The sequence below is a fragment of the Stegostoma tigrinum genome, chromosome 13, assembly GCF_030684315.1.
Source record: "Stegostoma tigrinum isolate sSteTig4 chromosome 13, sSteTig4.hap1, whole genome shotgun sequence".
In the NCBI taxonomy this organism is placed as follows: domain Eukaryota; kingdom Metazoa; phylum Chordata; class Chondrichthyes; order Orectolobiformes; family Stegostomatidae; genus Stegostoma; species Stegostoma tigrinum.
Genome location: NC_081366.1, coordinates 40046234 through 40190412, shown reverse-complemented (window position 1 = coordinate 40190412; position 144179 = coordinate 40046234). Strand labels below are relative to the sequence as shown.

Here is a 144179-nt window from a genome sequence, read left to right as displayed (position 1 = left end):
AAATCTCCTGTCAGGATCTTCCAGAGTTGGCCATGCCTCCCCCACCCCCACTCCCTCAATCCCGCTCTGACCTTTAGAGCTTGCAGACAGTAAAGGTCCACTTGGCCTTGACATGGTGTCCTCAGCATACCTGGGTCATCCAGATACAAATACCCCAGGATTACATGACCCAGGACACCCAGGACCAATGGGCTCCACTGTTGAGCACTTTCCCTCCTCATCAGCTGCAAAACCATGGGCTATACTTAGATGTAATAAGAGGAAGTGAAAGGAGAAAAACCTATTCAGGGTAGTTTAGTGGTACAGATGATATTGCTTTGCTTTGGATATAAATTCTCATGTTTCAGTAAAAGTAATTTCTTTGGTACTACATCTGTTTGCTTGAGTCACTGAGTCAAAACCCTGGAATTCCCTCCTTAATGGCATTGTGGGTCAACTCACTGCGGATGGACTGCAGTGGTTCAAGAAGGCAGCTCATCCCACAAATGAATTTTAAAAATCCTCAGTGTCTGCCCCAAATGTAACTGTTCCAGCATGATGCCTAATGTAGCATCCATACATGATGTATCATGGATTGTGTTGAGAGCTGGCTACTGGCCGTGGAAGCAAGACTTATGCAGGGCAGTGGGTCCTGCTGACACCACCACTCCTTATCCTATAGGATCCCTATTCTTTCCCTGGCCTCGTGTCCAGTAGTGTCTTTGTGAATGAGATGTTCAGAGGTGTCTGAGGCGATGCTCAAAGTTGCAGGAAGCCCTCGTTTCCACCTAACACTTCATGTTTGTTTGGTGCTACCATTCTGCTGTAGTCATTGTAATAGTTACAACCATTGTCCTCTTTAGGCTTGATGTAGCCAATTTGCTTCCTGGTGTGGATTAAACCATTTAGATCTCCATCCTAAAAGTCTCTAGTACCCATTCTTGATTTTGTCTGAGAATTGTTATCTGTCATTTCTATAGAAATGGTCTCGACAATCTCCTCAGGTTTTTTGTTCTGTTTCTTACATAAACATTAGTATGCAAATTGTTTTCATTACCTCACAGTTAAAGCATTTTTTTTACCCCTATGTTGGATTTGCTTTCTTTTGTTTATTTGATCACACTTGAATACTTACCACTTGCTCTTCAGCCCTAATCTTTCTTTTGGCTTTGCTGTGGATTTTTGTTGTCCTTTTCTTACTTGGAAAGTTTTTAGGCTACTTTTTAAAAGGGGACATCTCCAAATTGCATATCAAGATGGTGTATGCGTTTGAACTGCTTCTCCAGGTTGTTGTCAGCTTTGCCTCTCCCATGTATGTGTGATAGCATCCCAAAACCAGCCCAGCTCGTCCCCTCCTCCCTAACCTGTTCTTCCTCTCACCTATCCCCTCCTCCCACCTCAAACCGCACTTCCATTTCCCACCTACTAACCTCATCCGGCCTCCTTGACCTGTCCGTCCTCCCCGGACTGACCTATCCCCTCCCCACCTCACCGCCTATACTCTCCTCTCCACCTATCTTCTCGTCTATCCATCTTTGGTCCTCCTCCCCCTCCCTATTTATTTCAGAACCCTCTCCCTATCTCTGATGAAGGGTCGCGGCCCGAAATGTCGGCTTTTGTGCTCCTGAGATGCTACTTGGCCTGCTGTGTTCGTTCAGCTTCATACTTTGTTATCTATGTGTGATAGCTATTCATTTACAAGCTCAGAGCTTCTGCTTTTGAGAGTCTACTTCTCTTTTATTGGGAGTAGCACTGTCATAGTAAAATCTCTTATGGCTAAAATAATTCTATTTTTGATTAAATAATCTTTTCATTTGTCTGGATTCATGAGTTTCTTCAAGCTGAGTTAATGCAATCATATATCTATCAACAGGCTGTTTTTATCACCTTGAGGTTTAATATTGGAACTTATGCATTCACTTGGAGTTCAAAATGTCGTTCAAAGCTTTCAGAATTTCTGTAATCTGTACTTTTCCATACTTTCAGTGTGATTTAGGATGGAATATACATTGAAGCAAACTCTCCCCAACAGTGATATGAGTGTAGCTGTGCTTAGCTGCTCAGGCTTGTTAAGTAAATCTGTCACAATCTGGCTGTAATGCACAGGTGGGAAAAAAAAAGCCAGTCCTGCTTCAGGTCACCTTTTCATTTTGGCCAGACCTGTGAGACGAAGTGTTGCAGCCATTATTGATTTATCCAGTGTTTCCGCTGTGACTTATTTCTTTGTTTCTTCCCATTGGGTTTCAGTGTCTTTTGTAGCTTGCAGCTCTGAACATTCTTGTGTTCCACTTTGAGAAGCTGTGTTTTTATACAGCTCTTCAACATTTAATCTCCATTCCCACTCCTGTTACCATACTCTGTGTTTGCAGGAAAAGTCAATTGTGTCTTAATTGAAGTGCTTATAAGATGGCTGCCTGCAGTGTGGATGGTAATGGTCATATGATGATAGCAGACCGGATAGGACATTTATACATTTCCAGTTAGGAATGGGAACAAGGTTCATGGGATAAGCCACTGTAAGGAGTAGATGTACCACACCAGAGACTGTAATGGAGAAGCAGCGCTTAACAGAGTTGAAGCTTGGAGACTATGACAGAGGTCTACATTGTCCGTGCAACCTGCAAGAACAGCCGACTATCTACAGTGAATAATCTAGTGAAGGTCACCGCTGCTGTAATTTTTATGCCGGAGGGAACTATCTGACGTCCAAAGTGATATTAGAGAAGTCAATAATTAAGCTGTCCATTCCTGTGTTAAATGCACAATAAAATCATTTTTTTAACCACAAACTACCAGGGCATAATTAGCAAATATTTCTGGTAAATACAAAGCATTAATGCCTTGTATGATTCTTGCATTGATCAACAATCCTGTGGTGTTCCTAAATCAGGATGTAATATTTATCCATCAACAGGCAAATAGTGTTCAATCATTGACCGAAAATAATTTGCATCAATACATGCTTCATTGGAGTGTGCATGGTGATTTCATTCTTATTACAGTTATGAGCTTTATAAGATTGTAATATTTGGATATTTCCTTTAATTTAAGGTAACTGTGTTACTGGTGTCAAGTTGTAAGTTGTTCATGTTTTTTGCAAGATGGAGATAATAGTTTCTGAGTTCACAATGGGCTGACTTTAGTCCAGATTTTCTTGGAGTTATGGAAACATTTTACGTGTAAAATGGCAGACAGACCATATCCCACAGAAACTATTTTGGCCTAATAGAAGCAAGGACAGGATGTGACTCCCAGATGTGGGGAAATCAAATTCAGTAGGGGCATCTGAATTCCGTGCTGAGTTCAAACAGTTCCCATTTTTACTGGAGCAAGTGTCTTTTCTTTCTTTGTGTGAATATGCATTTTTAGAGTAGACTCTCGAAGGGTGGATAAGGTATGCAGAACTGTCAAGCTATCGAGTTATTTAAATGCCCCAACACTTTGGAAAAAGAAGCATCTCTCTATCAGTTGATAAAATCCTATCTAGTAGTTTCGATTGACATTTTTTAACATAACCCCAAATGCTATGATTATAGCACTATTAATGCTGGACTGCTTTGTATAACCTGATAACCTCATTATCCTGGGGGTCGGTACTGTATAGTCAAAAGTTTGACTGACAGCTCAAAGTAATCATTGCACGCTTAATTATTTTTGATGTGGGTATGAATGCAAATCTTTTAAGAGAGAATTAGAGGTATTTAATTAAATTAACTTTCACAAATGTGTACCTGAACATATAATAAACTCTGCAATAGATATTTAGAACTTTATTTATCTCAGATTGGCTTTGGAGGTCTGTCTACAGGTGAGTTAGCATGGAGGGTGTAAGGATAAAGGGTGGTGAGTGAAGGGCAAGATTTGGGAATAAGTTGACACTGGGGCTCTTAGGTGGGGTTTAGGAGCTGATTGTGAGCTGTCATAGGTCTATATGGGGATGGCAAGGAGTTTCATGGATGGCATTGATATATCAGAATTCATGTCCATTAACAACTTTTAATACTAACTTCATAACTCATGTCCATTAATAACTATTTGGGATTCTATTTTGCCTTACATTGTGCAACTGTGAATGTACAATAAAGAGGCTATTTTTGCTGATTACTGATCCTGGTCACCTGGCTCTTTGAATGCAATCTCACAACTTGGCATAGGCGGCACGGTGCTGGGGTCACTGTCAAACCTGACTGGTCATGGACACCAGCAGGAGGTAAGCAGCACACTTCTCAGTCGTGATATAGTTCCTGAAAGCGTCCTGACCCTCTTGTGAGTGAGCTATCATTTCGGATCCCCCGCGCCTAGAGCTAGAAGTCTCAAACTTGGAAGAAACAGGTCTAGGACAAGGTGTCCACTGCAAGAAACTGTCTACAGCATGTGATTTTGGGTAGTCATGTGACCCCAGTAAAATGTCTACAACCTCCAAAGGTGGGCTTGCCCCGCTCCCCCTGACATAACAAAGGACAAAATCCTGCGGCAGCTACTACAGTACTTTGAAGTACAATCTTCATTAGAGTCTCTAACTAGAATAGAGCCAAAATATAATGTTCCAAAAGGACAGTGGTCCCTGGAAGATGTGAGATGGGAAAAAACATCCAGCAGAAGATCAAGGGCAGGGTTAAATGGTCCCTCACATTGATGGCACAATTCCACCAAAGAAATTAACGCATGACCGAGAAATAAATAATCTCACAGAACAGGTAAAAGCCAAGCACGAGCAACTTCAGAGGATAGATCCAAACGAGAGGAGCCTGAAGTTCAAAATCAGGAGCTTGTACAGGAGAACGGGAAACTGAAAGCTGAGTTGACAGTTTTGTCAGTTTTTCCCCTGGCCACTAAGACAATGCCGAGTCTATACCCAACCACCCGTACAATCCAGGAAGTGATTACCTGAAACAAAGCTTTAGCCCTTAACTGGAGAATCCTCGGGCAGCAACAGTGATGAAGATGATACAGCCCTAACACCCTTTTTACAGCCCCTTAAAACCAAAATTGCAAAATTAGTGAGGCAAACATTAGAGGATGGCAGGGAGGGAGATGTTCCAATGAGGCTGACTGAAAACCACATTGTCAACGTGCCTGCGACCTCAAAGAAATGCCTCTCCCAAAGAAAGGGCTGGTGAAAACCTGGGAAAGCCTAGACCAATTAAGGGGAACATGCCTGCTCCATCCGTGGGAGGGAGTACAAATCCTCACTGTCATAGTCACCAAAAGAGAGGGACGCCATCTCTATGAGGCAGTTAAAGGTGCCCTCAGGGAATACGAGAGGAGCTGCAAGCTGGCTGGACAGCAAAAAAACAGTGCCTACAGGGATTTAATCCACCTAGAATCGATTGGACAAAGTTCACTGCCTGCTGTCCAAAGGCCTCTGAGAAAGTCCACAAATAGGAGGAAAGGTTTAGGACAACCTGGAAGGAATATGCAGGGGCAGATAAAGATTTTGAAAACTGCTACTATGGCCCACTGTAATCTGCCTTTTGTGGCAGGCCTCAAACCACATCTTGCTAAAATGCTGAAACTCACTAAACCGGATGGGGACTAAATGTTGACTGAGCCCACCAGCTTGACTGGGATATGGGAACTCAGGCGCGAGCCCTGCAGACAGGACAAGTGAGACAGACCCCCAGGAAAAACCCAGGACAGACACCCAGGGAAATGTCACATCAGTGGAAAGGAGGGTCACTGGCCCAAGAATTGCTGGCACAGGGGGGAAAGGGCACAGCCCCCCTCAAACAGCCTTAAGGAAAAAGAAACCCTGGTTGTAGAAAATAATCCCAACCTCCTGGAACAGTTCAAAAGGCTGTCCATGGGCTCATTTTGACAAAAAACTGAAGGAGCCCACCCCATGCCCCATAAAGCCAGTGGGAGTGGAGAGGGACTGTACATGACCATGACCATGACATGTCCAGTGTGACCTAGACATTGAGTGTCTCCTGGACACAGGAGCAGAATTAACATGCCTCCCCTGAAAAAAATGAAGCCAAGCTCCTGCTAGGTGGGACAGTAAGGACAGCCTACAGAGCAGGAGACGAGAGGTTTGCAATTAAAAAGAAACAAGCATATAAATATTGCATTTGGCCCCCACGAACTGATAACCTGTGTATGGGTAGGACCTGTAGCTCAGCCGCTGCTAGGGATGGATATCTTTACTCAATTAAATTCATCCCTACACTTTGATGATGGACGGATGAGGTTGTATATCAGAACCCCAGAGAGGGGAGAATTAAAGGGCCACCCCCATCTGGGCTAAAGACAAAGATGATTGTGGGTTACTAGAAATGGAACCGGTAACCTTTTACAGGGATACCCCAAACTTTCACCAAACAGTATCCCATCAGCCTGATATCAATTACAGGAATCATCCCAATAATTCAAAGACTAAAGGAAAGGGGAATCCTGGTAAAAACACACAGCACCTCCAAACAGCCTGGTGTGGCCTGTGCGGAAGGCAAGCGGGGAATGGAGACTGACTGACTGTGGACTGTGGAAAGCTAACCGGTGCATTGATCAAAGGGCCCCATGGGAAGCCGACCCCTCTACTATATTTAGTGTCTTAACGCCAGATCACAAGTAGTTTTCAGTCATAGATATGGCTAACGGCTTCTAGTCAGTACCCCTAACACCTGAAGTACAGTTGTGGTTTGCTGTTACTGCATAGCATCAACAGTGTGCATGAACCCAACTCCCACAGTCCACAACAGCCCAACTGTGTATAACATGTCTTTACAGAATCAACTCTGCCAAATGCCACCAACCGAGTTAGTCATCATCCAGTATGTGGATGATATACTGGTAGCCTCCGAAATAGAAAGGCAACATGAAATAGACCTTAAAGCTTTCTTAAATTACCAGCAGCGGAAAACCCTTCACATTGTTTGTGCACGAGAAGGAAGTATACATGACAACAGCACTAGTCCGGGAGCACGGGGACACACTAAGATCGTATGGATACTAGTCTGGGAAATTGGACAGTGTAGACCTTGGGTAGGGGAGCTGGTTGAGAGCAATACAAGCTACATGCATGGTAGTAGACCAGAAATTAACTGTTAAATGTCCACATGCTGTGCACACTTTGCTGTCTCTGAACAGAGTATCACAGGTGAATGTTGCTCAGTGGATCTGGTGGACAACTGTACTGGAAGTCACTAACCTACATATAATTCATGCAAGCCCAGTCAATCCAGCCACACTACTGCCTTTACCCATAGAACAAGAGGAAAATGACCATGACTGCACTGGCATCATGCAGAAATTAGGGGAAAATAGCCAAAAAGATGGATGAAGCTTTACACAACCCAGAACTCATTCTTTACTGATGAATTTATATTTGTGGGGAAGGCTGCAAGAAAAGCTGGATGGGCTTCACAATACTACACACTATCATAACATTGGGTAGCCTATCCCCCCACCCCCCAGCACATCAGCACAGCAAGCAGAGTTACAGGCCTTACTGAAGCCTACAAAGTAGCAGAGAATCAATCTGCTAACATCTACATGGACTCCCATGATGCTTTTGTGTTGCCCACGACTCTGGCCAACTCTGGAAGCAGCGAGGATTACTAACTGCTGAAGGCACCCCCATCAGGAATGGGACTAAAGTCAAGGGCCTGTTAGAGGCTCTCCAGCTGCCCAAAGAGGCGGCCGTATTAAAATGTAAAGTACTGTGGAAGCCCAGGGTAATGCCCTGCTGATCAGGCAGCCAAAAGTGACGCCTCCAATCACTCCTGCCATGAGCCTCAGACGCATGTCTGCCGGCTCAATACTGGGACAACAAATCAAGGTCTGCAAACAATGCAAAGTGAATGTTTCCTAAAGGGAAAAATGGGACTGAATTGAAAATGAACACAAGTTATTTGAGATGGAATTTGGAGGCACCAGAGAGTTTAATCGACCAGTTGCCGCCACTGCCCTGATGAATTCAGTCCTGGGGGGCGTTTGGGACTGGAACAAATGACAGCCCAGTTCTAGCGCAGCTGGTGGGGACGAGGCTTTAAAAGATATGCTCAGACCATAGTAGACCACTGCCTCAATTGCCTCAAGAACAACCCGGGAACCAAAGTGCAAGTCCCCAAACTGAGAGTACCAGCACCCTCAGAACCATTCCAACACTTACACTGTGATTATTTCTCGCTGCCACGCTGTCAAGGATATTGGGACATCCTGGTCATTGCGGATAGGTTCTCTTGATAGGTAGAAGCTGCATCTGCGAGAGAGGCCACAGCTAACTGCCCAACCAAGGTGCTGTGTAGGGACTACATTACTCCCGTGGGCGCTACCCATCAGCATCGACTCAGACCAGGGGACCCATTTCACGGCAGTGGTGTGTCAGGACGTCTGCCGATTTAATAAAAATTGACTGGAATTTTCACTGTCCATATCACCCTCAATCATCAGGGCAGGTGCAAAGGATGAATCAGACCCTGAAACAATGGCTGGCTAAATACCACCAACAGGAAGTGCCCTGACCACAGGCAATACCAATATCACTGTGTAGTGTCAGGGCTACTCCCAACAAAACAACAGGCCTGAGCCTGTTTGAGATTGGCCTACCTGTCACTGTGTCCTGACCCAGAACAATCGAACTGCAAAAGGCCAACTGCCATCTCATGAGCAATGCCCTAATGTCCTACTGTCAGGCGCTAACTGATGCTGTACGTTCTTCTTCCTCACAGGTATCAGCATCCTGGGTGGACCCGCCAGAGGGAGGGCACGACAGCATACCAGGTGAATGAGGTCCACAAGGAATATTTGGACGCAAAGTGGGATGGACCATCCCAAGTACTAATTACCCAGTCAGCTGTCAAGGCCCCGGGCAGAAAGCCTGGATTCACTCCTCTCATATCAAACAGACATCTTGCAAAATAGAAGAAGCAGCGACTGAATAACCACCATGGTATCTGTGATCCTCTTCTCAGTGCTAGTTATTATAGATTTTATGCCATCAGGCTATCCAGAATTGCATGTTAACACCTTCCTCCATATGTCCCACACCTATGCCCAGACTTTCAATCTGTCCAAATGCTGGATATGCTCACATGTTCCCACTCATTCCAAAGTGGGGATACCACTCTACCCTATTCCCTTTACTGACTCTGAGATGGCAGAGTAGTATGACCATCAAGACTTTAGTACTAAAGTCTGCAGGTCTACTGACGGTCCCCAGACCATGTTCTCTGGATGGTGTCAGCTCGGTTATGATTTTACCCATAATCCTCCATTCCTGATCCTCACTAATACCCCAGGTCAGAGGCTACCAAAGGAGTCTGTATGTTTTGTCAACTCCTCCAAACAGGGGCCAGAGATGGGACAGAACAATTGCTCCCAGAATCTTGATATCACAACCTCACCTAGTCTGTTAAACAATGCAAGCAGAGGCACACCCTCACTGCAATGGCACCCGGCATTATTGCCAACTTTGCCCCTTACAATGGCACTTACTTCATTTATGGTCTTAAAGCATACCCATGGCTTCCTACCCATTGGCAAGGTTTATGCTACTTCTGGTATGTGGTCCCACATATATACCACTCTGCTAAATTGCCCAGCTCAAGACGCAACAGAACTGTATCTGAGACTCAGCACTTCTTTGCCATAGCAACCCATTTTCATGGCACACCAAAGCTGGCCAGGGAGACAATAACCATGGCTTTGATGCTAGAAAAGCAATGACACATCATCCACCCTCAGCAAGGTAAACGATGAGCTGGTTGCTATTTGCACAGTCGCACTCCAGAACAGGATGGCTTTCAATTTCACTCTCGCCAAGAAAGGGGGCACCCTGATCTGCTCCGAATGCTGCACTTATGTGCTAGACAACTCTGAGAGTATTACCAACCTGGCTGACCATATTAGGAAGGAGGTTGAAAAAAATCCGAAAACCTCCCCTTTCCTCCCTGTAGAGTTGGTTAATAGTATGGTTGAGATCCTTGGGAACGACCGTTGTGCAGGGACTTGCTATGACTGTCATTATTGTTCTAGCCATTCATATTGTTTTCTCCTTTATAAAATGCGGCCGCCAGCAAGCTGTTAATATGAACTTTCCCAAACTGCAAGCAATATCCCAGCGGTCTCCTGCAACATCTAAGAGACCCCAGTGATATCTTTAAAGTTATTGCTTGATTCTCTTTGAGGGATCTCAATAAAATCAAAGGTGGGACTGATATAGAACATAGAGCATTACAGTGCAGTACAGGCCTTTCAGCCCTTGATGTTGCGCCGGCCTGTGAGACCAATCTGAAGCCCATCTAACCTATGCTCTTCCATTATTTTCCATATATCAGAATTCATGTCCATTAACAACTTTTACTACTGACTTCATAACTCATGTCCGTTAATAACTATTTGGGATTCTATTTTGCCTTATATCGTGCTGTGGTGAATGTACAATGAAGAGGCTATTTTTGCGACTCGCTGATCCTGGTCACCTGGTTCTTTAAATGTGATCTCACAGCATGGAGCATGCGATAGGCTATTGGGAGCAAATGGTTGGCATGAGTTGGCAATATGTGCTCTACAGGCTTAAAGTCCTGAGCAGATCTTTTATAAGGTCTAGCTTGGCCTTTGGCCACCACTGTGGATACCATCAATTTGCATCTGAAGGGCGATAGACACAATTCCATCCTGCACCCATCCACGCTTGTTGAATGAGACCTCAACAATCAGGACATTTACTTTGAAGCAGGTTTGATAAAGCAAAAGATTTCTCAGCTCTGCACATCTGTCTCAGGAGCTAAAATCCTAATCTCTGATTCTCTAAAATCCTGATCTCTGATTCTCTAAATTCCCTAGAAAAATATTGGTTTATAAACAGTTGTGGTATTAACTGTCCCTTTACTTCTAAGATGAAAGAGAGTTTTAGAGATGAATAGCTAATAAGTATTTCTAATTGGATGTAAGACTAGTGTGTTTCACATTATCATGGGAAAGTGTGCAGAAGAAGCTATCTTTTAAGATCAGGTTACAGGCTGCCCTACAATTCAATGACTATCTCAGACTGCACAGCAGGATTTTGTGAACCCAGAAGAGGCAAATATCTGCTTGTATTTGCAAACTGCCATAGCTGGGCATTGAAGTGACAGTTACAATGACCACCTAAGAATTCCAAGAGATTTATCCTGATGTGGCCAATAGGAAAGAATCATTAGGACAGAATTTACAGCTGGTGGTGGAAATAAGAAATGTTCCAAACACTAGGTCTGGTGCCTGGAGTCAGTCACTTAGAGATACTACTTGGCAGGCCAGCGAACTATGAAATCATTACAAGCTGAGAGCAGCTGCAGACCTTTTGCACTCTACAGAATTACAGCCCCTTAAACAATACATAATTAGTATAAAAGAGGAATATACCTTTCTGAAGTTGAAACTACAAATTTCACAGAAGAAATAATATAAAGTTAATAGTATTTTAGTCATGTTTTTAACAGGAAAATCTCTTGCTATTAACGGAATGCTCAAATTTATTTTTGAACATAATAAGTTGCTATTGGAATGGTAAGATTCTGAAGTCAAACGTAACAGAACAGTATGAAGGGGAATATGTGATGAAGTGTTGGTAATTGGACAATGGAGAATGCTGACTAACAAAATATACCAGATCTGTCCGTCTTTCCAACCATAACATTTTTGAGCATTGCCTCCTCTTTGCAATAATTTGCTCTGTTGAAGCTATTTTTATTTGCTTTGGTTTTCTTAATTCTGCTGGCCTTGAAGAGTGATTGTAATTGGTTCAGTTTACCACGATGACAGTTAACTTTGATGAAAATGTTCCTGGTATTTCAAAATTGCTGATAGCTTGCATTTTTACATAGAATGGGGCCGTACAAGGGTGAACATCAAACCTCTTGTTGAAGGAAGCATGTTAAGGTGATGTACTTGCCTGATTACTCCACATTTCTTGCCTGCAATGCTCTTCAATTTGGAGTGACAAAAAGAAAATGCTACATCAGTTATAAATATTTCATCACTTCACGATGGCCCAAAGGATTCTGCTGCCATTGAGATTAAATCACAGAATGTCAGAAGCATTTTGGCCCAGAAGACCACTTTAACTATCAAGCATGCATCAGCTCATTTAATGATCATCATTACCCACTGCCAACCTCCTGCTTTTTATCCATACCATTGCACATTTTTTAAACCCAAACAAAAAATCCAACGCCTTTTTTCGATGCTTCCATCAAACTTCCAGGCAGTGCATTCCTCATTCTAACCAGAGAAGGCAATGGCCCAATGGTATTATTGCTGGGCTGTTCATCCCCAATCTAAGTAATATTCTGGGGACCTGTGTGTGTGTGTGTGTGTGTGTGTGTGTGTGTGTGTACATGTGCGTCTATCTGGGCGATGAATAATTAGCTTCAGCTGTTGCATTTGCTTGAATGGCCATTGCTGAAATCAGCCTCTAAGCTCCTACATTAAGAAGAGTCTCCAGGGTGATGCTGAAAGGCTGTCAGCACCCGTAGAACAGAACTCCAGCATTAGCCCCTACTTCATGAAATAGAAAACAAAGAATAGAAATAGAATGGCTTAATATTGATCTTTCTCAATTGATATTTCAAAGACCATGGCAAGTTAACCATTTAAAATGTAATTCACGTTGAATATGGGATTACCTGTGATCTCCAAGTACATGTTAAAACAAACCTCCTTCATATGAAATAAGTCGTTTACGATCAACCAAAAAGAAGACACTGATGTGGATTTCAATTCACCATTCGTTACTTACTCTGTCATCCCTGTCTCATTTTCTTTAATCAGGATAATTTAAACCTATACTGAAATTGGCAGGGCCATTTATTTTACTGTACCCACTTGAGGCATAGAAATTGCCACACTGCCTTGACCCATGTGTCTATAAAACCATGTCCCTTTGTTCTTCTCCCAGTTTCTAGTCATGATATAAGTGTTTTGACTTGTATTTCAAAGGCCCAAAGTTGACAAGCTCATGTTTCATACTGAATTAAATCTGCCGCAGGTAACATAATTTGATTAGGTTCTGAATTCCTCCTCTCTTCTGCACAACCTCCTGTACATCTTAACTTAATGTCATCTTAAACATGTGAGTGTATCTAACTCCACCACCCTCTCAAGTAACACATTCTATATTTCTACACCCTCTGGGTAAAAAAACATTTTTCTCACATCTCCTCAAAACCACTTGTTCCTCACCTTAAACTAACGCCGTTTGGTCTTAGACACGTTTGCCCAGGAGTAGAAAGACTTGCAATCTACCCTGTCTATACCCCCATAATTGTGTATACGTCAATCAGACAACACCACCCCCACCCCACCCTTTCAGCCTCCTCTGCCCCAAAGGGAAGAAACTCAGTCAATCCAGCATTGCTTCATAAGTGAGATTTTTCATCCAAGGCAACATCCTGGTGAATTTCCTCTGCACCTTCTCCTATGCAATTTTGTCCTTCTGATAAGTAGAACTGCACATGTTATTACAGCTGCAGCCAAACCAATGTTTTATGAAGTTGCAACAAGACTTCTTTTCTCCTCTGTCCTACAACCCGGCTAATGAGGGCATCCCTCACCTCTCACCTATCCCCTCCTCCCATCTCAAGCCGCTAATGAGGGCATCCCTCCATAAGCCTTTTTCACTGCCCTGTGGCCCTGTGCGAGCACCTTCAGGGATCTATGGATCTGTTCACTAAGGTCCCTTTGTTCATCAGTACTCCTTCGGGACCTACCATTCATTGTGTATATCCTTCCCTTATTAGACCTCCGAAAATGTATCACCACACACTTATTGGGATTAAATTCCATCTACCATTGATCTTCCCAAATTACCAACTAATCAATATTAGACTGTATCCTGAGACCATCCTCCTGCTATCAACAGAACCAGCAATTTTTACATCATCTGCAAACGTACTAGTTATATCTTCTAGATTCACACCCAAGTTGTTGGTGTACACAAACATTACCATTTGCTGCGAGCAGAGCACATTACCTTTATCCTCACCCTTGCAAATTAACAACCTATTAGAGAGGAAAAGTTCAAATGAGATGTGAGAGGCATTTTTTTTACACAGGGAGTGGTAACAGTCTGGAACGGGCTGCAAGGGGTGATGGAGGCAGATATGATAAGGTCATTTAAGGGATTTTCAGATAAACACATGAATATGCAAGGAATGGAGGGATATGGATCAAGGGCAGGCAGAAAGGATTAATTTCATTTGGCCTCATGTTCTGCACAACATCATAGGCTGAAGGGCCTGTTCCTGTGCTGTACATTTCTGTATTCTCTTACAAGATGACTTCCAAATCTGTGAACTTCGTTTAATTCATTTTTACTTATGCTTGTGGGGAAACCTATGTCCACAAACTCCAAACAGGTCAAAAGATTCCATGTAAAATAACAAGCATTCTTATATTTGTTTTCTACTTGAAGAATTTGAACTTTAGCCTGAAAGTGGGCCAGCCTAGATTCTAACCCAAAGGTTGAGTGAGAATAAGAGATAACAAAGTGTGAAGCTGGATGAACACAGCAGGCCAAGCAGCATCTTAGGAGCACAAAAGCTGACATTTCGGGCCCAGACCCTTCATCAGAGAGGGGGATGGGGAGAGGGTTCTGAAATAAATAGGGAGAGAGGGGGAGGTGGACCGAAGATGGGCAGAGGAGAAGATAGGTGGAGAGGTAGGAAGGGGATAGGTCAGTCTGGGGAGGACGGACAGGTCAAGGAGGCGGGATGAGGTTAGTAGGTAGGAAATGGAGGTGCGGCTTGAGATGGGAGGAGGGGATAGGTGAGAGGAAGAACAGGTTAGGGAGGCGGGGACGAGCTGGACTGGTTTTGGGATGCAGTGGGGGAAAGGGAGATTTTGAAGCTTGTGAAGTCCACATTGATACCATTGGGCTGCAGGGTTCCCAAGCGGAATATGAGTTGCTGTTCCTGCAACCTTTGGGTGGCATCATTGTGGCACTGCAGGAGGCCCATGATGGACATGTCATCTGAGGAATGGGAAGGGAAGTTAAAATGGTTCGCGACTGGGAGGTGCAGTTGTTTACTGCGAACCAAGTGTAGGTGTTCTGCAAAGCGATCCCCAAGCCTCCGCTTGGTTTCCCTAATGTAAAGGAAGCCACAACGGATACAGTGGATGCAGTATACTACATTGACAGATGTGCAGGTGAACATCTGCTTGATATGGAAAGTCATCATGGGGTCTGGGATGGGGGTGTGGGAGGAGGTGTGGGGGCAGGTGTAGCACTTCCTGCGGTTGCAGGGGAAAGTGCCGGATGTGGTGGGGTTGGAGGGGAGTGTGGAGCAGACAAGGGAGTCCGGGAGAGAATGGTCTCTCCGGAAGGCAGACAAGGGTGGGGATGGAAAAATGTCTTGGGCAGTGGGGTCGGATTGTAGATGGCGGAAGTGTCGGAGGATGATGCGTTGTATCCGGAGGTTGGTGGAGTGGTATGTGAGGACTAGGGGGATTCTCTTTTGGCGGTTATTGCGGGGGCGGGGTGTGAGGGATGTGTCGCGGGAAATGCGGGAGACATGGTCGAGGGTGTTCTTGATCGCTGCAGGGGGGATGTTGTGGTCCTTGAAGAATGCGGACATCTGGGATGTGCGGGATTGGAATGCCTCATCCTGGGAGCAGATGCGGCGGAGGCAAAGGAATTGGGAGTAGGGGATGGAATTTTTGCGGGGGTCTGGGTGGGAGGAGGTGTATTCTAGGTAGCTATGGGATTCGGTGGGCTTGAAATGGACATCAGTTTCTAGCTGGTTGCCTGAGATGGAGACAAGAGAGGTCCAGGAAGGTGAGGGATGTGTTGGAGATGGCCCAGGTGAACTTGAGGTTGGGGTGGAAGATGTTGGTGAACTGGATGAACTGTTTGAACTCCTCTGGGGAGCAAGAGGCGGCGCCGATACAGTCATCAATGTAACGGAGGAAGAGGTAGTGGTTGGGGCCAGTGTAGGTGCAGAAGAGGGACTGTTCCACGTAACCTACAAAGAGGCAGGCATAGCTTGGGCCCATGCGGGTACTCATGGCCACCCCCTTTTTCTGTAGGAAGTGGGAGGAATCGAAAGAAAAGTTGTTGAGAGTGAGGATGAGTTTGGCTAGGTGGATGAGGGTGTTGGTGGAGGGGGACTGATCGGGCCTGAGGGACAGGAAGTAGCGGAGGGCCTTGAGGCCATCTGCATGAGGAATGCAGGTGTTAGAGACTGGACGCTCATGGTGAAAATGAGGTGTTGGGGTCCGGGGAATTGGAAGTTCTGGAGGAGGTGGAGGGCGTGGGTGGTGTCACGGACGTAGAGTGAGAACAAGTTAGGTAAGTAATCAAAATGATAAAATTTCCCAAAAGCCTATTGGCCACCATTTTAAATTTGGAACTGGCTGTCACAAACATTCCCAGCAGAAAAAAGGATACCTCAAAACTAAATTCAAATGGAGGGCTTATGGTGTAGCTTAATTTTGACATGGCAGGTCAGAAATTTCACCCAGTGACAAAATTGCTGAGTAAAACCAATGAGATTAGCTTCACTACATGGCTAGAAACATTATTTTAAAACCAAAGACCTCACCTGCAAGCAATTCAGGTCGTTCAGAGCTCTATGGTGTTGTGAAAAGTCAACATCCAAGCCATTTCTGAGCTTGCAGTTTGCTGCTAATCATTTTATTTTCCTTGTGCCTAATTAATCATCAACACGTCGGATGGGAAGAATGAGTAGCCAAAGGTCATTTCAGGAGTTAGGTAGAAAGTTGAAAAGCAAGACTGCTGGGATTATAATCTAGGGATTAATATCTATACCAAATGCTGGAGTGGCCAGAAATAGGAAGATAATACAGTTGAATGCATGGTTAGAGAGCTGGTGTAGGAGGAAAGGCTTCAGGTACCTGGATCAGATCCAGGGCAGGTGTGATCTGGATAAGAAGGATGCACCTAAACTGGGGGGACATCGATATCCTCGCAGGAAGGTTTGCTACTGCTACTTGGGAGGATTTAAACTGTGGCAGAGGGGTGGGGTGAGGGGTGGGAATCAGAGCAGTAGGTCAGCATTTGGGGTGATTAAAGAGTAGGCAGAGATTAAGTCAAATAAATCTAATAAGAAGAACAGCAGGGAAATGAAAATGGAAGGACTGGTTGTCTGAAGTATATTTATTTTAATGCAAAGAGAATAACTGGTGAGGCAGATGACTCAGAGCCTGGATTAATGTATGGAACTATGATATTGTACCCATTACAGAAATTTGGTTGAGAGTAGAGTAGCACTGACAGCTCAATGTTACAGGGTTTAATTGTTTCAGGTATGGTAGAGGGGGATGTAAAAGGGGTGGAGGAGTTGCATTAATCGTTAAAAAAATGTCACAACTGCACTAAGATAGGATGTCTTGGAGGGTTCATTCAGTGAGGCCAAACGAGTAGAATTTAGGAATAAGAAGGGTGTAGTCAGTACGATGGGGCTATACAACAGGCCACCGAACAGCCAGTGTGGAAAGGGAAATGGATATATATGCAGATCATGGAAAGACTTAAAAACAATTGGGTTGTTGTAAAGGGTGATTTTAACTTCCCCAATATTAATAGGGACTCAGTGCCAGGGGCTTAGAAGAGACAGGATTAGTTAGGTACGTCCAGGAGAGTTTCTTGAAACAATAGTAGTTGCCCACTCAGGAAGGGATGGTATTAGGCTTTGTATTGAGTAATTAGACTGGCTGACCAGGCGATCAATATTTCAGTGCGGGTAACATTTTGGGAATAGTGATCGTAACTACATAAGTTTGAAGATAAGTGTAAAACTGGCCCTCGGTGAAGGTACTAAATTGGTGGAGGATTAATTACAACAGTATTAGGCAGAAACTGTAGAAATTAGATGTGGGCTAGTTCTTCAGTGTAAATCCACATCTGACATGTGGGAGTATTTGAAAGGCTAGTTGATCTGAGTTCAGGACAGCATATTCCTGTAAGGATGAAAGAAAAGAGTGGCAATATTTGGGAAAGTAGATGGCAAGAAATATTGAAAGTTTAAACAAAAAGAAAAAGAAAACATGTTTGGAAAACTGAAACCAGACAAGGCCTTTAAAGAATATAGAGGAAGCAGGAAAGAACTTAATCAAGAATTAGGAAGGCTAAAAGGGGCCAGAAAATCTTTGGCAAGAAATTTTATGCATATATTAGGAGCAAGGGGTAGCTAAAGAAAGAGTAGGTCCACTCAAGGACTAAGGTAGGAATTTATGCTTGGAACCAGAGGAACTGCAAGAGATCCTTAATCAGTATGTTGCATCAGTATTCACCAAGGGAAAGACATGACTTCTCCAGGCACACAGCAGGCCAAGCAGCATCTTAGGACCAGTTTAGTTTGGGATTATGGTCGACATGGACTGGTTGGATGGAAGGGTCTGTTTCCGTGCTGGATGACTGTACACAGAGTCTCAAATCTGGCTATCTGAAAACCAGAGATGCATGAAAGCTAGACATTTTAATAAATCGCCATAAAGTAATTTTAATTCTTATTAAATAAATGAAAATTCATATTTATTACAGTTCTGTGTTAGATTATTGAGCTAGGCTGCTATTCATGCAAATATATCACCCGAATTTTGACCATTTATGTTGTGTAACAATATTCAGAAACAATTTATTGATTGTCCATTTGAAATCCAAAAATACAAGATTCATTCATTTTCTTTTTATCTATCCTGTTGGTTACAACTTCAAAAAACTTTAACAAATTCCTCAAAAGGGATATTTCCGTTTCATAAAATTATGTAGACTCTACCTGTATATTATGATGTTTTAAGCACCTTGTAAATACTTCCCTACTAATGGATTCCTGACAACTGAGGTGAGGCTAAAATTTGCTTATTTCTGTCTTCATGTTTTCTCTGCTCTTTCTTTCTTGAAATATCTTTCTACTTTCCAAAGCGCTGGGATCATTTCAATCTCCAGGGAATTTTGGAATTTAATTGCCAATGCACTCAATGGGCTGAATTGTAGAATTTTTTTAGTTAAGTGCATATTGCACTGACTTTTTGGAGCAATTCTTGTCATGAGGACCAAGAGTTCTTGTCATATTTTACCAAAAATGCCTCATTAACTATCTATCTTATCCCTTTGGCATCCCTCATATCTGAATTCTATCCCATCTTATTCTGATATCTGTCCAATCTTATCGCAGTTACCCTGGATTGAGGATGGCTTAGCACCAATGCAAGCTTTCTATTTTTGTGAGCCCTGCTAACTGGCACAGCAAGGCAAGGCAGGGATGCTGGTGAGCATGCAGGTAAGTGCTAAATAAGTGAGCACCAGGACAGCAAGTTAGGATCCCTGAAATGTAGGCTGCTCCAGTCTGTGAGCTGAAGCCCTGTCCATGTGCAGTCTGGGCTTTTTGCATCCCTTCAATGCTAATTAGTGGTGCACCCTACATTGCTTCCAGAGTCTACTGCCCATAGTGCTGGGAGAAGAAATGCCAGGATGGTGATGGCTTTTGTTTGTGGAGGAGAGGGGACCAGGTATCCATTGATTGTGCCCTAGTGTGCAGTTCAGTTGTAAGCAATGAAGGTCATTCTGAGCAAGTGGTGAGCTACGTCCACAAGGTATATATTCTGGTTTTCTCACCATGTATTCCTGAAGCTAGATTTTTTAAAAACATGTTGGGTACAATAGGAGGCTGAATATTAAAAATCTGAGTTATGGTGTTAACAAGGCATTAACAGCAATTACCCCCACCATAGAATCCCTACAGTGTGGAAATGGGCCATTTGGGCTAACAAGTCCACACCAACCCTCCGAAGAGCATCTCACCCAGACATACCCCTCTACCCTATTCCTGCAGCCATGCATTTCCCATGGCTATTGCACCTGAACACTATGGGCAATTTAGCATGGCCAATCCAGCTAACCTGCACATCTTTGGACTGAGCGAGGTAACTGGGGACCCAGAGGAAACCCACGCAGACACGGGGAGAATATGCAAACTCGATACACACAGTCACCTGAGGGTGGAATCAAACCCAGGTTCCGGGCACCGTGAGGCAGCAGTGCTTACCATTGAGCCATCGTGCTGCACAAATGGCATCTCTCCATTGTCTTGTGAGTACCTTGCCACACCGCTTGTTAAATGTATGAAAAATGGAACAAGATGATCTTGATATTGAGATGAAACTTGCAAAACCCCTGTAAAATATCACCCTTAGGATTTCATGGTGGTTTTCTTTGGTGATAGGATGTGATAAACATTCTTTCCACTATGCCCTTGTTTATTCTCAGCTGCTTAAAATCCATATTGTTCTTACAACATTCCCAGCATAGTGTTCATTTAAACATTGCCTGTATGACAATATAGTTAATCTGATGATTTTGTGCTTGGATTTTGTGCCTGTTCATTCACCTTTCCTCGCACTACACACCATCCCATAACCAAAGATTTCTAATGTGACCTTTTCAAAGCAACTTTTCAGATTGTAGTTATAGGGCTCACCTGTCAGGTGCTTAGCTCTCTTTTGTTATGATCTAACTTGGCCTGAAAGAAGATAAGTGAAGTAATTCATACTAGGGAAGAAAAATTACTGGATGAATTAATGGGACTAATTAATCTGCTGGGCATGATTGTCTGTAGACTAGAGTTCCAAAATAAGAGAAGTTAGAGATAATTGTCAGAATCTTAATGTCATTGGCTATGAGAAGATTTGTGGCAGAATGAGGCAAGATGTCTCAATACAAAGAATGTAGGGCCATTCTTAGGAAAGAAATCAGGAATCCAAAGACTGTATATGAGATGACATTGGCAGATAAGATTAAGGATAATCTAAATGAGGTTCTACAAATTCATTAAGAGCAAGATGTAGCTAGAGAGAGGGTAGGGCCCCTTAAAGGTCAAGGAGGTTGTCTTTATTTTGAACCCCAGGAGATAGGAGAGATACTCAAGGAATATTTTGCATCAGTTTTTACTGTGTAGAAGGAAATGGAGTCAAGAGAATGCAGAGAAACACATTTTGATGTTTTAAAAGCAAGCCACATTACAGAACAGGACGTTCGGGGATCGTAGAGAATATAAAAATGGCTAAATCTTCAGGACCTGGTCTAATGTATCCAAGAACGTTGTGGGTAGTTAGGGAGGAAATTGGGTGACCTCTTGCAGAAATATTTGCATTATCTATCAATTACAGTGAGGTGCCTGATGACTGGAGGTTGGCGAATGTAATACCTTTGTTTAGAACATAGAACATAGAACAGTACAGCACAGAACAGGCCCTTCAGCCCACAATGTTGTGCCGACCATTGATCCTCATGTATGCACCCTCAAATTTCTGTGACCATATACATGTCCAGCAGTCTCTTAAATGACCCCAATGACCTTGCTTCCACAACTGCTGCTGGCAACGCATTCCATGCTCTCACAACTCTCTGCGTAAAGAACCTGCCTCTGACATCCCCTCTATACTTTCCACCAACCAGCTTAAAACTATGACCCCTCGTGCTAGCCATTTCTGCCCTGGGAAATAGTCTCTGGCTATCAACTCTATCTATGCCTCTCATTATCTGGTATACCTCAATTAGGTCCCCTCTCCTCCTCCTTTTCTCCAATGAAAAGAGACCGAGCTCAGTCAACCTCTCTTCATAAGATAAGCCCTCCAGTCCAGGCAGCATCCTGGTAAACCTCCTCTGAACCCTCTCCAAAGCATCCACATCTTTCCTATAATAGGGCGCCCAGAACTGGACGCAGTATTCCAAGTGCGGTCTAACCAAAGTTTTATAGAGCTGCAACAAGATCTCACGACTCTTAAACTCAATCCCCCTGTTAATGAAAGCCAAAACACCATATGCTTTCTTAACAACCCTGTCCACTTGGGTGGCCATTTTAAGGGATCTATGTATCTGCACACCAAGATCCCTCTGTTCCTCCACGCTGCCAAGAATCCTATCCTTAATCCTGTACTCAGCTTTCAAATTCGACCTTCCAAAATGCATCACCTCGCATTTATCCAGGTTGAACTCCATCTGCCACCTCTCAGCCCATCTCTGCATCCTGTCAATGTCCCGCTGCAGCCTACAACAGCCCTCTACACTGTCAACGACACCTCCGACCTTTGTGTCGTCTGCAAACTTGCTGACCCATCCTTCAATTCCCTCGTCCAAGTCATTAATAAAAATTACAAACAGTAGAGGCCCAAGGACAGAGCCCTGTGGAACTCCACTCACCACTGACTTCCAGGCAGAATATTTTCCTTCTACTACCACTCGCTGTCTTCTGTTGGCCAGCCAATTCTGTATCCAAGCAGCTAAGTTCCCCTGTATCCCATTCCTCCTGACCTTCTGAATGAGCCTACCATGGGGAACCTTATCAAATGCCTTACTGAAGTCCATATACACCACATCCACAGCTCGACCCTCATCAACTTTTCTAGTCACATCCTCAAAAAACTCGATAAGGTTTGTAAGGCATGACCTACCCCTCACAAAGCCGTGTTGACTGTATTTGATCAAGCCATGCTCTTCCAGATGGTCATAAATCTTATCCCTCAGAATCCTTTCTAACACCTTGCAGACGACAGACGTGAGACTTACCGGTCTATAATTGCCGGGGATTTCCCTATTTCCTTTCTTGAAGAGAGGAATTACATTTGCCTCTCTCCAGTCCTCAGGTACGACTCCAGTGGAAAAGTTGTAAAGAGAAATTGGGGAACTGAAGACCTGTGAGGTCAGTTGTGGGTAAATTGGTGGAGGTGATAAAAGATAGGGTTTATGGACATTTAGAGAGAGGGCAAAAATTGGTTAGGGATAGTCACATGATTTTGTGCGAGAAAAATCATGTCTCTCAAATTTGTTTCGGAAATAGTAGGAACTGCAGGTGCTGGAGAATCTGAGATAACAAAGTGTAGAGCTGGATGAACACAAGCTGAAACATCAGCCTTCCTGTTCCTCTGACACTTCTTGATCTGCAGTGTTCATCCAGCTCTACACCTTGTTATCTCTCAAATTTGTTTGAGTTTTTTTGAGGAAGTTACCAAAAAATAATGAGGGCAGAGCAGTAGACATTGTTTACTTGGACTTTAGTAAAGCTTTCAACAAGGTTTTGCATGGTAGACTATCTAGTAAAGTTAGGTCACATGGGATTCGGGGTGAGCTTGCGAAATAGATAAATAATTGGCTTAATGGCAGAGGCAGAGTAATGGTAGAAGGTTGTTTTTCGGATTGGAGCCCTGTCACCACTGGTGCTCCAGGAATCAGTTCTGGATTCCTTTTTGTTGGTCATTTATATAAATAATTTTGATGAGAATATGGAAGGCATAGTTAGCAAGTTTCCCAACGACCCCAAAATTGATGGAATAATAGGCAGTGAAGAAGTTTTCCTAAGATTTTGGGTCAATTGGGTCAAATGGGTCAATAGGCTGAAAAATGGCAGATGGAGTTCAATTTGGATAAAGTGAGATGTTGTATTTTGGTGCATCAAACACGGGTAGAGCATCTACAACTAATGATAGGCCCTTGAATAGTGCTGTAGAACAGAACATCCTAGGGGTTCAGGTACATAAATCTTTGTGTTTACATCACACATCGAAAGAGTGGTTAAAAAGGCATTTTGCACGCTTGCCTTCTTTGCTCAGTCCTTTGAGTATAGGAATTGGGAAATCATGTTGATGTTACACAGAACACTGGGGAGACCTGTTTTGGTGGCCCAGTTATAGGAAAGATATTATTAAGCTGGAGAGGGTTCAGAAGAGATTTACCAGGATTTTGAGAGGTATGGAAGGTTTGAGTTATAAGGAAAAGCTGGATAGGCTGGGACTTTTTTCACTACAGTGTAGAAGGTTGAGAGGCGACCTGATAGAAGTTTATAAAATAATGAGCGGTATAGATACATGCACAGCATCAGTACTAGCATCAGCTGCTGCAATGTCACTTTCCTTGAAGGGACTGGCATCCAGCTCATGGATTGGACCAGGCTCCACCTCAAGGCCACTAATTTGCCTTTTTCATGCTAGTTCTTTTAGTGCCTACCTACATGCTTGCAGTATCCTATGCTTTGCCTTGTCTTGTCTTACTGTGCCTTGCCTGTATTGCATTGGTGCTTCAGCAGGAGCTGCCATACTGATGTGCTCTTTTACCCAGACATACAGAATGGGAGCTTGTCATACTTGTCATTAGACATCTGTCTGGGAAGGATGGGGGAAGAAGGGCAACTTGTTTTTTGGAATTGCCATGGTGAGATATCAATCTTATACTCACAGCCTGTGCCAGCTGCTTGCATGGCAGATTCATTGCACAATTATTCAACCAGATGGCCGTGTTGGAAACTGAGTTGGGTCTCATCTTCAGTCCAGTCAAAGTTGGCGGGACACCGAGTGTCAGGGGTTCCTGGTGCTGTCAATCACAGGTGCAATCTGCACACGGCCGAGACTTGGCCACAGTCTGTCATCTGCTTGAGCTACTCAAGGTCAGACATTCTGTTCAAGTACAGCCTTTGGTGAGAGCTACAGTCAGCCCTATAAAGCCAGCATCAGCAGTCAAAGGAATCACATCTTGTCAGTCAGGGAACTGAAAATGCAACAGTTGGGATATCTCGTCTAGGGCGGCCAGAGGTCTGGGGTAATTACAATCCGTCCACTGATCATTGGCAGGGTGCAGGGGTTGTGAGGGGAAGAGAAGCACAGGCGAGTGTAATAGCAGAGACAAGGACAGTGACTGAGGGTCCCAATGCCCATGAGTGATGAGCATAGTAGCACCAGAGGACATGACAGGCTATAGGAATGGTTATGGGTATTGGGTATCACTATGGCTTCCAGATGGTGAGATTAGAGGAGCAGGGTAAGTATCATTAAAGCGCAATATTGGGATTCAGAGACAGGGATGGCAGTTGGAGGGCAAGTTCAATGTGATGGGTCTCCACATGGGTGGATGGTGGGAATGGTTATTAGTATTGAGCAAGGTAACAGGGAATATGGAGACTTGGGGTTGGGGCAGGATGAGGTGAGCATGTTGAGTCGGGTGCTGATGGTGTCCACCGTGAGTTGCATTCCTCACCATCACTTTCCAAACTCTAGATGCAAAATGCAAAAGAAGCATGGCCGGGACAACACCCAGGCTGGCGGAATCAGGGCCACTTTGCTGGACAAGGCATGGGATCCATGGCTGCTGGATGCTAAGACATTTAAAGGGCATGAAAACGATGCATGAAGCAAACTCCAACTACATTTCATTTTCATTCCTTTCCTTACCCATCTGCAAAGCATGCTGAGTGAATGTGCTTGTGTGTTAAATGCTGCCCAAATGCAAATTGACCAGGCTAATGGTGCTTGCAAATATAACATTGTCATCTTTGTGATGCAGAAGTTAGTGGCAATGATTTGAAAGGAGGATAATACCAGCCAAAAGTGTCCCATTGCTTGAGAATCTTCCAACGGTACTATGGGAGGATGGAAGCATTATACATATGACAATGGATTGCACTCGATTCAATGATAAGTTTCATGGTTGATGTGATGTGGGATGGGAAGGAATTAGAGAGCAGCAGGCACTCCCTTTTTGATGTAGTATGTTGCTTACTGGTGTGTCAACTTCAAGTTGGTGCAAATTCTGAGACCAGGCTTGTGGTGGAACAGACATGAGGGCATCTGAAGATGCAGTCTCACTGTTTGGACAGGTCACAGAGGTCCTTCCGCTATAGTACAGACAGAGGGTGCCACGTCATCCTGGTGTGCTGCCATCTGCTCAACTGGAGCTACCAATGAGGTGCTACACTGAATGCTGTGAAGCATGGCGAATGGGAGCAGTTCAAGAAAGAAGACAAGAGCATTGCGCAGGAAGAAGCTCTCCATGCTCATTACAGAGCTCAAGTACACCGACCTTACAACCCAGACAGGACCTGATTGACACCCGGTTCGAGAAAATGAGAGCTGGTTGCAATATGACTGTCATGAAATCTAAAATAGTTATTGGTCTTCACACCAGCATTTGGTTTTCATTATCTTGGGGACCTGGCAATCTCTTTTGTTTTGTTTGTGTTCACTTTTGCTTACTGTAAATAAAAATTCATTTTTGGAATTGTCATACATGGACGTTCCCCTTCTGGACGATGACAAAATGTGGGTTTACAGTGGGCATTGCCAACAGAGTAGCAGAGAGGGTGTGTGGAAGGAATATAGCTGCAGACAGATAAACTGTGCAGCCTGGTGGTTAAACAGCAACTAGGGCGAGAGAGTGTATGGATCTGTGAAGGAGTGTAGGCCATGTCAGGTATGTGCCATAAGCAGTGTCATTTTGTAGCTACTGTGCCATTACATTGGTGAGGAGAAATGCCTGTTTGCCAACAAATGTTGGGGTGCACAGTGTCACCAGGGAATGACTGGTATTTCAGCAGATAACCAGTGAATGGTAAGTTGTTTCAGTAATGACAGGTGTTAAAATGTCTTATATACTGGCAACAGAGTGGTATTGGTGCAGGGTTGGTAGTTAATAAGGTAAGTTTGGTATGCAATAATGAAATATGTTACTAGGCCTCTAGTGAAACCCTTCAAGAAACTCAACGGAATTGACACTTGGCCAAAAAAAGATAAGTTCAGCCGCTTCTTCCACTCAGGCCGACAATAGTCATACAATTTCAGCTCCACCAGGTACCTGTGCAGATCATATCTAGAGGTCCATTTCAGTGCAGTATAAGCAGAAGTAGCCGACTTGTCTTCGGATGCTTTCTTCTGAATTACTGCAGGACACAACAAGGCTGTGATGATGGCGAGGATCTGAGAAGTGCTACATTGTTCCAAATTGGAAAATAAGGACTTTCTGTGGAAAAAGCAATACCTTCACCGTCCTACAACACTATAGCCTAAGCCAAAGCAAGATTTCTTTGTGGAAATGCTGCAGCATGGTGGCTCAGTGTTAGCACTGCTGTCTCATAGCACTAGGAACCTGGGTTCGATTCCACACTTGGGCAATTGTCTGTGTGGAGTTTGTACATTTTTCCCTGGGTCTGTGTGGGCTTCCTCTGGGTGCTTGGTTTCCTCCCACAGTCCAAAGATGTGCAGGCTAGATGGATTAGCCACGCTACTTTGCCTGTAGTGTTCAGGGAAGTGTAGATTAGGTGAGTTTATAGGGAGATAGGTCTGGTGGGATGCTCCAAGGGTTGGTGTGGACTTGTTGGGCTGAATGGCCTGTTTTCACACTGTTGGGATTCTATGATATATGAAACATTTTCAATGGAACCGATTTGCGTGAAGTCACCTTTCACTGACTGTAAATGCTTTGGTGTTGCTCAGGCTAGTACCCTTTTTCAGTCCAAAAAGCAAATTTCAATTTAACGGTTTGACCATCTTGTATTTTTCCTGCTATTTAATAAAAGCTATGATTACAAAATGGTGAAGCCTTCAAAATATTTGATGTTTCCTCATTCAATCATAACAAAGGGTCATATTAGTATGGACAACAGAAAGGAGGCCTATCATTCAGACAGGGTTAAAACATGTGTGGCACTAATGATGGGTAATTTCTTTACCTTTTTTCTTGTAGTTGTGCCTATAATGAAACTTCCTCAAACGGCAGATGATGTAAAATGAGCATATATTTACTAATGTGATGATGACTCCGACCCCTTTCCCTCCAGTTATGCCAAAGTGCAGTCCTAGAATTGGGGTGGATGGAGCCCGCTCTACAAAGGAGTCTGTTGGCCTTGAATTTGGCGAGGGTGAGCCCAGGCTTGAACTTCCACAACACTGGGGATGCAGGAAGACCAGATGCTTAGGGTCCAAGCATCTCTGAAGTGTGAGAGTAAACTCGGGGATTGGGAATGGTGTTCACCTCTGTGTTTCTTTTCCAGCTGGGTATGTATTGGTACTACCTTTGTGAGGAAAGGCCACTGGAGTGAGGCCAAGGTCCACCTCCCTCTGTTGCCTTGCCGTTGGTGCAGAGCAGCAGTGGAGTGCAGTCTGTGCATGTATTTAGCAGACATTATGTGTGCTGGACATGGGGCTCAACGACAATGCCAAGCAGTTCACGGAGACAGCCAAATGCATGCCTGCTGGAGCCAGCACAGTATTGATAACATTTGTGCACTCCTCCAAACTTTGATCCAGTTTACCAAGTAACTCTGACAAGCCTTCCTACTGCTCATGTGACTGCTTTTGCGTTTCAATGAAGTAATTAAGTGCTGACACCATTGGGACCTCTCCTATCTGGGGCTACGCAGGTGCTTAGTCTTTGGCAGTTGTCTGAGTGCCAGTGATCATGGAGCGTTTCTTCCTTGGCCAACTATAGAGTTGTGTCAGCGATGTGTTCATGGATTTGAGATCAATAAAGTACTCACTGAGGAGTCAGTATCTGAGCTGGTTGATGGGGACTATGGTCAGTCATGAGGCTCATTCTTTGTCAGTCAAGAAAGTTGGTGAGGTGTGCCGAATAATTAAGCAGGAAGTATACCAGGATGGAAGGAATGGTTAGCGCTTTGCGAGGATGGGCTGAGTGACAGTCATTGAGGGAAAATGTTGCAGCAGTGGGGGACAAAGAGCTTTGGTGGGAGGTGGATACAATGGTACAGTTACAGTGAGTGTGAAATAGCAGAAGGAAGATGCCGGTATTTACACTTGCAGAGCACAAAATATCATTAAACTTATTGCAGTCCCTGGATACTGCACTGACCCAGGTGGTTACATCAGGTCAGGCTGGTAGTGTTTGACATATTATAGCTGGGGTTTAAAGATGGCACCTGTGCCATGAATGTCAGAAGGTCCTGGTACCAGCAAGCATTTTTGAAGTGGTAAGATAATGTGGCAGGAGCATCATATAGGCAGTTGGGAATTGCATGAAATAATTCAGTTTCTCTCAATGAGGCTCCCCCTGAAATTCACACTTGACTGGTTTTTGGTAAAATTCAATGTTTAGTTACACATTCCAAACTCTGAAATGTAAATGCAATAAAAATCACTCAATCGCTCATACACATAGATACACAAGTCTGGAGTCAAACATGTGTTTTAAGTTATTTGCGGAAATACAAGGAAAAGGTCACATGTTCAGATTTCAGTTCTTTGAGATACGGACATTGGTGACCTGACTTCACTCACTGGTCTTTTATTTTCGAGAAGAGTGGAAGTTAGAAGTCTCTAACTTTCCAAATGAGGTCATGTCTAATTTTCTAGAGGTAAAGCTATGCCGGAGAAGATGCATTAGTTTTCCTGGCACTGCCTGAGTTGACTGATGGTTGAACAGCGTTTTGTGCCTCTGGTTGAAAGTATCATCACTTTTTTGACCTGTTGGCTCGTAGGCTGACTGTTTTCTCCCCCATTGCAGTCAATCCATTTCTTATCACCTACAAGGTCAGAAATCACATAACATCTGGTTATAGTCCAACAGGTTTGTTTGAAAACTATGACCTGGTATTGCATGATTTCTGACATTGTCCACACCAGTCCAACACCGACGCCTCCACATCATGGCTACCATTGTCACCTGCAGCCAGTTTTGGTCAGATGATCAACGTTTCTAATATCTACCAAGATTGCTTTGGAAGTCAAAAACAATTGCTCATCACCTTCTCAATGGTGTGCTTTCATACCTACACATACAGTCATAGAGTCATTAAAGATGTTCAGCACAGCAACAGGCCCTTTGGGCTAATTCAGCCATGCCAACCAGATGTCAGAGATTAATCTAGTCCCGTTTGCCAGCATTTGGCTCATGTCCCTCTAAACCCTTCCTATTCATATACCTATCCCGATGCCTTTTAAATTTTGCGATTGTACCAGCTTCTACTGCTTCCTTTGTCAGATTATTTCATAGACGTACCATGAAAAAGTTGCCCCTTAGGTCCCTTTTAAACCTTTCCCACTCAACTTAAACCTATGCCTTCTAGCTGTGGACTTCCTTACCTTAGGGAAAAGACCTTGACTATTCACCCCAACCATGCCCTTCATGATTTTATAAACTCCAAGTTCCTCCCTTAACCTCCGGGGAAAATAGCCGCACCCTATTCTGCCTCTCCCTGTAGCTCAAGCCCTCCGACTGTGGCAACATCCTTAAATCTTTTCTGAATCCTTTCAGTTTCACAACATCTTTCCCAAAACAGGGAGACCACAATTGAATGCAATATTTCAAAAGTGGCCTCGCCAATAGTACAATCTAGTTTCAGCACAACTTTTTTTTAAGTTTGGAACTTGGAGACATTAATTCTAGACTTGAATTTTGGCTAAGCCCGTACTACCACAAGGTGTGAATTCCAGAAATGTTTTTATTTTGGAATCCAAGGGAGACACTCCCACCCATTCAGAACTTTCCAGAGATTTGAGATAATTCTGAGTCTGTACAGAATTTATATGAGTGAGCTGATTCTCTGCTCCCATTTTAGCAGTCTTTCAATTTCTATTTTAAAATATAATGAATTCTGGAAAATCATAGAATTTGGAAAATTGCAAACCAAGGTTTTTAATGTTTTGAATGCAGGTGATTCCTTTGAGTAAGATTTCTACCGTCGTTCAGGTGTGAAGCTTTAAGTTTCAAAACCTTTCCGTTCTTCTCTCCTTCCATTGGATAAAATTTTCTGTACTATTTGAAAGTTCTGTGCATTAACATCATTCCACAATTTGATAATGTTTTCAATGACCTCGGCATATTTGAAGTGCTTTACAACCAAGTGAATATCTATACTTGTAATGTAAGAAATGTGGCCTCCATTTTGTGCTCAAACTCCTACAAGCAGCAATGTGATAAAGACAGATAACAAAAAAATGGTGATGCTAGAATTATAGGCCATGACCCTGGGGATGACTCTCCTACTCTCATGCAGAATAGTGTCGTGGGATCTTTTATGTTCATGTGAGAAAACAGACCGAGCCTCAGATGTCATCCAAAACCAACAGTGTTGTACTCCCACGGCATACACTGCAGGGACAGCTTAGAATTTATTTCTCACGTCTCTGCTGCGGGACTTGAACTCACAACCTTGTGATTCAAAAGCAAGAATATCCATTGAGTTAAAACTGATACAAATATTATTGAGTATAATCTCTAAGCTAATATCTCTAATATTTATGTTTTAACACTTAGTATTAATGACATAATTTATTGACTTCACGGTACTGGCCTCAACAATGTGAATTAACTGCACTAAGACACAGCTGAAATGATACAACTGCTCAAATACTCTACACCGATAATGAAACACCAAATGGTAAAACTTGGAAATTGCTCTATCATTACCCTGACCATGTCATTAACATCCATTGTTAAAGCCAAAAAGATCATAAATCTGCAGAAAGTGGATTCAAATTGATGCTAAATTTTAATCCATTTTTTAATCTGCCTGGTATTTCTAAATTACTGATTGCAAATATTGCCCTTTAAAGCTGTACAAACTTTAAAATGTAGATATTTCCCATCAAATCAAGGCACGAAAGCAGTATTCCTGGGCAAATAAACATTGAGACTGCCTCAGTGCAACTAGCCTCAATACGCCATCCAGTAACACAGTTGTCATAGCAACATAAGTAGATGTTAGGTGTTGTAGGTGAAGCAAAGGCTACTCATGTAGCTCAAGGGAAGTGGCAGCGGCATCTAGACTGTTTGCATTAACTCTCCCATGAAAACACAGCTGAAGTCTTTCGGTCATGGTGCCAATATCTTGGCAAATGTCTCTGAATTTGCGTTTCCTTTCATCATTCTGAGCGGTATAGTTTACTTGTTACTCCTTAGGAGGTAGGTCAGCATTATGCTTGGTTGAGGGATGTACTGATTGATTTTTTTTATGGAAAAAGTAATGAGACATGTTCAACCTTTTAGAAAATGTATTAAAGCCTCCCTGAACACATTGTGTTTATCTGGGAAAAAGCTGTGCCATTTTGTTGAAGAAGATCCCGGGTTTTTTTTAACTGGTTGTTGTTACTGTAACATTATCTAAAATAGCAATAAATGCAGTGTTCTTTCTCTTCATCACTGTTGGATATATGTTTGTGTCAGCATCAGAGGAAGGTTGCAAATGATACCCAATGCAGTCGTACGGCCTGTGAACAGCCCATTGCAAGAATTCTGGTCACTCGGGAGCCTTTAAAACCAAATCCAGATGCCTCCAGGAAAACAAAACCTATGAGAAATATTTGTCCATGACTCAAGTCTGTTTCATGTAAATACACTTTATAACTTCGCTATGAAAAAGAAGATAGTTCTGACTACCAAATGCAGACTAGTTCCCACATTGCTGAGCTAAAATTCTTAAGGGTTTCTGCAATATCTTTAGAGAAATGTCATTTTTAACTTACCTTGGCGTCAGTGATCCCCAGAAAAATCTAATAATATGGTTACCTCACATGGTTGCAATTGCTGGTCACTCAAATGTGATTAATTTAGAAATGAGGAGATTTTGTCATCTAGTGATACTCAGCTATTCCTGAAGCATAAAGATGTATAGTGCATGTGATTACAGGATGGAGCAAACCTAGGATTGGGTGTGGGAGGTCAGGTAGGTTGGCTATATCAGTAGTTTCTTGAAGAAAGGGCTATGGTGATCAAATTGTGTATCGTCAGAGCCAAGTTTTGAACAGCGGCCAGGCAATTACACAGGGAAGCATGCGAAAGCCAGAAGACTGATCCAAGAAAAGCTTGATTTGTTTTTTAAGCTTGAAAGGAGGGTACCAAGAACAAATTCTTCAGACACATGTAAACTGGAAAACAATGATGAAAGGAGAAAAATCAATCATCAGTTTAAATTCAACTGTGACAGGAGGACAAAGAGGTACAAAAGCAGAAAAATTCAAGACTTTAGTGAGGTAATTTATTACGTAGAGGAATCAAAATGTGATCTGAACTTCTAGGGAGAGTAAGAGGGAGAAAAATCTGATAAAATCAGTCATGTTTTTTGTGTGGGAACATAGAGATGAGGGTGGTTCATTGGACAAAATGGCTTCCCTCACTTGTAACAATCATGTTTTGGAGAGATTATTTTTTACAATTATATTTTATGATAACTTGTAAATCTATACACTTAATTGAAATTATTCTGTCAACTTTATCAAAGTATTCAACCTTGTTCAAAGAAATATCATCTTTTTATTAAAAAGAAAGAATTCAAAAGAATAGCTCAGCCATTACTCCTAGCACAAAGTATGAAACCATCAACTTTTCATAGCAATGTATAATTAAGCCAACCATGATGTGCTAATGGCATTCAATCCAATGATAAGTAGGTTGGCAAAGCATCTGATAGTAGACCAAAGACCATACTTCTGCCATGAATAATTTACAGTTTTGAGAAATTCATGTTTTAAGTGACTGAGTCAGCTGCCAGAACTTGCAGATTTGAAGAAATCAGAGTTCTAGAATACTGTACTTTAGAGTTTATTAAATAAAGCAAACTAACTTCCATCAAAACATTTTGCACTGGACTAAGGCCTAAATTTTTACCATGATGGAAATGTCTCTTAGTATATTTGTTTTAAATAGCTGGAGTATATCTTTGGAAAGTTAAGGGACAGATGTGGATATGACGCAGGACAACTTGTAGGTAGGGAATCATGAATCCTTTTAGGGTGAAGGTAAAGGATCCTTTGAGAATGTCAGGAACTCTTCTGGTTGCTATCTATGGAGACAATTGTGCACAAAAGATGCCCGTACCCTTTGGAACTGTCCAATTTGTCAATACTTCTCTCAAAAACTAACAAGATATGGCAAGTCCTGTTCAGAAATGTCAACTTGTTAGGAAGAGTTAAATCTCAGGAAATATCAACAGATGCCAAAAATGCCATGACATGTCCAGAAACATTGAACTGTCAGGAAGTGTCAAACCAGTCAAGACTGGACAAAATGTGTTTGTATGGCTGAGAGTGCTTTTTACAGTAAACTATAGTCTGCAAAACAGAACTTTATGTTTTTCTTCTGTGTACAAATCTTAGGTGAGTTGGCAGGGTTGATGACAGCAGAAAAATGCTGGATGACAGTAAGTACTAAGTTTTGCAGAGGGAGTACAAAGTGCCAGCTTCCTCACATCTTTCAGTTGTCTAACTTTCTAAACTAGCCTGCCACTGACCTGAGAATAGGGAGATCAGGCAGCTATTTTGAATGGCTGGGTTGGTGGTGACAGGTTTACTCATACTTCTAAACTACTACCCACTCCACCTACTTCATAGTTCTGTGTTTCTTTCATTTAATGATTTGACCTTAATGCACTAGGTCAACCAGTTTGATCTCAAACACAAAGTTTTTTTTAAAAACAATCAGGGCCCACACAAAGAAATGAACTAGGATATCAGGTTACATCATGGCAAAATTCTTGCCAAATACTATAGATGACAATGAGGAGGAACCTACTGTGATTAAAAGGATGCTATCAACTCTTTCAGGGAGTCTTTCAGTAAAATCACCTCTGAAATGACTAATTCAGAAATCTCTGTGACGCCACCAGACCATTCTTCCTTTCTGCTGTAGTTTGGGAGGATGGAGCTATATCTAAGCCAAGACTCTCTGCGTTTTGTACTGGTTTGTTTTCAATCCTGGCACCAGTCTCCTCAAAGCATCAGTTTGGAATATAAAAGCACTTACTCTATACCTGCATGGAAAATAATAGCAGTATCTGTCTCATTCCAAGCAGTTTAATCATGAAGACTCGACACTGCGCCATAAACTGTATGCTTACACAGGGCCGAAAGCTGAGTTGATATATCTGGTAACAGCTCACAAATTCCATGAAGCCATGGTTGTCCATTGCTATTGGAACAAGGTAAATTAAACCATTTATATTTATAAGTACAGATGATTCTTTTTGCTGTTCACTACAATTGTATAATGGAAAATAACTAGACATTAACCATAGTAGCTAATTATTTTCTCAGTTGCAATTTTTGGTGGAGCTTTCCCTTTCATAGTTAAAATATTTTGTTATAAGACGTTCATGGCTTCCAGTTTGTCAGGGCTCAGAACAGATTTTCCCTTCCATAAACCTCTGCTTTTCACCTTATTGATGTTGCAACTGAGCTCTTGGGCACATTTCTCAAGGCATTGCATAGCCAGAAAGTGGAATCACTTTCCACTACTGGGGTCTTCTGCACACATGCCTCTGACACTTTGTTAAAGCCAGCACCACTTTAGATGCATCAAGCCAGGAAATGGAATTCACACTGTGACTCTTGATCATTATGACTGACCACATAGCCAGTTAAAACGAAATCTTGCTCCCTGCTGTGCTGACAAGGGCCTAGAGATGTCAGTCGATGGGGTGGTGGAAAATAGGGCAGTCCTTTCTCAAACCGAGTGTCACAGGAGTCCATGCAACCAGACCATCCCACCCTAGAAGCAATCTACAGTCCGTGTCAGTGCTACGTCTCAGGTGGAGAGGAACACTGAGCAGTTTCTGAAAAGAAAGGTCAATAATCTCTTGGCTCTGACAGCTGCCAGCATCATCTTTCTCACTCTCTCATTTCTCACTCAGACTCTACCACTGCTCTCATTCTTCAGCGAGGATCATGGGTAACAACTCTCAGTATCATGTCCATTTAATAGCTGTCATCCACTTCCTCCAACAAAGGATCTTGCCCTTCCTGCATTCTGCCCTTTCACTGGGCAGTCCTCACCATCTTGTCTGTTTGTACATCATCACTAACAGCTCTTCCATCTATGGCCACCATGCTAAATCCCTTCCTTCCTCTCATTGCAGTAAAAACTGGCCTGCCCCATGACTGATTGCTCAACAACACCCCAGCTGACCTGCATTTCCTAGACTGCTTGAACTTGACCTCAAGCACTGAGTATGGCTCAATCTGAGAACTGCACAGACATGGAGCCCCAGAATTTGTTTGGACTGTGTATCTGGCTGACGACGGCCAGTACCTACACAACTGAACAAGGCCCATGACTGACTGTGATGGTAGGCAGCTGTCTGTCATCTCTCTTCACTAAGGGCTGCCCCCTTTTCACTTTCATATGTTGACATTTGATTGAAACATATACAGTGAGATTGTCATGTAAGCTGCTGACACATGCTGCAGGTCTGACATTAACATAAACAGTGCTGCACAACAATTTTTCCACTGCTTAAAAAGAAACTGAAAGAACTGCGGATGCTGTAAATCAGGAACAAAAACAGAAGTTGCTGGAAAAGCTCACCAGGTCTGGCAGCATCTGTGAAGAAAACATCAGAGTTAATGTTTCGGGTCCAGTGACCCTTCCTCAGAATTGATGGTGGCTAGGAATACTTTGTTTTGTACGCAGAAAATAGGAGAAAGCATAGAGCCCAAAGAGAGAGGAGGGCAGTTGGATAGACAAAGGAGTTGTAAATGATTTGGCTAGGAGGGTGAATAGCTGTTAATGGGGACCGTTAATGACTAATAATAGGTAGTGTGTATTGGTAGACTATGTGATAACAAGGCCTGGTGTGTGGAATGGGGGTTTAGGATGGAGGAGAGTTTAAACCCTAAAATTATTGAACACAATATTGAGTCCAGAGGGCTGCCGGGTCCGCAAGTGGAAAATGAGGTGTTGTTCTTTCAGCTTGTGCTGAGCAGTGCTGGAACACTACAGCAAGCCTGAGACAGAGATGTTGGCCAGGAAACAGGGTGGTGTGTTAAAGAGGCAGGCGGCTGGAAGCTCAAGTTCTTTTTTGTGGGCAGAACATAGCAGTCACCCAGTCGACGCTTCATTTCCCCAATGTAGAGGAACCACATTGTGAGCAGCAAATGCAGTAGCCTAGATTGTGAGAAGTGCAGGTGAAATGCTGCTTCACCTGGAAGGTATGCTTGGGCCCTTGGATACTGGAGAGGGAGGAGGTAAATGCGCGGGTGTTGCACCTTCGCCAGTTACAGGGGAAGGTGCCATGGGGCTGTTGGGGGCTTTTGGGGTGAAAGAAAAGTGGACCAGAGTGTCCCGGAGGGAACGGTCCCTGCAGAAGGTGGACAAGGGAGGGGAGGCGAGTATGTGTCTGGTGGTGGCATCTCGCTGGAAGTGGCGGAAATGGCATCTGACGATTGTTTGGATGTGTATGCTGGTGGGATGGTAGGTAAGGTCAATGGGAACTCTCTTGCTGTTGTGGGTCAGATGAGAGGGGGTGAGGGTGGAAGTGCGAGAGATGGGTCGAACCCGGTTGAGGGCCATGTCCACAATGGTGCCGGGGAATCCTCGGTTGAGGAAGAAGGTGGATGTTTTGGAGGCTCCCTTGTTGAAGTTGGCCTCATCTATACGTATGCAACAGAGATGGAGGAACTGAGAGAATGGGATGGGGTTTTTAACAGGAAGCAGGGTGTGAGGATGTATAGCCCAGGTAGTTGTGGGAGTTGGTGGGTTTATAGTGGATACTAGTGACCAGTCTATCTCCAGAAATGGAAACAGATGTCTAAGAAGGGAAGGGAGGAGTCAGAGATAGACCAGGCGAAAGTGAGGGCAGGGTGGAAATTGGAAGCAAAATCGATTAACTTTTTCAATTCCGGATGAGAGAGGGAAGAAGCAGCAACAAAATTGTTGATACATCAGAGAAAGATTTGTGGATGTGTGCTGGAATAGGACTGGAACAAAGAATGTTCCACGTACCTCACGACACAACTGGGGTTCATGTAGGTTCATCTGAAGAAAATGAGAGGAGTTAACCGAGAAGTTGTTGAGGGTGAGGTAAGTGGAAGATGGTGGTGGTGAGTGGCAACGGTTCAGTCCTTTGCTTCAGGAAGAAGCAGAGAGCCCTGAGACCGTCCTCGTGGGGGCTGGACGTGTGAAGGGAATGCACATCCGTGGTAAAGTGGTGACAGCCGGAGCCTGAAAAATGGAAATTTTGAAACTGGTGTAAGGTGTCAGAGCAATCACAGATGTACGTGGGCAGGGACTGGACCAGGGAAGCAAAGACTAAATCAAGTTAGGACGAGATGAGTTCTGTGGGGCAGGAGCAGGCTGAAACAAATGGATCTGCCCAGACATAAGAGATAATGGGAACTGCAGATGCTGGAGAATCCAAGATAATAAAGTGTGAAGCTGGATGAACACAGCAGGCCAAGTAGCATCTCAGGAGCACAAAAGCTGATGTTTCGGGCCTAAACATCAGCTTTTGTGCTCCTGAGATGCTGCTTGACCTGTTGTGTTCATCCAGCTCCACACTTTATTATCTTGGATCTGCCCAGACAGCTGTGTTGATGGATTTTCTCCCTCTTTCTGATTGACTGACTATTCTGAGTTCCCCCATCTCCAGATGCCTGCCTTGCCCTCTGTGCTAAGAAGCAGTGCAATTTCAACAGAAGCTGTCAGTATGTAACTGAATGCTAAGGAAAGCAATGCAGGCCACGTGGGCTTACAGCTTGTAAATTGCTGCTGAAGGCAATGAGTGTGCAGTAGGAAAGCAATGTTTATTATACAGTGGCTGGCTGCCTCCGAGTGTGTGATAAAGGAAGTTAGTGCTAAGAAAGTAAACTAATCGCCAGGAGGTGCATGAGTGGCCCAGTGGACGACGTGATCTGGCTTGCAAATCCTAAGAGTATCTGAGCTCCAAAAGTTAAATGCTGAAGTACAGAAATGGTGTCTGAGTTGGTCCAACATTAGGTATGCTGAGGTGGTGAGGCTGGCGGTTTGCCCATGCAGATCGACATGGATGATGAGTCAAGGAGGCCATGAATTTGGTCTGAAGAGGCAGTCGCAAGATAGCTGGATTCAGCATTTGGCAAGCTGCACCTGCAAGGTACTGGCTCAGATTTACCTGTTGGGAATTTGTCTTCTTCCCAGTGAAGAAGGTGAGGATTTAAATTAGATGTCCAATAAAGTGAGCTGGGCCTTAAATAGGATGCAAAGATGTGGAAATAAGTTATTTGTTGCTCAATGGCAGAATTTTGAATTTGTTATTTGCAACTTGAGGGGAATATCAGGAAACTTTTTCTCTATCAAGCATCAGATATTTTTATTTTTACTGTTATTTTCCTACCTTTCTTGCCAATACTCAAACTATACTGCAGAAGGGAATATTCTGTTCATAAACTTTTCTTGAAACTTTTTTTTGTCTTTAAAGTTATTTTTCTCACTTGTTTTTCATGAAGCTGCTGATTATAGTTCCGTAAGTGCTGGAAACTGTCTACCAAATTAACCCAAATATTAATTGCTTTGATGTGAGCCTATGATATAAATTTCAGCTGGCAGTATACTTCAAGAGGCAGATAGCAACATCACCTGATATCTGCACAACACTTTCCTGAAAGGAGCAAGAGGACGAATATATTCTTACACTTAAGCATATATTCTTCAGCTTCATTTTTTTCAGGAATACAGAAGTCAATTATAAAACCGTCAGATCAAATTTTTTTTATGTATTTCAACAAGGATGTAGCCTTTCACTTGCAATGTAATATTGCAGTTGACAAGTTTTCCCCACTCCATTTAGCTGTGCCCTGCACATCAACTTTAAACTTTTCCCTGTGGCTCAGCCTGAAATTATATAGTACATTGACATACTGAGCCATTAAAGCTTATTATTTTTGCTAAAAATTTAAACACAGATTATTAATGATGACCATTTCAATTAAAATTACAGTGATGGGTGATTGCAATCCTCTCTGTCGGTGAAATTTTACAAGAATCTTAGCAGCCATGAGCCAGGCTTTGGAGTAACATTAATAAGCAAACCATACGTCAACAGTGCTTTTCATAATGCATGCTCATAATGCTTATTGCATAAAATAATTGCACATCATCATTTTATTTAACAGAATTTTCCTAATTGTACAGTTGTTTAATATTCAATATAGTGTAATTAGAAGACAATTATTATTTTACATATGATCAATTTTTTAAATGCTAAGGATATATGATTAAGATGGATTACATAATTAAAATAAATTTCTCTTGGCTAAAAGAAAAGATCGAAGGGCTGGCAGTAGCCATTCTGTCGTTGTGATAGTGATAATGAAACTTAGTTTAACAATTGCCATTCCATAAAAAGGAATCACAATTTATATATTCTTTAAATTACAAATCAGAAAACCTTCTTACCTGTTTTCCATCCCTGTTTACAACCCCGGTGACAGTTTTTCTATCTCCTAATGAAAGACCTCTCCCTTTATTATGCTGAAAAACAATTAAATTCAGTCACCTTTTCTTTCCTATTTCTTCAATCCATCATGTCACAGTTGCAAATCACTCATTTTTCTTGTAGAAACTAGGGACAGAGATTCATTTCAGAGTCATGCTTTGAGAAAACAATGCTAATTAATTTTCAAAGCAGGGCAGGTTCCATATCCAGTTGAATGTAGGAAGGACAGTAACAAGATGAAAAGGGTGGTTTGATATTTAGGCAAAGCTCTCTCCCCTTGTGAAATCATGGAAAGCAACTACAAATACTTTGCTAATGTGTGTACACCCTTTTAGATTAATTCGGTGCAGTGTCGGGGGTAACAGCATTTCCATTTGTCCTTACACTGCTAGAACCCTATAAAAGCAAATCCAAGAATGTGTGAGCAGAATGCTGAAAGCATTATTCCAGTAGGTCATTCCGAGTTAATCAAACTCTTTAAAAAGCTTCTTAGTTTGATACATATACTGTTGCTTAACTTACCTGGTCTTTTCCAAAGATGCACCTTTTAACATTCATTCCAACTTACCTGTAGTGCATTGTGAGCAAAAGATGAATAAATATGAGACAACAGTACTCACTAATCTCATTGTCATGGATTATAATGACCTCGCAATTCTTACTCGTTTGGTGGATCACATGAAGGGCCAACTTATATTGAGAAATGTAGGAATAGCAGCAACAAGCTAAGGATCTTGTGTCACAGAGGTAATTTCTCTTTAGGCTAGAAAGTCTGAGTGCAAGTCCGATTTATTCCAGAGGTGAGTCATAACCTGTCGCAATCAAACCAGTTAAAAATATATAGAGTTAATAAATTTTAAAAATGATGGGTTAGCTGCTGCCCCACTTTGTTTCTCAAAAACGAACTGATGTTATACATGTACACAGAAAACACACTGAGAGTGTGCATGGAAGTTTAGGCCACACTTACATCAGTTTTGGCCTAGTTTATGTTGTGGATAGTGATAACTTGTGATAACAATTGAAAAACAAGTCCAAAATTTTCAGCTGATAAGCACATTCATATTGGTGTTAATGTTAGAAATTTTTCCCATCCTGGTTTATAATAATCAGGCGGAGGGGATTCCAGTGGCAGATCTGAATTCCAAAAACAGCTCAAAAGAATGATTGAAACGGAAGACTGTCCTAGTGTTGCACAAAAACCGGATCAGTTTTCAGTATACCTTTAAGAATATTGATAATATCACAACATATTAATTTCCAATAGAAAGGTATTCAGCTCCCTTCAGTAGCAGCAGTAGGTTGCATCACTGCTAAATGTGAGGACAAAACGTAGACTATGCATAAATTTGAGACCTTATGGCAGTGTAAAGTAGGTGCTGTTAATTTTTGTGGTATATGTTACAACAGAAAACAAACAGAGAACGCTCAGGCCATATTAAACTGGCAATGGTGTTTCACCCAGAAACCAAATCACCTAGCACAAGGAGCTCATCAGATTCCATTCCACCTTCTAAATACAAAAACAGCACAAGATAAACCAACACAAAATATGTTTGAATCTTTCAGTACAGAATTTCTGTTCCAGATGTGGAGTTAAAATAAACATGTAAGCAGCAACAATGTCCAGCTTTATCACATAACTTTTGTATGAAAGTGAGACATTTCCAGAGAAAGTACAAAAGTCAAAGACAGGCATTGAAACATGAAGATTAACATCTCACAACAAGCACCTTTGGAAGAAATCCCAGAATACAATGACATACCTTCATTAAGCACACATCCTTGTATGATATGTAACCTTCTGAAGATACAAATCAAGGTGACTAATCTGGATTAGATATGACATAGGTTTTACAGATCAACAGTCAATCAAATATTTCAAACTTGACACCAGGGCAAGTGTTAACTAAGAAAATGATGTGACCCAGAGCTGCAGATAGAATGCCACTCAAAATCAAAGGAAGCAGAGAGCATTTTTAAAATACAGAGACCTGTGGAACAGGTATACAACATCAGAAAGCAACTGTTCTGAGCAAAAATGCTGCTTAAGTCTTAAAAGCCTAGAGTATGTTGAATTATCTCATCCAGCTCAGAAATCAAATACCAGTAATTAACATAATTTTTCTTGGTAAAATAACACTTTTCATAGATTCATCGAAAATAGGTGCAGGAGTAGGCTGTTCAAGCCTTCAAATCTGCACTACTGATCATGTGATTCCAGTATCTCACTCCTGTGCTCTCTTCATATCCATTGATTCCTTTAGCTACATTGGCTATGTTCAGCTCCCTCTTGAATGTATCTAATGGACTGTCCCCAACAGCTTTCTGTGGGAGGGAATTTTACAGGTTCACAACTCTCTGAGTGAAGAAATTCTTCCTCAGCTCGTTCCTGAATGGCTTACCACTAATACTGTGGATCCTAGTTCTGGGCTTCCCCAATATCTAGAACATTCTTCCCGCATCAAGCCTGTCTAGTCCCATCAGGATTTTATATGATTTTATGAGATCTCTCATTATTCTTCTAAATTCCAATTTATACAGGCCCAGTCGATCCAGTCTTTCTTCATGTCAGTCCTGCCATCCTGGGAATCAGTCTGGTGAAACCTCGCTGGATTCCCTCAACAGCATGAATATCTTTCATCAGGCTAGGTATCCAAAATTGTACACAATACTCAAGATGTGACACTGTGGGTCTCAGACCAATGTTCACCATACCTAAGAGAAAAACATGCCACACAAGATTAATTATGTTGGTGTCCAACACATCTTCATAACTGAGTTTTCAGAAGATACCACAGATTTCAGTGATTTAAAGGAATCATTCAGTTTCCTTCTACCTATGAATGAATTGTCAAGATCCGATCATTGGACACCACATTCACCAGGAGCCAGTTGTAGAGGTTGATACAGTCAATTCAGTTGTTTAGGAGAAGCATTCGAAAAACAGAACACAGCAGGCCAAGCAGCATCAGGGAAGCAGGAAAGTTTGACGTTCCGGGTCGAGACCCTTCTTCAGAAATGTTCATCCAGCTTTGCACCGTGTTATCTCAGATTCTCCAGCATCGGCAGTTCCGACTATCTCAGCAAAACAGAAGTCAGTTTTATTGTCTATAATTAAACCATTAACATAATACCATGATCCAAAGGGATACAGCTAGAATGGAAGGATCACATGTAGTAAACTTCATTATTATAACAAAAATAAATTATTTCCTGCAAAACCACAACTATCTTCTCTGACATGATTTGAATAAATTAAAGAACTTCCAAGGAAAACAAACCAAAGCCGCTACAATGACGTCAGAGGATATTCTCAAAATACAGCATCTGGGAAGTTAAAGATGAATAAAGTTTTACTGGGACAATAAAATATATCTGAACATTTTGCCTCAAACAGCAAACTTTCAATCCAAACAAGTTGCCAGTCATTCATAAAATCAGAGACTTAGGGGTTAAAATTGTGACATAGTAATTTGGGGCAGCACAGTAGCTCAGTGGCTAGCACTGCAGCCTCACAGCACCAGGGACCTGGGTTCAATTCCCACCTCACGCAACTGTGTGTGTGGAGTTTGCACATTCTCCCCGTGTCTGCGTGGGTTATCTTCGGGTGCTCCGGTTTCCTCCCACAGTCCAAAGATGTTAGATGGATTGGCCATGCTAAATTGCCCATAGTGTTCAGGGGTGTGTGGGTTATAGGGGGATGGGTCCGGTAGGATGCTTCAAGGGGCAGTGTGGACTTGTTGGGCCAAAGGGCCTGTTTCCACACTGTAGGGAATCTAATCTAATCTAAACCTGCTTTATTTATTTCAACCATTTCTACAAAGAATTTGCTAAACAGAAAAAAATAGTTTGGGGGAGATGCTATAGATGGCAGTTACTATAGGAAAATGTTAACTGACATCAGAAAATGAGCTTCAGTCCATCAGGATATAAAGGATTGTTCCTGAGTGTAGTTAACCAGTTATGTGTTTGTCACCTCTTTGTGTGAGAATGTTTTGGACAGTGATGTAAATGTACTATAAGTTGAATCTAATATTTTCCAAAAGACCATCATGCTTCTGAGATGTTATGTAATTGGCTTTTAACTAATATGAAATAGATTTACTTACTGTACATAAGAGCATGAGAAATAGGAGCAGGAGTAGGCCATCTGGCTCCCATTCAATAAGAATAAGCCCACTCTATCATTCAATAAGATTATGGCTGATCTTATTGTTTCACTTTCAGCTTCACTTACCCACCTGCTCACTATACCCCTTAATTCATTTACTGTTTAAAAATCTATATTTGCCTTAAAACATTCAACAAGGTAGCCTCAACTGCTTCACTGGGTAAATTCACAACTCTTTGGGTGAATAAATTCCTCCTCAGCTCAGTCCTAAATCTGCACCTCCTTATTTTGAGGCTATGCTCCCTAGTTCTGGTTTCACCCACAAGTTGCAACGACCTCCCTGCTTCTATCTTATCTATTTCCTTATAAATGTTTCTGTAAGATCCCCTCTCATTCTTCATCAAGATTGAGCTTACATTCTGCTGAAGACTTCAGTTGGGCATCCTTCCCCAATTAATATCAATACCTTAGCCTAATACCAGCAAAAAGATTTGCAGCAGTGAAACCATTCAAACTTTGTCAAGGCCCCCAGGAATCCTGTATAGAATTTTAGTGCCTGTGTGATGCTAGGCATGGAGACCCAAAGGTCAGCAGGTCAGATTGAATACCATGTCCATTTAGCTGTTTGCAAAATGAAAGGAACTGACCATAACTAGCAAGTCCATGTTTATAAAACTCACAGCACAGTGTGCTGCACTATTATGTCACAATTCGATAGCATTTGTTATATAATCCTGAGTGTGTTGGGATTATGCAAATAACCAATTTCAGATTATTAATTGGTTTCACTGTAGGTGCACCTATAATACTAGAAGCTTTGTACTATTGGTCAGGACCTTGTTCTTTGCAGATAGAAAGAACAAAGGTATGTGCTGAGCTTGCTTCAATACAGCCAGATTGTTCTTTGGTCAAGCCATTACCCTGAGAAATTAACCAATCAGACTTATTTTGCCTTACTTAACATTTAAACAAAACTTGGCAATTATTTGTTCTTATCATTAACTGGTACATTCTCCAAGGCAATGCCTCTACCAATCAAAGTCTACTTGCTATTCCATCAGCATTCTCCCCCAGTACAATATAAATGCTGTTAGCCCTTTGCTTCAGTGTTTATTATGAATTAGAACATAGAACATAGAACAGTACAACACAGTACAGGCCCTTCGGCCCATGATGTTGAGCCGATATTTTACCCAAAACCTTAGGTCTATCTAACCTCCACTCCTACCTTATACTATCATCTGTATGACTATCTAATAACTGCTTAAAAGCCCCTAATAAGGCTGACTCCACTACCCTCTCCAGCAATGCATTCCATGCCCCTACCCTTCTCTGAGTAAAGAACCTATCTCTGATGTCTGCCCTTTTCCTACCTCCACTCACTTTAAAATTATGACCCCTCGTAACAGCTATCTCCACCCTGGGAAAAATGTCTCTTCTGTCCACTGTATCTATAGTTCTGATCATTTTGTACACCTCTATCAAGTCACCTCTCATCCTTTGTCATTCTAAAGAGAAAAGCCCTAGCTCTCTCAACCTTTCCTTGTAAGACCTTCCTTCCATTCCAGGCAACATCCTGGTAAATCTCCTCTGCACTTTTTCCAATGCTTCCACATTTTTCTGTAATGAGGTGACCAGAACTGGACACAATACTTCAGATGAGGCCGAACCAGGGTTTTGTGTAGCTGGAGCATAACTTTATGGCTCCTGAACTCAATCCCTCTTTTAATGAAAGCTAACACACCATACGCCTTAACAACTCTCTACACCTGGGTGTAAGCTTTCAGGGAACTGTGGACATGAGCTCCAAGATCCTTCTGCTCCTCCACATGTCCAAGACGCTTTCTGTTAACCCTGTATTCTGCTTTCAAATTTGACCTTCCGATATGAATCACCTCACACTTTTCAGGGTTAAACTCCATCTGCGACTTCTCAGCCCAGCTCTGCGTTCTATCAATGTCCATTTGTAACCTAGAACAGCCCTCCACAATATCCACAACTCAACCCACCTTCATATCATCTGCCAAGTTACTAAACCACCCTTCCACGCCTTCATCCAAATCATTTACAAAAATCACAAATAGGAGAGGACCCAGAACAGATCCTTGTGGTACACCACTCATAATTGAGCACTATGTTGAATATTTTCCATCCACTACCACCCTTTGACTTCTAAGGGTCAGCCAATTCGAACCCAATCTGCCACATTTCCCCCTATCCCATGCCTCCTTATTTTCTACATGAGCCTACCATGAGGAACCTTATCACATGCCTTACTTAAATCCTTGTATACCACATCCACTGCTCTACCTTCATCCACGTGTTTGGTCACCTCTGCAAAGAGTTCAAAACGGTTTGTGAGGCATGATTTACCCCTCACAAATCCATGCCGACTGTCATGAATCAAACTGTGCCTTTCCAAGTGATCATAAATCCTATCTCTCAGAGCTCTTTCCAATATTTTGGCCACCACTGATGTAAGACTAACTGGCCTGTAATTTCCGGGGTTATTCCTATTCCCTTTTTTGAACAAGGGAATGACGTTTGTCACTCTTCAATCTTCCGGCATTATACCCATGGACAGTGAATTGTTTAAAAGACGCAAGACGAATATGTCTGACAAAATGTATATTTCATTTTATTAACTGTATCGTTTTTAAAAATTACTTTATAAAACTACAGTTTGCGCTCTGTTAAAATATGTGAAATCTTGTGGTGTAATTCACAAGGCTTTATTAAGCAGATTTATTTTAAATGTTAAAAGCCCTTAACTGCATTGTAACACACCAAAGAGGAGGAGGAGACATCTCGGTTACATTAAGGTGCTGCTCTCTGCAATCTGGCACTGGTTGCAGGCAGTCTGCAGCCACACAGGCAAGCAAGGACAGCATGTTCAGTGGCTGCAAAAGTAACCGTGGCAATGAGCTTCTTCCTGTTGGGCTACTGCCAAGTTACAGTCAGTGACATATCCAGCATCTCACTGTTCTTGGGTCACCCTTTTATAGGTTATGTCACTGATGCTCTGTATGCACGTTGAACCTGCAATACAGGCTTGCAGTCAGCTGCATTCGGCTGAGGAAGCCTGACATTCTGACAAAGCTGTAAGCCGATTTAGAGATGTCTTCTAATAGTTCTACTCCCTCAATGTCCAGCTGGCATGCAACCATGGATAACGGATTCCTTGCTGTAGAGTCGTAGAATCCTACAGCACGGAGACAGACCTTCCGACCTAAACTGGTCCACGCAACCAAAATGTCCATCCATTCTAGCCTCATTTCCCTGCACTTGGCTCGTATCCTTCTAAACTTTTCCTATCCACTTATTCATCCAAATGCCTTTTAAATGTTAATATGCTCGCCGCAAACACTTCCACTGGCAGCTCATTCCATATGCGTACCACCTTCTGTGTTAAAAAAAATGCCACTCAGGTTGCCATGTAGTATTTCCCCTCTTACCTTCATGTCCTCTAGTCCTTGATTCCCCAAACCTGGGAAAAAGACTGAGTGTATTCACCCTATCCATGCCTTTCATGATCTTACGCACTTTTGTAAGATTCCCCCCTCAGTCTCCTACACATTAAAGAAAAATTTCTTAGCTTGTCCAATCTCTCCTTATAACTTAGTCCCTTGAGCCCTGGCAACATCTTTATCAATTTCTTCTGCATTCTAACCAGTTTAATCACATCTTTCCAACAGCAACTTGTCCAAAACTGAACTCCAGTTGCGGCCTCATCAACTTCCTATACAACTGCAACCTAACTCCCCAACTTCTAAACCCTCAGTGCCCTGACCAATGAAGGCCAGTGTCCCAAAAGCCTTATTCACTGCCCTGTTTACCTATTACTCTACTTTCAGAAAACCACGCACCTGAACTCCAAGATCCCTCTGTTCCACTACACTCCTTAAGACCCTACCATTCACCATGAAACTCCTCAATGCCCAGTACCCTAGTCACTGTCATGCTGCCATTGTTCTCTGCCAGTCTGCTGTACCCTCAACTTTGCAACCACCATTAGACATCAGAATGTGATTACTGTGAGACAAGGGCTATCTGCTGAAGGTGGTTCACAGGTCCAGTTTGCTGTCCACACACAAGGGGTCAGCATGCATAAAATGGCAGCCTTGCTGCCTCATGGAAATATTCATTGGATAGACAGTTCTGGAGATTTTCTTTAGTTTCAAAAGTATTCACAAAACTATCTTTATGTATATGCATAGTCATGAGAACAGTTCAATTTTCTGTACAGTCTTTGCTTATGGAGAACAAGGAAACCCACGGTATTTTGCTCTTATACAAGACGATAACTATGTGCCTTTGAGACACCGGCAGAGTCCAATAATTGAACGGACCCTCCTTGGACTTCAACAGAAAGACCTTGTACAGTGGTCTTTCCCCATTTTGCTTTGGCAGCAGCCACCCCGAGCTGTAGTGCGTCCCTCTGCACATAGACCTGGACATAGGAGTGTGCCAGGCTACAACACTCAGTTGAGGTCAACTCCCTGCTCTGGATAACCGACAAGTTTTGGGCAGACCAAAGAGCATCTTTCACCGAGTTGGTGGTCCTCTAGGCACTGACAATGTTTGTCCTGGTGTGTGTACCAGGGAACAGACCACAGAGCACAGAGTCCCGTGTCATGGAGCTGCTCAGGACAAACCTCGCCAAAAATGATTGCAGCTCTTGAGAAGTGCTACAGTACTATCCAGAGCATGTCTCATGTTCTGTTGTGGCAAGCTTGCTGGAATATCGCATACCCATCTGTGCCGGGTTTACAAAGAGAAGCTGAGGAGAAGGAGTTAGAGGAGATTGTAGCCAATGTTTGCCCTCCTCAACGTCAGCACATTCGAAAAGGGGTGTTTAAATGAATTTTAGTTTACATATGTAAGCTCAGTGCCTATTCTAAGGATCCTCTGAGATTTCTAAAACAAACCCAAATAATTTAGTGGTGTGACCAACTTCCGAAAAAAAATGAATGCAATGTGCCTACTTAGTAATCCTAATGCATTTTTATACCCAAAAAAGTTGCAACAAATACCAATTATTTTGCTAATGTGTTAAAGAACAGCATTAGTATTATTTTACTAGAAAGAGTTAAATCACCACTGTCACTGTTAACCTTACACTACACACACTGGTTTTTCTCTGATTTTATTGGCATTTTGTTGTTTTCACTCACCCTTCTTTCTCTCTCAAGAAAAATATGTTGTGGTTTGAAAGCATTAATGTGAAACATTTAATATCAGTGATTGACAACTTGTCATTTCTTTACGGTGCAAAAACATGGGAATTTGTACATTTCTTAACAACAGCTCTGAACTAGCCTTGATAATTGTATTCCAGTTGTGTTTAAAAAATAAAATCTGTCTTTTTGGATTAAATTTGAATTCTATTTTCACATGCTTTTCTCAAAATGGTGCAGACAATGAATGTCCTTCTGGGCAAGCGTTTCAGTTCTTTCAGGATCAAATAACAACCTTGCCTGAAAATCTAAAAACTGCAGTGTGACCAAACTCCCTGATGAGCAATGTGAAATCGAGGCCCAGCTCACCCCATGACCTCTCCACTTAAACTAGGGTTGCCATGGACACCACACTCTATAAATAAAATTGTTATTCCTTGTATTTTTTTTGTTACAGATTAGGGAATGTGATTTGCACAATTCCCATCAATCAATTATGGTCATAAAACTCCAATTTATTTCATGAATCTTTATTCTCCTGATTTAATTCTGGTGAATCATAAACACATTCAAGAATTTTATTTTGTCAAACTGAATTTCCAGGGATCAAAATAACTTTATGCTGCGAGAGATGGAGGGTTTCGTCTCAACAGCTCACTGTGGTGAAAACATGCATGACAATCCTTTTCAGTTAATCCAGCATTTATAGGGAAATCATTAAGGCTTTGTGTGAAGCTGTCTGCCAGCAGCCTTCTGCCATGAGTCAAGTTAATGATGTGGCAGGCATGCAGAGCTGGGCATGACCTGAAAGGCCGGCTCTGGAATTGTGTCACATGGTGTTGCTATTTTTTTCCCCTCTTTTGGGATCAATGAATCTTTTTCACATATTTCAATTCTTACAGTGCTTGACTGCTTTGCTTCAAAGAAACTTAATGATCATCCTTGTCAGCCAAACTTTCAGACATCATCAAGACCACTTATACCACACACAACAGTTCTTTTCTCTCCCTTTTATAAAGGGACAGCAGATTAAATCTGAGTGGTACTGTCTTCAGTGAAATCATTTAAATTGCCTTTCTGTTACTGACTGACCCTTTGTTTTCTTCATTATTAAATGTCACTCATGGACACAGAGGGCAAGCTTTAACACACCACCATTAGCAACAGATCAGTGAAATTCTAACAAGCCTTCAGAATAGGTGTTTCCTTGTTTGTTGTAAAATTTATGTTATAGCCACGTATAATTTGAGTTGCCAGAAAAGTTAGTGTTGAAATGCCTTTATTGGCACTTAAAAGTTAATGTCATTGTAAGCCATTTGTGCTTAATTCTTCTCTCATAATGAGTAAATTAACACCGTAGAGTTATGTCCTTGGGGATATCTTAGTGTGCCTCAATTGCAGTGACAAATGTGTCAAAGACAAAATAATCTTTTACTTTAAAAAAAAGTACATATTGACTAACCTAAAATTTGATTTGAACAGGCCTCCAATGGGTTGCCCAGTGTTCCTGTTGGTAGCCGGTGGGATCTAATTACAATGTTGACACAACTTGTCATGAGCCAATGAATAGGCCCTTCTGGCCTGGGGTGACCTGATCATGAGTCCTTAAACAAAATTACTCCAAGCTGCTTCACAAACATTTATACTTGTGTGTCACAGAATTGCAGAATTTTTTTGTGGCGTAGAAGGAGGTCGTTTGGCCCATTTGCTTGCAGCAGTTCTTTTTATCCAGTGCCAATCTCTTGCTTTCGTCCCATCTTCTTGAACATATTAAAATAGAGATCCAATGCCATTTTGCATGCCTCACTTGAACCTATCTCCACAACATTTCTAGGCACCGCATTCCATACCCTAACAACTTGCTGTGTGAAAATGTTTTTTTTTCACATCTCCCTGGCTTTGTTTGCTGTAGTCTTGCTGGGAGAATGAATGCTCTTCTACGTTACTCAAAATACTATGGACCCATGTTGTGACTGATTGAGATCACCAAACTGTAGGACCAGACTTAGGCTTGGCATAAGCGCAAGCCAAATTCTCACCCGCCCTTACTTGTGAGCTGTGCCCAATCAGTGTTTGCTGTTCATAACCTTCATGCTGATGAAGAACTTTTTTGGTAGCTAGCTGGCAGACTGCAACCGCAATAGCTGCCACCTGCCTGCTTAAGGTACCAAACAAAAACTACCTCCTTTCTATCAGAACCACAGAGATTTGAAGCTGGTTATTCATTAAAATGTAAAAACAAAATATGGAAAAAATGCTTGCAAGCTGTTGGCACTGGGTTGATGAAAAAGTGTAAGGAGTTCACCGTAATGTTTGGATATCCATGCAGTCGTTAATCTTCATTCCAGTCTATATAAAGTTCAATGAAATATGACATACAGATACATTTGTATCCTATTAGAATGTCTCAGGTAAATGCTATAGTTTTAAACAACAGCTTAATTCTTCATTTAAAGTATACCTCTCAAATATATAATACTACTTCTTGTAAGCATATTCATCTTTTTTAAAAAAAAATGCATATGGATTTTGAGCAAAGTATTACATGACAAGTTATGTGGAGCCAGATCAAATGAAGCCCCACTGATGGATTGTCAGTTAGAGATGGTTTCAAACCTGTCTATATCAAAATTTATTGACTGCAGTTGAATTCTAATGTTTCCAATGGATGCACATTCCCAGGTGTACTGGGAGGCTTCTATCTTCTCATTGGTATTGCTGCTCAAGCGAAGCTGACAGAACTATCTTTCACCTGTGCAACTCTCTGGGTCATTGCACACTCTCCAGGAGTTAAACATTACAACGGCTGTTCCAACTGATCAGTAGAGGTTAGAGAATTCCATTTTGTCTTTGTAAATTTAAAAACAAAACAAGTAACATCATAAATCTTTGCGTCTGATTTATTGTAATTCATAAGAATAATTTCTTCTTGGAATTAATCCAAATCCTCATGGGATCTACTTGCATTTTTGGTAGCCTGTCATACCAGAATAATCAGAGCCCACAGTTTGCTCCTTTTTGTCCTTTTACACCAATGTGTCTATATATTATATTTTCATTTACCTATTGTCTCCATCCACCCACGAATGCAAACAACCCTCATCCTCTGCTTGGTCATGAATGTTTGGTCGCACCCATTATAATGCTTCAGATTAAAGTTTAACAGAAGGAAATCTGTACTGGTTAACCAGCAAGTAAAAGTCATCCATTAAATCTTAAGGATAGATTGCCTGAACCTGGTTTGTATTCCTTTGTGATTAGATGGGGTGATCAAATTAATCTGAGCATTTTAAATGATAAAGGGTTTCAATAGTATATATACAGAGGGTGGAAAATTCCTGCTTGCTGAGTGAGATTCAGAGAGACTGTTTTGCAGTGCCTTTTCTCATGAAATATTTGTCTCTTAACTTCACTTATTATGCAACTAGCCTCTTGGGTGCCTTTATCAGGGAATCGTGTGGGCTGAGAAATGAAAGTGCTTTCCATTGCTGGAGCCTTTGGTTATTATGCCCCTTAAGTCCAGCTACACATCGCTTCTAGTTCTTACTCTGTGGGAACACTTCACTACTTCTCCATTCAAGCATCATCACTGACTGCTGTTCCAGCCACTTCCAAAGTTTCCTTTGTCTCATTGAAGGGAAAAGTGGCACACCTCTCCAAATGATGCCTTGAAAGCACACCATCTGACCTACTGGTCATTTGTGACTGCTTGGGCCATAACATTGGCTCAATCCCCAGTTTGCAAAGACATGGATCCTCAGATGCTGAGTGGTCCAAGTGCTTGAATGATTGTGGCCAACCTCCTGTATATAATCAAATAAGTCCATTGACTGATTGAGGTGGTAACCTCTACCGCCTCCCCCACCCCCGCAAGTGACTGTAATTCCCTACATCTCATTTGGGACAATTCGCTTTTGACTTTAGCGCAAGGCCATTTGATTAAAGCATGGATTCACAGGGATCGATGTTGGGACCCCAGATATTCACAATATATATTGATTTGGATGAGGGAACAAAATGTAACATTTCCAAGTTTGCAAATGGTACCAAGATGGGTGGAAGCATGAACTGTGAGGAGGAAGCAGAGATCCTTCAGCAAGATTCTCGACAGGTTGGCTGAGTGGACAAATCAATAGCAGATGCAGTATAATTCGGATAAATGTAAGGTAATTCACTTTGAGAGCAAAAACAAGGCAGCTGATTACTACCTGAATGGCTGTAAATTGGGAGCGGAGAGTGTGCAGCAGGGCCTGGGCATCCATGTGCACCAGTTGCAGAAGGTAAGCATGCAGTTGCAGCAGGTAGTAAAGAAGACAAATGGTATGTTGGCCTTCATTGCAAGAGGTATGGAGTACAGAAGCAGGGATTTGTTGTTGCAGTTATACAAGGCCTTGGTGAGACCACACCTAGAATATTGTGTGCAGTTTTGGTCTCCATTTCTGAGGAAGAGTGCTCTTCCCCTTGAGGGAGCGCAGTAAAAGTGTACGAGGCTGATTTCGGGAATGGCATGTGTGATGTATGAGGAGAGATTGACTAGGTTGGGATTGTTTTTGCTAGAATTCAGATGATTGAGAATGGTAGGGATCTCAGAGAGATTTACAAAATTCTAACAGGACTAGACAGGGTACATGCAGGAAGAATGTACCCAATGGTGGGTGTGCCCAGAACCAGGGGTCACAGTATAAGGACTCAGGGTAGACAATTTAGGATGGCAATGAGGAGATATTTCTTCACCCAAAGAGTGGTGAGCCTGTGGAATTCATTGCCACAAGAAGTAGTTGATGCCAAAACACAGACTGTATTCAAGAGACAACTGGATATAGTGTTTGGAGCAAATGGGATCAAAGATTATGGGGAGAAAGCAGGATCAGGCTATTAAGTTGGATGATCAGCCATGATCTCGAAGAATGGCAGAGCTGGCTCAAAGAGCTGAATGGTCTCCTCCTTCTCTTATCTTCTATGTTTCTATGTGCAATGCACTTGCTAGCATATGCATATTTGTTGTAGCACAACAACAGGTCCAGCCCCTGCCCGACTGATAGATTTACTGTTCAGTGCTACCTGCTACCTCAAGTTGCCTGCCACTTAGTGTTTAAAAGCAATCCCAACCACAGAGGATGACAGCTTGTAACTGAAAACCAAAGAACCTGTGCACTAAGAGAGTAATGCAAGCCAGGCAGTGGTGTCGTTGCTGAAATCAGAGACAGCACATGACAAGAAAGCAATACAAAATATACAAAGCTGGCAGCTTCCAAGTAAGGGGTAAAGTGAATGAGTGCTCAGGAAGCAAGCTAAGATTGGTAAGACTTATCCCATGAAGATGCATGAAATACGCATGTGTCCCTGCGTGCTAAAGCAATCTGCAGAATTATGGAAATCATTGGTGGCAACTTGAAAATAAAGTGTTGCAGGGCTGAAGTAGTGTTGGAGTTCATCTGAAAACAAACATGATGATGTGGTTGCCAATGCCAACCTGCATGGATGAAAGTTTGAGGAGGATGGTGCCCATGGAACATTTAGGGACATTGTTCTGAAATAGTTGTGCTATGGTCAGGACAGACATTCAATGAGTTGCAGCTGCCACTCTAGTCCACAATTTTCACCATCTAGTTTCTCAATGAAGCTGGTTAAGAATAAATTAGGTAAGTTGAAGTTCCAGTGACATGAAAAAGCATAGTCAACACCCAATGATGGAATTCTGAATTGGATATTTGTGGCGTTGCAGGAGAATCTGGTGAAAATTTTCTTAATGTCAAACTTCTTATTTTTCATTCAAATTGTATTTTCCCCACTTTTCTTATTATTGCTCACATCAAACCTGGGAGGAAAAAAAATCCATATAGAAAAAACATTTCCTTTGGTGAAGGAATCCAAAACAAGCAGACGTAATTCTAAAATTAGAGCTACACTACCTAAAACAGAATTCAGGAAGCACTTTCTCACATGATAAACTGGGAACTCTCTCTCAAAGAAGGTGTTCTTGCTAGGTCAATTGATATTTTCAAGATGGTGATTGGTAGCTTTTTTTAAAAAAAAATCAAAAGCATGGATAGAAATTGAGAAATAGAGTCAAGAAACATATCAGCCATGTTCAAATGGATTGGCAGATCAGACTCAGGACACTGATTGGCCTACAATATAAATATAAACAACAAACAAAATAGAAGTTGCTGGAAAAGCTCAGCAGGTCTGGCAGCATCTGTGAAGAAAAGATCAGAGTTAAGGTTTTGGGTCCAGTGACCCTTCCCTCAGAACAGAATTTGTTCCTCATTTACAGCATCTACAGTTCTTTTGGTTTTTATTTAGTATAAATACAAATATGTGTAAAGCACGTGTTTTACTATAGTAGAGAAATATGCATAAATACATAACTGTGAAAGAAATACAGTTTTCAAATAATACTGAACTAAGCTCCTCAGTCCAAAGATAAGCAGGTTAGGTGGATTGACCATGCTAAATCTTCCATAGTGTCCAGGGATGTGCAGGTGGATGAGCAATGGGAAATTCAGGAGTTAAGGGGATAGGAAAAGAGGGGTGAGTCTGGGTGGGATGGTCTTTGGATAGTCAGTGTGCACTCAATAGTCGAAATGGTCTGTAGGGATTCTTTGGTTCTAAAATATCAAAATAGCCAAAGAGTACTTGAAGTATTGGTTTTTCATAAAACAAACCAAAATATATTTTTGTTAAAATACAGAGTTTTAAAGGAATAAAAACAGTAGTGTAAAATTAAATTATTTATCTTGTTAACTAGTTCACATATATGAAACTTGTAACAGTCTGTGAAAATAACTGCACAAGAAATGACCAAATGTTAATTCTCAATGGCTAAGTTTACAATTTTTTCAATAAACTGAATCAGTTTCAATTCTGATTATTGATGCAAAAGGCTGTTCTTTGGTCATGTTGAGGTAAAATCTTAATGACATTATTAACGCATCGAATGGGAGAATAATTGCACTGCAACTGCTTTTATTGTTGGTTTATTATTGTTTTGTTCGGTGTTGCTAATTTTTCAGTGGTTGCCTGCGCATGGGTGGCAGCAATGACATGGTAAACTGGGGTGCCAAACTAAGGTTACCAACTGGAAAATGCAAAGGAGCTTTCTAGTTATAACATATTAACAAATTTAAGAAATTAGCTCTTGTGTTGCCAACAACTGCCCGCAAGTCAAAACTGGACCATTATGTTCACAAATGGTTTTCACCCAGCAGGAGAGTAGCTTTTAGAATTTCAGAGTCAGATTTCCCCAGCCTCTCCAAACTTGACTAATATCTTGGCAACTTGGGACATATTAAACAAGTTTATTTGTTAGCTATTTCCTATTCTTCACCACCTTTGAGTAGTTTTATCTTTGCTGTAAAATACTTAAATCACAGTTAAAGAACAGAGTGCAAGCCATTTAGCAGAAGTTGTTAATGCTTGTTCATCACAGGCTGCCATTGGCTTTACCATTCTTAGCTATGTAATTGTAGATCAAATTTTCCAAGTATAAATTGAATGTAAATTGACTGCAGTTTCCATTTGAAATTTCTATCTACATGGTCTGAAAATGGATTTGACGTTTGGTTCAAACATGGGCAGAATGACTGAACCTTTGGACAAGCATACAGGTGTTGTTTGTACAGTTTACTTGTAAATGACTAAACTTCTGTTACCATTCATCGTTTTGTGTCTAAAATTGGCTGGAATAAACAAAACAGGAATTTTGGCTTTGAAGGGGTTTTGTGGAGTATGGGCAGAGACCTAAATGGGGTACCCAATTGGATAATGGTCTTATTGGTTCTAATTTACATCAATGATCCACAATCAGAAATTTTGTGCAAACGTAGCAAACCTGTCACAATAAAAAACCAAGAACTGTTGCAGATTCAAACAAGCATCTCAGAAATTACGGAATGTATTGAAGAAAAAATGTAATGGCAACTGATAAGTTTAAAGTACATTAAACATTAGAAAGGCAACGTACATCTTGAATCCTGTTGAAATATCTAAGGAAATAGTTGACAGAGACTGTAAAGTTTAGCAGACCCAATGCTCAACACATCCAACTGTTGTAGAGTAGCAATTAGCAAAGTCAATAGAGTTTTGAACTGCATAGCCAAAAAGGTAGAATATAGATCAGAGGAAATAGTGAGCAAACTACTGCTCTCGGGTCAGACATCAGGCGTTGTGTTCCATTCTGGTTGCTGAGAAACATAGGAGACAGTCAGGCACCAGACAAGTGCTGCAAGACTGTTCCCTGCTGATTTGGAAAGAAAGCCTGGTGAAACTTGAAAATAACTGCACAAGAAATGACCAAATGTTAATTCTCAATGGCTAAGTTTACAATTTTTTCAATAAACTGAATCAGTTTCAATTCTGATTATTGATGCAAAAGGCTGTTCTTTGGTCATGTTGAGGTAAAATCTTAATGACATTATTAACACATCGAATGGGAGAATAATTGAGTTTGAAACTTGAGTTTTTCAGCCAGCAAAAGAGGTGCCTGAGAACTGATCCTGTAAAGAGACATAAGTTAATTAAGGAACTAGAATAGGTAAATCTACAATATTGACATTGAAGTAAATTATGAGAACATGATAAGGAGATTCTGGCATAAATGAGTTGAAGTAAATTTAGGGCTGATTACAAGGAAATTGTTCACACATAGATTGACCTATTAAACTTGTAGATAGAGTAGTAGAAGCATCATCCACAGAATCATTAGGCCTTGCAAAGAAAGGGGAATAGAGGTATATGATCTTTCTAGATAGGTGAATGAATCCAGTTTGATGAGCAAATGTAAAGATTAAAATTCCTGAAAAAATAGCCTACATAGATTCCCTACAGTGGGGAAACAGGGCTTTCAGCCCACCAAGTCCACACCGCCCCTTGAAGTATCCCACCCAGACCGATCCCCCTTTAACCCAGACACCCCTGAACACTACGGGCAATTTAGCATGGCTGATCCATCTAGCCTGCACATCTTTGGGCTGTGGGAGGAAACCGGAGCACCCGGAGGAAATCCACACAGACACTGGGAGAACGTGCAAACTCCGCACAGACAGTCACCCAAGGCTGGAATCGAACCCGGGTCCCTGGCGCTGTGAGGCTGCAGTGCTAACCACTGAGCCACCATGCTGCCCACACGGCAGAAATGGAGAAGTTATCTTATTGTTAAGAACGCAGATTGTGAAAAGCTTTGATACATATTCTGCTTGCAAAAATTGAATGTTTTTCCCCGTTTCATTAAAGGATTAATGAGCTCTTGAAAATACTTATTTATATCCAACTGACAAAATGTCAAGATGTACACTTTTTAAACAGATAATTTTATGACCTTGTTGTTAGTAGCAAAAGCAGAACATCCTTGAAAGAAGGATTTCCAATCGCCTTTTAATTATTTCTTACTTGGAAACCAGCCATTGAAGATAATATAATGAGGACTTATGAGGTCTCTTTTACAGTAAAAAAAAGTTACACTTGGAAATGAAAGTGCTGGTCATAGTGGAAGTTTACAAGATTACTCGGATTGGTGTGTCTCACTCAACAACTTTCCCTTGCTAGTTTCCAAGGAAGATACTTCAAAAGAGTGACCATTCCAACTTAAAACAAATGGGACACTAATTAAAGATGTGAATCAAGATTTGGGATTGCTATTACAATTTCCATGGAGAAATAGACAGAGTACGTGTGTTCCAATATGTTTATGCATTCAGCAACTGACAGACGCTTCTTGAAGTGAGTTGCTGACACTAGTAAGTTATTCTTTTCTTTAAATTATATACTTTGGGGTGCCAGGCAGAATAGTCTTGCTGTCAATCCATTCATACTGCACCCTTATCAATCCTCAGATTTGATTTTCTCTCAAGCAGGCCCTAACCTGCTGATTGACAATGATCTGCCTTGTTTGATGACCAAAGCTCATCACTAACTTTTAAATAGAGGGCTGCACCCAAAAATAGTTTGGATTTCCCAATTATGCCCTTATTGAGACGATGACCAAAATTAACCCCATTTTGACCTGACTTAACCATCTCCCTCCTATGTGCCTGCAATACTAATTAATCTCCAGTCATATTTAACATTAGAGTAAAGGCCAAGCACAGTTTCCAAATAAAGCAAAGTTCCGGGATGCAAGATAACTAGAATAATCAGTAGGAGGGGGCATAAGAGGGATAAAGGCTCGGAGAGAGGGGGAAAAGCAGGGAGGTGAGAGAATGGGCAGTGAGGCAGAAAGAAGGAATAATAGGAGGTTGGGATAAGGGGAAAGAGTAGGAAAGAGAGAGAAAGATGTGTTTACAATTGCTCAAATCTAAGAAAGGTACTATGCTTTTAAAACAGCTAGATGACATCATGACCTGAGACACGTTTATATAAGGGCTCTTCATTTTACTCTCTGTACACTCAGACATTTATTCATTCAGTCAGCAATCACTTAGTCTGGCTCTCTGACTACCAGTCAACTATGTATGTAATTTAATGATACTCTAAGTAAGCACATAACCCTGACTGTATATTTACGTCAAATGTCATATCCACCGAGATGTGGTGTGTAGCCAGTTAGGTCCATTACTGGGCCAAGTACAGGAGATATGCCATTGTGTTAGGATCTCCCTGATGGTGCCTGGACCATGTCTCTTTCATGTTGAGGCCAGAACCCAGCATACAACTGGAGGCAGGCTAGCAGTCTTTTGACACCTCTTTCTCTATCATCCCAACATGGAATAGATACAGGAACCACCACAGGCCATCTTTTCCTCTCCTCATCAAAGGCTCCCTCTTCCTGATTCCTCCTGTATCGCATCGCTCTCTCACATCCACTATCTCCCCATCGATGGCATGTGTGCTGTGGCTATGAAGGCTTTTTAACTTTTTCCATACTGCAAGAACACTATCAATTTATACGGCCTTGTTCAGTGGTAGGATCTTTTGCAAATTGGGCTATTTGTTGGGCTTGACTCTCTGAGTTGGCCTTCCATTTTACTGGTCTTGTGCCTTCTTTTGTCGAATAGGAGAACTCTCGGTATTCACGAGTTATGTCCTTTATGGATACTTCCAGGTAATTGACCAGAATTGAGCCAACATTGGGCGTCCCCACAATCCTGGCAAAATACAGCCTTTTATCTTTACACATGTGATAGATTTTTGCCATCAGCACACTTCCTATCAGCATCACATTTCATTCCCATACTATTCTCCCTATTACACTTCGTAGATCGCCTTATTATTAAATAGACTATACTTCGATTCATTGCGAAAATTGTAATTAGAAATTTATTTCATTACTTTTACTTTTTGTAGAGAAAGAAAGTGAAAAAGGCGGCATGGCGGGTCAGTGGTTAGCACTGCAGTCTCACAGTGCCAGGGACCCGGGTTCGATTCCAGCCTCGGGTAACTGTCTGTGTGGAGTTTGCACATTCTCCCTGCGTCTGTGTGGGTTTCCTCCAGGTGCTCCGGTTTCCTCCCGCAGTCCAAAGATGTGCAGGCTAGGTGGATTGGCCATGCTAAATTGCTCGTAGTGTTCAGGGTTGTGTGGGTTATAGGGGCATGGGTATGGGTGGGATGCTGCAAGGGGCGGTGTGGACTTGTTGGGCCGAAGGGCCTGTTTCCACATTGCAGGGAATCTAATCAAAAAGGCTGAAGACAGTGAGGTAGGAGTTTAAAGTATTTTGAAATTGTTGTTTCTCAGATCTATCAAAGTTAAAATATTTGTAAGAAAGCACATTCCTCTGCTAAATTTTTTTTACCTGTGCACAAAACCAGAAATTTAAATCACTGATCTCAAGGTTCATACCAAAGATATTGTCATGATGATACTGAGCCTTACTCAGGGGAGTACATTTTCCTGCTCATGGCATATTTCCGCTCTTCAGTTTGTTCTGCTCTTTCCAATGACAATCACTTCTGTAAAGTTTGTGTTCAGCCTGTTCTCACTGATAGAGAGGAGTAACTTGGCTTTGCATAATAGCTCCAGAACATTTTTAAAAAGCAACAGCTATAATATAATTAGAACTATGACTGTCTGTGCAATTCTGCTGGAGTTTCTAATTATTCATCTTTAACATGCAAAAGAACTCTGTCAAAATTCCACAATATCATCAGTCAGGTCAGCAGTCAGTTCCAAAAGCCAGAAGGTAAAATCACAATTGTAGCATACTAGCAGCTCAAAATGCGCGAACCAGTTAGTTACATGTGAGCATTTGAGGATCCCTTTATATAGACATGGAATTAGAACATAGAACATAGAACAGTACAGCACAGAACAGGCCCTTCAGCCCACAATGTTGTGCCGACCATTGATCCTCATGTATGCACCCTCAAATTTCTGTGACCATATACATGTCCAGCAGTCTCTTAAATGACCCCAATGACCTTGCTTCCACAACTGCTGCTGGCAACGCATTCCATGCTCTCACAACTCTCTGCGTAAAGAACCTGCCTCTGACATCCCCTCTATACTTTCCACCAACCAGCTTAAAACTATGACCCCTCGTGCTAGCCATTTCTGCCCTGGGAAATAGTCTCTGGCTATCAACTCTATCTATGCCTCTCATCTATGACTCCCTTGTGTCAGTACTTCTGTTGTCCTGGTGGTGGGACATGGAAGATGCTGGGTCCTTTGGTCTTGGCAAGGTCTAGAGAGACTGTTAAGTTTAGATTCTTGGTAAGATTAAGTTGTAATTATTCTTTATATTTTGATTCCGATATTTACACTATTAAGTTTAGCATGAAGGTATAGACAGATTCACCTCACCGGAGTCTAATATCATGTGATTTCTCACATTTCTCCTGATGCTACTTATTTATATATTTGAATATTAACTCTTTATTCTACAGTTCTCACCTGTGAATTGTGGTCTAATGCATTCCAGGTGAAATGCTCAAGTTGTTCAAAATGACATCCGGCTCCTGGAACAAAATAAAACTTTTATTTGAATTGATTAAATAAGTACTCCTGATTTCAGACAGGTATAGTGATGCTGAACATGAGGCCTGATCCAAAGTTTCACAATGCCACAGAGTGGACAGCTAAGTTCACTCAATTAAATAGGCTGTATCTGTTGAAGATCATTTCCAGTATCGGTTGATATTTGTCACTGCTGTAAAATATTGAAAATATAAATCTTATTGATAAACTAAACATTTCAGTTTGTGTATGCTTTATTTTACCCATTATATACGTGCAAATGATAATATACATACTAAAACTCAAGCCTAAAATTTTGCCAAGGCAGAAGCCCTCTCCATTGTGGCATAATGGTGGAAAAGACCACAATCACAAGCCCTGCCCTGAACTCAGTATTTTCCATTTTCACAGGAGTAGGACTGGGGAAATTGGTGATTGTCAATGAGCATTTTGTGGAGCAAACTGTCCACTTAGCTGATATGTCGCCTCCACTAAAATCAGATTTTGAAGTTGCTAGTGTCCAGAACCCAGAGCATGGAGATTTGACCATGTAAGATCAGATCTTTTCTCTTGGTTAGGTAGGACTCTCTGTTGGGGAGCTAAAGTGTCCCCGTGAATATGGTCCAGAATACTTTGGGGTAAGGTTCATGAATCCTTTTGAGTGGGGAAATCAGATGCCAATTGGGATTGTTAACTGTTCAGAAGGCTGTGTGTAAAGGGTGAATTGATCCTTTGGAACTGTCTGTCAAGAACTGTCAAGTAGAATCAACAAGTGTCAACCTGTCAAGATGCATCAAGAACCAATAAGATGCATTGATCAAAAACTGGCACAATGTATTGAGACCTGGATAAAAAATGTTGCCTTATTGAGAAATATCAAGACTGTTATAAAGTGTTGATCTGTCGGGAAGCATCGATTGTGGGAAATGTCAACCTATCAAGATATGTCAAGAACATCAATAACAATGTGCTTTTTTATGAATGGCAGTACTTTTATTGCTATAGTGTAGCCTGCATTATATAACTTTAAGGAATAGAACTTTGTTTTCTCTTCAGTATGCATGGGTCCTTGTGGATATTGGGTGAGTTGGCATAGTACATAAAGGGAAAATGGATGACGGGAGGAAGCAGACACTTAGTTGACACAGGTTGTATGAGGGGACATTGTTAATGGCTAGATTGGCATAGTGCAGCATAAAGGGTACGAGGTGCCAAAGGGCATAGATAGAGTGGCATAGGGTGACCAAGAAAGTAAGTAGGGTCAGAGAAAAATGGGTAGAATCTCAAGGGGGCAAGAGTTAGCACAAATAGGGGTAGACAATGTCTAAGGTAAGAAGGAGTAAAGGAGGATTAAGCAGCGAAGGCTAGAGAAATGTTTCATATTTTATTCTTTGATTTTAATATTTACCATCATGCTGAAGGCCCATTGTGGGTTTTTCATTCAGCTCTGCTTTAGAACGGATGGTGTCATCTATTTTCCTGAGATCTCCTGACCCAATTTTAATTCCAACTCAGCCCCACCTTGGGCTGAAAACAGGAAATGCAAGTGGCCATTTTTAAAGGTAGGGTTGCAGAACTGGGATTTCTCAAGGTTTGCCTGCACTTGACCCAGGAATGAAATAGGGATCGAAATATTTCAGGCATCATTGAAAATTGAAAGCATCAAAAAGTAAAATCATTTAAAACCAGAAAGTATTACCAGCGGCAGAATGGACTGCAACATCACGATGTGCTGTGACTGAGTGGCAGTGTATAGATTTGTATCCACTGCCAGTGTCATCACTGGATTTTGCTTGTGCTGCTAAAATGGACAACAACCAAAGGCTGGTCTTCTAATTCAATGTATTTTGACTTGGAATTCTGGGCTTAATATCTACAATTTAAAGCATTTTAAGTTTCTGAAGAGTGAGTAAATAGTTCCCCATAGAAAAGGAAGTATTTTTCTGACTGCATTTTGGATCAAAAGAAACAGTATGCCAATAAAAACAATCTCGTTCTAAATCAGCAGATGACATTTGTGCAGTTTGTCAATCATCAGAAACAGAGATCTTTGTAGATTCTGCATGACTGCAGTTTGATTCTGAGAACTTTTGTGGTTTTGCAGTCAAAAGTCACATATTCTTTCGCTTTACTATTTTGAATCCTCTGTGACATTCCATTGCAAAAACGTAGAGCACAACCATAGAAACTTTTGTAAATTGGCAGGTATTTGGCATTATGTAGCAAATCATATTTACTGCAGTGCCATTCAAAATCTATCTTCTGTGCCACAGTGTATTGAATAAAAATTAACTCAACAGTCATTAAAGTAATAAAGTATTCAATGTTAACGTTGCCAAAAGACTCATGTTACTGCTTGATATAGAAGATTATGTAAAGTAAATCAAATGTTTATATTGCAGATGGTCTGAGATATTTTATAAGTTTGGAATATAAACCGACCTGGAGACAAAAGAAGTTTTAAGGGAATAGGCCGGTAGATCTTCTGATTTATATCAGAAAGTAACTTATAGAAACCTATGTCCCAGTGTTTGATGTTTATGACGAGATTATTGTCACCAAAATGGTAGGCCTAAATGTGTTTTTTTCCATTTCTCCAAATTAATCTAACTCCCCCGAAGCAATCCTTCTTTAAACATGTCCATTATGGAATTTATAAAATTAAAATGTTTTAGTGTCATTTTTATACATCAGGTTTTTTTTCCCTCTGAACTACCTTGTTGATTATTTTTGTTGGAATAAGGCAATAGTGGATTACTTTCTTCAATCTTTTTCTTCTGTTTATTTATTGTAATTCATCAACTTCAGAAAGAAAGGAGAACGCGCCCCTCACTTACATCAATGGAACTGAGGTTGGGGGATGAAAAGCATTAAGCTCCTCAGAATGACAATAACTAACAACCTGTCCTGGACTTCTCACGTAAATGCGACAGTCAAGAAGGCACAACAAAGCCTCTTTTTCCTCAGGTGGCTCCGGGAATTTTGCGTGTCCGTTAGGTCCCTCACCAACTTCTATAGATGCACCATTGAAAGCCTACTATCTGGGTGCATAATGGCTTGGTATGGCAAACGGCTCTGCCCAGGACTGTAAGAAACTACAGAAGGTGGTATTCACAGCCCAGGCCACCACGGAAGCCAAACTTCCATCCACGGACTCTATTTACACAGCTCACTGCTGCAGAAAGGTGGCCAACATCATCGAAGACCCATCACATCCTGGTAATGACCTCTACAACTTATTTCATCAGGCAGAAGATATAGAAGCCTAAGCACATACACAAGCAGGTTCAAGAACAGCTTCTTTGTGGCCATTGTCAGACTGTTGAATGGACTGTAGCCTCAAATGTAACCTGCAATGTAACCTGTATGCCTCGAAATTTTTTTGATATGTTCATTCTTTGCTTGCAGTGATCTGCCTGTACTGCTTGTTAAAAAAAAGCTTTTCACTGAATTTTGGTACACATGACAATGAATGAATGAATCAATCAATCAATCAACTTAAATTCCACATTCAAGTAGGAGCTGTGCCTACATTACAAAGCAAGGCTCTTTACTGACATAACACAACACAACTCTCTGGGGTAGTTTGATAATTCGATTAGGTGGGGGAAGAAGCAGGTGTGGGACTAAAACATTTTAACAATCTAAAAAGGGAAACCAAACTGCAAACCACCCGCAATCCAACCAATTCCAGTTTTAGTACATTTGGTGAGTGGTAATGTGGCCTTATGAAGAGGTCAGCGACTAAAATCTTCTAAGCATGATCTGTGCCTCCGCTTTAGCTGATATTAATTGGATTGCAGGCTAGGATTCCTGGCAGATGAAAGACAGTGGGAAGCAGCAGATTTTTGAGCTAATTGCCATAATTATGTAACTTGTGGGCAGGGAGGACAATGAGTACACAGAACTAACCTGTTAAAAAATCTGCAATTGACCCCGCGCCCCATGCATCCTTATGTTCAACTACCCTATCCCCATTTCAAATTCACCCATAGCCCTACCCCACGTGATGACTGACTCCCCTTACCACTGAGCTCTATTACCCAGTTCTCCTTACCAAGTTTGATTATCACCCAGCCACATAATGTAGTAAGCCATTTAAGGATCCCATCTCCCAATATTTAATCATTCAATTTATTTTACATGCTGCGTTAACCTTTCCCAATTCATTACTCACATCTCTCCAGATTGAACTCTACTCAACACTGTTCTGCTCATCTGAATTATCCTTTGATAGGTTCCTATGACCTACAGCATTTTCTCTTAAATCAACTGTACAGCCAATATTTGTATTTTCTATTAACTTCTTAGTCATACACTTTACGTTCACTGCCAAATCAGTTCATGTAGATTACATCAAATGCCCTATCCTCATGTTACCTTCCCTTTAACCTCCTCAAAAAATTCAATCAGTATGTCAGATTCAGTGTTTCTCAAAATAACTCACAATGGAAGGACTCGTGTTTTTGAATTGCTTCTCCATCAGAAAAATTTGTGTTGCTTAGAGAAAGACAAAGAACAAAACTGATGACAGTGTGATGTAATGTAAAGCAATACTTAACACTTCCAAAATTGTAAAGTGACAGAAATAGGGCAATTTCAAACAAAATACGTGCTATGTTTCCACAGTGGATAAAACATGCAATCTGGAGCGTGCAGGTGAGTTTACAGATATAAGACCTCTTTATTACACACTTTGTCAGAGTATATTAAGGTGCTCTACTAAATAGATCAGGATGCTCTGCTTTTGGAATAAAACCAGCCTATTTCCAGGTTAAAACTCTGAGACAGATCTGAACAAGGCCTCAGATCCACAATTCAGTGTCCGATGTGTGAAGTCACATTTTGTACATTCACATCACCCTGCCTGATTGTCATGACAGCACAGCACTGACATTGACTTTATAAATACTTTACTCACCGTCTAACACTCTTGGTCACCTGCAGAGATTTATTATCTGACACTCCACTCACATCAATTGTGTGATCTTTTGATCTCTCTGCCCTTGATCTCACTGCCTAAAAACTCTGTATCTGTGTGGCCCGCTCTCTCACTGCTCCTGACGAACGGGCTACACTCCAAAAGCTCATGTGATTCCAAATAAACCTGTTGGACTACAACCTGGTGTTGGGTGACTTCTGACTTTGTGCTCTGATAATAAGCCAACAAATAAATCAGGGATATGCATAAATAATTTGAACTGAATGCATGCGAAATTTATTTAGCTTCCTTAAACAAAGCGCACAAATGACTTTAATCAGTTGAAAAAGTAGGAAAACAACAATAAATAATAACATTAGTCAAGGTGGCACAACAATAGGAGGTTTTGAAAGTGAGGCGGTCCTGAACAAGCTTGTTGATCACATGAAAGCGGCAAACTCACAAATGGGACAGGAGAAAAACATAGCCAAGCCTCAGAATACCCAGAAAGGCTGTCAGAACCTATTGGCTCTCCACATCCAGCTAGCGTTGAAGAAACCTTGAGTCTGAGGTGGACACAGGGAATATTGCAGCTTCATCGGTAAGATGGCAGCGGTGGTAGGGGTTCTAATCTGGGGCTCATCCGCTCCATCTGCTTTTCTTTTTGTTTCTTTCCTTCATTTTCTCTCATCTCTCACTTTCTTTCCTCTTTCATTTCAATTTACTTATCTTTCGGTGATGATCTCGGTTGAGGCCACGACATCGGTGGTGACGAGCAGACCTAGTAGCACAGACTTGAGTAGGTCCGGCAACACAGATTTGTGGCAGCATTGTGGCAAGTTTGGGTTCCTGTTGAGGTGGTCCGTGCGATGGCTCATCATTAAGTTCATCTTACCTCCTCTCGGCGGCTTCGGTTGATGGAGGAAGTTCGGGGAGGTTCTCTGCTGCAGCGGAGGTTGTGTTGTGGATTCAGCCATTCCTTGTGGCTGCATCCTGGTGGCTCCTTGACTAGGCTGCTTTGGTGGCGGCTGATGACGTGGTGGATCTGGCCCAGGATTCCAATGGCCAGGTTTCCTGGAGGCTTTTGCAGCATCTTCATGGCAGCACGATTTGTTCTGGCCCAGCCTGAGGATCCCTTTCAGTGGCTATTTTCGTCGGCGTCAGTCTAAGATTCTTTGTGCAATCATTCAGTCAGTCAATGATTGCATGCAACATCCGGCCCAGCATTCCAACTGTGGGAGGGCAGGGATTGTGTCCTCAAGCCTAGAGCCTTGAAATGGACTGAGTGGATTTTATCTTAAATTATGTTTTTAATTTTTTTATTATATTCTAGTGGAAGGATTGTGATTCTGAACTTTTTCTTTATTTTTCTAATATATTGCTATGGGTTTGTACTTTTGAAGGTCTGAAATGCTGGACTACTTATTTCTTTATTTTTCTAATCATTTTCTTCCTAAGAATTTATACTGAATAATCTGTACCTAGGTACCTGTGTATTTCAGATGGTGCTATAATTGGTGACTTGTAAACATTTCACTGTTCTCATGTGAGTACACGTGACAATAAAGCTAATTCAATTCAATTTACTGCCTGAAAAAGAGGATGAATTTCTTCCCAGATGCTCCAGGCACAAGAGACAGGCTGCAATCTGATACACAACGTAGTATCCAAGGCTGAGTTGGAGGAAGGGGACCTGGTGTGAAAACACCCCAGGAGAGGCTGCAGGAAAAGGTCACGCCTACACTCCCAGACTTAGAGGGGGAAGAGGTGCAGTGATTGTACAAGGTCAGCCAGGTGGATCTCATAGAATATGAGTTCCCTGATTGGGCCTGTTAACTTTGTCCAATCAGGGAGCCCTGGCTGACAGATATAAACAGGAATGTCAAAGACTTAAAGGGTGATATGGTGATTGGATACGGGCTTCCATGGAGTTATTTCATTCACAATGTTCAGTTGTGTCCTTCAAAAGTTGGAGATTAGACAGGAAAGTGGAATAAGGTGTAAGATTCTCTGATCCCTTCACTTTATGTGGGCTGTCTGTGAAATAATACTGTGACCCTGGCACCTCTAAAATATTTGTATTTACCCCACAGTTCCTCACCTTTCATCTCTCTGTTACAGATAGTCACAAAGTTCTTTTAATAAAATCCGGAATGAAATGCCAAGAAAAAAACTATTCCAAAACAACTTTGTTTCTAAACAGGCATACAAACTTGAACAATGTGTTTTCCTTAATACTTGCCTTGCGGTGCCTTCACTTAGCCTAGAGTTCTCAGCACTGCTACCCCACTGATTGCAGCATGTTTATTGCAAGCCTGCCGACTCTGAGGCAGGAAAACTGCAGATGGATTTGCAGTATGCCCTGGAGCAGCTCTGAACACTAAAAATCTGGCTTTCGATTATCCAACCTCAGTTTCAGCAGCAGCAGCAGCAGCCTGAACTGTCTGTTGAAAAGGTAGCAGTAAGGACATTGGCAGAATAAATGGTGAGAGGGCACATACTTCATCCTGAGAGATGACAACTAGCTCGTGCATGAGAGACATGGCACCCCGTCAGGCTATAGAACATAGAACATTACAGCACGGTACAGGCCCTTCGGCCCTCGATGTTGTGCCGACCTGTCATACCAATCTCAAGCCCATCTAACCTACACTATTCCATGTACGTCCATATGCTTATCCAACAGTGCCTTAAATGTACCTAAAGTTGGCAAATCTACTACCGTTGCAGGCAAAGCGTTCCATTCCCTTACTACTCTGAGTAAAGAAACTCCTCTGATATCTGTCCTATATCTTTTACCCCTCAATTTAAAGCTATGCCCCCATGTGCTTGCCGTCACCATCCTAGGAAAAAGGCTCTCCCTATCCACCCTATCTAACCCTCTGATTATTTCATATGTTTCAATTAAGTCACCTCTCAACCTTCTTCTCTCTAATGAAAACAGCCTCAAGTCCCTCAGCCTTTCCTTGTAAGACCTTCCCTCCATACCAGGCAACATCCTAGTAAATCTCCTCTGCACCCTTTCCAAAACTTCCACATCCTTCTTATAATGCGGTGACCAGAACTGTACACAATACTCCAAGAACGGCCGCACCAGAGTTTAGTACAGCTTCACCATAACCTCTTGGTTCCGGAACTCGATCCCTCTATTAATAAAAGCTAAAACACTGTATGCCTTCTTACCAGCCCTGTCAACCTGGGTGGCAACTTTCAAGGATCTGTGTACATGGACACTGAGATCTCTCTGTTCATCTACACTACTAAGAATCTTACCATTAGCCCCGTACTTTGCCTTCTGGTTACTCCTACCAAAGTGCATCACCTCACACTTGTCTGCATTAAACTCCATTTGCCACCTCTCAGCCCAGCTCTGCAGCTTATCTATGTCTCTCTGCAACCTACAGCATCATTCGTCACTATCCACAACTCCACTGACCTTAGTGTCGTCTGCAAATTTACTAACCCATCCTTCTACGCCCTCATCCAGGTGATTTCTAAAAATGACAAACAGCAGTGGACCCAACACCGACCCTTGCGGTACACCACTAGTAACTGGTCTCCAGGATGAACATTTCCCATCAACTACCACCCTCTGTCTTCTTTCAGCAAGCCAATTTCCGATCTAAACTGTTATGTCTCCCACAATTCCATTCCTCCGCATTTTGTACAATAGCCTATTGTGGGGAACCTTATCGAATGCCTTGCTGAAATCCATATACACCACATCAACCGGTTTACTCTCATCTACCTGTTTGGTCACCTTCTCAAAGGACTCAATAAGGTTTGTGAGGCACGACCTTCCCTTCACAAAACCGTGCTGACTATCCCTGATCAATTTATTCTTTTCTAGATGATTATAAATCCTATCCCTTATAACCTTTTCCAACACTTTACCAACAACTGAGGTAAGGCTCACTGGTCTATAATTACCAGGGTTGCCTCTACTCCCCTTCTTGAACAGGGAAACCACATGCGCTATCCTCCAGTCATCTGGCACTATTCCTGTAGACAATGATGAGTTAAAGATCAATGCCAAAGGCTTGGCAATCTCCTCCCTGGCTTCCCAGAGGATCCGAGGATAAATCCCATCCGGCCCAGGGGACTTATCTATCTTCACCCTCTGAAGGATTTCTAATAACTCTTCCTTGTGAACCTCAATCCCACCTAGTCTAGTAGCCTGTATCTCAGTCTTCTCCTCGACAACATTGTCGTTTTCTAGAGTGAATACTGTTGAAAAATATTCATTCAGCGCTTCCCCTATCTCATCTGACTCCACACACAACTTACCACTACTATCCTTGACTGGGCCTAATCTTACTTTTGTCATTCTTTTATTCCTTAAATACCTATAGAAAGCCTTGGGTTTACCCTGAACCTATCCACCAACAACTTCTCATGTCTCCTCCTGGCTCTTCTGAGCTCCCTCTTTAGGTCTTTCCTGGCTACCTCGTAGCCCTCAAGTGCCCTAACTGAGCCTTCACATCTCATCCTAACATAAGCCTTCTTCTTCCTCTTGACCAGAGATTCCACCTCCTTCGTAAACCACGGCTCCCGCACTCTACAGCTTCCTTCCTGCCTGACAGGTACATACTTATCTAGGACACACAGGAGCTTTTCCTTGAATAAGCTCCACATTTCTAATGTGCCCATCCCCTGCAGTTTCCTTCCCCATCCTATGCTCCCTAAATCTTGCCTAATCTCATCGTAATTGCCTATCCCCCAGCTATAACTCTTGCCCAGTGGTATACACCTATCCCTTTCCATCACTAAAGTAAACATAACAGAATTGTGATCGCTATCACCAAAGTGCTCACTGACTTCCAAATCTAACACCTGGCCAGGCTCATTACCCAGTACCAAATCTAATGTGGCTTCGCCCCTTGTTGGCCTATCTACATACTGTGTCAGGAAGCCCTCCTGCACACACTGGACAAAAACTGACCCATCTATAGTACTCAAACTATAGTGTTCCCAGTCAATATTTGGAAAGTTGAAGTCCCCCATGACAACTACCCTGTCTCTCTCACTCCTATTGAGAATCATCTTTGCTAACCTTTCCTCTACAACTCTGGAACTATTCGGAGGCCTATAGAAAACTCCCAACAGGGTGACCTCTCCTTTCCAGTTTCTAACCTCAGCCCATACTACCTCAGTTGATGAGTCCCCAAACGTCCTTTCTGCAACTGTAATACTGTCCTTGACCAACAATGCCACACCTCTGCCCCTTTTACCATCTTCTCTGTTCTTACTGAAACATCTAAATCCCGGAACCTGCAACAACCATTCCTGTCCCTGCTCTATCCATGTCTCCGAAATGGCCACAACATCTAAGTCCCAGGTACTAACACATGCTGCAAGTTCACCCACCTTATTCCGGACGCTCCTGGCATTGAAGTAGACACACTTCAAACCAACTTCTTGCTTGCCGGTGCCATCTTGCTTCCCTGAAACTTTATTTCGGGACTACCCTACTCTCAACCTTTTCTATAGCCGAACTACAATTTTGGTGCCCATCCCCCTGCTGAATTAGTTTAAACCCACCCGAATAGCCTTAGCAAATTTCCCCCCAGGATATCGCTACCCCTCTGGTTCAGGTGAAGACCACCTTGCTTGTAGAGGTCCCACCTACCCCAGAAAGAGCCCCAATTATCCAAGAATCCAAAACCCTCCCTCCAGCACCATCCCTGTAGCCACGTGTTCAACTCCTCTCTCTCCCTATTCCTCACCTCACTAGCACGTGGCACGGGCAACAAACCAGAGACAACAACTCTGTTCGTCCTAGCTCTCAGCTTCCATACTAGTTCCCTGAATTTCTGCCTTAAATCCCCATCTCTCTTCCTACCTATGTCGTTGGTGCCAATGTGGACCACGACTTGGGGCTGCTCCAATGCTTCAATGATTCTAATTCCCTGGTGAATTGCTGTTGGTTCCAACTTGCCCTTTAAGTCATGCCATCTATAGCAGTGATCACAATCGGCTGGGCTGGTGGCAAAGTGCTGAACTTGGATGGCAGCAAGCATTGATCTCGTGACTTCAGTCTCAGATTCAACCAGAGAGAGGCTTCCATGTGCTCCATTGGAAGATGAGCCATTGACCACTAGACTCTGCATCATGAGTGAATATGTAGCTAATGTTTTGGAATTAGCCATCAATTCCACGCTGGGCTCCAAACTCTGCATAAAGCCTTATGGAAAGTCATAGTTTTCCTCTATGACAAGGACTGCAACAGGAATCTGTCCTACAGGCCTATTAATGCACCAATTATCATGCTGTGTATGTCCATCAGCATTCTCCTGGATGCTGCCTTATCAAAGTCTTCCCTTTGCATCAGTGTGTGACTTCGCTTTCTGAAAAGTTAGTACATGAGCTCATGTGTAACCTCCTTGTGTCTAATAACTCATCATGTACTGTTTACAACTCTAGACTAGCCTTTAAGGTATGTGCAATGCAAACATCAGAAGAGGTGGCTATAATTTCGAGATCATTTCATAGTGTTACTTTCTGTGGCTGCATTGACTGCTCGGTGATGTCTATTAGTTATCTGAAAGCAGGACTGTCAAAGGGGAGAGGGGGGGATCTGGAAAGAGGTGGAGTAGAAAGCACAATATCCATGAACACCATCTGCAAGATTCACTTCATTCTGAAAGCGTGCAGAAGTTGAGGTGGATTTTGAGAAGGGCTTAAGGCAAAGACATTGATTACACTGCATGTTCTCAGTAATGCTGAATGTAAATACTTCAATTGCAGCCTGTTCCATGATATCACAGAATGACAGAAGTGGAAACTGGCCATTCAGCCCATGAAGTCTACACTAACCCTCCAAACAGCATCCGACACAGACCTACCACCCTACCCTATCCCTATAATCCTGCATTTCCCATATCTAATCCACCTAGCCTGAACATATGGGCAATTTAGTGTAGCCAATCCACCCAACTTGCACATCTTTGGACTATGGGAAGAAACCGGAGCACCCAGAGGAAACCCACACATACATGGGGAGAATGCGCAAACTCCACACAGGCAGTCACTTGAGGATGTGCATTATCATTTTCTCCAGGGGTTGCATGAGGTGGAAGTGCATTTTTCCTTCACCACTTCTGTGGTGTTCCTGCTGGTAGAGGTCACTTTGGTCTGCAAGTGAAAAGGAGGATAATGCTGGTGTGTCTGTTGCAATGTATTTGAATGATGTGCCAACCAATACTTTATGCGGATGCGGTGAACAGTGAGTGTGAGTCTGGCAATGTTGGCACATGTACCTGGGTGAGGTGAAATATCTGTATTGGCTCTGGTTGTCAGAAATTGCTGATATATACATGTGTTTGCCTTTTGGAAAGTTCACCTTTAAGGACCCCATGTACTGCATGTATGCACTGTTGCAACTCTGCCTGACATTTAGTCTGCTCTGGTTCTAAAGCAGCACACAGAAATCAGTTAGTTTGCTGTCACGTCTCCTTTTGTGACGCTTTACTGTTTTATAAGAACTAACTCATAGAGTTCATAAATCCCTAAGGAGTGATTATTAAACCTTATTATTAATATGGTAGTTTAGAAATGGATATACAGTGCATTGAGCAAAGACGAGGAGAATGTCAAAAGATGAAGCATTTATTTACCTTGACTACCAGTGTGATATTATTGAATGTAATACAGTACTACAGCCAGGTTCTTGGGGCCAGACTCTGGGATTGACATCTCCGGCCATCTGCTCCTATTGCTTTCTCAGAGTGAGCCATGGGAATTCTCTGACTTCCTACTGGAAACATGGCATCTCTCCTCTTTTAGCGTTCCTGATGCCTCTGGGGCTAAATTATAAACACTTGGATGCCCTTCTCTTATCTTAACTCCATTTGCAATGTCTTTTTTCAGCTCTTCCGTTGTCTGCAGCACCTGCTATTTAATGCTTAATAAAATGATAATCATGATTTTCTGTAATGTTTGTAGTCCAAAATCATTAAATACATTCCAACTAAGAATATTAAAAATCTGGTAAGAGGATGGTGCTGGAATCAAAGAGAAGGCTTCTCATTTCTGGTCATAAGTGAGACCTTCGTGTTTTCAGTCCATACTAATAATAGGGTTTAGAGATCTCATCTATCTTGTTAGCCTTTATGTCAATGCTGACTACAGATGTCTCTCTGCCTTTCCCCAGCTGTCTCTTCAGCAACGCTGACTCCTGCCATCAGCTGCAATATGATTCCTGGTGTGTGTTTCACAGCATCAGCCTCGCTCTGTGTCACTGTTCACTGCCAATTTATAGTCATGAGGAATGAAGGGCTAGCAGATCCAATAAGAAATGGAAACAAGGAAGGAGGAAGATGAAATAACCCTAATGCAGTAACATTCAAACATCACTTTCTTCTCAAGAGACTCTAGAGATGAGTAGAAGAAATAGATTTTAGCCACAAACTTAGTTAAACAAATCAATTTAAAAATAGAAATTAAGAAATAGATTACCACAACATTAGCATGAAATTATTCTTGAAGAAGGGTCATTGGGCTCATAGAATCCTTACAGTGCAGATAAAGGCCATTTGGACCATCATGTTTGCACTGACTCTCTAAAGAGCATCCCACCCCCACCCACTGCACCCTTCCCCACTCCATCCCTGTAGCCCTGCATTTACCGTGACTAATTCACCTAGCCTGCACATCCCTGCACATTGCAGGACAATTTAGCATAGCCAATCCAGCTCACCCACATTATTTGGGCTGTGAGAGGAAACTGGAGCACCCGAAGGAAACCCACATAGACACAGAGAGAATGTGTAAACTCCACAAGTCATCCAAGGCTAGAATCAAACCCAGGGCCCTGGTGCGCTGAGGCAGCAGTGCTAACTCAAAACATGAAGTCTGTTTTCTTTCCTCAAATGCTGCCAGACCTGCTGAGTTTCTCCACAGTTCTGTTTTTGTTTGTGTAATTAATTTAGTTTATTTTGTTATAAAGTGCATCCATTACAACTGTTTGTACTCAATAGTGGGTATTTTAACTCACGGCAGGTGTCAGGCAGGCAAGTTGACAAAATTACAAATACACCCAACAGCCTCAATTTGAAGTCTTGATCAGTTAACTCTTGTACCTGATTTAAATTGGTTATGCTCAAGTCCCACCAATTTTCTGAAGAAGGGTCCAGGCCCGAAACATTAGCTTTCCTGCTCCTCTGATGCTGCCTGGCCTGCTGTGTTCATCCAGCTCCGCACCTTGTTGTCCTACCAATTTGAGGTGTGTCGGGAAGTCTGTAGGAATCTGCTGATTTTGCAATTACCTTATGTGCATTTATTTGCATACAAAGAGCCCTGGTTGTGTAAGTTCCTCTGCTCTTTAACATATGCTAAGAGGCAGTTTGATTGTATTATTAAGCATGAATTCTGACTTTAACTGCCAGTATGTGTTTCCCAGGCTATCTGGAATTCACCAGGTTGAACAAGGTGAGAAATTGACAGGGCTAAGCAATTAACCAGCTGAAAAGCTTTTAAACACTGAGATATTACTGCTGCTTCTTTGCCTAAGTGAAAGAGGTTAAATCACAGATTTTTGTTTTGCACATCTGCTTTGAAGATGATTTCTAAGGTTTTGAAGATAATTTCTGCAATCTTGGAGGTGTGCCCTTATCAGCCAGCTCAGCAGTTTATGCAGATTGATCTTGGGCAAAACAAAACATGAAGAGCAGCACCAGGAACAGTAGCAGCAGCAGCAATCTGTTCAAATACCTGTCAATCTACAGAAAGGAAGAATATGGAGCTCTCACTTATAAGAGGTTTCCTCACAACTCAGTATATTGCAATACATGAGGGTGAGTTTTCCGGTGTGATGAAATGCCAGTGCTTCAGAATGCTCAAGGCTTACACACCATTACATTAGTGAAATCTGGAACCTCCTAGAAATAAACCTCTGCAGGACAGACCAGTTGGGCATGAACTACCAGTAAGGCATCCACTGGTGACCTCTGTAGAATCATACAATTTGCTACACACGTGTGCCAGGTTTGTAAAGGATGCCATTGTGCTATTGTTGAGGCCAATTAGAATGAGACAGCTTTAGAATTTCCTGTTGTGGCTGAATTCCCACCTGTAAAGGCGAGCATGGATCACATCCGTGATGGCAATCAAGCCCTTTCAAATTAATCAGCGCTATGTCTTAGGAGCTACAGAATGAGGGAAGTGATGGCCACTGTAAACCTTGGGGGTGGGGGAACAAAAGGTGGGGGGATTCACAATATCTGCAGAGATAGTAGGAACTGCCAATGCTGGAGTCTGAGATTACAAGGTGTGGAGCTGGAGGAACACAGCAGGCCAAGCAGTATCAGAGGAGCAGAAAAGGTGACGTTTCAGCTCTGGACCCTTCTTCAGAAATGAGCTGAAGAAGCATCTAGACGCAGAACGTCAGCTTTCCTGCTCCTCTGATGCTGCCTGGCCTGCTGTGTTCTTCCAGCTCCACACCTTGTTATCTCACAATATCTGCAGTTCCTTGGCTCTCCTCGTGATTTTTCACTCTCATCTTTCAAACAGAAAAAGGTGAGAGCAGCAATAGCGAGAAGCGGAATTAGCTGGGCAGATAGAAGGACACATTGGTGAGTGAAGAAAATGACATGGCCACAGAATGCGCCTGTTATCAGTAGTAGCTATTCAGAGGGTTATGTTGAGGTAGGAAGTATTGTTAGGGAGAAAGCTACAGAAGTCATAAAGAAAGCAAATCCGGGCTGACATAGCAGTGTAGTACTTAAGACATCTGTTGGAGGTCCTATCTTGTGAGATATTATCTGAGGCCCCATCTGCTTTATCTGAGTGCATAGAAGATTCATGTCCTGGAGAAGAACAACAAAGAAAGTTATCCTCAATGTCCTGGCCAGAGTTTATCCCTCAAACAACATCACAAAAACAGGTGAATTGCTGTTTGTTTTTATGGCCCAATGCACAAATTAGTTGCGCTATTTCTTACATTACAATAATGAAAATACTTACAAAGTAATTCACTGGCTGTGAAAGCATGATCAGATTTCATGAATGGTATTAAGTGAGTTTTCTTTCATACCTGATGGTGGCAAGCCACACAGTTTACCCGATCAAGTCAGGGAGTCCCATGTAGCACCCTATCAAGGAGAAAGGCACAGTATTCTCTCTCTTCTTCTACTCCACCAGCCACACCTACTCACTGTGTGAGGCAGGTCTCTTCCTTCCATCTACTGGAAACACAATCTGCCTTGCTGGCCCTTACAGTTCACAACATGATGTCCAATGGTGTGTCAGGATGCTTGGTTCAGCCTCCCATATTGAGACTCCACCAGCTGAAGACCATATTTCACTTTTCAGTTGTATATCCATTCAGGTCCCTTACAAGGTCCCTTTAAATTGTGAAGCTTTAATAGTCTGGTGCAGGTTGTCATCAAATCATCCCACTGTAATTCTTTGGGAAAGCCAGAAACTGAATGCTAAGATAACATAGTGTGGAGCTGGAGGAACACAGTGTGCCAGGCAGCATCAGAGAAGCAGGAAAGTTGACATTTCAGTTCGGGACCCTACTTCAGAAATGGGGACGGGGAAGGGAGCTCAGAAATAAATAGAGAGGAGGGGTGGGGTTGGGAAGGTAGGTGGGATGGTGATAGATGAGTCCAGGTAGGGAGTGGTGGGGATTGGTCAGTGAGATGTATGGTGTGGATATATGTTCCAGAAGATGGACAGATTGTGTCAGGTCAAGAAGGCAGGGATGACAGGAAGGGTTGGATATGGGATGCAGCCAGGAGTGGAGAGATTTTAAAACTGGTGAATTCCGTGTTTAGGCCATCGGGCTGTAGGCTCCCAAGGTGGAAGATGAGGTGTTGCTCCTTCAGTTTGTGGATGGTGTCATTGTGATAATGGAGGAGGCCCAGGATGGACATGTCCCCCAGGGAGTGGGAGAGGGAGTTAAAATGGTTGCAACAAGAAGGCGTTGTCGTTTATTGCAAACAGAGCGCAGATACTCTACAAAACGGTTTCTGAGTCTATGCTTCATCTCACCGATGTAGAGGAGGCCACATCGGGAACAGCAGATACAGTAGACCAAGTACACGGATGTGCAGGTGAATCCCTGTCGGATGTGGTAGGTTTGTTTTTTACCTTGAATACAGGTGAAGGGGGAGGTGTAAGGGCAGATGAAACACTTCTGTGGTTGCAGGGAAAGGTGCTGGGGGTAGTGGGGTTAATGGACAGTGTGGAGCGGATGAGGGAATCACGGAGAGAGCAGTTCCTATGAAAGGCAGATAGGGGTGGGGAGGGAAAAATATTTTTGGTCATTGGTCAGGTTGGTAGGTGGCAGAAGTGGCAGAGAGTGACACATTGAATGCGGGGATTGGTGGGGTGATATGTGAGGACAAGAGGGATTCTGTCTTTATTTTTGTTGGGGGAGGGGATGTGAGAGCTGAAGTGCAGGAAATGCAAGAGATGCGGTTGTGTGCACATCCGATCAATGGAGGGTTAATTTACAGTCCTTGAAATAGGAGGGCATCTTGGATGTTTGGGAGTGCAACACCCCACCTTGGGAGCAGATGCAGCAGAGGTAGAGGAGTTGGGAGTAGGGGATCGCATTCTTGCAGGAGGGTGGTTGAGAGGATGTGTAGTCTAGGAAGCTCTGTGCTTCAATGGGCTTGAAGTAGACCTCAGTTCCGAGGTGGTCACCAGAGATGGAAACAGAGATGTCCAAGAAGGAGAAGGAGATATTGGAGATGGTCCAGGTGAATTTGAGGTTGGGGTGAAAGGTGTTAGTAAAGTAGGCAGCACTGATATGGTTATCAATGTCATGGAGGAAGAGGTGGGGTTGGTGCCAGAATAACAGTGGAAAAGGGGCTGTTCCACATGTCCTAGGAAGAGGCAGGCAAAGCTTGGGCCCATGTAGGTGCCCATGACCATCCTTTTACTCTGTAGGAAGTGGGAGGAGTTAAAGGAGAAGTTGTTAAGGGTAAGGACAAGTGATAATGGGAACTGCAGATGTTGTAGAATCCAAGATAACAAAGTGTGGAGCTGGATGAACACAGCAGGCCAGGCAGCATCTCAGGAGCACAAAAGCTGACGTTTCAGGCGTAGACCCTTCATCAGAGCTGATGTAAGGGCAGATGAAACACTTCTGTGGTTGCAGGGAAAGGTGCTGGGGGTAGTGGGGTTAATGGACAGTGTGGAGTGGATGAGGGAATCACAGAGAGAGCAGTTCCTACGAAAGGCAGATAGGGGTGGGGAGGGAAAAATATTTTTGGTCATGGGTCAGGTTGTAGGTGGCAGAAGTGGCAGAGAGTGACACATCATCCAGCTCCACACTTTGTTATCAAGGGTAAGGACGTTTTGTTTAAGTGGATGAGGGTGTTGGTGGAGGGGGACTGGTTGGTCCTGCAGGAGTGGAAGAAACAAAGGGCTTTTAGGCCATCTGTGTGGGGCATTTGTTAAAACTGAAAATCCACTGCTCAAGCCATTGCATTCCTGATCTGCTATGGACCTTCCTCCACGTCAAGTGAATCTGAGAGTTAAAATTCCCAATAGTAACTCTCTCTCCTCCTTTCTGTGAGAAAGCAGAGCTCACAACACAAAAGAGAAGAGTTGAATTGGCATCACGACCTTGAAGAAGGAAAGGACAATTCTCCTGAGAATGTTCTGTCAAGTGTTTCATTCCTTCATGCACCAGCAAATGATTGGTATCCCAGGTGGATGACACAATGAGGTCTATATTTGATGGATCACTGAGAATTCATAAATGGGTACAGGTAGGATATTTGGCATAGCTTCGCAGACAGATTACTGCAGGGCAAATGCTTTGCCAGCTCTGCTGAGGATGGCAGAGATGGGCTAGCAATGAGGAGAAAAGAGTTTGCAACATAACAGCTGTTATATCAGATAGTCAGCAATTGAGGTTGTAAGCCTTCTTTTGAGTTAAAAGAAAACTACAGCTTTATCAATTGGATAACAAAAGAATTCACTGCACTATTGCCCCTGAAAAATTACTTGGGCTGTGTCAAGAACTTGTGGCAAATTTTTGGATAGGAAACAGAATAGGGTTTCCTGCATGTTTTGCAGAATTTAACAGCAGGATGTCCTTTGTATTTTAACAATACGTTTCCTGACCAACAGTCAACCTGATTGATAGGTCAGTTGCTGGCAAGTAGGAAAAAAGCTGATGAGCAGGCAGCAGGTAAGTGGGGGGAGGGCTTTCAATTGATGTCATTTATGTAGCTAGTCCTCCTTCTCTCTTTTCACTGCTGGAATTCCAGAGTCATGGGAAATCTGGCTGACAGGAATGAAGAATAACAGAATTATTTCCATACAGGTACAAAACCTGAAAGAAATTTCAGTGATCTACCCACTTCCTGACTGATCATTTGCCACTTTTTATCTGCTCTGCTTAAAATAAGAGGCAGACAGGTTGAAGCTGTGCCTGAAATTTTAAATATTTCCCAGCCGACCTACATCTAACCAGCCTTGGGAATCAAAAATATCTGAAATTTGTGTTTGGAATTAAAATAAGCACGTGAATTAAACTGTATGTGGTATATAGCTACTTCTCATTATAGGTTAATCAATTTGTAAGAATTGCATTGACATGGATACTGACCAAATGCTTTCAATCTTGTTAAATGCAGAATTAAGGGAGTGCTGAAAGTATAATAGAAATTGGTATTACTGTAGGCCCAAGCTAACGTTTTGGGTGAGAGAGTGAGGAGGTCACTATCATACAGTATTCTTCTGTAAATTGTTTCTGGACCTTTATAGCTTGATTGCATTACATTAACCCCCATTTTCCAGATTGTCCCATGATTTGTATTCTTGTTACTGTAAATCCTTCAGCTTCCATCCTCTTAATAGTGCCATTATATCAACAGAGGTTTGCACAACATTTTAAAGTAATCAGAATATCTAAGTCTTAGCCTCAAAATTCCAGTGGTACTGTGTGTGGTGTTCCTTGTGACCCAGTTATAACCATGTTGCTCACTTATTTTGGGATGCTGAGGAATGTTGTGAAGATCTGGAAAGAAACCGTCATTTCAGCATGATGCATTCTCGATCAGAACTACACTTGCTGTTAAAACATAGAATCATTATTTCTCTTCTGGATTTTGCCTGCTGCAACATAAATAAAGTAGCATTAAGTTCTCAAAATGCATAATACAATTTCAAAATGCTTCATCGCAAATAAGAAGCATTGCATGTTCAATGGTTTATTTCAAAAAGGGTAAACAACAGCAGAAGTATTCAACTTCACCAGTAACATCAGTGCATGTTCAGAATTTTGTATTAACGAACCACTCAGTCATGTATGAGACGAAGTATTTGTTCACCACCTGAAACTTGTGTACTTTGTAACATGATCACTTAACGTTGGTGGACATTTTCTCTCATAAGTACACTATGGACTGAGATCAAATAAAGTGTCACTTACCTTATTAATCCTCTCATATGTTGTTTTTGGAAATGGTTTTCCATGCTAACAAATGGTATTTTCAGTTGTTTGAAAAATGCTGCATGTGTGATGGTTTGTGAACTGTGCTTATCAGTGATCATTCATTCTGCTTGGTTCATCAGAGCAAATAGCTGAAAATCATAAAAATTGCCAGATTTCCAATATGTCTATCATATTTCATAAACTTTTCACTATTAAATAGGAATCCATTGTCACTTCTCATAATTTGAAGGACTCCAGACACTCTGGGATGACTGCTTCTTTTGAAATATGTATAACCATTTCTACAACTGAGAATTGGCTACAGTCATCAATGACAACAATCAGATGTTCACCAGTGAGCGAATCTGTACAATCAATGCTAAATTCGATCCATGGTAGTTCATACATTTGACGGGATCACAAAGATTTGACATTGTAGTTACTTAACAAACACCTGATTTTGTGCTCTAGCATATGATGGATTCAGTGGAAGCACACCTTTTCCCTTAGGAGTTTCTTGGTTTTGATAATTCCCTGGTGACCTTTATAGCAGCTTCCTGACTGCCGAAACACAGGCAGATTGCTAACTTGACCGTGCAGCAAGGGATGCTGGGTACATCAGTCAAGTAAAACTCTGAAATCATAAAACCCACGTGCAAGCACGGCAGCCAAGTGCTAATGACGTTAGCATAATGTAAAAGGCAACAGTTTCTTTGGACGGACATACCCAATGACTTATCCACCAAAGAAAGGAAGGCCCAGGCAGAAAGTCACCGGGTCCCTATTCCCAATACACAGAAACTAACTGTCCTATGCCATCCAAATGACTGACTGTTTCAAACCATTAAGTGTTCTGAGGAAGGATCACTGGACCTGAAACATTAAGTCTTGTTTTTTCCTTCACGGATGCTGCCAGACCTGCTGAGCTTTTCCAGCAATTTTGTTTTTGTTCCTGATTCACAGCATCCGCAGTTTTTTCGGTTTTCATTAAGTGTATCTGCCTGATCGGCCAGAACTAGAGAAAGTTCCAGAAAACCATTTCAAGGGTTTAAAACCAGGGTTCACCTGGAGACCTGGCTCTCGGAATCATCTGAGGCGTTCTGAAGGAAACAGCATGGCAAGAAGCAGATACCAGCTGACGATCAAAAGAGAGAGGAAGAAACAGCTTCACAGACCCAGGGACAAAGCCATAGACAGAGAGCAACTGTGTAATCTACAAGAGACTCAGGTGGTATTATAACCTAAAAGGGCCAAATGGAATTTAAGATTCTATCCTTAGTATTAAAGGTTATTGTAACTTTGCTCCTAATAAAGATGGAACTGTTTAGCATTGGTACCAGCTTGTGTTCGTATCGATTTGACCACTTCGATGTTATGAGACACCTGGGCAAATTCATTTGTAACATTCTGGTTGGAATTATCTCAATTGTTTTAAGGAGACACTAGACAATACCTTCATGAGCTACACCAACATGTTCTCTCATTGAGTATGGAATGACAAAGTATTGCTGTGTAACACATGATCAGATGGGACTGTTAATGGTGAGCTCATTTTGAACATTGTGAAGAATTTCTAGAATATGAATAACTTTGTTTTTAGATGCTCTCTGTTATGACTTGCCAGTTTTGTGAGTCCATAGCTGTTATACTTAGTTGAGGCCCATCATCTTGCTTTGTTGTGCCTTGATGTCAAGATAGTTTTAGTGACTTTGCAATGACATTCCTGTGTACGTTGTTGAATATTGTCCACCACCTTTCTTCATGATAAATAGCATTGGCTGTAAGCAAAGGGTATTACAAAACATAGTCTGCACTCTATTCAAGTGGGTGGTTTGTTATGTGGCTTGTTAAACAAGCTTATTCGTGATCTATAATATCAAAATCACATCCATACAAGTAGAGATGGAAGTGAAAAGTCCCCCATTTGATTGAGACCAATTTTCTCTCCGTTTTCGAATAATGTTGCTCTATGGTCATCGTGATCTGCTTTCCTTCACAATGATTAATGGGTTACCCGCCTCCTTTTCCAGCACAAGCACTATACCTAAGCTGACCAGGCTTGTACCCATGACTGTCTGCGTTTTCTCGCACGCGTTTGTGAAATTTGCCGGTTATTGTCATTTGATCTGAAGTGTAGACTGTTTGTGTGATGTGACGGCCCAAGGGGGATAAAACATCGTAGCTGGGATCCCTTTAAGAACTACATTTCTTGCAAAAAGCATAATTTGCTTCCAGTAACTGATCATGTGACAAAACTGACTGAGAGATACACAATAACAATGCAACTGGGTAGACAAGAATTTCATTACAGTGGGAAGGAGATGTCAATGTGTGGTTTTGTTTTCAGGCCATTTAGTTTACAACAAGCTGACTGCTAGCAACATCTCTTTCAAGCAGGACCCGGTCAAAATTTTGTGTGCTGATTAAAAATCCTTGATAACCTAAGTGCTGTCTTCACAGTGAGTTGAGAAGAGACAATACGGTTTCCTAGATGGAAGACTCCAGAGTTAAAGAACATTAAATGTAGGAAAGTTTGTACTCAAGTTGACTTTCCTTATGATACTAGCAGCATCTGAGGTGAACTCAGCTGCAAACATTTTCTGGATGGAAGGGATTTTTAATGGACAACCTTACTGGAAGTATTGGCCCAAGAAATCTCTACACTTACACAAATTGTTGAAAGAATATGCTTAGATTAGATTAGATTCCCTACAGTGTGGAAACAGGCCCTTCGGCCCAACACGTCTACACCGCCCCTTGAAGACTCCCACCCAGACCCATCCCCCTATAACCCACACGCCCCTGAACACTACAGGCAATTTAGAATGGCCAATCCACCTAACCTGCAAATCTTTGGACTGTGGGAGGAAACCGGAGCACCCGGAGGAAACCCACGCAGACACGGGGAGAATGTGCAAACTCCACACAGACAGTCACCCGAGGCGGGAATCGAATCCAGGTCCCTGGCACTGTGAGGCTGCAGTGCTAACCACTGAGCTACCATGCTGGTTAACCTTCCAATTTCTGTTGGGTTTTTGGGTGGACATAAGACAAATGTATGAAGAGGGGAATTTAATAAGTTTGTCTGAGACGATAAGTAACTTTGCTCATTCCATTGTTAATATTTTAAACATAGCTGAGTGCAATTTTTAGTATTTGCACTTCGTAATGTTTATGTAGTGTGGATGATGAAAATAGTTTACAGGAGTTGACTAGGTGCTGGCAATTTCAACTTTAGCAGCTCTGAACAGTGAAAGCAAAAATGATCTGGCTAACTCCAACAGCTTTCTTCTTTTTCAGCTCCTTTGCAGCTTAGTCAACTGGAGAAACATTGCTGGGTTCTTGAAGAAGTCATACTGCACTCGAAATGTTAACTGCGTTACTTTCTCCATAGATGCTTCCAATCCTGCTACGTTTCTTGAGCGAAATCCTGTTGTTTTTAACTCATACTTCCAATATCCACATTATTTTGCTTTTATTTGAATGCTGGATTATTTTGATTTCTTTTTCAATATTTTCAACATCACCACAGTCACATTTGGCTGTTAGCTGCCTCAATCATGTGCAATGTTTGTCAATTGACATGTTTGCTTCTCCTTGAGCACATCAAAAGACAACTATTTCATATACTGTATTATTCCTAAATGTGAAATAGGTTGTTACTGTGTTTTGTGCTAAAATGTAGACATGGTGCTAACGTGTAAGTGTCTCAAGATCATTTTCCAATCCTCCTCATTGTGGAGATGTAAAGAAGTAAAGCCTTTTTTGCCCTTCTGTGATCTATGATTGCAAAATCTTCCATCAAACCTTAGTCATGTTGCAGCCACCTCTGCCAATGTGGCAACACAGATGATGACTTTGAATGCACTTCAAACGAGATAGTTTGGACATAGGCATAGCTACATCAGCAATGCTGTGATAATGCATGCTCAAGCATACAGGATTACATTACTTCCAAAGAAAATCCTCTTTGTAATAATCTGAGATTAATTTCTTTTTGACTGGTTATTTTTGAGAGATCGATGTGACTGTACTCAGTGCACACCTTCCCCTTGCTAATCGTGAGCTAGAGTGCGTCTTATGTGTCTAACAGGCTGCAATCTCAATTCTTTCCCTAAATTTCCAATTTAAAATGTTGGCTGTAGGAAGTAGGCAAACACTTTCCAAAACTTGAATGTCTGAAAGCAGTGTTTTGTATTTTTCGCCCCATCATCACCACTATGTCTGTCTTCGGAAGAAACAATAAGATTCAGCAAGATGCAGTCACAGTCAAAACTGTACATGCTGCTAAAATATGGATTTGTTTATTCTTCTTCTAGATTCCCTCTAATTGTATTTGGCTGTTGATGGTATTGGATTTTGAGCTTCACAGTTTAATTTCAAACTCCACATAAATACCCCATGCAGTGTGCTATTGAGTCAGACATGTTTTTTTTCGGGGTGGCATGGTGGTTCAGTGGTAAGCACTGCTGCTGCACAGTGCTGAGGACCCAACTGTGTCAAGTTTGCACATTCTCCCTGTATCTGTGTGGGTATACTCCAGGTGCTCCAGTTTCCTCCCAAAGATGTGCAGGTTAAGTGGATGACCATGTTAAATTAGCCCATGGTGTCCAGTGATATGTGGGCGAGGTAGATTAGCCATATTAAAAATGTGAGGTTATGGGGACAGGGTGGGGGATGAGGTCTAGGTGGGGATACTGTTTGGAGAGTCAGTGCAGACTCAACGGACTGAATGGCCTCTTTCCTCACTGCAGGGCTTCTATAATTATCTTTGCAGACAGTAGCCTTAAGTGGATAAAATGCTCAATGCAATTTTCAATAAATTACAAATGTCATCAGCCATGTATGGAGGTGGGATTCCTCGTTCCTTAGCAGTCATTCTCTTATTTATGGTTGGAAAAGCAGGAGGATAGATGAATGTTGCAGAGCAAAGGTGCCTTTACAACAACTGATCAAACTGGTGCAGAGTTGTATTAGCATTCTGCAGTGATTACACACCAGTTGACGTTGATGGAGTAGAAGTCCTTTCTTTTGACAAAAGCTGCAGGCTGATATTCTGGTGCCTAGATAGCTGCAAGTGGAATCTAATATGCTCTGAACACAAGTGAAACTGCTGCATTTCATACAACAAGTGCCATAGATCAGAGGTAAAGGAGATGGGACTGAGGGTATGTGACAGAAATTGGTGAATTTAAGATTTAATGCAAATAATGAAAAGTTTTTACCTCACTTTAAAAAAAATGAATAATTTTTTGATTTTGTGTACGATGAAATAAGAGGTTAGAATACTTTGTGGTGGATTCTTGCTCTGTCTGTTCTATTTATTCCAAGTATAAGCATATATAAGTGTGGCTCAGGTGCAGGCTGGTGGGTATGCCCCAGGAGATATTCTTGCCCTACCACGTAATTAAGTAATGTTATGTATAAGTTTCAATACCAATGTGATGCCAGGCATGTGCACTGTACCCATCCAATGACTGGCAGAGCAGATCAAACAACATCTCCCTGTGGTGACTATTTGCAACAATGGGACACAGATACTGTGCAACTAACCCGTGCTTGAAATCCCCAGAACAGAATGTTCACCATCAGTTTTATTATTACAACCTCTTCGGTCTTTTCCATCTTTTCTTATGTTGTCTTCATTGTAAGTGGAGGTTTCTTGGAGATTCAAGTGAATAAAGTGTCTACTGACAAACATTAATTTGTCTGTTACCTCCACAAATGTTACAAGAATTGTTATGCATTTCCTGTGTTTTCAAAATTTTCTGTTTCTCTTAACCAACATTTTTGTTGCCGTTTCGGGGATTTTAACGTCCAACTTCAAAAGTTCTCTCCGATTAAACATGCTGGATATACTCAGCAGACTTGAGTTCTGAAGATTGGTCACGAGTCCTGAAACACTGGCCAGAGTTTTACAATAGCCCTTCCCCACCCCAAGGTGGGGGAGGACGGCAGAAAGGTGAGGGTATAGCACCACAAAGTTGGGTGCCATGCTCATAAACAATCTTTGGTGCCTACCTGCCTCTATCCTTGCAATCCAAAATGCACTTTTACTCATGGAGAGATTGTGTTGGGATACCTGTTCAACTTTAGAGCAATTGATGTCCCTATTTAACTGATTATTAACCACTCACCTGGCTCCAGTTGCTGGCACTGAGATTTTACCTATTTTGGAGGATGCTAGTGTCGTGTTCCTTCTGCCAATTAGAATCTGGTAGACTGGTGGCCGATCAAGGACGGAGTCCTGTATGTTAATCAGAAGTTGCCTCCAAGATATTTTTATGAGCCTGGCCCCAGGAATTAGGAGTGGTGAAGAAGACTCACTTGCTTTCATTGATCAGAACACTGAGTATAGGAGTTGGTCATCATGTTGCAGCTGTACAGGGCTTTGGCTAGGCTACTTTTAGAATGCTGCATTCAAATTTGGTCACCTTAAATAGGAAGGATGTTATTAAATTTGAGGGGGTGCAGACAAGATTCTCAAGGGTATTGCCGGGACTGGGGGGTTTGAGCTGTCGGGAGAGGCTAGGGCTTTTTTCTCTGGAGCATCGGAGGCTGAGGGCGATCTTACGGAAGTTTATAAAATCATGAGGGACATAGTTAGGGTGAATAGCCAAGGTCCTTTTTCTAGGGTAGGGGAGTCCACAACTAGAAAGCATTGGTTTAAGATGCGAGGGGAACAATTTAACAAGGACTTGAAGGGTAGCTTTGTCACACAGAGGATGGTGAGTGTATGGAACAAGCTGCCAGAAGAAGTAGTGGAGTGGGATACAATTACAACATTTAAAAGGCACCTGGATGGGTACATGAATAGAAAGGGTTTAAAGGGATATGGGCCAAACGCTGGTAAATTGGACTAGGTCAGATTGGGATGTTTGGCCCAGACGAGTTGAACTGAAGAGTCTCCTTCCATGCTGCGTGACTCTATGACTCTACAAAAGCCAATAGATGTACTTGATACTACAAAAGTGACCAGACTGCAAATTAATTTTCCACAGTGGTATTTACAGTAGTCTGTTTATGCAATGTATTAAAACTAAGAATGAAGAGACTGAAGTTGATTAAACAATGGGATTACGAATAAAATGAAATTAAATATTGTCCAATTTCTGGCTTCATTACAGGGCAACTCAAGATGAGAATAATAATCGAAGATCCAACCAAAGCAGATAGGCACTTAGGCCTTCTTGAATGTGTTTGCTCTTTGGCAGAACAGTCCAAAACTAATACTACTGTCTCAATCGCTTCACTTTGTTGTAAAAAATTAAGTGCTGTTGGTCTTTCTTTTTCTTTTTATCTAGTAGTAGTCCTACTCCATTGAATTATATACCTAAACCCTAAGATCTCCCCATTTTTCCCAACCCCTAGCATTGTTTTTTTACCAAGTGGATACTCCAATTCTACGTAATGTACTAACTCACACATCCATATTAAATTATATTTTCCACCACACTGCTTATTTCTCTATCCAAAATGTCTTCCTGACATCTGTCACCGTCTTTCTTGACTTTTGGTTCTGTGTGATTGGCAGCTTTCAAGATTCTATTCCCAATATCCAAAATACAATCATCTGTATATACTGAGAACAAAAAAATGGATCTGGCATTGATTGTCTGCAGTATACAACGCACTATCATTGTCTTTGGGAGATTTTAGTTGCTGGACCTCATCACTGTGATTCTCCAATTCAAAACCATTGAGGAATAGTAGCTGACTAATGGAGGAGACAAAGATGCCACTGGAGACCAAAGACATACTTTATATTCACGTAAAATGCAAGAACTGGATTTGGCAGACTTTGTGATCAGTGGAAGTCTAGGACAGAGGAAACTTTAATTTCCTTGTTGGACACAGAGCAGGGAGTCACATGATGTCACTGAAGCCAGTCACGCATTTTTCAAGAAGGATCCTGACGGTTCCCCACAGCTATCCTTTCTTCTTTCTCAAAGTAGTAGGTCAAAATTGGAACTTTTGGGAAGACTAACTACCCATCTGCTTTTCATCAGCAGGCAGAGTGAAGCACTCTTCTCAAAGCCAAATTTTAAGAGAAAAAACAGTATTGGTAATTACAACATGCATTAATGTTTGGGTTCGCCCTGTGGCTCAGTGGTTAGCACTGCTCCCTCACAGAACCAGGGACGCAGTTTCAATTCCACCTTTGGGCATCTGTCTGTGTGGAGTTTGTACATTCTCCCCGTGTCTGCATGGGTTTCCTCTGGGTGCTCTGGTTTTCTCCCACAGTGTAAGGATGTGCAGGGTAGGTGGATTTGCCAGTGGTAAATGTGAGAATACAGGGATAGGGCAGGCTTGGGTCGGATACTATTTGGAGGGTTAGTGCAGACTCAATGGATTGAATGGCCTCTATCTGAACTGTACGGATTCTATATGAGAGAAGTTACATAGAAATGAGATTACAATAAACATTTCACAGCAGCAGTCTATCAATGATAAAGAAAGAACTGAAGTAGTACATACAGTTTTCACATCATTGTTAATCCATATTATTTTACTTCGTTGGTGACTTTCTCACTATGATTCTGGTCCTCATACTTCTAAAAACTTTTATCATCTTCAAATATCTATGGAAAATGAAAACATTTATTAAAGATAATCCATTTTAATGTTACTATTTTTAAGAATCTGTCATTGCTTTTACTATGAATACACAGTATCTATCAGCGTTTGTTTAAATTATGCAAGATATTTTTAAAAATTGTCAAGTGAGTGGATTGCGTTAAATTCAATCATTTCCATTTCAACTAGGTAACAAAGTTAAATTAATCTTCTGCAATGTTATTTCGTTTGCTTTTAAAATTCTTCAATTTTGAAGCATAGTAATGGATATGATTCATTAATATATGTACATGAAACACAACAGATTTTAGGTGTATGTCGAATGTGTTGTATTAACATTCTTAACATAATTGCACCACACAGTGATGGGGCATTGATTCGTAACCATAATTTCTCATGTGGTATTTCCGGATTTCAAATAACTTATTGATAGGTCATCAGTGGATTCTGAAGAAGAGTCACACAGATGCTGCCAGACCTGCTGAGTTTCTCTAGCACTTTGTGTTTGTATCAGCAGGTTATGCTGAGTGCACCAAGGAATGTCTTCATAGAACAGAGGAGAGAAAATTGAGAGCAGTGTCTTGACAGGATTGAGAACAGCCATCTTCTCACGTTCAGCTGGAGAACTGTACATGATAATGAAAAGGAGACTGAAACTGTTGGGTGAATGTATTTCAGCACAGAAGATGGATATTAAAATTTTATTTGTAAAACAACAGATCTAGGATGTATTACCAAAATAAACAAGTAAGACAGTTGTACAGCATAGAACCAGACCCTTTGGTCCAACTTGTCCATGCCAACCAGATATACTAAATAAATCTAGTCCCATTTGTAAGCATTGGCCCATATTTTTCTAAAGGCTTCCTATTCATATACCCACCCAAATGCCTTTTAAACGTTGTAATTGTACCAGCCCCCACCACTTCCCCTGGCAACTCAATCCATACAGGCACCACCCGTTATGTGAAAAAGTTGCCCCTCAGGTCCCTTTTAAATCTTTCCCCTCTCACCTTAAAACTGTTCCCTCCAGTTTTGGACTCCCCCACCTTGGGGAAAAGATCTTGTCTATTTACCCTATCCATGCCCCTCATGATTTTATAAACCTCTATGAGGTCACCTCTCAGCCTTTGATGCTCCAGGGAAAATAGCCCCAGCCTATTCAGCATCTCCCTATAGCTCAAAGCCAACAACCCAAGCAACATTCTCGTAAATCTTTGCCAAACCCTTTCAAGTTTCACAACTTCCTTCCTGAAGCAGAGAGACCAGAACTGTGTGCAGTTTTCCAAAAGTGGCCTAATCAATGTCCTGTACAGCCGCAACGTGACCTCCCCAATTCATATACTCAATGCACTGATCAATAAAGGCAAGCATAGCAAACGCCTTCTTCACTATCCTATCTACTTGCGACTCCACTTAAGTGTAGAGCATTAAGTGCTCCATCTGCCACTCCTCAGCCCATTAACCCATCTGATCAAGACCCTGTTGTGCTCTGAGGTAACGTTCTTCGCTGAGCATGACACCTCCAATTTTGGTCTCATCTGCAAACTTACTAACCGTACCTTCTGTGTTCACATCCAAATCAATTATATGAATAATGAAAATCAGTGGATCCAGCATCGATCCTTGTGCCATACTGCTAGTCACATGCCTCCAGTCTGAAAAACAGCCCTCCACCACCACACACTGTCTCCTACCTTTGAGCCTGTTCTATATTCAAATGGCTAGCTCTCCCTATATTCCATGTGATCTAACCCAACTAACCAGTCTACCATGAGGAACCTTGTCGAACGCCTTACTGAAGCCCATACGGATCACATCTACCCCTCTGTCCTCATCAATCCTCTTTATTGCTTTAAAATATTTAATCAAGCTAGTGAGACACAAGTTCCCATGCATAAAGCATATTGACTATCCCTAATCAGTCCATGCCTTTCTAAATACATGTAAATCCTGTCCCTCAGGATTCCCACCAACAACTTGCCCACCACTGATGTCAGGCTCACCAGTTTACAGTTCCCTGGCTTTTCCTTATCACCTTTTTAAAATAGTGGCACCACATTAGACAACCTCCAGTCTTCCGGCACCTCAGCAGTGGCTATTGGCGAAACAAATATCTCAGCAAGGGGCTCAGCAAACATTTCCCTAGCTTTGAACAGAGTTCTGGGTACACCTGAACAGGTCCCAGGGATTTAGGACATCCAGCACATCCTCGTCTGTAATAAGACATTACTATTTCTTTCCCCACATTTTCTATTTTCCGTATCCTTCTCCACAGTAAATACTGATGCAAAATAATCGTTTAGTATCTCTCCATCTCCTGTGGTTCAGTACAAAGGTGGCCATGCTGATCTTTAAGGGACCCTGTTCTATTCCTAGTTGCCCTTTTGTCCTTAATGTATTTATATAATCCTTTTGGATTCTTCTTAACCAGATTTTTCAAAGCTATTTCATGACCCCTTTTCACCCTCCTTATTTTCCACTGATTTATACTCCCACTGCCTTTATACTCTTCTACAGATTGACTCGATACCTGCTGTTTACACCTGACATACGCTTTCTTCTTATTCCTGACCAAAACCTCATTTTCTCTAGTCATACAGCATTCCCCACACCTACCAGCCTTGCCCTTCACCCTAATTGGAACATATTGTCTCTGGGCACTTATTATCTCAATTTTGAAGACTTTTCATTTTCCAGCTGTCCCTGTACCTGCGAACATCGACCCTCAATCAACTTTTGAAGGTTCTTGCCTAATATCGTCAAAATTGGCCTTCCTCCAATTTAGATCTTTAGCTTTTAGATCTGGTCTGTGCTCTTCCATCACTATTTTAAAACTATTAGAATTATGATCACTGGCACAAAGCAACACCCCCATTGACACCAGAGATAATGGGAACTGCAGATGCTGAAGAATCCGAGATAACAAAGTGTGAAGCTGGATGAACACAGCAGGCCAAGCAGCATCTTAGGTCAGCTTTTGTGGTCCTAAGGTGCTGCTTGGCCTACTGTGTTCATCCAACTCCACACTTTGTTACCCCCATTGACACATCAGTCACCTGCTCTGCTTTATTTCCCAAATGTAGGTCAAGTTTTGCACCTTCTCTAGTAGGTACATCCACATCCTGAACAAGAAAATTTTCTTGTACTCACTTAACAAATTCCTCTCCAGCCAAGCCCTTGATGCTATGGCAGTCCCAGTCTATGGTTGAAAAATCAAAATCCCCCATAATAACCACCCTATTACCCTTATAGGTAACTGAGATTTCCTTACAAATTTGTTTCTTAATTTCCCCCTCACTATTGTGGGGTCTGTAAGACAATCCCAATAAGGTGGTCATCCCTTTCTTATTCCTCAGTTCCACCCAAATAACTTCCCTGGACGCATTCCCAGGAATATCCTCCCTTGGTACAGTTGAAATGTTATCCCTAATTTGAAAGACCACTCCTCCTCTCTTTCCCCCCTTTCTATAGCATCCGTAGTCTGGAACATCAAACTGCCAGTCCTGTCCATCCCTGAGCTAAGTCTCTGTAATAACTATGATAGCCCAGTCCCATATTCGCAACCATGGCCTGAGTTCATTTGCATTACCTGTTAGATCTCTTCCATTGAAATAAATGCATTTTAACTTAAGAGTCCTACTCAATTCTCTGCCATGTTCCTGCCTGCCCTGACTGTTTGATTTGGTTCTTTTCCCAACTGCACCAGTCTCAGGGTGATCTCTTTCCTCACTATCTCCCTGGGTTCTACCTCCCCTCCCTTACTATTTAAAACCCTCCCAAGCAGCTGTAGCAAATCTCCCCACGAGTATATTAGTCCCTTTCCAATTCAGATGCAATCCGTCCTCTGTATACGGGTCCCTTCTACCCCAGAAAACTTTCCAATGATCCAAAAATAAGAATCCTTCTCCCCTGTTCCAGCTCCTCTGCCACACTTTCATCTGCTCTATCCTCCTGTTCCTACACTCACTAGCTTGTGGTAACAGAGCTAATCAAGATATTACTACCCTCGAGGATATACTTTTTAAAATTTCTGCCTAACTTCCTTTATTCTCTCCTCAAAATCTCGTCCTTTTCTCTTCTTATGTCATTAGTTCCAATGTGTACAATGACCTCCTGCTGATCCCTCTCCCTTTGAGAATATTCTGCACCCTCTCTGAGATATCCTTGATCCTGGCACCAGGGAGGCAACACACCATTCTGATGTCTCATGGGCTGCAGGAACATCTGTCTGTCCCTCTGACTAGAGAGTCCCCTATCATAATTGCAATCGCACCTAAATATTTTGTTACTAAGCATAACAAAGGTGAGCAAAGTTAAAATGGCTCTAATTCAGTATGTTTCTCATTCTGTGTTCAGTGCTTTTCCAAAAAATTACTATTGCAAGGTTAAAATAATAAAGACTTGATTTCAAAAAATAACCAAAAATGGCAAGGAGTTGTGTCAGATGCTCTCCCATTATTGCACCATTCAAGACTATTTTAAAATATAAGTTAATAAGGTATATGTTTATATTTTGTGTTGATCAGCCATTGGGTATTTAAGATGATTTTTTTGACGTTCATTGTTAAAACAGTAGAAACTTTTCACCACACAAATATAGAAATTAAAAACAGACGTTGGTCTTCTGGCCTCTCAAGCCTCCCTCACCATTCAATAAGAACATTCCTAATCTGTCTGAGTTTCAAATTCCATATTCTCATCTATCTTCAATCACCTTTGATTCCTTTGCCTAAAAATAATCTATCTATCTCTGCTTGAAAAATACTCAATGACCCTACCTTCACTGCCTTTTGAGGCAGAAAGTTCCAAAGTCACTTAACCTCCAAAGAGAAAATTTCTCTTCAGGTTTCTGTACTTAAGAAGAATTCCTATTTGTTACAAACCAAATGATTCCAACCACAGGTCAACAATTATGAACCGTTAACATGTAACTGTACTACAGGTAATACTCCAACACACTTATCAAAACTTTCTCTCGACCCACACATACAAACACAAAAATATGGGTACTATGGGCAGAGGGAAAGATTGAAAAGGCAGTTTAATGGTCCCTGTTAAGAGGGTTAGTGAGAACATCCTTTTCCTGGTCATAACATTGTTTGCCAATCTTTCTTGTCCAGTACTGAAGGAGACATAGGGTGATTGGTGGTTAGATAATAAAATGTGAGGCTGGATGAACACAGCAGGCCAAGCAGCATCTCAGGAGCACAAAAGCTGACGTTTCGGGCCTAGACCCTTCATCAGAGAGGGGGATGGGGGGAGGGAACTGGAATAAATAGGGAGAGAGGGGGAGGCGGACCGAAGATGGAGAGCAAAGAAGATAGGTGGAGAGGGTGTAGGTGGGGAGGTAGGGAGGGGATAGGTCAGTCCAGGGAAGACGGACAGGTCAAGGAGGTGGGATGAGGTTAGTAGGTAGCTGGGGGTGCGGCTGGGGGTGGGAGGAAGGGATGGGTGAGAGGAAGAACCGGTTAGGGAGGCAGAGACAGGTTGGACTGGTTTTGGGATGCAGTGGGTGGGGGGGAAGAGCTGGGCTGGTTGTGTGGTGCAGTGGGGGGAGGGGATGAACTGGGCTGGTTTAGGGATGCAGTGGGGGAAGGGGAGATTTTGAAACTGGTGAAGTCCACATTGATACCATATGGCTGCAGGGTTCCCAGGCGGAATATGAGTTGCTGTTCCTGCAACCTTCGGGTGGCATCATTGTGGCACTGCAGGAGGCCCATGATGGACATGTCATCAAGAGAATGGGAGGGGGAGTGGAAATGGTTTGCGACTGGGAGGTGCAGTTGTTTGTTGCGAACTGAGCGGAGGTGTTCTGCAAAGCGGTCCCCAAGCCTCCGCTTGGTTTCCCCAATGTAGAGAAAGCCGCACCGGGTACAGTGGATGCAGTATACCACATTGGCAGATGTGCAGGTGAACCTCTGCTTAATGTGGAATGTCATCTTGGGGCCTGGGATGGGGGTGAGGGAGGAGGTGTGGGGACAAGTGTAGCATTTCCTGCGGTTGCAGGGGAAGGTGCTGGGTGTGGTGGGGTTGGAGGGCAGTGTGGAGCGAACAAGGGAGTCACGGAGAGAGTGGTCTCTCCGGAAAGCAGACAGGGGTGGGGATGGAAAAATGTCTTGGGTGGTGGGGTCGGATTGTAAATGGCGGAAGTGTCGGAGGATAATGCGTTGTATCCGGAGGTTGGTAGTGATTGGTTAACACTTTTAATGGTCACTGGCTTAATAAGTAAAAGTCACAGCTTACAGAAACTGATGAGTGGAATTGCTATTCTTCAGGCTTAAGGCAGGTTTTTTCTACAGAGAAAACAGGTACCCTCTACTATTGCCGAGGTTCAATCAGTCATATCAAACATTCATACACACAAGTTGTTCAGCTACCTGGGAGTAAATCACATTTTTTTGGCAGGGTGGAGGCTTTTGTCATTGATAACTGGTCCTTGATCAATGAGCTACTTGTTACCAGCTGAATTCTCATTCATATGCAGCATTCTGGCTCCAGCTCATTTGTGAAATGCTTCCCACTACTCTTTAATCGAACTGCTGCATAAATTGCACTCACAGTTTCAGTCATAGTAGTGATCTGTAAAAATCCTTCAACAGTCCTTGGCTTTTACAAAAGTTACTTTCCCATTTCAGGCTTCAATCAAAATAACAGAAATATAAAAACATACTGTCTTTACACTTGAAGAATGCCTATTATTTTCTCCTACCAGTAGTCGTAATCTATTACCTTTGACCAATCAGTCAGAGATTTTATAATGAGTCCTCCCGTTACTCTTTGCCTCCTGCAAGGAAGTGAAAAATACCTGAAGAGAAATTTGAAGTAGTCCTGGCAAGCATAACTATCACCTCAGCAAACACTGTAAACAAGGGCCATTAAACTGCCTTCCGAGTTTTATCCTCCAACCAATTTTTTTTTGTCTGTCAACATCTGCTTGTATTTGAGAGTAGAAGTAGTTTTATAAATGGGCTCGAGTTTTAACTAGTAAATTTCTATGCAAACTGTTCATAGCAGCTTGCACCTAGCTAGAATCTATTTATTTGTAGTCAATAGTAATCCTTGCTAAGTTCAGAGTTTGGTCCATGTTTTTTGTTCACCTGGATTTAAAAGGGCAAGTAAATTACGAACAAAAACAGAGGTTGCTGGAAAAACTCAGCAGGTCTGGCAGCATCTGTGAAGAAAACATCAGAGTTTATGTTTTTTGGCTCTGGTGGTCCTTCCTCAGAATAGTACCCAAAAGTTAACTCTGATGTTTTTCTTCATAGATGCTCCCAGGCGTGCTGAGCTTTTCCAGCAACTTATGCTTTTTTGGTCCTGCAGTAAACTACAGAATTGTCTGCACTTGATATAATCTTTAATTTTTGTAATAATCCAGAATTTAGTGGGGCTGAGTTTCAGTGCACTACCTCTTTCCAGTTATCTTGAATTTTACCTATTACCTCTTTAATGATAATGTTAACACTTTCCCCATAATAGCCATCAACCTAGCTGCTCCTTCCCTTCTTGAATAGAGGGGTTACATCAACTATTGTCTAATCCAGTAGGACCTTTCCAGAAATGTGTGAATATTGAAAAAATGTTACAAATTCATTTACCACTTTGTCAGCCATCTCTTTTAAGGCCCTAGGTTTTTGCTACTTTCTATGCCTTATCTTTCAATTTGCTAGCTTCCCTCATTTCCTTAAATGTCCATCAACGAATACCCCATTTCCTGTAGTCTTTCCTTTTTACTAGTAGATACTTTTGCTGAGAACTTTGATAAAATGCTTCGGAAGTCCTCTACTGTTCCTCAGCTGTCCCACCATAAAGTCTTTGCTTCCAGTCTATTTTAGCCAACTCCTCCCTCATCCTATTGTAGTCTCCTTTGTTTAAGCACAGAACCTGAGCGTTGGATTTTATCTTCTCACTTTCCGTCTGTATTCTAATTCAGCCACACTGTGTTTGCTCCTTCCAAGATGATCACTAAATATGAGATCGTTAATTATTCCTGTCTCATTACACAGGACCAGATCTAGAATAGCTTGCTTCCATGTCAGTTCTTTTACATACTGGTTAAGGAAATGTCATGGATACATTCTATGAACTCCTCGTCAAAGCTGCCTTGACTGACCTAGTTTGACCAATTGACATGTGGATTAAAATCCCTCATGAAAATTTGTGTACCATTTTTACAGGTATTAGTTATTTTTTTATTGCCTGCCTCAACGTGATATTGTTTGGTGGCCGACAGAGTACACCTATCAGTGACTTTTTCTTGTTAGAATTTTTAATTTCAACCCAAATGAATTCGATCTTATTCTCCACAGAACCTATATCATCTCTTGCTACCGCCCTGTACCTCCCTTACCTTCCTGTCTGTCCTTCAGAATTGTCTGATACCCCTGGATATTTAATTCCCAGTTGTGACCAACCTGCAACCATCTCCCTATAATGTTTACTAAATTATACTCATCCACTATGATTTGTGCCATTGACTCATCTACCTAGTTTCAAATGCTATAAGCATTCAACTAAGGTGCCTTTATGCTATTTTTATACCTTTTTTTGTGAATTTTAACATCTCAGTGAATAATGTCTCCTGAGTTTTCCTTCCTCTTGACTACTTTCATAGACTTCCATGTAGTTAAACTGTCCTGCACATGTTAACCTGCTGCTTTCTTTTCTATTTACTATTATACTTCTTGTCATTTATCCCTTCCCTTCCCTTCCCTCCAGTTCACTCATTTAAAGTCCGAGTGATCACCCTATTTATCCTTTTTACTATGGCACTGGTTCCAGATTGTTTCAACTGGAGACCATCCCAATGGTACAGATCCCTCCTGTTCCAAAACTGATGCCAATGCCCCATGAAATGGAACCCCTCTATCCCACACCAATCCTTTAGCCACATGTTTACTCCCCTCAGTTTCTTATCCCTCTGCCAATTTGCATGTAGCTTGGATAGTAATCCAGGGATTATAATCCTGGAGGACCTGTTCTTTAATTTCGTTCCTAGTGTTTGATGATCCCCAAACAGGTCCTCCTTTCTAGCCGTGGCTATGTTGTTTGTCCCAGTGTGGACCACAACAATTGGATCCTTGCTCTCCCACTCTAATATCCTTTCAAGCCAGTCAGAGGTGTCCCTCATCCTGGCACCAGGCAGGCAACACACCATGTGGGACTCTTGATCCTGCTTACAAAGCATACTGTCAATCCGGCTAATTATAGAGTCCCCTACAACTATCATTTGGCTTTTTGTTCCTCCCTCTTGAATGGCCTCCTGTACCACGGTGCAGTGGTCATTTGGCTCATTGTCCCTGCAGCTCTTATCCTCATCCACACAGGGGCCAAGTACCTTATACCTGTTGGGCAAGGTGAAGAGGTGAGGCTCCTCTATTCCTGAATGCAGAATCCCTCTACCTGCCTCACTTGCAGTCACCCCATGCTCTCCCTGATCACTGACTGCATTTGAATTACTTAATCTACCTGGTATGACTCCCTCCTGAAACATAGTGTCCAGGTACTTCTCCCCCTCCTGATGCGCCGCAGTATTTGAAGCTCCGATTCCAGCTCATCAATTCTAAGCCGAGGGCCCTCGAGCAACCAACACTTGCTGCAGATACAGTCACTGCAGTTTGCAATGGGATCTGCCAGCCCTCACATCATACAGCGACAGCACATCATCTGTACCGCCATCTCTACTTAATTAATTTATTAGTTAGTTAATCCCAGGTTTATTAATTTATTAATTAGTCTTGGAGTGTCCTTTTCTAAATTTAGGACAGATTTCCTAACAGCCAATCAGGTCACAGCTGTCCCGTGATGTCACATTTTCAGTTTGGCTTCAGTTACTCCGGCTGTTCCTCTCTCTGACTCCACGCCCTGGAAACAAAGCCACAAATCCCCGAGGTAAGTTAGATCTATCTTACCGTGCTCTGGGTGCTCCTCTCTCTGACTCTGCTCCCTGGAAACAAGGCCACAAATCCCCGAGGTAAGTTAGATCTATCTTACCGTGCTCTGGGTGCTCCTCTGTCTCCGCGTCCTGGAAACAAGGCATGTGGTGTGTGCAAAATGAGACTTGGCCACAGGTTGCTGATTGCTTTATAGATGTGTAACTAGTTGTGGATGCCAAAGGCCATCAGCCTGACAACAACTATATGATGATTCCTGGCTGGCTGAACAGCTTGTGAGTATGCACAATACTGAAAGAAGCCTGGTGCAGTGGCAGATAGTATGTCTTTCTCTGCAGTCAAGTACCTGGAGAAAGGCTAAACAAAGTTAGTTTATTTTCCCTTACCAGTTGCTATAAGCTGTGGTCTTTAACCGGTAACTAAGGGACTTTGTCATTAACATATCAACTGTTTGTGACTCATGCAAAGGAGTGAAAAGGACATGGAAGCTAGACATTGAAGAGCAGAAAGTCGTGGAAAGCAAAAACATCATCTCAGTGAACTCTGTGTACTGAGGGGGGCAGGGGGCACTGAATTGCTTCTCCAATTTCTTCCTGTCCATTTATAACACCAATACTTTTTATCTGTCAACATCCATTTGTGTGTGAATGTGGGAGAGTTTCAGAACAGAGTTTTTACTGGTAGAGTTATACGTCAACTATTCATTATTTGTAATAAATAGTAGTTTGTGCTAAGAACACTTTCTTTTCTGCTAACCTGAATCAATCTGACAGGAAAGTAAAGGACTTTGCTTACTGTTAGGGAGGCCCATGACTGAGCAGCACAAAATGGCCACCACCTGCCCATGGCTGTCAGGAGTTAGAGAACTTGGGAAAATATTTGCTCAATGTAGTATTCACAAATAGAACAGGAGTATCCCCGTACACTCAAGGCTACTGGAGAAATGATAGCATGTGCAGCTGCAGTTGGTTTAGGATAAGACACAGATAAGAACATTTCACACTAATTTGTTGTTTCTCTTGAATTATTTAATCAATCAAGTTTAAACTGTATACGTTAAGACATTCTGAAGCTTTCTGTATGCCTTGTTGCTCTCAAAAATGACGCTGTACTAAAAAACAAAGTTACAATAAGAAAATGTTAGATTTGTATTATAAAGTATGTAGTAGTGGAGCATTTAAAAATAGATAGTGATCACCAGAGTCAGCATTGCTTCACGAAGGGGAAATCATACCTGACAAGTTTATTACAGTTTTTTTAAGGAAGTAGCAAGTAGAATTGATTACAGGCAAGCAATGGATATAATATTTTGGATTTCATAAGATTGGTTTTTGCTAAGATACCACAGGATTTTCGGTGGCCATGTACACAGATCCTTGAAAGTTGCCACCCCAGGTTGACAGGGCTGTTAAGAAGGCATAGTGTTTTAGCTTTTATTAATAGAGGGATCGAGTTCCAGAACCAAGAGGTTATGCTGCAGCTGTACAAAACTCTGGTGCGGCCGCACTTGGAGTATTGTGTACAGTTCTGGTCTCCGCATTATAAGAAGGATGTGGAAGCTTTGGAAAGGGTGCAAAGGAGATTTACTAGGATGTTGCCTTGTATGGAGGGAAGGTCTTACGAGGAAAGGCTGAGGGACTTGAGGCTGTTTTCATTAGAGAGAAGAAGGTTGAGAGGTGACTTAATTGGAACATAGAAAATAATCAGAGGGTTAGATAGGGTGGATAGGGACAGCCTTTTTCCTAGGATGGTGACGGCGAGCACTAGGGGCCATAGCTTTAAATTGAGGGGTGAAAGATATAGGACAGATGTCAGAGGTAGTTTCTTTATTCGGAGAGTAGTAAGGGAATGGAATGCTTTGCCTGCCATGGTAGTAGATTTGCCAACTTTAGGTACATTTAAGTAGTCATTGGATAAGCATATGGACGTACATGGAATAGTGTAGGTTAGATGGGCTTGAGATTGGTATGACAGGTCGGCACAACATCGAGGGCCGAAGGGCCTGTACTGTGCTGTAATGTTCTATGTTCTATGTTCTATGTTACTTGCCACCTACCACCGGACTCAGACTCTCATTGGAAAATATGACATCTAACACTCACATTGATAAAATTTTCAACCTTTGTGATGAATTTGGGAATAGTGATGGTCCAGTCGGGTGGGACAGCTGTAACAATTTTCACAATAGCATCAGTTTACACATGATAGCAATTTTATAATTCCAAAAAAATACAATTTTATTAACAAAATGTCCGGTAGGCTATTAATTTAAACCTGTACACAGTAGCACAATGACATTGCATTGCTTCAATGTGATCTAAAAAAGGCCATTTTGTGGCTAATGTGTGCAGCACAATCAAGTTTATAGGCAATCACTTTTGGAGGAGTAAGATAATAACTAGAATGACTCCTTATGTAGAAAAGGAGGCACAAGTCACATTCAAATCAAAACGAGAAAAGAAATGAATATAAGGGGAAAAGTATCAAATTGTCATGTAAATGATGGGACGGGGATGTGTAATGTCAAATTGTAAATTGATGGCAAGTTCTTGGAAATAGAGGGTATGTTGTAATGCTGAAGCAGGTTTTAGAATTAGCAAAGGACAAGGCCAAAAAGAGAAAGGATGCATATTTTAAATTTAGGCAGGTAGCTCGTGCAGGTTAGCAAGGCCAACACTGATGACTACACAGGAATTGGTATAGGTAGGACAGGATAATTCTGGCATGGGGTTTTGGAGAAGCTGAGGTTTACTGATGATGCAGGATGGGAGACCAGCCACAAGAGTATCAGAATAATGGATTCTAGAGGTAACAAAAACATGGACAAAAGTTTTAGCAGCAAATTGGTTGAGGCAAATGCAGAGGTTTTCTGATCAAGATAATTTGAAATGTGAAACTTAATTCAAGTTTGAATACAAAGCTAAGGTTGAGAATAGTTGGCGTCAGCATGAAACATTTGGCCAGGGCATGCATGGAATTAATGTTGAGGTTTACAATTGATACTGTCACCCAGAGGTAGTGTGTAGATGAAAAACAGAAAGAGGGTCAAGGAAAAATTTACAAGGGACTCAATCCAACTGATACTCTGATTATAAAGGGATAGCTTTCATTGGAACCAGTTGTCCCACTGCAACGGACAAGAGTGAATCACATTAAAGGAGGCTCATGTGGGAGATTGTATCAAATGTTGCAGGGAAGTCTTAAGACTTGGGTAGCTCAGGAGCACAACACTTCAGTACTTTTGCTGGAATATTGACAGGGTCCCTAGACTTTGAAGTAGCTAGTGTTTTCAGCTGTTTCGTGAATCACATGGAGTGAGTCAAATTGACTGATGTGCTCAGTGGGAGGCTGAGATAGATCTACCTACTCAGTGCTTCTGGTTGAAGACTGTTGCAAATGTTTCAGTCCTGTCTTTTTGACAAAAATGCTGGATCACCCATAGCAGCTGGGAATGACTGGAGCTTTGTCTACTAATCTGTTGTTTAATTGACCACTGCCATTCATAGCCAGATATGGCAGGATATAAAGTTTTGATCTGACCTGTTGTTTGTGAGATCATTTAGCTCTCTCTCTTGCTACGTATGTCAAGGGACCATGACAACCGGGTCTTGTCCTTCGCACTTCAAAATTTTCTCCAGTCATGAGGAACTGTCTTTAACTCCAACTGACAGTGGGCAAACAATCCTGAAATTCTTCATTTTGGCTGCAGAAAGCAATATCTATTCCCTTACACTTGTGCCTATCAAATCTTTTTCACTTCTGCCCGACTACTGGAATAATCTCATAGATTTATGTTTAGTTTGCCTATCTGTACATCAATGTTAGCATATTAATTGTCAATTTAAAAATTCCTAAAAGCCTTAGAAACTGTTCTTCATATATTAATGTACACCACCTCTCGGACTTCAGAGTTTCTGCAGTTTGTGGGAAGCATCCTGCAATGTGTTCGAGATGCCGATAGTGACTCCTACTAATTGTACACAATCTCAAACTGTCTTGACTAAGATTGATGCTCCCCGATCATTATTTTGTTTTTGAAGACATGGCTCCTCAGGCAAGGGAGCTGAAGGAATGAATCTCATCTTCTCGCACTCCCAGATCGCATTTAGAGTTTAAACCAGTGACAGCTCTTATAGCTTATTAGTGACTTCCTCCTAACAGAATTAAAAACAAAAAATGCTGGAAGTACCCAGCAGGTTAGGCACCACCAGTGGAACGAGAAATAGTGTTAACATTTTAGGTTGATGGCCTTTTTTTCAGAACTGTCTGAACATTTGCAGCATTTTCTGTTTTTATTTCACATTTCCAGCATCCACAGCATTTCCTCCAGAGTGGTGACTACATAATTAAATGACAGGTTGTGGTTCTGGTGACTGATTTTCAGTGGAACTGTCTGGATAGTAATCATCACGTCAAGCCTCTTCCTACAATGCACCCCAATGATATGAAACATAAATAATCTCGTTTCGTTGTAATTCTAATGGCAACTCCCCTTTAAAAAAAGTAGATACTGACCACATAGAGCTGAAACTGCCTGATGAGCATTTACCAATCTTAAGATGCCACTTCACTTTTAATGTCACACTCCCACTGGTTTTCCTATCATAATGTGCAGCATTGCCTTCTTCTTGTGTGTATTCTGAGTTTTCAGCGGTGTTGCTTTTTTTCCCAAGTGTAGTCCAACCCCAAGGGTTTCTTTTGCTTTAGAGGAGCTAAAGAATGTATGAAGGCTGGAAGGACTGTTCCCAAGAATCATGAGATTTGGACACACATTATCCTTTTAAACAAAACTTCATTAAAAATTAACTTGCACTCTTACGATTTGATCAACGAAGCACATAAGCAAATAAAAACAGAAATATTCAATAAGCCAGACACCTTCTGCGAAACAAGACAAAAGCCAGGATCTTATAACATGGTAGGGTTTTCCTTCCCAACAGCTGCAGTTTACATGAATCTGGAGTCCATTCTTCACTTTGAAGGAAGTTGCACCTCAGAGAGCTGCTGTACAATCTGGGCAGCTGCTGTCAACTCAGCATAGGAAGATGCCACCATTGAAAGGAGGTTACTGATTGAGATCCTACCCATCACCCCGCTTCCCCCTCCCCCCATCACTCTAGGCCTGAGTTGGGTTACTTTCTGGATTGTCTCTTCCCCTTAATTCCTCCCTCCAACTGAAAATTCCGTCTGGGGCCAAAGCTGTCCTCAAATGGCAGGCTGACTGGCCACTTAAGGGCTTCCATCAGACTAAGGCTGAGCCAGCCAACATAGGCCTCAAACATTTAATCACAAGACTACAGAGAGGTGTCGGTGGGCATGGAGGCCAAATTCTAGAGCATGTTATGGGCTTTCCCGATTTCCAAACCGAATGTCAGGGAAAATTTTGTCAAGAGTTAAAATTTCATTTTGATTACCTTTCAGTAAACTGGAAAAAGTTGAAATGGAACAGGTTTTAAGCAAAGACAGAAACAAGAAAATGAGGGAGGAGCAAAAGGGAAGCCCTGTGAGGGGATGGAAAGCACGAGTGATTTAAGGAATTATGGGTCATCAACAAAGAAGATGGCTTAGGGATGACTAAAGAGTCTAAAATTCTGGAAGTACAAATGAAAATGCCAGAGGTATTAACAGCATTCACTGTCAGGAAAATGGGGGCATCTTTGCCAATTGGAATTGTACCCAATGTTAAGGCTAAAAGGGTGTAAAGTGCTAACTGAAAGTTTAGGTACAGTTGCTCAAGCTTACATTCTGCTTTTAAAAAAAGCAATCCTGGCGAACAAGGACAGACAGATCAGAATGGGAGAAGAATTGAAATGATGGGCAATTTGATGTTTTCAATAGTGTGTGTTAATGGGTCAGTATTTTGAATGCACATATGAACATATACATGCAAGGGTAGGTCATTCAGTCCCTCAAGCCTGCTGCACTATTCAATAAGATGATGGCTGATTTGTTCAGGGCCTCCCCTACATATGCCCACCTACTGCTGGTAACCTTTGACTCCTTTGGCCAGCAATCGACTTCTGCCTTAAACTATACCCATTAATTTTAGTGTCTCCCAAAACAGGAGCCATCTTTTCAGCATCCACCCTCTCAGGGGCTCTTTTCTATATTTTGACAATCCTTTGACAGCACCTTCTAAACTTGTAAGTTCCATCATTTAGAAGGACAAAGCAAGAAGAAACATGGGAATGTCATCAACTACAAGTTTTTCTCAGGCCATATCTTATCCATACTTGCAACTGTATCACTGGTATTTCACTGTTGCTGTGCTCAAAATCTCCCCAGTAGCACTATGGGTGTTTCTACACCAAAAGGACTGTAGCCCTTCACAAAAGTGACTCACTACCATCTCTTGAGAGCAATTCGAGAAAATAAATAATGAATGAAGAACGGAAGAATCCATGAAAGACTGAAAAAGCTACTGATAATCCAACATTATCGTCACTTCAGCCATTCAGATGGAAACATCCGATACTTGGCCACAAGCCTTTAAAGGTGGCAAAACAACTATTTCCCTCTGAGTTCCCAAGAACAGCAAGTCTATTAGCATTGTTAAAACTGTTCTGATTCCACACTGCCTAGCAAATGATGGCCCAAGGAAAGTCTGCAGTGGCTTTTCAGTAGTTTCATTTTGACAAGAAGACACCCAATTTTTCGACTAATCCAAGAACAGGAAGAAAATCCTGGATATTGGGTTGAGTAAATGTATTTTTCCCTCAAAACATTGGCTAAATCAAAGCTATAGTTTTTAGTTTCTGTCACAAACACCACTCGTAGGAGTGGGCTATTCAGCCCGCCCACACTGCCCTGCCTTTCATTACAATCATAGCTGATCAAACATTTCAGTGCCTTTTACACATTCCACTCCCATGACATTTTATGCCACTTGTAACCTGAAAACTATAAATTGCTACCTTAAACATACTTAAAGAGTGAGCTTCCACAGCCTCTGAGGTAGAGGATGCCAAAGGCTCACCAAGCTCTGAGTGAAAAAATTCTCATGTCAGAATTAAGTTATTATTAACTTATGCCCATTGGTTGTAGACTCTCCAATCAGGGGATGAGTTCACAATGACTTCACATCTCATTCTTTGAAACACTAGAGAATACAGGCCTAGTCTGCAGCATCTCTCCTCATACGACTGCCTTGCCACCTGGGAACAAGCTCAGTGAACGAATGTTGCACTCCACACAATGGCAATAATATCATTCCTGTGATAAGGAGACAAAACTACACTCCAGATTCAGTCTACCAAACCCCTATACAATTGAAACATGATTTCAGTACCACTGCACTCTCACAATAAAGGATAACATTCCATAAGCCTTCCTAATAGGTTGTTATCATTCATGTTACTTTTCAATGACACTTATTCATGAGGACACCATGAAATCGCTTTGTAAATCTGAATTTTCCAACCACTTACCACATTAGAAATACTCTGCACATCTGTTTCTCCTACTGAAGTGGATAACCTCACATTTTTCCATATTGTATTCTGTCTGCAATGTTCTTGTCTATTCAGTAGCCTGTCCGAATCTTCCTGAAGTGGCTTCATATCTTCTGCAGCACACACATTCCCACTTGTTTGTATTATCCACAAATTTGGAAAAAATGCATTTGATCCCTTACTCCAAATTATTGGTGTATACTATGAATGCCTAGAGTCCAAATACCTGATCCTTCTGGTACCCACTAGCACCATGCTACCAATGATCCACTTATTCCTACTTGAGATAATGGGAACTGCAGATGCTAGAGATTCCAAGATAATAAAATGTGAGGCTGGATGAACACAGCAGGCCAAGCAGCATCTCAGGAGCACAAAAACTGACGTTTCGGGCCTAGACCCTTCTCTGATGAAGGGTCTAGGCCCGAAACGTCAGCTTTTGTGCTCCTGAGATGCTGCTTGGCCTGCTGTGTTCATCCAGCCTCACATTTTATTATCACTTATTCCTACTGTCTGTTTTCTGCCTGCTAACCAATGCTTTATCCAACTAGAACATTACCTCCTAACCTACATGCTTTAAATTTTCTAATTCTAATAATCTAATAGTTTCCTCTATGTGTGTGTGTGTGTGTTGGGGAGTGGGGTGCAGGGGGAGCTTTTATCAAAAACCTTTTGAAAATCTCAGGTTGAGTTTCTGGATGTGAGTTTGCTCGCTGAGCTGGAAGGTTAGTTTTCAGACTTTTCATCACCATTCTAGCTAACATCATCAGTGAGCCTCCGGTGAAGCGCTGGTCTTATGTCCCGCTTTCTACTTATCTGTTTAAGTTTCCTTGGGTTGGTGATGTCATTTCCTGCATTGGTGATGTCATTTCCTGTTCTTTTTCCCAGAGGATGGTAGATGGGCTCCAAATCAATGTGTTTGTTGATGGAGTTCCAGTTGGAATGTCATGCTTCTAGGAATTCTCGTGCGTGTCTCTGTTTGGCTTGTCCTAGGATGGATATGTTGTCCCAATCAAAGGGGTGTCCTTCCTCACCTGTATGTAAGGATACTAGTGATAGTGGGTCATATGGGTCAAAAAAAAAGACATGACCTTTGGAGGAGGGAGTCAGGAAAATTTTTCCATTATCAAAGCTGCTAACATTTTAAAAAAGTTTTCCAAAACAGTAGTGTAACCAGATTCCAATGGAATTTTCAAAACATGTATTTGAACAGGATAAACTTCCAAGATTTTGGTGGAAAATACCGAGGCATGGGTCTAAATTGAACAACACTTCAAACAGACAGGCTAGGCATGACAGGCCAAATGACACTCTTCTGTATTGTAAGATTCTTCCATTCTATAATCACCTTTCACATCACTTCCCCCACTCTCAACCCACACAGCCACATCTACCACCAGCACAATGTCATGTTGAATCAAGCTGTTTGTAAGATTGATATTACGTTCAACCTTGAGCTAAGTTTTGAACCCACACCATCTTCATCTCAAAGACATCCTGTTTTCAGCTCAATAACATTGTTCATGCCTGTCTTCTTATACCAGGAAATCAAATATTGAACACAGGAGTAGCTCCTTTACAGAATATGTTCAGAATGAGAAACTGGTTGTTACAGGTTGTGATTAAGGTGAGTAGAATAGAAAAATTTAAGGCTGGGGAGATAAACCTAGGGAGGAGAAGAGAATAACTGTTTATGCTGATAGAATTCAGTGGAAGATGGCAGAGAAGCATGAATGAGTTGAGCCAAATAATCTATTTCTGTGTCATACAGTCTCTGTAACTCTATGCAATATTTTACTTCATAAGGCTTTAAAATTTGAGTCACATAAATTAATCCACTAATTATATATTTTAGGAAGGCTCAGTCCTTTACTCTTAATGGGCTGTTGAATTTTAAATAATATGGAATTCATAATCAAGGTTATGATGATGTTGTAACTTTACGAGGTTATTTTGTCCTGGTTTCTTATAAGAAAGAAATTGAACAAGAGGTTTAAAGCTGGCTACTGAAGACGACTTGATTAAACAGCTTGGAAGGCCTTGGGTGTTTTTTAATGCAGCCTGAATGGGTCTGACTAGCTCTCACAGTTCCAGGTTTGTGGGTAGCATCAGAAGCTATTGGGGACTCAACAGTGTTGGAAGCTTCAGAAAATGTCTCCTGGCTGCTAGTGTCTTTGAATTTTCTCTTTATGCATTTTTCCTTCTGGATTGGAGAACCGCATGTGAGTATTCTGTGACTGATTTTCCATTGTTGCCAAGGGCTGTGTTTATAGGATATTACTATAATGGATCAGTTCATTATTAATAGTTACTGAATCTACTATTCTGTTATTTATACTTCAGTTTTATGGGATTGTAGAATAAACTCCACATCTAATAGACACCATTTTTCTTTATTTAAATTGTCTTTAAAGAATAAAGATAACATTATTTCATTTGTGAAACGAATACATGCTGAATAGATGTTATACAGTTTATCACAGAACAATAGTAGCTAGTATTAGGATTAATGCTTTGTAGACCTTCAATCCTCACAAAATTAACTTCTTCCTCTGAAACATTTGATTTCTTTGCTGTGTATTATGGGGCTGTACCTTGATTGTGCTCAAGTTTCACAATGCACCTGTTCATTGCCTCCAACCTCTCCCATTACCTACACACCCACGTCTGTCTTTCCCAAGCATCCAAACCACTTGTTTTGTTGATTTTAAGAGGAGATAAAAACATTAACTGCAGATGTGAAGAATAGGTTTTTGTAAGAGTTAAGACCAGGAATGATTGCTCGGTAGTACCAGACATTGCTAGGAGGACACTAAAAATCAAAGCTTTTCATCCTGCATTCATCAAGAATAGGATGTAAAAATGGTCTTCAAAAAGGAGGACCAATTTATAGAGCATTCAGAGAGGCTGCTGGTTTGTTGGATCATCTTTGGCACACAGACACAACAGAAACTTTTAACTATCATTCTTAGCTATTTTGATCAGACAGGAAGATTCCAATTCTTGTAACTATTGCCATGAGAACAGAGCAGGGGATGTCAATCTCTATGGATCCATTTTGCTTTCAATGAAAAAGATGCAACATATCTAAATTCCTTTTACCTAAATAAAACAGGGTATTGCATATTAATATATATACCTTCAAACTCTGCCAAAACATCAATGTAACAACTCATATCACAATGCTCATTTGTGTGATAGGTGAAGCATCTTGTAAGTTTGACTGTAGCATCCTGTTAATGGAGAAAACCATTCATGGGTTTATTGCAAAGTAGCAATGTAAGACAGCTAGCTTCACCTGTTCTTAAGATTTTTGAGATACCTTCCTCTTCCAGGATAAGGTGAGGCAAACTGAGTACCGTTTAATGCCAAAAGTGGTAAACATAGGCTCTTTCATGAGTTTTTGCAATATACAGTGAGAGATTAGATTCCCTACAGTGTGGAAACAGGCCCTTCGGCTCAACAAGTCCACACTGTCCTTTGGAACATCCCACCCAGACCCATCCCCCCATAACCCACACACCCCTGAACACTACGGGCAATTTAGCATGGCCAATCCACCTAGCCTGCACATCTTTAGACTGTGGGAGGAAACCGGAGCACCCGGAGGAAACCCACGCAGACACGGGCAGAATATGCAAACTCCACACAGACAATTGCCCAAGGCTGGAATCGAACCCAGGTCCCTGGTGCTGTGAGGCTGCAGTGCTAACCACTGAGCCACCGTGCCGCCCCAATGATTTGGTCAGCGTAGCAATTGTGAGACAGACTACCTTTGATGTACCTTATCGCAGCAACAAGCTTATACAGTGATCGTGGTTCTATTCATGCTGTGGCCATTAAATGTGATCTTGTAGTGCATGGAACCACAGGAGTCCCAACATGTGCATTGGCAAGGGTTTTCTCCACTAACAGGAAGCTGCTGTCATTTTGGACTGTACTAGGAACTATAATGGAAACAAATAAAGAATGTCAGTCAGGCTCACGTTTACAAAAAGGTCTAGGGCCGAAATATCAGCCTTTCTGCTCCTCTGATGCTGCTTGGCCTGCTGTGTTCATCCAACTCTACGCCTTGTTATCTCAAATTACAAAGAACCCTGTTTTATGTAGCAAAATGAATTCATATGTACATTGCACCTTTTCCAAGAAAGAAGTCATCATGGAGACTGACAAACTCTGCTTCAATCCCAAGGTAACAACTTCACCAATCGGAGTCTAGAGATAATGGGAACTGCAGATGCTGGAGAATCTGAGATAATAAAATGTGGAGCAGGATGAACACAGCAGGCCAGGCAGCATCTTAGGAGCACAAAAGCTGACGTTTTGGGCCTAGACCCTTCATCAGAGAGGGGGATGGGGAGAGGGTTCTGGAATAAATAGGGAGAGAGGGGAAGGCGGACTGAAGATGGAGAGAAAAGAAGATAGGTGGAGAGGAGAGAATAGGTGGGGAGGTAGGGAGGGGATAGGTCAGTCTGGGGAGGACGGACAGGTCGAGGGGGCAGGATCAGGTTAGTAGGTAGGAAATGGAGGTGTGGCTAGAGGTGGGAGGAGGGGATAGGTGAGAGGAAGAACAGGTTAGGGAGGCAGGGAAAAGATGAGCTGGTTTTGTGATGCAGTGGGGGGAGGGGAGATTTTGAAGCTTGTGAAATCCACATTGATATCAGAGTCTACCTGCCTGGTCTGAGAGCTAAGATTAACAGTTACGTATTAATGCTGGATCTCCATGCCAATAACGGCCCAACAAATCAACACCCCCTTCTAACGCTGTATAAATTGGTATCACTTTGGCAGTCTGTTTCTTGTGACCTGGTCCTGACAAAGGCCAGATTAAAAAGTTTCAAACTCTTGTCTCCTTTTAGAAATGTTTAAGAACCAGAATATAAAGTCACCAAAGGATCAACGTAATAAAGGAAATGATTAAGAATTTCCCAGCCTTGATTGTAATTTATTTAATCACTTGTGTTACATGGACATTGCTCGGTTGGCCAGCATTTATTGGCTGTCACTAGTAACCCTTGGGAAGGTAATAATGAGCTGCCTTCCTAAACTGCTGCAGTCCAAGTACTGTAGATAGACCAACATTGCCATCAGGGAAAGAATTTCAGGATTTTGACCCAGCAACAGTGAAAGAACTGTGATAAATTTCTAAGTTAGGATGGTGAGTGGCTTGAAGGGCAAATTACTGGGCGGTGGTGTACCTATGTATCCTCTGCCCTCATCCTTCTAGTCGTTGTGGGTTTGGAAAGTGTTTAAGGATCTTTTGCGAATTTCTGCAGTACAAATTTTAGATGGTGCTACTGAATGTCGGCAGTGTAGGGAAGGAATTTTTGTAGTTATAGTGTCAATCAAGTGGGCTGTTAAATCCTGGTTGGTGTTTAGCTTCCCTGGGTGTTGTTGGGGCTGCACCAATCCAGGCAAGTGGCGAATATTCCATCACACTTCTTACTTGTGCCTTGTAGATGATGAACAGGCTTTGGCGAGTCAGGAGTGAGTTACTCATTGCAGTATTCCTAGCTTCTTGTAGCCACTGTATTTATGTGGCAAGTCCAGTTCGGTTTCTGGTCAATGGTAATGCTGAAAATGAGGGATTCAGTGATGGTATCACCACTGAATGTCAAAGGGCATTGTGTAATGCAAATGTTATTTGCCATTTTTACGCCCAAATCTGGACATTGTCATTGCAAATACCGCTAAACATAGTGCAATCATCGACAAATATCCTCTCTTCTGACCTTAAGATGGAAGGAAGCTCATTACTGAAGCTCCTGTAAGTGGTTAGGCCTTATATAGTGCCCTGAAGAGCTCCTGCAGAGACATTGTGAAGTTGTGCCAGGTATAACTTTAACCAGTCTTTCCCCTCATTCCCATTCACTTCAGTTTTGCTAGTGTGTTGGCTGCAGACCCAGTCTAGCAGCAATCCCATTTAGGACTCAGCCAGATTGCTCAGTAGTGCTGCTGCCAAACTATTTCCGGTGGTAGACATTGAAATCGCCCCAACCAGATTACACTCTCTGCCTTTGCCACCCTTCACGTTTCCTCCAAGTTTTGTTCAACATGACGGAATACTGATACATCAGCCAAGGGAAGACAATATGTGATAATCAGCAGGAGGTTTCCTTGCCTATGTTTGACCTAATGCTGTGAAACTTAATGAGATCGGAAGCCAATGTTAAGTAATCCAAGAATAACTCCCTCCCAAGTGTATTTCACTGTTCCACCAGCTCTTCTGGGCTTGTCCAATTATTTGAACTCCAATGTTAAGTCCCAAACACCGTTTCTGATTATCAGTAAAAGAGGGTTTTGAGGTTTTTACTTATTCCATCAAAATTGCCAAGAGGAAGTGAATGTCAAATTATACAAGCTTTGCTTTTAAAAAAAAACACTCAGGAACACAGCATTGCTTAGACTGAAAGCACTGATGAAATTCAGCGTGTTTTCCTTCTCCAATAGTACTATGAAAATGATTTTTTTTTAAACAATAAACCTATCTCTAGAAAGATTGTATTTATTTCCAGTATGTGCATTTATTTTCTTTCACTATTGCATCATATGTCCATTTTTTTGCTTTTTTCATGTTTACACAATACAGCATTCTTTCTCTCTACATCTTTAGCTTTCATTGTTGCTAAAACTAGACTATGACCCCACCTTTTCCCAAAATAACACATTTTAATTTCGCCTTCATTACTTCAGCTGAAAGCCCTTGAGATTTTGGGAAAAGACAAACATCACTAAACAGGATGAAAATTAAAGTATTGCACTTCAAAAAGTCAACCAGTGCAATTTAAAGTGTGTGCTGCAGGGCAGCACGTTGACTCAGTGGTTAGCACTGCTGCCTCACACCTCCAGGGACATTGGTTTGATTGCAACCTGAGGTGACTATGTGGAGTTTGTATGTTTGTCCTGTGTCAGTACTGAAAACAAAATCTGCTGGAGATTTTAGTGGATCAGGCGGTATCCATGGAGAGAAAGTAAGCTAACATTTCAATTCTAGATGATTCTTCTGTGTGGATTGCCATTGGATTTTCCAATTTCTTCCCACAGTCAAATGATGTGCAGGTTAGGTGGATTGGCAATGGTAAATCCGTAGAACTGCTACAGTGTGGAAACAGGCCCTTTGGCCCAACAAATCCATACTGACCCTCAGAGGATCCCACCCAGACCTTTCCTCATATAACTCACCTAATGGACACATCCCTGAACACTATGGGCAATTTTAGCATGGCCAATCCACCAAGCCTGCACATCTTTGGACTGTGGAAGGAAACTGGAGGAAACCCACATAGACACGGGGAGAATGTGCAAATTCCACACAGACAGTCGCCCGATGCTTGAATTGAACCCGGGGCCCTGGCACTGTGAGGCAGCAGTGGTAACCACTGAGCCACCGTGCCGCTCCAAATGTGGAGACTGGGTGGGATTCAGAGTGCTGGTGCTGACTCGATGGGCCAAATGGCCTCTTTCCATACTGTAGGGCTTCTATGACCTAATATCTAGAATTCAGTATCATCCTCTCTAAGGAGGAGGAGGATTTTTCTTTTCGATTTTATTCTACCTCCAGGATTGACTTCAAGATGCATTGTTATCATCTGTCTGTAACCAAACAGTCATAGTAAGATGAGCAAACTTATTATCTTGCATTATTGGCATCACAGATAATTATAGGGCCCATATATTTTAGAACAGATATCTGGTATCACGTACGTTTTAATTCTCTCCTCCTCTCTGACAGAACACTACATATGAATTAATGTACTCTCAGCAAACATTCCTCAAACACAGTCCAATTTCTCTTGAAATAAAAGTCAGTCAGCCGTTAGTACAAATTTATTGCAATTACATGGGCTAGAGTCTTTAAATTTTCAATGGGCTATTATGTTTAGCACAGAATTATGTTCCAAAGCATAAACAGGATTCTTTAATTAGAACACAAATAAGAAAACGTAGGAGGAAAACAGTGTGCATTTTTAAAAAAAATAGGTAAACACATTTAAGTGGATTTGACCGAATTGTTTTAGTTTACAATAGTTTGTTACATTCTTAAATCCATTGGCACCGTGATTTACTATTTTCAGGGATTAACAACTTTAGTTTTCCGAAAGGCATTCTTTCCTTTTTTCAATCCACAATACAGCTTTTTTGTATAATATGTAAATGTGGAGGCACAGGAAGTGTCACAGGCAGAGAATTTTAACAATGATTGTAGGCCATATGAAGGAAAAATGTTTTCTCTGGCTGTTGTCATTTCTTGTACTTTGAGGTACTGTGCTAATTGATGAGGGCACAATATCCTCTCTATCACAGCACAATTTTCTAGCGAAATTTCAATTCATTACAAAATATTACATCACTAAAACTTACTTTTATATAAGCCCCTTGACAAAATAATATTCAATTTGGATGAAATAAATTGAAGTAACTCCACAGAGGTGAGTATCGCGTGAACAAGTCACCGTTTATTTACATGTGGAGAGTCCTTGACACTGGTCCAGCTCCCTCAGAGCCAGCTCTCAGAGTGTCAGAATGTCTGACTGTCCTCTTTTTATCCGTCAGTCAGGGTGACCCTGAAGGACCCCAATCTCTATACTCTATGAGGTCCACCTGGCTGAACTTGTTACAATCACTATAGGTAGCTCCATGGATGACAGAACCTGTGGAAGAGCCTGTCTCTCAACCAATTGCCTCCTTACCCATCTTCAAATGTACATCACAAAAAGACACTCAACATCCACATTAGATTGTTCCTGCATGTCCATCAGTTTTCATGGATTCAAGGAAGCTGACGATTATCGGAGATAATGGGAATTGCAGGTGCTGGGGGATCCAAGATAACAAAGTGTGGGGCTGGATGAACACAGCAGGCCAAGCAGCATCTTCGGAGCACAAAAGCTGACATTTGGGGCAAGACCCTTCATCAGAAAAAAGGGGATGGGGAGAAGATTCAGAAATAAATAGGGAGAGAGGGGGAGGCGGACTGAAGGTGGATAGAGGAGAAGATAGGTGGACTGGAGAGTATGAGTGGGGAGGTAGGGAGGGATAGGTCAGTCCGGGGAGGACTTATAAGTCAAGGGGGCGGGATGAGGTTAGTAGGTAGGAAATGGAAGTGTGGCTTGAGGTGGGAGGAGGGGATAGGTGAGAGGAAGAACAAGTTAGGCAGACGGGTACAAGCTGGTCTGGTTTTGGGATGCAGTGGGAGGAGGGGAGATTTTGAAGCTGGTGAAATCCACATTGATACCATTGGGCTGCAGGGTTCCCAAGCGGAATATGAGTTGCAACCTTCAGGTGGCATCATTGTGGCACTGCAGGAGGCCCAGCATTAGCATGTCATCTAAGGAATGGGAGGGGGAGTTGAAATGGTTCGTGACTGGGAGGTGCAGTTGCCACCCCAAACTCAAGTTCACCTGGACCATCTCCAACACATCCCTCACCTTCCTGGACCTCTCTGTCTCCATCTCAGGCAACCACCTAGAAACCAATGTTCATTTCAAGCCCACCGACTCCCACAGCTACCTAGAATACACCTCCTCCCACCCACCTTCCTGCAAAAATTCCATCCCCTATTCCCAATTCCCCCGCCTCTGCCACATCTGCTCCCAGGATGAGACATTCCACTACCGCACATCCCAGATGTCCTCGTCCTTCAAGGGCTGCAACTTCCCCCCCACAGTGGTCAAGAACGCCCTCGACCATGTCTCCCGCATTTCCCGCAACTCATCCCTCACACCCCGCCCCCACAGTAACCGCCAAAAGTGAATTCCCCTCGTTCTCACATACCACCCCACCAACCTCCGGATACAACGCATCATCCTCCGACACTTCCACCATCTACAATCTGACCCCACCACTAAAGACATTTTTCCCACCCCACCTTTATCTGCCTTCCAGAGAGACCACTCTCTCCGGGACTCCCTTGTCCCTTCCACACTCCCTTCCAACCCCACCACACCCGGCACTTCCCCCTGAAACCGCAGGAAGTGCTACACCTGCCCCCACACCATTTCCCTCACGCCCATCCCAGGCCCCAGGATGACTTTCCACATCAAGCAGATGTTCACCTGCACATCTGCCAATGTGGTACACTGCATCCGCTGTACACGGTGTGGCTTCCTCTACATTGAGGAAACCAAGTGGAGGCTTGGGGACCGCTTTGCAGAACACCTCCGCTCGGTTCGCTATAAACAATTGCACCTCCCAGTCTCAAACCATTTCAACTCCCCCTCCCATTCCTTAGACAACATGTCCATCCTGGGCCACCTGCAGTGCCACAATGATGCCACACGTAGGTTGCAGGAACAGCAATTCATATTCCGCTTGGGAACCCTGCAGCCCAACGGTATCAATGTGGATTTCACCAGCTTCAAAATCTCCCCTCCCCCCCACTGCATCCCAAAACCAGACCAGCTTCTCCCCACCTGCCTAACCTGTTCTTCCTCTCACCTCTCCCCTCCTCCCACCTGAAGCCGCACCTCCATTTCCTACCTACTAACCTCATCCCGCCCCCTTGACCTGTAAGTCCTCCCCGGACTGACCTATCCCCTCCCTACCTCCCCACTCGTACTCTCCTCTCCACCCATCTTCTCCTCTATCCACCTTCAGTCTGCCTCCCCCTCTCTCTCTATTTATTTCTGAATCCTCTCCTTTTCTGATGAAGGGTCGAGGCCCGAAACATCAGCTTTTGTGCTCCGAAGATGCTGCTTGGCCTGCTGTGTTCATCCAGCCCCACTCTTTGTTATGATGATTATTGGTACAGGATTTGTAACTGTACTTCTATCATCGCTTTTACCATTCACTAATGTGTAAGTACAAATAGATTTTGCTATCTTCATTCACCTGCATAGTTTCAAACCACACCAAAGTTGCAACAGTGGTTAAATTGGTAACAACTATTACATAACTGACTTTCCATCACTTGCGAGATTAGCAAACAAAGATGTGTGGCTATGTTGTCATGTTATTGTCGAACTACAGTACATGATGTCTGACTGTTTACTGTACTGCACTGTATCACTATCTTCAGTACTTACAATCTACCAATATAGCAAGAGTAAATTGCTGCCTCCCAATTAACATCCCTCTTCTTGTCATCAGCACTATTCTGTGGCACTAAGCATATATTCAACACAATTTTATGGCTATGTAAATTGTATCATACATAGGGCTGCAGCTAAGGAAAAAGTCAATAGCTCCATTTGTGAGTACGGGGTCTCATTAGAAAATTAAAGTCTAATGGAACCATTGACAATGCAAGATCTATAATAGTAGTATTGTCCAAAACATTTCTTAAAGAATAACGTTATGATGAATTCCCTGGCATGCAAAATGCAACCTTTCTCTTGGACTTAATCTTTATATCCATCATAGACTGATATCAGGAAAGTCTCTTTCTGCTGACGTCCAAAATGAAGATACATAGAAATTCAGAAATGTGATCCTAATATGTGCAAGTCTGCAGAATGAAACTGAGATAACAAGGTGTAGAGCTGGATGAACACAGCAGGCCAAGCGGCCTCAGAGGACCAGGAAGGCTGATGTTTCGGGCCTAGACTCTTCTTCAGAAAGGGTATTCAGAATTTCTGAAGAAGGGTCTAGACCCAAAACGTCAGCCTTCCTGCTCCTCTGATGCCGCTTGGCCTGCTGTGTTCATCCAGCTCTACACCTTCTTTTCTCAGAATCTCCAGCATCTGCAGTTCCTACAGTCTCTGAAATAATTTTAACCCCACTGTGAAGCTTCTTCTAAGGATGCCTACCGTGAAGAAGTTACCCCCCTCCCTCCGGAAAAAACTCAGTGGATCTCTCCCCCACTGCAACTTTCACGTAATCTCTTCGGCCTTGAAACTGCTCGACCACGTCCGGAAGCAAACCAGGTACATTAGCATTTCTGAAGAAGGGTCTAGGTCAAAAACGCCAGCCTTCCTGCTCCTCTGATGCAGCTTGGCCTGCCGTGTTCATCCGGCTCTACACCTTGTTATCTCAGATTCTCCAGCATCTGCAGTTCCTACTACCTCTGCAGAATTAAATTGCCTGTTACTAATGATGATATTACCCATTCATTCAGTTAAGATGGATTTATGAAGAAGAACCAGACATAGCTGGGGAAAATGGTCTGACAGCACCTCTGGAAAAAAAAGCAGAGTCAATGTTTTGGATCCAGTGACCCTTCTTCAGCCCTGGTTGTAGCGGGGTAAAGGTTATTATATATGCTGAAAATGGGTTGGGAGTAAAGGGTAGGAGTGAGTAATGGGTGAAGATGAGCTCAGCGAGGGACAACAGTAGTGGGGCAGACAACGGTATGGATAATGGTGAGATGGGAAGAAACAAAAGCTGCTTAACAGGGCCATGAGTTGGCTGACATGAAAGCAGCCCATGTGATGACAAAGCTTGCTGTGTGGTGGGTAAAAAAACAAGGGAGAAGTTGCTCAGGAGAACTATTGAACTGAATATTGAATCCTAAACACTACAGTCTCCAATGAGAAAATGAGACATTGTGCTTGCAGTTTACACTGAGCTTCACTGAAGCACTGCAGCGAGCCTGAGGCAGATATATTGGCCAGGAAACATGTTCATGTGTTGAACTGGCATACAACATGAACATAGGCGTTCCTTCTTCCGTAACTGAGGATTCCCCACCACGTTGGTTGACAGGGCCCTCAGCCGTATCCAATCAATTTCCTGCATTTCTGTCCTTACCCCTTCCCTTTCCTCCTACAGCAGCTTACCAACATCCACATCTAAAGGATGGTAAGCTGTTATTTCCACCACCTTCAGTGGGATGCCGCTTCTGGACATATATTTCCCTCTCCTCCCTTGTCAGCATCCCACAGGGAATGTTCCCTCCAGGAGTCAACTTTGGTTCACTCCTCCTTCATTCCCAACAGCCCCCACGAGCTCCTGACGCCTTCCGCTGCACCTGTAGATGGTGTAACACCTGTTTACTTCCTCTGTCCTCACTATTCAAGGCTCCGTACACACCTTCCAGGTGAAGTAGCGATTTAGCTGTACTTCAATTAATCTAACCTACTGTAGTTGTTGCTCGCAATACGGTCTTCTCTACATTGTGGAGGTGAAATAGAGACTGGGCAAATGCTTTGTGGGACACTTACATTCTGTCAGTAAAAATGACCTTGAGCTTCCAAGTAGCTGTCATTTCAACACACCACTGTGTTCCCTGGCCAACATTTCTGTCTCGGGTTTGCTGCAGTTCTCCAGCAAAGCTCCCAGCAAGCTGGAAGAACAACATCTCATTTTCCACTTGAGGACCCTGCAGCCTTCAGGATTCAATATCAAGTTCAATAAAGTCAGGGCCTGAGCAGCTTCTTCCACATCCTTCGCCCAACCCCACACAGCAGGCTTGTCATTCACATGAGCTTCTTTCACCTCAGCCAACCTGTTTTCACTCACTCGCGGACCCCATCAGCAGCGGTTCTTTCTCCCCAGCTCACCATTATTCATTGTTATGTCTGTCGCACTGCTGCTGATTCCTTCTGGGCTCCAATTCTAACTATCGTTCACTCCTTCCCGTGCCATCATTAACATACAGACAAACCTTTTCCTGGCCATGTTCTGTTCTTAAGAACGATCACTGGATCTGAAACATTAATTCTGCTTTCCCTTCAAGATGCTGCCAGACCTACCAAATTTCTACAGCTATTTCTAGTTTTGCTTCAGATTTCCAGTATCTTTTTATTGTTTAGATTAATTTCTGATACTACTCAAATTTGATTAGCCTTTACTGGTAGAGAGATTCTCTTGAAATTAATGTAGATATGTTATTGCAATGCGATACATTTTTATGCTGCAAATTAGACCTAACCCTGTGAATTTGTAATATTAGCAGCAGTCCTGAAGTATCAGCTCACATTACTGACTCCAACGAAGCCTTCAAGATACACAGCAACACAGAATTGCCAAGTAGAAACTGATACCCAAGTTCTGTACTCATGAAGATAGCCTCAACCATGATCTTGGGTTCGTGCCACTCTACATGTAATCCCACGACATTGTCCTGTATCTGTAAAATCTTCCTTATTGTCCTGTTTTGACACCATCATCTTTATAACTTGTTCTGATCCCTCTACCTTAATTTGTTCGTGCAGCTTTGTGTTACTTGTTACTTTGGTTGGACCCTTGGCATGCAACTCTTTTGCCTATCATGTTATTCCAGCCATTTGGTTTGTCTCCAGCACCGCCTTATTTTTAATCTTTTGTAATTATCTCTCTGCCTCAAATAAGATCATAAGTCATCCCTTTCACTTATTATCCGGCTGTTGACACTTTACTCACACCATCTAATACTTTTGATGACCCGCAGAGACTTATTATTCAGCCTATCGACACTCCACTCACACCATTATTTGTATGATCTTTTGATCTCTCTGCCTATAAATTCTGAGCCTGTATGCTTGTCTTCGCTTCACCTAATGAAGGGGCAGCACTCTGAAAGCTTGTGTCTTCAAATAAACCTGTTGGACTATAGCCTGGTGTTGTGTGACTTCTGACCTTGTTCAACCCAGTCCAACAGTGGCAGCTCCACAACATTATTCCCCTGGCTAAGGACAAAATTCATTCTAGAAATAAACAATACTTAACCTGCCAAATAGCAACTACCAAGATTGAATATTTGTGATTTAGGTTGCCCCTATACGTGCTAGCTGTTTTTAGGTTTGAACTTGCAAATGGAATATAAACTTTCTCAAATGATAAAGTTGTTAAATATTTCCAGTACAGATTCGAAATGCAATTATGCTATATTTTTATATCTGATTAGATACTTCAGAAATCAACTGTTATCCAAATTAAGTTAGAATTTTTAATAGTAGCGATGTCCAGTCACCTCTACTTTTTTGAATAAGGATTACTAAAAGATTATGGAATCAAGGGTTATGGGGATAAGGCAGGAACAGGATACTGATTGTGGATGATCAGCCATGATCATAATGAATGGTGGTGCTGGCTTGAAGGGCTGAATGGCCTACTCCTGCACCTATTGTTTATTATCTATTGTCTATTGTCTAAGATTGACAGGCATCACACCTTACCAAGTGTGTGTTATCGCCTCTTTTGATATTTCAAGATAATAACAGTGCAGTAGGTAGCATCCAGGCTCTGAGGCGAGGGCTCGTCCATTCCATCCATTTTTCTTTTTATCTTCTTTTCTTAGTGCTTTTTATTTTGTTTAGTTTGTTTTTCTCTACTTACTTTCTGGTGAGAGATCAGGGTCCAGAGTGTGGCAGCAGCTGAGACCCAGAACAGGACTTTGATGTTTGGTGACGAAACGTCTGGCAGCCAGGTGTAACTCTACCACTCAGTAGCATGGTTGCTTTGTAGAGGTCTAGAGCAGTTGGCGGCAAGGCAGCTGGCAAGCCGAGTTGGGACGCTGAGGGGCAGTGGTAAGCTGGCAACATGGAGATTGTGTCCGGTGTGTGTGGGAGAGAACAAGTCCATCGTGGGGAAGGTAGGAATATTACAAATTGAACAGTCTACACCTGAGCCGGACTGGAACCAATGTCCTTGGGGGTGCTTTTGCTAATGCTGTGGGGGAGGGTTTAAACTAATGTGGCAGGGGGATGGGAACCAAATATTGGACAGAAAAGAGGTAGGAATGAAAGCCTGCAGGGAACTAGATAATGGAGTCAGTGTGACTAAAGGGAATAGTAGTCGGGGAGCAGATGATGAACACAAAGGGACAGGTGGTCTGAGGTGCATTTGTTTTAATGCGAGAAGTGTACTAGATAAGGCAGATGAGCTTAGGGCTTGGATCGGTACCTGGAAGTATGATGTTATTGCTATTACTGAGACTTGGTTGAGGGAAGGGCATGATTGGCAACTAGTTGTCCCAGGAAATCGATGCTTCAGGTGGGATAGAGAGGGAGGTAAAAGGGGTGGAGGAGTTGCAGTAATGGTCAAAGACAATATCACAGCGCACTGAAGGAAGGCCCCATGGAGGACTCAAGCAGTGAGGCAATATGGGTAGAACTCAGAAATAGGAAGGATGCAGTAACAATGTTGGGGCTGTACTACAGGCCTCCCAACAGCGAGCGTGAGATAGAGGTTCAAATATGTACACAGATAATGGAAAGGTGTAGGAGGAACAGGGTGGTGGTGATGGGAGATTTTAATTTTCCCAACATTGGGATGCACTCAGTATTAGGGATCAAGACGGAGCTGAATTTGTAAAGTGTGTCCAGGAGGGTTTTCTAGACCAGTATGTATGTGGTCCAACTCGGGAAGGGGCCACACTGGACCTGGTGTTGGCGAATGAACCCGGCCAGGTGGTTGATATTACTGTGGGGGACTACTTTGGAAATAGCGACGACAATTCTGCAAGTTTTACAATACTCATGGACAAGGATGGGAGTGGTCCTAAAGGAAGAGTACTAAACTGGGGGAAGGCCGACTATGCCAAGATTCAGCAGGATCTGAGGAATGTAGATTGGGAGAAACTGTTTGAAGGTAAATCCACATTTGATATGTGGGAGGCTTTTAAGGAGAGGTTAATTAGTGTGCAGGAGAGACATGTTCCTGTGAAAATGAAGAATAGAAATGGCAAGATTAAGGAACCATGGATGACAGGTGAAATTGTAAGACTAGCCAAGAGGAAAAAGGAAGCATACATGAGGTCTAGGCGACTGAAGACAGACGAAGCTTCGCAAGAATATCGGGAATGTAGAGCGAATCTGAAACGAGGGACTAAGAGGGCTAAGAGAGGACATGAGATATTGCTGGCAAATATGGTTAAGGAAAATCCCAAAGCCTTTTATTCATATATAAAGAGCAAGAGGTTAACTGGAGAAAGGATTTGCCCACTTAAAGACAAAGTAGGAAAGTTATGCGCTGAGTCAGAGAAAATGGGTGACATTCTTAATGAGTACTTTGCATCGGTATTCACCAAGGAGAGGGACATGACAGATGTTGAGGTTAGGGATAGATGTTTGCTTACTCTAGGTCAAGTCGGCATAACGAGGGAGGAAGTGTTGGGTATCCTAAAAGACATTAAGGTGGACAAGTCCCCAGGTCCAGATGGGATCTGTCCCAGGTTACTGAGGGATGCGAGAGAGGAAATAGCCGGGGCCTTAACAGATATCTTTTCAGCATCCTTAGTCACGGGTGAGGTCTCAGAGGACTGGAGACTTGCTAATGTTGTCCCCTTGTTTAAGAAGGGCAGCAGGGTAATCCAGGTAATTATCAACCGGTGAGTCTGACGTCAGTGGTAGGGAAGCTACTGGAGAAGATTCTGAGGGATAGGATCTATTCCCATTTGGAAGAAAATGGGCTTATCAGTGATAGGCAACATGGTTTTGTGCAGGGAAGGTCATGTCTTACCAGCTTAATAGAATTCTTTGAGGACGTGACAAAGTTGATTGATGAGGGAAAGGCTGTAGATGTCATATACATGGACTTCAGTAAGGCATTTGATAAGGTTCCCCATGGCAGGCTGATGGAGAAAGTGAAGTCACATGGGGTCCAGGGTGTGCTAGCTAGATGGATAAAAAAACTGGCTAGGAAACAGGAGACAGAGAGTAGTAGTAGAAGGGAGTTTCTCAAATTGGAGACCTGTGACCAGTGGTGTTCCATGGGGATCTGTGCTGTTTATGATATATGTAAATGATTTGGAGGAAGGTGTAGGTGGTCTGATCAGCAAGTTTGCAGATGACACTAAGATTGGTGGAGTAGCAGATAGTGAAGGGGACTGTCAGAGATTTTACAGCAGAATATTGATAGACTGGAGAGCTGGGCAGATACATGGCAGATGGAATTCAATCCAGGCAAATGCGAGGTGATGCATTTTGGAAGATCAAATTCAAGGGTGAACTATACAGTAAATGGAAAAGTCCGAGGGAAAATTGATGAAGAGAGAGATCTGGGTGTTCAGGTTCCATTGTTCCCTGAAGGTGACAATGCAGGTCAATAGGGTGGTCAAGAAGGCATATGGCATGCTTTCCTTCATTGGACAGGGTATTGAGTAGAAGAGTTGGCAGGTCATGTTGCAGTTGTATAGGACTTTGGTTCAGCCACATTTGGAGTACTGTGTACAGTTCTGGTCGCCACATTACCAAAAGGATGTGGATGCTTTGGAGAGGGTGCAGAGAAGGTTCACCAGGATGTTGCCGGGTATGGAAGGTGCTAGCTATGAAGAGAGGTTGAGTAGATTAGGAGTATTTTCATTAGAAAGACAGAGATTGAGGGGGGACCTGACTGAGGTCTACAAAATCATGAGGGGTATAGACAGGGTGGATAGCAAAAAGCTTTTTCCCAGAGTGGGGGACTCAATTACTAGGGGTCATGAGTTCAAAGTGAGAGGAGGAAAGTTTAAGGGAGATATGCATGGAAAGTTCTTTACACAGAGTGTGGTGGGTGCCTGGAACGCGTTGCCAGCGGAGGTGGTATACGCAGACACGTTAGCGTCTTTTAAGATATATTTGGACAGGTACATGGATGGGCAGGGAGCAAATGGACACAGACCGTTAGAAAATAGATGACAGGTCAGACAGCGGATCTTGATTGGTGCTGGCTTGGAGGGCTGAAGGGCCTGTTCCTGTGCTGTAATTTTCTTTGTTCTTTGAATAAGTCCACTACAGGGGAGAGATCGCGTCCAGCGCAAGGAGAGAATGAGACCAATGCAGGAGAGAAATCAAGTCCTGTGTGAGGGAGAGATCAAGTCTAGCACGGGGGAGAGAATGAATCCAGCGTGGGGGGAGAATGAGCCGAGCATAATGGAGAGATCAAGCTCGGCATGGTCAAAAATGACACATCACCAAGTCATAGTCTAACAGGTCTATTTGAAAACACAAGCTTTCGGAGTCTCCTTCTTTCTTCAGGTGTTAGAAGGAGTGAGACTCCAAAAGCTTGTGTTTTCAAATAAACCTGTTGGACTATACTATTATATTATGTTATTTTTGACCTTGTCCACCCCCAGTCCAACACTGGCACCTTCACATCAAAGTTCAACATGGCACAGAAAGTGTGCCAGTGTCGGCGAAAGAGCAAGCCCTGGTGAGGAAAGCCCAGCATGGAGCATCTGCAGGGCCATGGCTGAAGAAGGATATTTAACTTTGTTTCTTTATTCTTCTGCTTCATTCTAAGAAGAACTGTAGCATCGAACGTTTGCCTCAGTTCTTTTTTTATACTTTGTACCTAAGGTTTTGTACCTAGGTACCTTTGTACCTAAGATAGTGCCAGGAATGGCAATATTTTACACTTTTCACTGTACTCACATATTCTTGTACTTGAGTACATGTGACAATGAAACCCAATTCTAATTCCCCTATCTTTCTGCCTTTTTCCCCCTTCTTTCCATCTTTGTACTTGCTATTATCTCACCTTTAGGTACACATCTGCTTTTGTTCTTCATTCTGCTAGTTTAGGACAGCTGAATCAATATACATGTCCGGCAAAAACTGTTGCAGCATTTTGTCAGCTTCCCAGTCAGTACAACCGATCCAACAAATAACCTTCTAAATTGTAATTAGGCATATAATCTCCTCCCATTCTTGTCACTGCTCGTTTCTAATATCTAGTGTAATGTTCCAGATTATCCTAAACAGATGCTGTTTTACATAAAAGTATCTGACTTGCAAACATTTGCAGGATTTATAAATAACTGCAGTCCACCTGCAACAAACAAACAACATTGCAAACATAATATCCAAAAAAATTTATACTCACGTATTTTCAGCAGACTTTTAAACATTGTTTAGAATTTCAAACATTAACATTTTACTGCCTGCTGTTAAAACCTGTACCCTAGAGAATTGCATCTTGCTTTTCAAGAGCATGTTTGTTTATTTGATGATATGGAGGTGCCGGTGTTGGACTGGGGTGGACAAGGTCACCAGGTTAGAGTCCAACAGGTTTATTTGAGATCACAAGCTTTAGAAGCACGGCGTCTAAAGTCAAGTGAACTCTTCTCGGGTCATTTAAGGAAGGGTCAGTGCTTCTGATTTCAAATGAGCCTGTTGGGACTACGACCTGGTGTCCTGTGACTTCTGACCTTTATTAGATGGCAGTGTACACGACACACCGTGTTCTCTGTCACTGCGTCGTGATGCGCTCACTTTGAAGATCCGACCACAAGTTGGTGAGGGTTTCTGAATTTTTGAGACAATTCCGGAGATAATGATAATTTATTCTGTCGGGGGAGTCATACAGAAAGATGCACATTTTCAAGTCAGACTCTGTTCGTTTAAAAACGTCGAACAGTCTCGCTGTCCTCAATTGCCCAAACCAATCTGCACCTACCACTAATCGTTATTGTTTTAAGTATTCCTGTAAAAGCATATACATGTTGTTCCGCCTACAGCTCTTCCTTACAATAATGTTGTCTGCCTGGTTCACAGTAATACGTCTCAATCGTGATACTTGACAGAATCCAATTTTTTTTGAAAAGCACATTACAAAGTTTTATCACAATTTCCAGGCACTTGAAAGTTGACAGAATCACTTCGAGACTAAGTAGGCAAGAAATAAATATGGACAGTCACGTACAACAGTAATACTTCTGTGAAAAGTTCCATGCTTCAACTCGACTGGCATATCACAAACCTTACCAAGTTATTGTTAGTCAGACTTTGAGTAACATAAACAAAACTACTGAAATAAACAAGCGTATAGATTAAAATAAAACATTTGTCGTTTACTTTCGGTTCGGTAAGGATACGTACGACTTCAGGTGTGGGCTTTGAGAATCTTACCGCTTTCAGCTCAGCCTGGTCTTATCCTTCTGCTGAACGAGATTGTTCTGGACTGCAGGAAAAAAAACTTGCTTCAAGTGAAACCTGCAGAGTGATGGCTGTTTGAAGGCCGACGCAAAGTTGTCCAAATAAATTTTCCAGCCAAGATTAAAGTGCATAAACTCAAAGCCTGGTGTGCGATTTCTGGAATTGATTACGTCCCCACCGGCGCCTCGTTAAATTCTCCCACATCTGTTAACTCTGTCTATTCTCGTTTCTGATGAAGAATTGTGCCCATTGAACACTTCTGGGCTAACGTAGCTCAATCTTTGAAGTTGCTAGAAATCAGATTTTCAAACATAAATATTTCTTTTACAATTGATATTGTGCGGCGTGTTTTAAGTGAGAATGCAGCATCCGAATTGGGAAGAAAATTAAGATAAAATCTAAATTACAAAGGATATTGCTCATTTATACCCACTTGGAAACTTTCGCTTTCTCATTGGATTTTGCGGGCATTCCGGGTAGGAAATCGTGCTCCTTTGAGTTGGCTGACGAATCTCACTGGGCATACAAATCTCTTAACCGATTCAGAGGAGAATCCCATTGCTCACTGGGATTCTTGTGAGTATCCAAAAGTAGTGGCGCGAGATGGGAAAATACATCTTTGCTGCAGTTACATTTATATAGTGCCTTTCATTCAGGACGCCGTGAATTATTTTCGCATGAATTGAGTACTTCTGAAATTTAGACACTCGAACTCAACAAACTTCAAAGTGATGAAGACATTCTGATTTTGGTTTTATCCTGTTGGTTGAGGGTACCAGATTTCTGTACTCTTCTTCAAAGTAAAGGTGTGGGATATTTTATGACCCCAATGAAGAGCATGGAACCTCTAACATGTCAGCACTCCTTAAGCACTGGACTGAAATGGAGGTCTGGATTTTTGTGTCCAGGTTCCTGGAGTGCAACTTACTGACTTCTGACAACCTTCTGACTTAGAGCTCATGCAGCTGGATGGGCCACTCAGAATGGCAGAATCTGATATTTCACCAAACATGATGGGAAAACAAGCCAAGCATTGGCCAGAGTATCTGTGCAAAGGTACTGAAATAGTCAGTGATAACAAAGTGTGGACCTGAAAAGTCAGCTTTTCTATTCCTCTCATGCTGCCTGGCCTGCTGTGGTCCTCCAGCTCCACACTTTGTTATCACACAAGTGACCAAGCCTACTTTCCAGGACAATAGGAAACATTGAGCTGTTTCCAGAACAAAGGGACACCTTATCTCTTTAGATAATAAGGTGTAGAGCTGGATGACCACAGCAGGCCAAGCAGCATCAGAGGAGCAGGAAGGCTGACGATTCGGGCCTAGACCCTTCTGCAAAAAAATCTTATACAGAAACCTTATACTTTTATCGGGAAAGGCTACCTGATTTTCGTGCCCCTGACACTTTTGGAAATGGTCGACTAAAGACCCTCTCACTATCTGCTTGGTACTGCCTGATTGGGTCTGATCAATCGAGGTAATTGATTCCTGATTAATCCATTGGTGGGAATCAAAGGGAGGGGGCAGAAACTTTCAAGGATGAGAATCACAGCAACAGCATCCTTGGGAGTGGTAACTCGAGACCAACCACTGCAATAAGAGGTGCCCCTGGGACTACCAGGAGAGGAAGACCAGACAACTATCAATACATGGATCAAGGCCAGGGTCTTGTGTGGTGATGTTTGATCATACCAAGGGCTTACCTGCTGAGTTTCCAAAGTCTTTCCACTGTCTAAAAGGCACAGGTCAGGAGTGTGACAGAACACTCTCCACTTACCTGGGTGAATGCAGCTCTAAGAATACTCAGAATCTCAATATCATCTAGGCCAAAGCAGCCTGTTTGATTGGCACTCTGTCTACTTAAAACATTCACTTTGCTTCCCAGAAGTACATTTTGGCACCCATATATACCATCCACAAGAAGCCCAGCAACATTTCATCAAATTCTTCTCAGCAGCATCTTCAAAACCCACATATCCACCACCCTAAAGACAAAGGTAACAGATACATGAGGACATGACCCATGCAAACTTTGCTCCAAGCTACACACCATGCTGACACAATTCACTGTTTCTTTCATGACTGTTGGGTCAGAATCCTGCAACTTCCAACCTACCCTCGCCACAGGAACTAAAGCAGTTCAAGAAGTAGCACAGCACCACCTTCACAAGGGCAATATGGGTTGGCAATAAATGTTAACTTTACAATTGTGCCCAAACTTCATGAATGACTAAAACAAAATTGTGTGTGTAAAGCAATCAGAAAACAATAAAAAGACATTGATACCAATGGACTTAACAGCTAAAGTTCTTTGATAATAAAATGTGAGGCTGGATGAACACAGCAGGCCAAGCAGCATCTCAGGAGCACAAAAGCTGACGTTTCAGGCCTAGACCCTTCATCAGAGAGGGGTCACAATCAGAGATTGTGCTCCTGAGATGCTGCTTGGCCTGCTGCGTTCATCCAGCCTCACATTTTATTATCTTGGAATTCTCCAGCATCTGCAGTTCCCATTATCTCTGAAGCTAAAGTACTTTGTTTGCATTCACATGTTGTGGGTGCGATAGTTATTGGGGAATCTGGCTTTTGAGATCTTTTCCCAAGTATTGCATAGAAGTTCTTTTCCTTTTCCTACAATTTTATCTTTGTTAATCTTCTTATGTACTGTGCTCTATTGTTCTATGTTCTATATGTTCTATTTCTTGAGACTGTTGCCATTGCTATCATCCATGGTATTAGGTTTACTCGCTAGTATTTGTCACAGGGAATCTGGGGTCTATAGCCCAGTTCTAAGAGCAGCTTTCTACTTCTTTGGACCTGGAAAATACTCAATATTATTAGTCATTTCAAAATTTAATAAGTGCAAGTGAAATGGGGATGGAGACAACATTTTCATGAGATTCTTATGGTGAGTCTCTCTCAGGCAGACACAGGCCAACCTGAGCATGAATTGACCAGCAATGAAAAACGTGCAATTTCCCAACAGTTTCCTATCGGGCATTGAAAAAGAGAGAAGCCTACAGAATTTCATCAATATAGATCAAAAGTTTGTAGACCAGTTCAATAATTTACAGGAATAAGTTTTTTCTTTACATATTCCTCTCCCTATCCATTTTTTGAGTGCTGGTATTCTCCAATGTGGACAGACAGCAGTATACACATAGACCCGTCTGAGACTGCAGGATAACACTGAATCATTCTCTGCTGTCAGAAAGCTAGGCTTACCTTTTGTGTTATATTAGTAATTGTACACCTTTACAAACCTGTAGCTTGTTAATGGCATACGCTTTTGGTGTAAATCAGTTACATTTAAATTTTCTTTTGGCTTTTGGCCAGTGGGTACAGGCACTTAAAATTGAGGCGACCTGCACAAAATCCTTTGTGAGATAATTCTCCCTGAAGAGTTCTAAATCTCTCGACCCTTTTGAATTTAGATGCATGACAAGAAACAGAGGATAACAGGGCTCAAACAGACAACAATTTTGTCTGAGGACTATGAATTGACAAAACCCATAAACTCAGGGAACCTGGGGTCTGGAAGCTGTCACAGATCAGAGATATAGATAATGTTGATGTTGACGAGACAAGGTGGAGTGATAGCGAAGCCTTGCAGAGAAAACAGAATGGCCCCAAACCATTAAGGCATAGATCTGCATGCGACACACGCGGGAAACCGTTGCAAGTGTTTTCACTGCTGGAAGCCAGGATATAAAAGGAAAATTGTTGGTTCAGGCAGTCCCCAAAAAGTCAAGTTGCAAAACCCCCATCTGTAGTATTAAAGGTTGTCAGTGTCTACTCAGACAGAACAGTTGACTACAAAAGTTGTCAAGAGGTTGTGTCTGAAGGAAGTCACCACTGACTGTTCTAGACCTTCAGAAAGAGAAATGAGCCATTCTCCAAGGCCCTGGGTGCTGACGGACCTTGCTAATGGGGAAAATAAAACATTTTCCACTTGGAAGCAAATTAAATTCCAATATGTTGATAACAGGGTTCATGATAAAAGGGTTCATGATACAACAGCATAGACACCACTGGCTGAAATCAATTTAAGCACAAACTTGATAGGGGTCTGATAACAGTGAGGCAAACCCAGGAAGGATAGACATTTTATTGGGGAATGATTTTCTTGAAAGCAAAATATATCCTTCAACCAGAAAGAAAAGTCCAAAGAAACTAAAGAAAAAGTAACTAGAATTAAACAGGGCTGAAGTCCAGCCAGAAGTGTTATAAAGGCTCAGGGTAGATCCTGAAGGTGTCAAAAGGGATGGATCTAGCTCAGTAGCCACCACAAAGACTGCAAAGGTGACAAGAGATGATGGATTAGATCTAGAAGTCTTCTCAACAGAAACCTTCATGGTACAATTACAGGAAGGATTAATGCATAAGACCATAAGACCGTAAGGTTTAGGAACAGAATAAGACCATTCGGCTAATTGAGACCCTCTGTCATTTGATCATGTCTGGTATATTTCTCAGTCCTGCCTTCTGCCCATCACCCTTGGTCCCCTTACTAGTCAAGAATAAATTTACCCCTGTCCTAAATAAACTCAATGACTTAGCTTCCTCAGACCTCTGAAATAATAAATTCCACAGATTAATAATTCTCTGACTGAAGAAATCACTTCTCATGTTAAGTCTAAAGGGTCATCCCATCACTATGAAGCAGTTCCCTTGGATCCTCGTCTCTCCTGCTAATGGCAACATTTTCTCCACGACCAGAATATCCAAGCATCTTGATAATCTGTAAGTTTTAGTCAGGCACTCCCTCATCCTTCTAAACTCCATCGAGGACATGCCAACACATCACAATATTCCAAATATGGTCTTACAGAGTCTTATTACAGCCTCAGTATTCCATCAGTGTTCTTGTATTCTAGCCGCCTTGAAATAAACGCTAACATTGCATTTGCCTTCCTAACTGCCAAATGAACCTGCACGTTAACCTTAAGACAATCCTGAACTAGGACTACCAAGTCCCTCTGGGCTTCAGATTTCCAAAGCCTTTCTCCATTTAGAATATAGTCCACACCTCTATTCATCTCCCAGGCCATCAATAACCTCATCACCTCCCACCACAGCCTCCAACCTCATTGTTCTCCAACCCCACATCTCCCATTTCTATCTCCTACCCAATATCCACATATCTGACTGCCCCAATCGATGCATTATCTCTACCTGCTCTTGCCCCACTGAACTCATCTCTGCTTACCCTCGACTCCGTATTCCCCCCGCCGGTCCAGGAGGTCCCCACCTACATTCGGGACACTACCCATACCCTCCACCTCCTCCAAAACTTTCAATTCCCCGGCTCCCAAACCTCATCTTCAGTGTGGACATCCAGTCCCTGTACACCTGTATCCCCCATGCAGATGGCCTAAAAGCTTCACTTCTTCCTGCTCCACAGGCCCAACCAGTCCCTCTCCATCAATACTCTCATTCGCCTAACGGAACTTGTCCCCATCCTTAATAACGTCCCACTTTGTACAAAGTAAAGGGGTGACTATAGGCACCCATATGGGTCAAAGCTATGCCTGCCTCTTTGGAGGATGTGTGAAACAGTCTGCTGTTACACTGGCACGATCCCTCACCTCTTCCTCTGCTACATTGATGACTGAATCAGTGTTGCCTCGTGCTCCTATGAGGAGCTTGAACAGTTCATCAACTTTACCAACAACTTTCATCCCAATTCATCTGGACCATCTCCAATACTTCCCTTCCCTGGACCTCTCCATCTCCAGTTGCCATCTCAACACTGATGTCTATTTCAAACCCATCAACTCCCACAGCTACATTGACTACAAGGCCTCTCATCCAAACCTCCTTCAAGAATGCGATCTCATACTCCCAATTCTTCAGCCTCCACCACATCTGCTCCCAAGATGGTGCGTTCCACTCCCGGACATTCCGGATGGCCTCCTATTTCAATGACTGCAACTTGCCCCCTCTGTTGATCCAGAATGCCCTCGACTGCATCCCTTGTGTTTCTCACATGTCTGTCCTCAAACCCCTTTCCCCCAACAAAGTAAAGACTGAATCCTCCTAGTCCTCACATATCACCCCACCAACCTCAGCATCCAGTATGTCACTCTCCGCTACTTCCGTCATCTGCACCCGGCCTCACCACCAAAGGGATACACCCCTCCCTATCCCTGTCTGCCTTTCGAAGGGACTGCTTGCTCCTCAATTCCCTCATCTACTCCGCACTGTCCACTAACCACACCATCCCTGACACCTTTCCCTGCAAACACAGGAGGTGCTACACCTGCCCCTACACCTCCCCTCACCCCCATCCAAGGCCCTAGACACACTCTCCAAATCCATCACGGATTCACCCGTACAACCACCAACGTGGTCTACATTTTAAAACTCATTTGTGGGATGATGGGCGTCGCTGGCTGGCCAGGATTTCTTGCCCATCCCTAGTTGCCCTTGAGAAGGTGGTGATGAGCTGCCTTTTTGAACCACTGCAGTCCTCCTGCTGTAGGTGACCCTCAATGCTATTAGGGATGGAATTCCAGGATTTTGACCCAGGGACAGTGAAGGAATGGCAATATATTTCCAAGTCAGGATGGTAGGGACGAGGAGGGGAACGTGGAGGTGGTGGTGTTCCCATATGTCTACTGCCCTTGTCCTTCTAGATGGAAGTGGTTGTGGGTTTGGAAGGTGCTGTCTGAGGATCTTTGGTGAATTTCTGCACTGCATCTTGTAGATAGTACACACTGCTGCTACTGAGTGTCGGTTGTGGAGAGAGTGAATGCTTGTAGATGTGGTGCTAATCAAGAGGGCTGCTTTGTCCTGGATGGTGTCAAACTTCTTAAGTTTTGTTGGGGCTGCACTCATCCGGGCAAGTAGGGAGTATTCCATCACAATCCTGATTTATGCCTTGTTGATGGTGGACAGGCTTTGGGGAGTCAGGAAGTGAGTTACTCATTGCAGTATTCCAAGCTTCTGGCTTGGTCTTGTAGCCACTGTGTTTATGTGGCGAGTCCAGTTGAGTTTCTGGTCAATGGTAACCCCCAGGATGTTGATAGTGGGGGATTCAGTGATGGTAATCCCATTGAACATCAAGGGGCGGTGGATAGATTTTCTTTTATTGGTGATGGTCATTGCCTGGCATTTGTGTGGTGTGAATATTGTCAGCACAACCCTGGATACTGTCCAGATCTTGTTGCATGTGGATATGGACCACTTCAGTATCTCAGGAGTTATGAACGGTGCTGAACACTGCGCAATCATCGGTGAACATCCCCAGTTCTGACTTATGATGGAGGGAAGGTCATTGATGAAGCAGCTGAAGATGGTTGGATCTTGGACACCTCGGCCTCCTCCTGTGGTCTTCTTGACTCACGTGGAGTGAATCGAATTGGATGAAGGCTGGTACCTGTCATGCTGGGGACCACAGGAGGAGGCCGAGGTGGATCATCCACTCAGCACTTTCGTCTGAGGAACGGCTGCGGAGATGCCCTGGAGCTGAGATGATTGACCTCCCACAACCACGACATTCTTTCTTTGTGTCAGGTATGACTCCAACCACCAGACCATAACTTGGCTAGGGGAGCGGCAAGTTCTGGGGCACCAGTCTTTAGTACGACTGCCAGAATGCTGTCAGGGCCAGTAGCTTTTGCAGTATCCATTGTCTCCAACCGTTTCTTGACTCATGTGGAGTGAATCGAATTGGATGAAGGCTGGTACCTGTCATGCTGGGGACCACAGGAGGAGGCCGAGGTGGATCATCCACTCAGCACTTTCGTCTGAAGATTGTTGCAAATACTTTTGCCTTATCTTTTGCACTGATGTGCTGGGCTCTTACATCATTAAGGATGGGGGCATTTGTGGAGCCTCGTCCTCCAGGGAGATATTTAATTGTTCGCCGCCATTCACGACTGGATGTGAGAGGACTGCAGGTCTTCATCTGATCTGTTGGTTGTTGGATCACTTAGCTCTGTCGATCACTTGCTGGTTTCGCTGTTTGGCGTGCAAGCAGCCCTGTTTGGTGGCTTCACCAGGTTGATACCTCATCTTCTGGTTTGCCTGGTGCTGCTCCTGGCATGCCCTCCTGCACTCGTCATTGAACCAGGGTTCATGCCCTGGCTTGATGGTAATGGTTGAGTTGAGGATATGCTGGGCCATCAGGTTACAGATTGTGCTGGAGTACAATTCTGCTGCTGTTGATGGCCCACAGTGTCTCATGGATGCCCAGTTTTGAGTTGCTAGAACTGTGTGAAGTCTGCTACATTTAGCCTGGTTAAAGTGTTATACAATACGATGGAGGTTGTTCTCAATGTAAAGGCGGGACTTTGTCTCCACAAGGACTGCATGATGGTCAGTCTTACCAACACTGTCAAGGACAGACGCAACTGCAGCTGGCATATTGGTAAGGATGAGGTCAAGTATGCTTTTCCCTCTTGTTGTTTCCCTCACCAACTGCCGCAGGCCCAGTCCTGCAGCTATGTCCTATAGGACCCGACCAGCTCCATCAATAGTACTGCTGTCGAGCTAGTCTTGGTGGTGGACACTGAAATCCCCCACCCAGAGTACACTTTGTGCCCTTGCTATGCTCAATGCTTCCTCGAAGTGTTGTTCAACATTGAGGAGTACTGATTCATCAGCTGAGGGAGGATAGTATGTGGTAATCAGCAGGAGGTTTCCTTGCCCATGCTTAACTTGAAGCCATGGAGACCTCATGGGGTCCGGAGCCAATGCCAAGGACTCCTAGAGCAACTCCCATCCAACTGTGTACCACTGTACCACTCCTTTTGCTGGGTGTGCCCTGTGGTGAGACAGGACATATCCAGGGATGGTGATAGTGGTGTCTGGGACATTGTTTGTATGGTATGATTCTGTATCTGTTGCTCCTGATGTAGCCTCCTCCATATTGGTGAGACCAAGCGCCAATTTGTGGAGCATCTGCGCTCTGTATGCTATAATCCACAATACCTTCTGGTTGCTAACCATTTTACCTTCCCCTCCCACTCTCTTGGTGACATGTACGTCCTGGGCCTCCTTCAGTGCCATAATGATGCCACACATAATCTGGGGGAACAACACCTCATTTTCTGCCTCAGGAGCCCACAACCCAATGTCCTTAACATAGAAATTACCAGTTTCAAAATCTCCCCATCCCTGGCTGCATCCCATGTCCAACCCTCCCTCTCATCTGCGCCCCCTTGAATTGACACTACCTGTCCATCTTTTTTCCCACCTATCCACCCCACCCTGCCCACTGACCAATATCCACTACACCCTACCTGCATCCATCTATTACCATCCCACCTACCTTCCTCCAGCACCACTCCCACTCCCTCTATTTATTTCCAAGTTCTCCTCCCTTCCCCCTTCCCTGTCCTGATGAAGGATGTAAACCCAAAGCGTCAACTTTCCTGGTCCTCTGATGCTGCCTGACCTGTTGTGCTCCTTCAGCTCCACACTGACTCCAGCATCTGCAGTTCTTGCTGTCTTCCTACACCTCTATTCTTCCTATCAAAGTCTATAACCTCACACTTTCCCACATTGAATTGCTTGTGCCATTTCTTTGGCCACTCCTTCCTGTCCAAATCCTTCCGCAGACTGCCCACTTCCTTAACACTACCTGTACCTCCACCTGTCTCTGTGTCATCTGCAAACATAGCAACAATGCCCTCACTTCCTTCTTCCAGATCTTAGTTGTATAGCATGAATAGTTGTTATCCCAACACTGACACCTGTGGAATTCCAATGGTTGCTCCCAGCCATCCCGAAAAAGACCCTTTATCCGTGCTGTATGCCTTCTGTCAGTCAGCCAATCTTCTCTCCATGCCAGTACATTATGTGTAACACTTTGGGCTCTTATCTTAATTAGCAGCCTCCTGTGCAGCACCTTGGCAAAGGCCTTCTTGTAATCCAAATAGATAATGTCCACTGGCTCTCATTTGTCTAATTTTCTCATGATCTCTTCTTTCTATTTCTGTCCTTGGCACCTACATGAACCATTACAATTGGATCTTTCCCCTCCCATTCCAAGTTCCATGGCAGCTCAGATGAGATATCCTGAACCATGGCTCCAGTCAGACAATACTGCCTTTGGGACATCTTGATCCTGGCAACAAGGAACGGTGTTTATTCCCTGACTGTACTATTCCCAGTTACAACAACATTTCTTTTTTCTCAATTCCTCCCCTCTTCCCTGCACCACAGTGATACGATCAAATTGCATATCCTTCCCCAGCCCTCACACTCATCCACGCGGGTAGCAAAAATCTTAAACCTTTTAGACAAGCTGAAGGGCTGAGGCTCCTTAAGCACTACCTTCTGGATCGCCCTAACTGCCTCACTCCTAGTCACACTCACCTGTCTCTGACCTCTGACTGAATTTGAAATAGTGAATCTAAGGGACGTGACTGCCTTCTGAAACTTTTCAAGAAACTTTTCAACTTTTCAACTTCACTTTTCAAGAAAGGAGGGAGAGAGAAAACAGGAAATTATAGACCAGTTAGCCTGACGTCAGTGGTGGGAAAGCTGCTGGAGTCAATTATAAAAGATGAAATTACGGCTCATTTGGATAGCAGTAACAGGATAGGTCAGAGTCAGCATGGATTTACGAAGGGGAAATCGTGCTTGACTAATCTTCTGGAATTTTTTGAGGATGTATCTATGAAGATGGACAAAGGAGAACCAGTGGATGTAGTGTACCTGGACTTTCAGAAAGCCTTTGAAAAAGTCCCGCATAGGAGATAGGTGAGCAAAATTAGGGCACATGGTACTGGGGGCAAAATATTGACTTGGATTGAAAATTGGCTGGCTGACAGGAAGCAAAGAGTAGTGATAAATGGGTCCCTTTCAGAATGGCAGGCGGTGACCAGTGGCGTTCCACAAGGTTCGGTGCTGGGACCGCACCTATTTACAATGTACATTAATGGTATAGACAAAGGCATTAAAAGTAATATTAGCAAATTTGCTGATGACACAAAGTTGCGTGGCAGTGTGAAATGTGAGGAGGATGTTATGAGAATACAGGGTGACTTGGACAGACCAGGTGAGTGGACGGATGCACGGCAGATGCAGTTTAATGTGGATAAATGTGCGGTTATACACTTTGGTGGCAAGAACAGGAAGGCAGATTATTATCTCAATGGAGTCAAGCTAGGTAAAGGGGAAGTGCAACAAGATTTAGGTGTTCTTGTACATCAGTCAATGAAAGAAAGCATGCAGGTACAGCAGGCAGTGAAGAAAGCTAATAGCATGTTGGCCTTTATAACAAGAGGTCCTTCTGCAGCTGTACAGACCCCTGGTGGGAGCACACCTGGAGTATTGTGTGCAGTTTTGGTCTCCAAATTTGAGGAAGGGCATTCTTGCCATTGAGGGAGTGCAGCGTAGGTTCATGAGGTCAATTCCCAGAGTGGCGGGACTATCATATGTTGAAAGATTGGAGTGACTGGGCTTGTATACAGTGATAATGGGAACTGCAGATGCTGGAGACTCCAAGATAACAAAGTGTGGAGCTGGATGAACACAGCAGACCAAGCAGCATCTCAGGAGATGCTGAGATGCTGCTTGGCCTGCTGTGTTCATCCAGCTCCACACTTTGTTATCTTGGGCTTGTATACACTTGAGTTTAGAAGGATGAGAGGGGATCTGATTGAGATGTGTAAAATTATTAAGGGATTGGACACTCTGGAGGCAGGAAGCATGTTTCTGCTGATGGGTGAGTCCAGAACCAGAGGACACAGTTTAAAAATAAGGGGTATGCCATTTAGAACAGAGTTGAGGAAAAACCTCTTCACCCAGACAGTGGTGGATATATGGAATGCTCTGCCCCAGAAGGCAGTGGAGGCCAAGTCTCTGGGTAGTTTCAAGAAAGAGATGGATAAACTATTAAAGATAGTGGAATCAAGGGTTATGGGGATAAAGCAGGAACAGGATACTGATTGTGGATGCTTAGCCATGATCATAATGAATGGTGGTGCTGGCTTGAAGGGCCAAATGGCCTACTCCAGCACCTATTGTTTATTGTCTATTGAAACACAGCATCCAAGTAACTCTCCCCATCCCTGATGTGTCGCAGTGTTCAAAGTTCAGACTTCAGCTCATCGAGCAACTAACACTTCATACAGATGTGATTGCTACAGATCACAATGGATTCACCAGCCGCCACATCATGCTGTTACAAAACATCTGATTTTTATAAATTTCCTACTTGTTTTTTGGTTTATAACCTGTAAATATTTCCACTATTTACCTCCAATCTGAAAGTAACCTATAATAGATAGTCAAATTAACAGTTATTACCAACCCAGGAAATTATAGCTTGCATGTGATGTTAGTCTTTTGTGCTGGGCTCCTGACCCTGGGCTTCAATTTATCCTGTTAGGGAGAATCTTACAAACTATGTGCCAATAAAAGTAGGCAAGAAGTTCCTCTTTCCCTCTGCACCAAATTCCCATATTGCTTCCAAATTCCCTAAATATATACTCATTCGGGCTGTACATCTCACTCTGGATGTGATCTCTCCTTCTGAACCATGTGAAAGATATTAATCAAATACAGTGCAATTGTCAGGCTGGCCAGGGCTTTATGGAAGAGCCACAGAGGGCAAGGAAGAACCTGAATGTCTGCCTGATGTGAATAGTGTATGCGAGAACATAGAGAAGATTGTGAGAATACCAATTCCCCAAAGCAAATGGACCTGGCAACTGGACATACCCCACAGCAGGCAGTGTTGGTGATGCCACCAGGGCTGTGCCACCTTCCCAAGTATGAACACGCCACTGCCCATTTTAATACCCGGATTCAGACATTTTCAAAAAATTAATTCTAAGAGATTGATGGGTGAGATTTGCCTCCATGCATGACTGGTTTTGAATCCTGCACCTCACCATCCCATAATATTACAACAACACTGCTTTACTGTTTGAGGATTCAAACTTGGCTCTGTTCCTTTAATTTCCCTGTGTGTTATTCTGCTGCGATCACCTGACCAGACTGCTGGAAACCCAGTAAACCAGCTGAACAATGAATACAATACAATAAACCAGCTCAACTGGAATCGACTTTTCATCCAGAGGTAGTGAAACTAACAACTAAGTTAGCATCAAAGAAAATCGCATTGTTCTTAATTCACACTGACACGATAAGTTCACATATTTGAAGATTAGAGGTTGCCTGTGGAGTCTTCAGCCTCGAAAAAAAACAATGAGGGGAAAAACTGAGAAAACACCAATGGATCCCATTTCAGCAGCTGTTTTTGAACAAAAAAAGTAGAATTTGTGGCAAAGCTGGAGCTATTGTTCACTCTAAGATAACAAAGTGTGACGCTGGATGAACACAGCAGGCCAAGCAGAATCTCAGGAGCACAAAAGCTGACGTTTCAGGCCTAGACCCTTCACCAGAGAGTGCCTTATCAACTCTGAGGCGAAGCAATGGAAAAAAAACTTGAGAAACCAAGTATTCGCAGAGAACTGGGGAATGTGCAGATTTCACCACAGATCTGGAAATGTGATAATGGCTAAATAATCAGCTTTCATTCTCACACCTCAAGGACTCTAAGAACTTTAAATTGCAGCTGCTTTTATCTTGATGTTTGTACTGGACACAGACCTTCCATTTTTAAACTATTACCTGCCTTTGATGTTGTGCTTGTGTTATTCTTTTCAGGGCAGTTTGTAATGAAATTCTCATCTTTCACTCAATAAATCTTGGAAATGACTCCTTTGCTTTGATCTAGTTAACTCAACCTTAAATGCAATATGATAGTTGTGTGCTGAAAAGTAAACAAAATATTTGTTGCAATCAGACCACAAATATTGATAAAGAGGGGAACTGATTTCTCCCCAGCATCATCTGGTCATGACACTAATCAATACCTTGCATTATCAACTTTAAACTATCAAGTACCTGAACTACTTCCTCTTCCACATGATCTTATAGAATTACAGCAATCCTACGGTGTGGAAACAGGCCATTTGGCCCATTGAGTCTACATCTATGCTTTTAAGAGCATCCCACCCAGAACCCCTCCCCAACCCTATGATCCTGCGTTTACCATGGCTAACCCACCTAACCTACATATCCCTGGATACTACAAGCAATTTAGCATGGCCAATCCACCTACCCTCCATATAATCCCTATAGCATGGAAACAGGCCCTTCGGCCCAACAAGCCCACACCGACCCTCAGAGCCTCCCACCCAGACCCAATCACCAAACCCGCCGAACCTACACATTCCTGGACATGATAGGCAACTTAGCATGGTAAATCCACCTAGCCTACACATCTTTGGACTGCTGGAGGAAATCTGAGCACATGGAGGAAACCCATACAGACACGGAGAGAATGTGCAACCTCCACACAGACAGTCACCTAAGCATGGAATCAAACCTGGGTCCCTGGTACAGTCAGGCAGCAGTGCTAACCACTGAACCACTGTGCTGCCATCTTCTTCCTGGGTAAAGAGAGATGCAAAATAGTAAGTCAGTAACTCAGCCATGCCCTTTCTGTAAATTCCTTTTTGATCACTGAATGACCTCAATTGTCTGTGGGCCATGCTTCTCCAATTTAGATCCACACAGAAGATATTTAGCCTCTTCTTTTATGTTATCCATCAGTCTTCTTGCTTTGCTTCTCTTGTTTTCGTCTTCAATTCCTGAAAGAACTTTCTATATTCATCCTGGTTCACAACTATTTGTCGATGCACACTTTTTCTGCTTCATCTTTAATCACTATTTCTTTGATCATCCAGGAACCACTGGACTTGTGTGCCTTACCTTACCACTTCATCAGGATATATCTTGACTGTACTCAAACTATCTCTTCATTAAAAGGAGCTCATTGGTCAATTAGAGTTATATCTGACATTATATAATTCTAATTTATCTGTGTCAAATCTATTCCTAACCATTGTAGCTTTTCCCAAATTAATTAATTTACTCTGGATTGCTCATTGTCATTTACCATTGCCAACCTTTAGCTTATGATACAATGATAACTGTATCTGAAATGTTCCACTAATCATGGTTGATCGACTTGGTTCACCTCATTTCCAAGAACCAAGTCTACAAATGCCTCATTCCGCATTAGACTGTTCAAAATTCTCCTGGTCACACTCCAGGAAGTCTAAGCCCTTTTTGTTGTTTTGACTATTGTTTCCGCAGTCTATATTTGGACAAAGTTCCTCCATTTAAAGTATTGTATAAT

At 42.4% G+C, this 144179-nt stretch overlaps 1 long non-coding RNA gene across 3 annotated transcripts; it reads right to left on the bottom strand.

The window, feature by feature from the left end:
• Window positions 1-74645: 74645 nt before the first annotated feature.
• Window positions 74646-129080, bottom strand: LOC125458119 (uncharacterized). Of its 3 annotated transcripts, none has more exons than XR_007248762.2 (3): window positions 128985-129080; window positions 90855-90958; window positions 74646-75351 (listed from the first exon to the last, which is right to left on the bottom strand). It is a non-coding gene; the product is annotated as an uncharacterized LOC125458119 (long non-coding RNA). The 3 variants fall into 3 exon arrangements; XR_007248761.2 differs by lacking the exon at window positions 128985-129080 and adding an exon at window positions 98552-98584; XR_007248763.2 differs by lacking the exon at window positions 128985-129080 and adding an exon at window positions 98552-98584 and having other exon boundaries at window positions 74646-75256.
• Window positions 129081-144179: the final 15099 nt, after the last annotated feature.